Source organism: Salmo salar, chromosome ssa25 (assembly GCF_905237065.1).
Source record: "Salmo salar chromosome ssa25, Ssal_v3.1, whole genome shotgun sequence".
In the NCBI taxonomy this organism is placed as follows: Eukaryota; Metazoa; Chordata; class Actinopteri; order Salmoniformes; family Salmonidae; genus Salmo; species Salmo salar.
The window spans coordinates 21401247-21542557 of NC_059466.1; the positions used below are offsets into that span (position 1 = coordinate 21401247).

The 141311-nt window shown below is 42.8% G+C and overlaps 14 protein-coding genes and 1 long non-coding RNA gene across 23 annotated transcripts; 10 read left to right on the forward strand and 5 right to left on the reverse strand.

Annotated features, from left to right (window-relative positions):
• Window positions 1-585: 585 nt before the first annotated feature.
• On the forward strand, window positions 586-30880 carry LOC106586375 (serine/threonine-protein phosphatase 6 regulatory ankyrin repeat subunit B). 3 transcript variants are annotated; one of them, XM_014173586.2, is made up of 27 exons: window positions 586-1061; window positions 6860-6943; window positions 10615-10693; window positions 10867-10937; window positions 11542-11742; window positions 12902-12989; window positions 13270-13412; window positions 13571-13783; window positions 14834-14912; window positions 14996-15110; window positions 15392-15474; window positions 17053-17179; window positions 17434-17502; window positions 18632-18772; window positions 20786-20851; window positions 21397-21508; window positions 21764-21835; window positions 22113-22314; window positions 22635-22722; window positions 24440-24557; window positions 24702-24921; window positions 25380-25467; window positions 25579-25662; window positions 26353-26581; window positions 28155-28237; window positions 28391-28482; window positions 29055-30880. In XM_014173586.2, exons 1-27 carry the CDS (start codon window positions 1035-1037, stop codon window positions 29306-29308), a joined length of 3228 nt encoding a protein of 1075 aa, XP_014029061.1. In that variant the 5' UTR covers window positions 586-1034; the 3' UTR covers window positions 29309-30880. The 3 variants fall into 3 exon arrangements, with proteins under 3 accessions (XP_014029061.1, XP_014029063.1, XP_014029062.1); XM_014173588.2 differs by having other exon boundaries at window positions 587-1061; window positions 29152-30880; XM_014173587.2 differs by having other exon boundaries at window positions 587-1061; window positions 17116-17179.
• Window positions 30881-31133: 253 nt separating this feature from the next.
• LOC106586374 (1-phosphatidylinositol 3-phosphate 5-kinase-like) lies at window positions 31134-59377 on the reverse strand. Its single transcript, XM_014173585.2, is given in 44 exon segments — window positions 31134-31794; window positions 31930-32004; window positions 32135-32327; window positions 32546-32743; window positions 32940-33043; window positions 33264-33440; window positions 33568-33627; window positions 33749-33849; window positions 33925-34008; window positions 34144-34239; window positions 36041-36161; window positions 36295-36432; window positions 36531-36591; window positions 36683-36773; window positions 36926-37080; window positions 37255-37363; window positions 37647-37760; window positions 37925-38103; window positions 38368-38539; window positions 38707-38778; window positions 38931-39031; window positions 39365-39742; window positions 40002-40163; window positions 40261-40527; window positions 40529-40959; window positions 41219-41345; window positions 42218-42358; window positions 43048-43155; window positions 43274-43348; window positions 43693-43873; window positions 44386-44515; window positions 45943-46002; window positions 46389-46556; window positions 46833-46980; window positions 47328-47439; window positions 47594-47751; window positions 48415-48553; window positions 50270-50359; window positions 51472-51682; window positions 52227-52398; window positions 52720-52829; window positions 54009-54170; window positions 57521-57711; window positions 59009-59377. Coding segments are annotated over 43 exon segments (6228 nt in total). The 5' UTR covers window positions 57702-57711; window positions 59009-59377; the 3' UTR covers window positions 31134-31678.
• Window positions 59378-63518: 4141 nt separating this feature from the next.
• On the forward strand, window positions 63519-68707 carry LOC106586377 (uncharacterized). Of its 2 annotated transcripts, XR_001324177.2 has the most exons (3): window positions 63519-63823; window positions 65365-65501; window positions 66473-68707. It is a non-coding gene; the product is annotated as an uncharacterized lncRNA (long non-coding RNA). The 2 variants fall into 2 exon arrangements; XR_001324176.2 differs by lacking the exon at window positions 63519-63823 and having other exon boundaries at window positions 63831-65501.
• Window positions 68708-77454: 8747 nt separating this feature from the next.
• sgo2 (shugoshin 2) lies at window positions 77455-85184 on the forward strand. Of its 5 annotated transcripts, none has more exons than XM_014173591.2 (10): window positions 77455-77531; window positions 79310-79443; window positions 79599-79774; window positions 80048-80125; window positions 80658-80759; window positions 80994-81067; window positions 81176-81342; window positions 81461-83803; window positions 83890-84001; window positions 84163-85184. In XM_014173591.2, the coding sequence occupies exons 2-10, from the start codon at window positions 79317-79319 to the stop codon at window positions 84308-84310; spliced, it is 3327 nt and encodes a 1108-aa protein (XP_014029066.1). In that variant the 5' UTR covers window positions 77455-77531; window positions 79310-79316; the 3' UTR covers window positions 84311-85184. The 5 variants fall into 5 exon arrangements, with proteins under 5 accessions (XP_014029066.1, XP_014029065.1, XP_014029067.1 ...); XM_014173590.2 differs by lacking the exon at window positions 77455-77531 and adding an exon at window positions 77986-78294; XM_014173592.2 differs by lacking the exon at window positions 77455-77531 and adding an exon at window positions 78483-78979 and having other exon boundaries at window positions 83893-84001.
• An 89-nt stretch (window positions 85185-85273) lies between these two features.
• On the forward strand, window positions 85274-90115 carry LOC106586379 (uncharacterized protein C2orf80). Its single transcript, XM_014173594.2, has 8 exons — window positions 85274-85878; window positions 86007-86088; window positions 86241-86323; window positions 86546-86636; window positions 87221-87298; window positions 87640-87727; window positions 87927-88036; window positions 89642-90115. Exons 1-8 carry the CDS (start codon window positions 85838-85840, stop codon window positions 89693-89695), a joined length of 627 nt encoding a protein of 208 aa, XP_014029069.1. The 5' UTR covers window positions 85274-85837; the 3' UTR covers window positions 89696-90115.
• Window positions 90116-91003: 888 nt separating this feature from the next.
• On the forward strand, window positions 91004-93621 carry LOC106586380 (gamma-crystallin M2). Its single transcript, XM_014173596.2, has 3 exons — window positions 91004-91195; window positions 92504-92746; window positions 93157-93621. The coding sequence occupies exons 1-3, from the start codon at window positions 91118-91120 to the stop codon at window positions 93430-93432; spliced, it is 597 nt and encodes a 198-aa protein (XP_014029071.1). The 5' UTR covers window positions 91004-91117; the 3' UTR covers window positions 93433-93621.
• A 1008-nt stretch (window positions 93622-94629) lies between these two features.
• On the forward strand, window positions 94630-96080 carry crygm7 (crystallin, gamma M7). Its single transcript, XM_014173597.2, has 3 exons — window positions 94630-94938; window positions 95160-95402; window positions 95738-96080. Exons 1-3 carry the CDS (start codon window positions 94927-94929, stop codon window positions 96008-96010), a joined length of 528 nt encoding a protein of 175 aa, XP_014029072.1. The 5' UTR covers window positions 94630-94926; the 3' UTR covers window positions 96011-96080.
• A 5151-nt stretch (window positions 96081-101231) lies between these two features.
• LOC106597515 (gamma-crystallin M2) lies at window positions 101232-103161 on the forward strand. The gene is made up of 3 exons (XM_014188696.2): window positions 101232-101277; window positions 101532-101774; window positions 102305-103161. The coding sequence occupies exons 1-3, from the start codon at window positions 101269-101271 to the stop codon at window positions 102575-102577; spliced, it is 525 nt and encodes a 174-aa protein (XP_014044171.1). The 5' UTR covers window positions 101232-101268; the 3' UTR covers window positions 102578-103161.
• A 713-nt stretch (window positions 103162-103874) lies between these two features.
• On the forward strand, window positions 103875-105434 carry LOC106586382 (gamma-crystallin M2-like). Its single transcript, XM_014173598.2, has 3 exons — window positions 103875-104047; window positions 104270-104512; window positions 105088-105434. Exons 1-3 carry the CDS (start codon window positions 104033-104035, stop codon window positions 105361-105363), a joined length of 534 nt encoding a protein of 177 aa, XP_014029073.1. The 5' UTR covers window positions 103875-104032; the 3' UTR covers window positions 105364-105434.
• A 1828-nt stretch (window positions 105435-107262) lies between these two features.
• LOC106586355 (gamma-crystallin M2) lies at window positions 107263-109009 on the forward strand. 2 transcript variants are annotated; one of them, XM_045707632.1, is made up of 4 exons: window positions 107345-107362; window positions 107966-108022; window positions 108165-108407; window positions 108675-109009. In XM_045707632.1, the coding sequence occupies exons 2-4, from the start codon at window positions 108014-108016 to the stop codon at window positions 108945-108947; spliced, it is 525 nt and encodes a 174-aa protein (XP_045563588.1). In that variant the 5' UTR covers window positions 107345-107362; window positions 107966-108013; the 3' UTR covers window positions 108948-109009. The 2 variants fall into 2 exon arrangements, with proteins under 2 accessions (XP_045563589.1, XP_045563588.1); XM_045707633.1 differs by lacking the exon at window positions 107966-108022 and having other exon boundaries at window positions 107263-107362.
• Window positions 109010-116208: 7199 nt separating this feature from the next.
• LOC106586356 (gamma-crystallin M1-like) lies at window positions 116209-117353 on the forward strand. The gene is made up of 3 exons (XM_014173552.2): window positions 116209-116393; window positions 116640-116891; window positions 117006-117353. Exons 1-3 carry the CDS (start codon window positions 116385-116387, stop codon window positions 117303-117305), a joined length of 561 nt encoding a protein of 186 aa, XP_014029027.1. The 5' UTR covers window positions 116209-116384; the 3' UTR covers window positions 117306-117353.
• Window positions 117354-120391: 3038 nt separating this feature from the next.
• Window positions 120392-121385, reverse strand: LOC106586357 (gamma-crystallin S-1). Its single transcript, XM_014173554.1, has 3 exons — window positions 121315-121385; window positions 120884-121126; window positions 120392-120738 (listed from the first exon to the last, which is right to left on the reverse strand). Exons 1-3 carry the CDS (start codon window positions 121321-121323, stop codon window positions 120460-120462), a joined length of 531 nt encoding a protein of 176 aa, XP_014029029.1. The 5' UTR covers window positions 121324-121385; the 3' UTR covers window positions 120392-120459.
• Window positions 121386-123631: 2246 nt separating this feature from the next.
• On the reverse strand, window positions 123632-124610 carry LOC106586358 (gamma-crystallin M3). The gene is made up of 3 exons (XM_014173555.2): window positions 124465-124610; window positions 124095-124334; window positions 123632-123973 (listed from the first exon to the last, which is right to left on the reverse strand). Exons 1-3 carry the CDS (start codon window positions 124477-124479, stop codon window positions 123683-123685), a joined length of 546 nt encoding a protein of 181 aa, XP_014029030.1. The 5' UTR covers window positions 124480-124610; the 3' UTR covers window positions 123632-123682.
• A 7068-nt stretch (window positions 124611-131678) lies between these two features.
• Window positions 131679-132716, reverse strand: LOC106586359 (gamma-crystallin M3-like). Its single transcript, XM_014173556.2, has 3 exons — window positions 132570-132716; window positions 132105-132347; window positions 131679-132023 (listed from the first exon to the last, which is right to left on the reverse strand). Exons 1-3 carry the CDS (start codon window positions 132579-132581, stop codon window positions 131745-131747), a joined length of 534 nt encoding a protein of 177 aa, XP_014029031.1. The 5' UTR covers window positions 132582-132716; the 3' UTR covers window positions 131679-131744.
• Window positions 132717-138573: 5857 nt separating this feature from the next.
• Window positions 138574-139585, reverse strand: LOC106586360 (gamma-crystallin M3-like). Its single transcript, XM_014173557.2, has 3 exons — window positions 139451-139585; window positions 139062-139304; window positions 138574-138908 (listed from the first exon to the last, which is right to left on the reverse strand). Exons 1-3 carry the CDS (start codon window positions 139478-139480, stop codon window positions 138615-138617), a joined length of 567 nt encoding a protein of 188 aa, XP_014029032.1. The 5' UTR covers window positions 139481-139585; the 3' UTR covers window positions 138574-138614.
• Window positions 139586-141311: the final 1726 nt, after the last annotated feature.

Here is a 141311-nt window from a genome sequence, read left to right on the forward strand (position 1 = left end):
TCAAATTTAAACTGTGGGGGAACCCCTATAAGTTCTTAGAATAACCCTTTTAAAGGGTTTTTCAATTAATCCCTGCAGGCACAAGGAGTCGCTATAGCGTGATGATCCAAGTAACTCTTTCTTGGTAGTTCACCTGTAGTGTAGCTAGCTGTAGGCCACTGAACATTACCAAAGCAATTTACAATTTTAGGCTCCCTAGTGGCGCAGCGGTTTAAGGCACTGCCTCTGTACTAGAGGCGTCACTACAGACCCTGGTTCGATCCTTGGTTCGATCGTGGGCTGAATCACAACCGGCCGTGATCGGGAGTCCCAGTGCACAACTGGCCCAGCGTTTTCCGGGTTACTGGAGGGTTTGGCCGGTGTAGGTTGTCATTGTAAAATAAGAATTTGTTCTTAACTGACTTGCCTAGTGAAATAAAGGTTCAATATAAAAATAAAAACTATCTCTCCCATAACTCAGAATAGTTGTTTTTCCTATTCTAGCCACTGGAGGGGAGAAGAGGGAGAGATCTACCGAGCGTTGCTGCTGACAATCGGCGATGACTCTCCTCAAATTCTGCATCTGAGTGGAGGAGAGAGCGAGAGGCTGGAACTTCCTGTGTGCAATCTCTGTTCACCCGTTTTACATACAGTACATAGGAATATTTCCGGAGCTGCAAAGTGAGAGAGAGGGAGTGTGTGGCGATTTAGAGAAAAAGTCCTCAGTGCAGAAGCAGTAAATGCAGATTGTTTACATTAGTCGGATAAGCTTTTCCTTCTTCTGCGCACTGTGGCGGCGGTTGCCTCGACTCACCTTCGCCGCAGATAGCGTCAGTGGAGCTGGCCATGGGGCGGTGATACAGCCCGGGCCCTGACCGAGGATCTGCGTTGCATGAGAAAACGAACATTATTTACTTCCCTGACTGCTGCATCCAAACAAGGGCGATAAAGGGAAAAACGGCTTTTTTCGAACTGAAATATTGTTCCAAGACAATTGCATGATCTGATGTTTGAGGGAGTGTGTTGATGTGCGGACCAAGCTGACCGAGATTATTATGGCTGTTCTAAAACTCGTCGAGCAGGTAGCTATGCCAATTCGACTAATAATTTATATTTAGTTTTTCATAGATGGTCTATAGGCTTTACCATTGTGGTTACTCTATTGATAAAGAAATGCCCAAGTAAGTCCCGGGCAAGCAGAATGTTTGGAAACGTTGTATTTGAGAAATTATTCTTATGCATCGCATGCAAGCGAGAGGAAATTGATTTTCTGGTGCCTATAAGGAACAGATGTGGTCCGCTACGCGAGCGAGGTGTGCTTGGCATCTCGCATTTTATAGATGCATTTGTAGCATTTCTTTAGTTCTTTGTTCCGGTCACCTTTTTAAAATTAGGACAACGGATTCGGGGTGACTTCCTGCTTGCTCTTCTGCTTAAGAATCTGTACCATGTCTGTATCACCGCCATCGGAATTCAGCTGTGAATTCCTTAATCGTCTCTAATGATAATGTTGCTGTCTGCGCCAGTTTATGATATTTCAAGTTATTTCAAGTTGATACTTGCTACTCTCTTTATGGCTACTTTTAACTCGCTCCATTTTTTTTTCAAAAGACTGTGTTCTGCATTTTGGGCTTGCGTTATCAAGTTCCCCATTTCTTTCTTCCTCCTAAATTATATACAGCAAGAAGAGTAGGCTTTTGAGAGAAATTGCCTACTTGTGTCACTTTAAACTTCACCATCAGCGCCTGGGAGCATATAGAATATTTTTTACAGCCATTGGCCACAATGCAATGTTTCTGGCACCACTGGCATATCTGATTGGTTTGGTTATAGAGGTGCTGAGTGACAGGGTCAAGGGGATAATAATGACGACATCTACAGAGGTCAAACAAAAAACACTGATTTCAAAATTGAAAGGTTTAATGCAGCCGTTTTTATCTCAAATCAAATCATTTTGGGGTAACAATTAAGTACCTTACTGTGATTGTTTTAAATTAAAATGGTTAAAAAAAAAATAGCTTCTTAGCAACGGGCAATTTTTCAAGCAAGAATTTAGTTAGGATGTGGTCTGATTGGGGAGGGGAAAACAGAACACTAGCTGATATTGACAGAGGTTTGGAATTCTCTTTCTTATTGGTCTTTTAACTAATTTACTGCATGGTGATGTCACCATGGAAGGCCATAACTCCATCCCACCAAAACTTTTCAACCAGCTAAAAGGGTGTTATAATAATTTATAAGTGTGGAAATATATATACAACACAGGAAATCATGTGCTTGACTGTAATGGGCCTTCATAGAACTCTATGCTTAATGACCACTTTTTTTTTTAAACTTAAACTGTGCAGCTGCAACATTTGGTAACAGAATTACAGTAAAGTCTCCCTCAGTTGTATTCTGTTATCGAACTTTATCTGCATAGTTCTTCCTATAAATGTGTTTCTGTAAAATTTTTGAAATGTTTAAAAGTTGTAATTTTGCATAGAGTTCTATGGTTTGTGAAACTTTGAAATCAATGTTTTTTTGTTTGGTATACGTTTTTAAAGTGAAAAAGTCTGTGTAGTTCCGTAAACATGGAATTGCCCGTATGCATAATGAGTCAACTTTGAGCACCTCTATCTCCTGATTGTTCTGGTATTCAGGTCCAAAATACACTTTCTGACCACTTCTACCATGGACAAACATGTATGGAAGGTTCTGTTCAAATCAAAAGGAAAAGGGGTGCGGTCAGAAAGTGATTGAAATCATATGGAACCTCCTGACGGATGTGTATGTTTTCAGAGAGATTATATAAGTGTATGGCTCTGTCGGCTGTGTGTGTGTACTGTCCAGTGAGGGTTGTGTCCAGTGTAATCCTTCTTCTGTGTTAAAGGAAAGGGACAGGACGTTATTGGGTCTTATCATCCCCCTCCCCTTTCCTTCATTTTTCTTCTTACTTGATCCCATGGGTTGTTCATATGTGTGTGTACGTGTGTGTGCATGTACGTCTGTGTGAGCATCTGTGTGTGTGGGTTCTGTGTGTGGGATCTGTGTGTGGGATCTGTGTGTGGGATCTGTGTGTGGGATCTGTGTGTGGGTGCTCATGAGATATTGTCTTTGTTTTTTTTCCTCTTCTTGTTTTGAATGCTGCTGGGCTTCCCGTGTTGAGATAGAAATATCTCCTTAACAGGAGAAACGCCTACACGACCCATATATGTGTGTTTACTGTCATAGACGGACGCGCACACTCAGACAGACTTATCTTTTCCCTCTCTCTTTCTGTGAGGCGCTGCCAACAGTGAGGGAAGGAGAGGGAAACACGGTCATGCGCAGTATGGTTTTAATTCTGCAATTCATTTTTAGTGGGACATCATCGGCATCAGCAGCTTTTCATTTTGGAGCTGTGCTGTGGGAGTGGAGATTCAGATTTGTTCTGTACCCTCGGGCACCAATTACAATGCGGCTCTGATTATTCACCATCCTTATGTTATGGAAGAACAATCGCAGAAAAGTCCAGAAAGTGCTTTTGTGTGTGTGTCAGTGTGCGCATGCATGGACGAACCAGATTGCATGTGTGTTGTTTGCAGATTAAAGAATTAAAAACAGAGTTTTTATCAGATGCAGGAAGTTTGTGTAGGATGAGGTCAACATAGAGAGATTGAAGGGGAAACATCCATTTGTTTTGTCAAATGCCAGGGACCGCTCTTGATTCCATTGGGACTCTTTGAGACAGGACTAGTTGATTTAAGAGGCTGGCCCTACGGCTGTTCTAAATGTAGACGAGGAAGATGCCACTCTCCTATTGGACAAAGGGGTAGTTTTGAGAACATTCGTTGGCCCTTGGAGTCAGGAGGAGGGAGGAGGATGAGGGTAGTGTGCTGTGCCGTGGCAACAATGGGCTCAGTGTTAGAGGCTTTGGTTTGCCTGGAGTGGTGGTGGTGTGGGGTTTGGGGAATGTCCTCATTCAGGACGGCTGCTTGCTTTCAGCCAGGACCTACCCTCTCCCCAGCACTTGGTAGCACTGTCCCCCAAATCCCCAGTGCAATTACAAAAAGTGACAGACACCAGCTTTGTGACCAGTAGGTGATGCCAGCTGTTTGTGTGTGAGTGTGTGAGTACTTGAAAGAGACAGCAAAACATAAGGCAACATGCTGCCAAGTGCTCTCTCATCTCTGTTTTAAAGGCATAGCTCTTCTTTGCCTCAACTTCTTGTGTGATTGTGAACCATATCTAGCCTAACTATTCTCTTTAGGGACTTGTGTCGCCCACATGGCCACACAGATCCTGCTATTAGTTGCATTTCCTGTCTTAGTAGAGTGAAATGAATTATGGGTGTGGGGGTGTGAGAAAAGGCAGGAAAACGTTCCAAATCAATCCTTAAGGAAGAGAGCCCCATTCCTATAAAACACTCCTCTGGCAGTGGCCACTGTGGTTGTTTAGATCACCATGGGAAAGCTGGGATGTGGGGAGGCTGTAGGGTATTACGCTGTGGCCTGCCCGCCTCTGTCTCTCTACCTGCTGTTTCATATAGGCCTACACATTTTCTGTGCAGGTCCTTGCAGATTATAGGATCAGTAGGCTAGTGTGGGTGTGTGTGGTCTAGAAGCGGAACTGAAAATGCAGAGTTAGCTAGGCTTCCTCTCTGCGTGTCGATTCTGAGAAGATGACAGAGTTTAACAGGAAGTCAGGCGGTGAGGTGGAGGGACAGCAAGTCAAGATGCAGCAACATGGTCTGGTCTGACTGTAGTACATAGGGCTTAGTCAGTCAGGGCTCCAACTCGATCCTCTTCCTGTCTCTTTTCATGAACTTTTATGTTGTATCTAACTAACAAGCTGTGGAAACAATTTCCCGCTCAGTCATCATCACGTGACGAGGGCCTGCTCTGCAGCACCCAGGAACAGCATCGATATGGAACCAGTCTGTCTCGCCCTCTGAACCATGTCTCCCCTTGTCTGTCACAAAGACTTAGAGCTAGGAAGGTCCTGTTGGGATACTTTAAGAACTGGGCGCCCTTATTTCCTCCCTTCCTTGAGGGTAATCACATATCTGTTTGTTCTTGGATAAAAGAAAGGCAGAGTTTCTATTACATTGCTTTCACCAATCAAACCTGGTCAGATCAGTGACTAGTGACTTTCAAAGGGGAGGGGTAGGTAGGGGTATCTCAACATTTTGGGGCCTTCCTGCTTGCCTATTGAAGGAAGGATGTGTAAGGAATGAATCTATTCTACAGCCTACAAGTATTAGAACATCGCCAGTCCCCATCATGCCGTGGCCAGTCCCCATCATGCCGTGGCCAGTCCCCATCATGCCGTGGCCAGTCCCCATCATGCCGTGGCCAGTCCCCATCATGCCGTGGCCAGTCCCCATCATGCCGTGGCCAGTCCCCATCATGCCGTGGCCAGTCCCCATCATGCCGTGGCCAGTCAGTTAGCCCTTTCCACTGTGTCTCTCAGAAAGTTGACTGAGCGTGCTGATCTAAGGCCAAGTATTGATTGACACTGATAATTTGTGCCTGCATGCCGGCGATGTCTGGGACCTTAATCTAGGTTGGGGAGAGAGAGACTGTGTACTTGGGCACTGTGACCTCATTCACTAGACTAAGATAATGGCCTCTACATGCTGCTGTGCTGTTCTCTTGTTGAGTTTGAGGCCTTTTATATCCCTCTTTGTAAATAACTTCATTCAGTTGTCTTATAAAACCCACCACAGTCTTAACTACAGCACTAGGCCTATACCAAATGTGGGCCTACAGTGAGTCTCATTCAGTCACTCACTTCTCCAGCTTTTTTAAAAACAGATTGAAGCGTCACACTGCTGCTCATTTACAAGCATTTCGCTACATCCGAAGTAACATCTGCTAAATAAACTTGGAGGTGGAGGGTCCGTCATGGTCTGGGGTGGTGTGTCACAGCATCATCGGACTGAGCTTGTTGTCATTGCAGGCAATCTCAACGCTGTGTGTTACAGGGAAGACATCCTCCTCCCTCGTGTGGTACCCTTCCTGCAGGCTCATCCTGACATGACCCTCCAGTATGACAATGCCACCTGCCATACTGCTCGTTCTGTGAGTGATTTCCTGCAAGACAGGAATGTCAGTGTTCTGCCATGGCCAGCAATGAGCCCGGATCTCAATCCCATTGAGCACATCTGGGACCTGTTGGATCGGTGGGTGAGGGCTTGGGCCATTCCCCCCAGAAATGTCCGGGAACTTGCAGATGCCTTGGTGGAAGAGTGGGGTAACATCTCACAGCAAGAACTGGCAAATCTGGTGCAGTCCATGAGGAGGAGATGCACTGCATTACTTAATGCAGCTGGTGGCCACACCAGATACTGACTGTTACTTTTGATTTTGACCCACCCCTTTGTTCAGGGACACATTATTCCATTTCTGTTAGTCACATGTCTGTGGAACTTGTTCAGGTCTCAGTTGTTGAATCTTGTTATGTTCATACAAATATTTACACATGTTAAGTTTGCTGTAAATAAACACAGTTGACAGTGAGAGGACATTTCTTTTTTTGCTGTTTGTGTATGTGCCAATACAATTTGATTTGATGTTGGCAGTGCTCTAATTCTATACCATGGGAAGGACCACTCCCCCTCTTCCCTTGTTTACACTCACAGCTGATAAATCTGATATCTTGAGATTGTAGGGTCACTGTTTAGACACATATTGGAGAAAGACCTGGTCAGTATTTGGGGAGACTTGCATTGGCCCCGCTTGTGTTTTGGACATGTATCCATGTGTGTTGATGTTTGAATGTCATACAAGGGCAATACAGGTTTCCTCTACTGTTCTATTATTAGGCTAAGTAGGATCGGTGAACGACCTTGGATCTATAGAGGAGGATTAGTGAATGACTTCAGTCTGACCCCTTCTCCTTTCTCTCTTCAACTCAGCCTCCGCTGGTTCAGGCCATCTTCAATGGAGACCCTGAGGAGATACGTATGCTTATCTACAAATCGGAAGACATCAACGCTCTGGTAAGACCACTAGACATTCACCGTACTTCCATGCTCCGGAGCACGGATACTGTCCGGTTATTTAGTCTCCTGTGGGCGGTTGGCTGCTATCAGAGGCTCTACAATAAGAACGCTGTCAGTAACCAGGTTGCAAATCTTTTTTTGCGATTTAAAATACATGTCGGATAAAAAATGTCAAGACCGGCCTGATGGAAACAGCAAATTTGATGGTAAACTTTCCAAATGTCGAAAAAACTAAATACGCTAGATAAGGTGTGATCTTTTTGTTTCTGTAAAATTAATTATGTTGAGAAATGGCGGTGGAAATGCTTTTATTCGCAAATATTGATGTAATAATCATAATATTGAAGTAAACTTGGAGTCACGCGATAATATGTTGTCTGGTCCTCCTACTACGACTCAGGAAAGCATGCAGTTTATTAGGCTACAAATGAAATAAGTTATGATGAACTTCACAGGGTGGTGAAAGTACACAGTGATGAGCTTGATACTTCTTTCCAATAAATATTGAGGGTCTTATTCTGGTGACATGATGATCGATTCTTGGCTGCCGTTTGACAAATAAAATGAATCTCGCTCTTTTGTCGTTATTAATATCATCATGTAGGCTATACTGTATCTGCGAGCTGTTGGCTGGAGTGCACGTGCCAAGACCAGAGTGGGCAAATTCGCTATTCAGTATAACACTGAACCCAAACCGGCTGTGCGTGTGCGCCATCGTGCATAAATGTATTTTGTCCCCCCACACCAAACATGATCACGACACGCAAGTTAAAATATCAAAACAGACTCTGAACCAATTATATTAATTTGGGGACAGGTCGAAAAGCATTAAACATTTATGGCAATTTAGCTAGCTAGCTTGCACTTGCTAGCTAATTTGTCCTATTTAGCTAGCTAGCTTGCTGTTGCTAGCTAATTTGTCCTGGGATATAAACATTGAGTTGTTATTTTACCTGAAATGCACAAGGTCCTCTACTCCGACAATTCATCCACACATAAAACGGCCAACCGAATCGTTTCTAGTCATCTCTCCTCCTTCCAGGCTTTTTCTTCTCTTGACTTTATATTGCGATTGGCAACTTTCATAAATTAGGTGCATTACCGCCACTGACCTTGTTTGTCTTTCAGTCACCCATGTGGGTATAACCAATGAGGAGATGGCACGTGGGTACCTGCTTCTATAAACCAATGAGGAGATGGGAGAGGCAGGACTTGCAGCAGGATCTGCGTCACAAATTGAACTGACTTCTATTTTAACTGACTTCTATTTTAGCCCTTGACAACGCAGATGCTCGTTGGCGTGCGCGAGCAGTGGGTGCAATAATTGAATAATATAGATTTCTAAATTTATTTTGCGACGCGAGCGGTGTAGTCAGCCTGTAACGCAACATGTTTTATGATAAAACCATCAGTGGAGTTGAAAATGCGATGTAAACCCATTTACCTCTTATGTTTTATCCGGTACATGGGAATTTAACCGCACAAGTTATTTTATGTGCAGTCCGTCACCACACACAGCCTTTTATCTGCAACAAGTCAATTTGATGAAAACACATCTCTGGTGGGAAAATGCACATATTGTTTTTATGTGTATTTTAGAATATTTGCATGAAAATATGTTGCCAATTTGATGGAAACCTAGCCAGTGTCCAGTTTTTAGATGTGTTTTTTGTTTGAGAGGCAGTGGAGTGCCAGGCCAGCTGGATTTGAGGGGTTGTTTTGTGTGCTAAATGGCCAGTGGCCACCAGGACAATGGATATTTTGACACAGCGCGGTAACCATTAGCTTAGCTCATCACATATATTAACTGTTAGAGCCCCTTCTGTGCTAGGCTAATTCTAACTCCACTCCAAGCTAACTGTCATACCCATGGGCTCTGGAAATGTTTCCCTTGACATTGTAGATGGAGTTGGGCTCTTTGGCCTAACTCTGCCCAAAATGTCTGCCTTCAGTTGGTTTAAACTGGACAAAAAATTGTACCAGTGCTCCTGGATGTTGTACACACAGAGATTATATATGTATGTATGTATGTATGTATGTATGTATGTATGTATGTATGTATGTATGTATGTATGTATGTGTGTATATATATGTATATATATATATATATATATATATATATACACTGCTCAAAAAAATAAAGGGAACACTTAAACAACACAATGTAACTCCAAGTCAATCACACTTCTGTGAAATCAAACTGTCCACTTAGGAAGCAACACTGATTGACAATACATTTCACATGCTGTTGTGCAAATGGAATAGACAACAGGTGGAAATTATAGGCAATTAGTAAGACACCCCCAATAAAGGAGTGGTTCTGCAGGTGGGGACCACAGACCACTTCTCAGTTCCTATGCTTCCTGGCTGATGTTTTGGTCACTTTTGAATGCTGGCGGTGCTTTCACGCTAGTGGTAGCATGAGACGGAGTCTACAACCCACACAAGTGGCTCAGGTAGTGCAGCTCATCCAGGATGGCACATCAATGCGAGCTGTGGCAAGAAGGTTTGCTGTGTCTGTCAGCGTAGTGTCCAGAGCATAGAGGTGCTACCAGGAGACAGGCCAGTACATCAGGAGACGTGGAGGAGGCCGTAGGAGGGCAACAACCCAGAGCCCTGCAAAATGACCTCCAGCAGGCCACAAACGGTCAGAAACGGACTCCATGAGGGTGGTATGAGGGCCCGACGTCCACAGGTGGGGGTTGTGCTTACAGGCCAACACCGTGCAGGACGTTTGGCATTTGCCAGAGAACACCAAGATTGGCAAATTCGCCACTGGCGCCCTGTGCTCTTCACAGATAAAAGCAGGTTCACACTGAGCACGTGACAGACGTGACAGAGTCTGGAGACGCCGTGGAAAACGTTCTGCTGCCTGCAACATCCTCCAGCATGACCGGTTTGGCGGTAGGTCAGTCATGGTGTGGGGTGGCATTTCTTTGGGGGGCCGCACAGCCCTCCATGTGCTCGCCAGAGGTAGCCTGACTGCCATTAGGTACCGAGATGAGATCCTCAGACCCCTTGTGAGGCCATATGCTGGTGCGGTTGGCCCTGGGTTCCTCCTAATGCAAGACAATGCTAGACCTCATGTGGCTGGAGTGTGTCAGCAGTTCCTGCAAGAGGAAGGCATTGATGCTATGGACTGGCCCGCCCGTTCCCCAGACCTGAATCCAATTGAGCACATCTGGGACATCATGTCTCGCTCCATCCACCAACGCCACGTTGCACCACAGACTGTCCAGGAGTTGGCGGATGCTTTAGTCCAGGTCTGGGAGGAGATCCCTCAGGAGACCATCCGCCACCTCATCAGGAGCATGCCCAGGCGTTGTAGGGAGGTCATACAGGCACGTGGAGGCCACACACACTACTGAGCCTCATTTTGACTTGTTTTAAGGACATTACATCAAAGTTGGATCAGCCTGTAGTGTGGTTTTCCACTTTAATTTTGAGTGTGACTCCAAATCCAGACCTCCATGGGTTGATAAATTGGATTTCCATTGATTATTTTTGTGTGATTTTGTTGTCAGCACATTCAACTATGTAAAGAAAAAAGTATTTAATAAGATTATTTCTTTCATTCAGATCTAGGATGTGTTGTTTAAGTGTTCCCTTTAATTTTTTTGAGCAGTGTATATATCTTAATAAATCTCCCTCTCTACCACTCTCATCAGGATCCAGACAAGCGCACCCCGCTCCATGCTGCAGCCTTCCTGGGTGATGCTGAGATCACTGAGCTTCTCATCCTCTCCGGTAAACCAACGTCGTTTCTCTCTGTCTCTCTGTCTCTCTGTCTCTCTGTCTCTGTGTGTGTGTTTTACAGCCTTAGCAACAAAAAAAATAAGAATTTATATGGTTACAGTGTATTTTCCCTCCCTGCTAATGCTAGATGGCCTCTTTATATTTCTGTCTGTCTCCATCTCTAGGGGCGCGGGTCAACGCCAAAGACAACATGTGGCTCACCCCTCTCCACCGCGCGGTGGCATCCCGTAGTGAGGTGGGTCGGTGGATACACACACCCACACCGCATGGGGTTTACTCAGTGTACTGTGGCACTGACACACACACATTTCTCATGACATACAGTGACAGGCAAAACAGCATGATGACACATTCTCAGGGCCCCGTGCTGAGACTCAGGTGGTAAGATACTAAACCAAGCCTAAGCTGCCCAGCAGGATCTGTGGTGGAGAGGACACTCGACTACCGTCACCAGTCTGACCATCGTCCACCTCTCTCTGCACATTCAGCATAGAAACCAGAACCAGACCGATAGCAGAGCCAGTTTATCAACACAGCCCACACAATGCTCTGTGTCAGTCCCCTGGAGTGAAAGTGGTAATTCAACATGGCTAGGATAGCTTATGATCCACTGACTCACTAATGTGTGTGCCTGTGTATGAACTATGAATATGTGCATCTTGGTTTATGTCTATAGATTAATGCATAGGTTTATTAAATGTCTAGTTGTTGAATGTTTGCGTGTTTTAAAGGGATTTCCTGTATACATGTTCATCTCTCTATGCTGCTTACAGAACACACACATTGTACCGTCTCTAATCTCCTGACATGTCATGTTGTTCTATCACGCCGGTCTACAGGAGGCAGTTCGCGTGCTGATCCGTCACTCTGCTGATGTGAACGCGCGGGATAAGAACTGGCAGACGCCGCTTCACGTTGCCGCGGCCAACAATGCCCTGCGCTGCGCTGAGGTCATCATCCCCCTGCTGAGCAGCGTCAATGTGTCGGACCGCGGGGGGCGCACCGCCCTGCACCACGCTGCCCTCAACGGGCACACTGAGGTACTACAGGCTGGGGGATTCAATTTTCTTTACATCCCTTATGTACAGCCATAAAATGCTCAGTTAGGCTCAGGCCCAACGCATTTCACTTCCTGAAATCAACCCTTAGTGAGACTATCACCTAGGGTCTAGGCACTCCATGTATACTGAACAGAAATATAAACGTAACATGGTATCTCTGTCCCTTCAAATTGATGATAAAATGCAATTGTGTTCGTTGTCCGTAGCTTATGCCTGCACCATATCATAACCCCACCACCACCATGGGGCACTCTGTTCACAATGTTGACTTAAACCCCTCGCCCACACGACGCCATACAAGCTGTCTGCGGTTGGACGCACTGCCAAATTCTCTAAAACGACGTTGGATGCGGCTTATGGCAGAGAAATTAACATTTAATTCTTTGGCCACAGCCTTGGTGGACATTCCTGCAGTCGGCATGCCAATTCCACACTCCCTCAAAACATGAGACATCTGTGGCATTGTGTTGTATGATAAAACTGCACATTTTAGAGTGGCCTTTTATTGTCCCCAGTACAAGGTGCACCTGTGTAATGATCATGCTGTTTAATCAGCTTCTTGATATGCCACACCTGTTCTGGTGGATGGATTATCTTTCCAAAGGAGAAATGCTTACTAACAGGGATGTAAACAAATTTTAGCCCAAAATTTGAGAGAAATACGTTTTTTGTGCTTATGGAAATTTTTGGGATCTTTTATTTCAGCTCATGAAACATGGGACCAACTCTTTACATGTTGCGTTTATATTTCTGTTAATTGTAGATCTGAAAGACTTGGATAGAGGTGTAGGCAATGTGGCAATGGTGCCATCTTGCCCTCGGAATGGCTAGTGAGTGACAACAACTGTATTAAAATATTTTTGTGTTCAGAAAAAAAAACAGTCCCACACAAGCATCATAGTAGGTAGTAAAGGTAAAGTCACACAGGCACATATTTCAATTGCTGTTTTTGCTTAAACACTAGTCAGATTGACGTATTTAGAATGCTTACATAAAGAGCCTCGTCCACTCTTGGCCCTCTGAGGTACACACACACAGTCCTGACTCACCACTGAAAAACACACCGCTCACACACTCCCCTCTCCCTCCTTTCCACTCTCTTTCTGTCTCTCACTATCTTTTCCCCTCTCCATTTCAGATGGTTAACCTGCTACTGGCTAAGGGTGCCAACATTAATGCCTTCGATAAGAAAGATGGCCGCGCCCTGCACTGGGCAGCATATATGGGTGAGACATATAGACATTATAGAGTGTACCTCTCTGTACCAACTCAGCCTCAGGCATTCATATCTTCAATCGTGAAACGGAAATGATATGTATGAGTCACCTAATAGTCAGAAAACAGAGCCAAACAACATTGGTTGCTTTCTTGTGGGATTACTCATATCCCTGAACATTTGATGGAAACATGATTTTGAATGGTTACTTTCTTGTAAGATTACTCATGTTGCTGAACGTATGATGGTAATATTAGTTTTTGAAACGGTGTGTGGTGTGCCCCCTGCAGGTCATTTGGGTGTAGTGTGTCTGCTGGTCAGCCAGGGGGCAGAGGTCAGCTGTAAGGATAAACGTGGTTACACCTCTCTACACACGGCCGCTTCTAACGGTCAGATCGCTGTGGTCAAACACCTGCTCAACCTGGCCGTGGAGGTATGGGGAAATGGACACATGCATGCATGCATGCATACATACATACATACATACATACATACATACATACATACATACATACATACATACATACATACATACATACATACATACATAATGTGGATGTTGACTTGCTCTCCGCTCCTCTGTGACTGCAGATAGATGAGGCCAATGCGTTTGGTAACACTGCTCTGCACTTGGCCTGTTTCAACGGTCAGGATGCTGTGGTCAGTGAACTGATAGACTACGGAGCTAACGTCAGCCAGCCCAACAACAAGGGTTTCACCCCCCTACACTTCGCTGCAGCCTCCACCCACGGAGCTCTCTGTCTAGAGTTCCTGGTCAACAACGGGGCTGACGTCAACGTCCAGGTGAGGATAGACGCTGTTTCTATCTTGGAGAATGGATGGTCTGACTAGCTCGGTTTCTGTCAATTTGTGGAAAGATCCCCAAAAATATGGGGATTTTACCAGCAGCGGTGTGTTTCCATCAAACTGGCTTCTTGTAGTGCACATAAAAAGCACTTTGTCGTGTAACTGTTCATTGACCAAATAGAAACACATAAAACTTCTGCTTTTTATCAGACTTTTTAACTCTTATCAATGGTTATAACTCTTATCAATGGTTATAACTCTTATCAATGGTTAGTACTCTTATCAATGGTTAGTACTCTTATCAATGGTTAGTACTCTTATCAATGGTTAGTACTCTTATCAATGGTTAGTACTCTTATCAATGGTTAGTACTCTTATCAATGGTTAGTACTCTTATCAATGGTTAGTACTCTTATCAATGGTTAGTACTCTTATCAATGGTTAGTACTCTTATCAATGGTTAGTACTCTTATCAATGGTTAGTACTCTTATCAATGGTTAGTACTCTTATCAATGGTTAGTACTCTTATCAATGGTTAGTACTCTTATCAATGGTTTTGGCACAAAAAGTCTGCGATAAACAGCAAATGTGGCCACAGGTCTTGTCACATGCGCTCCAGCCAACAGCTGGTAGATACAGTGCAGAGTGTACATGATGAGATTATGTAGAAGAGCAGGATCATTTTTATTTGTCAAACGGCAGCCAAGCACCGATCATCATGTCACCAAAATAAGACCCTCAATATTTATTGGAAAGCAGCATCAAGCTCATCACTGTGTACTTTCACCACCCTGTGAAGTTCATCATAACAAATTTAATGTGTAGCTTAATAAAGTGTGCATGCTTTTCCAAGTCGTAGCAGGAGGACCAGACAATATAGCATTGTGTCGGCAAATTTACTGCGTCATGGTTATTCTATCAACTGCCATTTGTCGGGTGATGGTTACTGACTGTCTCTGGATCTGTCTTTCTGTGACTGACTCTCCTGTTAGTCTTTATTTCAGTCTATTCCACTGCTGGTATCACTCTCATATTTTTTCTCTCAGAGTCGGGATGGGAAGAGCCCCCTCCACATGACAGCGGTCCACGGCCGCTTCACTCGCTCCCAGACACTCATCCAGAATGGTAAGACCTGAGTGTGTGTGTTTGAGTTCAGTAGTATTATTGTAAGTATCCTTATTAACCAAACTGTGCTGTCTATACTGTAGGTGGGGAGATTGACAGTGTGGACAAGGATGGAAACACTCCTCTTCACATCGCTGCTCGCTATGGTCACGAGCTCCTCATTAACACACTCATCACCAGCGGAGCCGACTGCACAAGGTGTGTGTGTGTGTGTGTGTGTGTGTGTGTGTGTGTGTGTGTGTGTGTGTGTGTGTGTGTGTGTGTGTGTGTGTGTGTGTGTGTGTGTGTGTGTGTGTGTGTGTGTGTGTGTGTGTGTGGAATGGATGCTTGGATCCCTTTTCTTTCACTTGTTTTGGTGTAATATATAGAGGTACAGCGTGTATTTATAGTAAAGACTTTCTCTCTGTCTCGCGCTCTCTGTTTCGCGCTCTCTCTCTTTCTCTGTCTCTCTTTCTCTGTCTCTCTCTCTCTTTCTGCAGACGAGGAGTCCATGGTATGTTTCCTCTGCACCTGGCTGCTATGAACGCCCACTCAGACTGCTGCCGGAAGCTGCTCTCCTCAGGTAACCTACCAGCACCGGCACAAAGCCATTGGCTGTGTGTACCCTGTTTTACCCTCTTCCTTGGACGAAGAACAGGAATGTCTTACTGCTGCTTTCCAGTCCTGAATTCCTCTACAGGGGGAACTATTCAGCCTGGGTCAGATTGGAGTCACATTGTTCCTCTAACAGCAATACAAGGCAATGGGCATACAAACACAGGCAGGCATTGGGCCAGCATACAGAGATGGTCTGATCAGGCATTGGGCCAGCATACAGAGATGGTTTGATCAGGCATTGGGCCAGCATACAGAGATGGTTTGATCAGGCATTGGGCCAGCATACAGAGATGGTTTGATCAGGCATTGGGCCAGCATACAGAGATGGTTTGATTAGGCATTGGGCCAGCATACAGAGATGGTTTGATCAGGCATTGGGCCAGCATACAGAGATGGTTTGATCAGGCATTGGGCCAGCATGCAGAGATGGTTTGATCAGGCATTGGGCCAGCATACAGAGATGGTCTGATCAGGCATTGGGCCAGCATACAGAGATGGTTTGATCAGGCATTGGGCCAGCATACAGAGATGGTCTGATCAGGCATTGGGCCAGCATACAGAGATGGTCTGATCAGGCATTGGGCCAGCATACAGAGATGGTCTGATCAGGCATTGGGCCAGCATGCAGAGATGGTCTGATTAGGCATTGGGCCAGCATGCAGAGATGGTCTGATCAGACATTGGGCCAGCATACAGAGATGGTCTGATCAGGCATTGGGCCAGCATGCAGAGATGGTCTGATCAGGCATTTCTAGCGGTTTCTCTCCTTGCAGACAAGAATTTGGCTAAGCCAGTGCTCCTCTTGAAATAAGAGACCTGATTGTTTGATAGATACTGGCAAACTTCTATCTAGAGACAATTTTGGCTCCAGTCTGGAAGTCTCAGGCTCTGTTTGAAAGGAGCTGTGCAGTTTCACTTGACTGTGGGGTCAGACTCATACGGGCTCTGAGGCCTCTACTGTAGGAAAACAACAAAGGAAGGCCTTTGATGTTGAGTGATTTACATGAGCTGGAGCACTCTGTGCAGCTGCACAGTTTTATTTGGGCTGAGGAGACAGCCGGCTTGAACCGCAGGGTTAGAGGGTGGTTTAAGGGCAATATTCATAGCCTTCAGTATCCATAGCTGTTAACCCTCCTCCCCCTTAATTGACTAGAATGGTTTGACCCAGCATACTCAGATTCTAGGCAGGACCAAAGTGTGACAGCGTGATGGGGATGCAAATAGAACTCTGCACGAACACTCCTTAACTTATAGCATGCTTCCCCTGCCTACAGTCTTTCTCTCTTTCTCTGTTTTGTGTGCTTTCAGACTATAAGTACGTGTAGAAGTAAGAGTATTAGACTATATCTTAGCATGTGTGTTTTCTAGCCTGCCTGTCTCTCACCTTACCTCACCTTGTAATTCTGTGTGTTTTCCTGCGTTAACAGCCGTCTCTTTCTCCACCTCCCTGTCCCTTGTGTCTCTCCCACTTTCTTCCTCTGTCTGTCTTCCCTGCTATGTGGCTGTATGTTGCCTCTCTCTCTGCCTACATCACCCCCTGTAGGAAGGAGGTATAGCATAATGTGTCCCCTCAGTAACGACCCCTCATCCTCGGCCCTGTCTGCAGGCTTCCAGATCCACACCCCAGATGCACTGGGGAGGACCTGTCTACACGCTGCCGCCGCCGGAGGGTGAGTCTCTCTGTGTGTGTGTGTGTGTGTGTGTGTGTGTGTGTGTGTGTGTGTGTGTGTGTGTGTGTCTAAGAGAAATACCTGCACACTATAGTGTAAGCTCCTGTACATTATTTTAACATTTCTGTCAGAAGGGCTTCATCAGGTGTCTGTTTGTGTGTCTGTACATTTTGCTTCATGTCACTGTACTCTTCAAAACAGAATTTGTCATGATTGTAAAATGTCTTCTCCTCTTCCTCTGTCTCGTTCTGCAGTAATGTGGAGTGTGTGAAATTGCTTCTGAGCAGCGGTGGGGACCATAACCGGAGGGACAAGTGTGGCAGGTGAGTTCTCTTAGAGGGCAGGTAGAAGGGTGGGGAAGGTCTGAATCAAATGTATTTATATAGCCCTTCTTACATCAGCTGATATCTCAAAGTGCTGTACAGAAACCCAGCCTAAAACCCCAAACAGCAAGCAATGCAGGTGTAGAAGCACGGTGGCTAGGAAAAACTCCCTAGAAAGGCCAAAACCTAGGAAGAAACCTAGAGAGGAACCAGGCTATGAGGGGTGGCCAGTCCTCTTCTGGCTGTGCCGGGTGGAGATTATAACAGAACATGGCCAAGATGTTCAAATGTTCATAGATGACCAGCATGGTCAAATAATAATAATCACAGTAGTTGTCGAGGGTGCAACAGGTCAGCACCTCAGGAGTAAATGTCAGTTGGTCAATGAGAGTATCTCTACCGCTCCTGCTGTCTCTAGAGAGTTGAAAACAGCAGGTCTGGGACAGGTAGCACGTCCGGTGAACTGGTCAGGGTTCCATAGCCGCAGGCAGAACAGTTGAAACTGGAGCAGCAGCACGGCCAGGTGAACTGGGGGACAGCAAGCGGTCATCATGCCAGGTAGTCCTGAGGCATGGTCCTAGGGCTCAGGTCCTCCGAGAAAGAAAGAGAGAAAGAGAGAGCAATTCACACAGCACACCGGATAAGACAGGAGAAATACTCCAGATATAACAGACTGACCCTAGCCCCCCGACACAAACTACTGCAGCATAAATACTGGAGACTGAGACAGGAGGGGTCAGGAGACACTGTGGCCCCATCCGATGAAGTAGGGGCAGGTGAACAGGGCTTTAGTGGGGACAGTGAATTGGTGTGTATGGATGACAGTTGTTGAAAGCTGGTTCTTACTGAGGTGAGGACCCTGCTGAAAGGAGATCATGGAGAACAGAGCTTAGAGTGGGGGCTGCATTCGTTTGTGGTCTTTTTCTGTCAGTTCCTCTCTCCAGTTCCTGTGCAGGTGTGTTTGTGTGGTCACAGCCATTTCCCCTCAGTCCTCTGACTCAACACTTTAGTTAACTCTCTTCAACCTTTTTAGATCTTTAAAGTGTGACTCAAATCAATGTGCAGGCATATAACACTGTCCTTCTGTGTGTGTCTGGCCATCTCTCTGTGTGTGTGTCTCTCTCTACAGGACCCCTCTCCACTATGCGGCTGCCAGTCGTCACTATCAGTGCCTGGAGACGCTGGTGTCGTGTGGGACCTGCATTAATGCCACTGACCAGTGGGGGCGCTCTGCCCTGCACTACGCAGCTGCCTCTGACCTGGACAGGAGGTGACGCTCACTGACCAGACTTAGTGACCAATCCTAACTTCCGCATTAGAGTTAAATTCCCATTTACAGCAATGCATGACTAAATGAACATTTGCCTTACATGCACACCTCACCTGCCACGATGCGCGCACGAGCGTTGCAAAATAAATGTACACTTACTTGTTACTCAATAATTTCACCCACACCGCTCGCTCATGTGAACGAGCGTCTGCGTAGCCAAGTGCTAAATAGAACATGGTTCTAATTGAGACGCTCGATGCGCTGAAAGTCCCCTCATTGGTTATCAGGAAGATACAAACCCACGTGGATGCTTGAAAGACCAACGAGGAGAGATTCATTAAAGATGACTAACTAAAAACGAACTAGGTGTCTGTACGTACTAGGGATGGGCACAGTTATTCGAATATCCTAACGAACGTTAGTATTCGATCACGTGTGATTATACATTTTAATTTTTATAGTTAGCGCTCTAAACAGCCTACAGTTCTGAGGACGCACAAAGTAATTGTTTTATTTTCAAGTACATTTTCTCTCGTGTTGCGCTTTACATGAAAAGGCATCCCGTGCGTTTCACCCTCCAGTCAGCCCTGACAACGGTAGCCTATTGTATTTCTCCCACTTCAAATAGCCTAGTGATAACAGGCACGCATCTAACGGAGATTCCACAATACCTGACACAGATCAATGCAGAACGGTTTTCAAACGGACGCTATCACGGTGAACATCAGACATCTCTGTCACTGTTGCTGACTGTTAGCTAAAAACTACCAGAGAATACCAGAGAATACCAGTCCAACAACTATCTGGATATCCAAAGAAATGTCATGATATTATTCGAATAGTGAAGTCATTTCAAATGTCCATCCCAAGTCTGCAGCATCGTCTGTCCAGTGTTCACACCCCTGAGTAGTCTAATACCAGGACATTCAGACTAGCACAGCTGTAAATGCTAGATGACCCTGAATACCATCCCTGAGTAGTCTAATACCAGGACATTCAGACTAGCACAGCTGTAAACGCTAGATGATCCTGAATACCATCCCTGAGTAGTCTAATACCAGGACATTCAGACTAGCACAGCTGTAAACGCTAGATGATCCTGAATACCACCCCTGAGTAGTCTAATACCAGGACATTCAGACTAGCACAGCTGTAAACGCTAGATGACCCTGAATACCATCCCTGAGTAGTCTAATACCAGGACATTCAGACTAGCACAGCTGTAAACGCTAGATGACCCTGAATACCACCCCTGAGTAGTCTAATACCAGGACATTCAGACTAGCACAGCTGTAAACGCTAGATGATCCTGAATACCATCCCTGAGTAGTCTAATACCAGGACATTCAGACTAGCACAGCTGTAAACGCTAGATGATCCTGAATACCATCCCTGAGTAGTCTAATACCAGGACATTCAGACTAGCACAGCTGTAAACGCTAGATGATCCTGAATACCATCCCTGAGTAGTCTAATACCAGGACATTCAGACTAGCACAGCTGTAAACGCTAGATGATCCTGAATACCATCCCTGAGTAGTCTAATACCAGGACATTCAGACTAGCACAGCTGTAAACGCTAGATGATCCTGAATACCATCCCTGAGTGGTCTAATACCAGGACATTCAGACTAGCACAGCTGTAAACGCTAGATGATCCTGAATACCATCCCTGAGTAGTCTAATACCAGGACATTCAGACTAGCACAGCTGTAAACGCTAGATGATCCTGAATACCACCCCTGAGTAGTCTAATACCAGGACATTCAGACTAGCACAGCTGTAAACGCTAGATGATCCTGAATACCACCCCTGAGTAGTCTAATACCAGGACATTCAGACTAGCACAGCTGTAAACGCTAGATGATCCTGAATACCACCCCTGAATAACAGATGGAGGGTCCCTCTAAACCCCACTCTTCCCAGAGGTTTTATTTTTGCATAAGCTATTGTCAGAATTGTTTAAATATTGAGAATGTCTTAATATTTTTCTGCTGTGTGTGTCTTGTGAAGGCGACGTCAGGCTCTGGAGCCAGAGAGCGAAGGGGTCCAGGCAGAGAAGGAGAAGGAGGCTGCACTGTGAGTATGCTATTTTATTTCTAGGAGTATTACTCAGGTAGTCAGTCAGCACAGACTATGGCTCAGTGAAAACCATGCCTATGGTTCTAAATGTTTGAGAACGACTCTCGCTCTCACTCTCACTCACTCACTCACTCACTCACTCACTCACTCACTCACTCACTCACTCACTCACTCACTCACTCACTCACTCACTCACTCACTCACTCACTCACTCACTCACTCACTCACTCACTCACTCACTCTGTGTACACAGACCAGTTCAGACAGACAATACCTTCTGTCATTGTCTCTCAGCTTGTTTGAATAGCTTTTGCATATGTCTGTTGAACGTCTGACTCTCTCTCTCTCTCTCTCTCTCTCTCTCTCTCTCTCTCTCTCTCTCTCTCTCTCTCTCTCTCTCTCTCTCTCTCTCTCTCTCTCTCTCTCTCTCTCTCTCTCTCTCTCTCCCGCATATCACCTCCCAGTCTGAGGCTTTGTTAACTTTTGAAGTAACCTTTCATTGTAGTGTTTGCGTCTGACGATATCGTGTCTTTTTGTACTAGATGTCTGGAGTTCCTGTTGCAAAGTGGTGCTACTGCGTCTCTGAAAGATAAGCAGGGTTACAGTCCTGTCCACTATGCTGCAGCCTATGGCCACAGACACTGTCTGGAGCTGGTGAGTACACACACGCACTTCTGAAAAATCATCTGCGCAAGTACAGCCACACATGAAGAAAATCTATTTTTTTGGGGGGTTATATAATCCAGAGATGGCTCTTGTCATTGGCCCCATCTGCTAGTTAATGGAATCTGTGTGTAGAGCTTCAACTACAGTTTCACAAGATATCGCCAATACACACAGCTCACAAATACCACTTACCGAATTCAAATGATTTGATGTGAACTGTGTAGTCTGTGGTTGTGGTTTCAGCTGTTGGACCGAGACGAGAGTCACCAGGAGGACCCAGAATCTCTGAGTGCCAGGAGCCCCCTGCACCTCGCTGTGAGTCATTATCATACGCAGGCATACATTATCACATATCCACTCTAGCCATGCATTAAAATGGGGGGTGAAGAGGGTTTTCTTCCTGATCTTTTGACCTGAGCAGGAGAAAGACTAGTTATTTGGTCAGGGCACGTGGTCAGGAAAAAATGGATAACGGGCGTTATCACTTACATACAGCCATACATACATTACCACAGAGTATACATCGCAAAGACTGTGTCTTTGAAAGCCAACAGCTGTCATGTGTGTAATCTGTCTGTCTCCCCGTCTCCAGGCGTACCACGGCCATGCCCAGGCTCTGGAGGTGTTGCTGCAGGGGGAGAGGGAAGTGGACCAGGGGGACGAGGCTGGTCGTACTCCACTGGCCCTAGCGGCCCTCAGGGGCCACACTGACTGTGTCCACACCCTCCTCAGCCAGGGGGCCTCGCCACGCACCACAGACACCAACAGGGGGCGCACCCCTGTACACCTAGCAGGTAATGGAGACCAGCGTGTTTGTGAGAATTTGAAATACTCTTTTTTGTTGTTGTGGTCCCTGTCACAGGAGGTTGGTGGCACCTACATTTTGGAGGATGGGCATGTGGTAATGACTGGAGCTGGAGTGGAATGGTATCAAATACATCAGACACATGGTTTCCATGTGTTTGATGCCATTCCATTTGCTGCTCCATTCTGGACATTATTATGAGCCGTTCTCCCCTCAGCAGCCTCCACAGGTCTGTGTGCACTAGATCTGTACTCAGTTTCCTCTGTCTGACTTTCTCTCTTTCTCTCTCTCCCTCCTCTCTGTCCTGAGTGATGAATGGCCATACTTCGTGTGTACGCCTCCTGCTGGATGACCAAGACAGTGCAGACCTGGTGGATGCTGCAGACTCTCGGGGACAGTGAGTTGACCAATCCATTCATATATCTATCTATTGTACATCTATTGGATTGGTTTTAGAAATATGTTGACCATTCATGTACACTGAACAAAAATATAAACACTACTTCTGAAGTGTTGGTCCCATGTTTCATCAGCTGAAATTAAACATCCCAGAAATGTTCCATACACACAAAGCTTATTTCTCTCAAAGTTTGTGCACAAATTTGTTTACATCATTGTTAGTGAGCATTTCTCCTTTGCCACACCTGTCATTCACAGGTGGGGCATATCAAGAAGCTGATTAGACAGCATGATTATTACACAGGTGCACCTTGTGCTGGGGACAATAAAAGGACATTCTAAAATACACAACACAATGCCACAGATGTCTCAAGTTTTGAGGGAGTGTGTAATTGGCATGCTGACTGCAGGAATGTCCACCAGAACTATTGCCAGAGAATTGAATGTTAATTTATCTGTCATAAGCTGCATCCAACTTAGTTTTAGAGAATTTGGCAGAACATCCAACCATGTGTAACCACGCCAGCCCAGGACTGCCAGATCCGGCTTCTTCACCTGCGGGATTGTTTGAGACCAGCCACTGGGACAGCTGATGAGACTGGGTTTGCACAACCAAAGGATTTCTGCACAAACTGTCAGAAACGTCTCAGGGAAGCTCATCTGCGTGCTCGTTGTCCTCACCAGGGTCTTCGATGTCCACTGGCACACTGGAGAAGTGTGCTCTTCACTGATGAATCCCGGTTTCAACTGTACCGGGCAGATGGCAGACACCGTGTACGGCGTCGTGCGGGCGAGCGGCTTGCTGATGTCAACGTTGTGAACAGAGTGCCCCATGGTGGAAGTGGGGTTATGGTATGGGCAGGAATAAGCTATGGACAACGAATACAATTGCATTTTATCGATGGCAATTTCAATGGACACAGAGAAACCGTGATGAGATCCTGAGGCCCATTGTCGTGCCATTCATCCGCCGCCATCACCTCATGTTTCAGCATGATAATGCACGGCCCCATGTCGCAAGGATCTGTACACAATTCCTGGAAGCTGAAAATGTCCCAGTTCTTGAATGAACAATATACTCATCGTTCATGTCACCCATTGAGCATGTTTGGGATGCCCTGGGTCGACGTGTACAACAGCGTGTTCCAGTTCCTGACAATATCTAGCAACTTCGCACAGCCATTAAAGAGGAGTGGGACAACATTCCACAGGCCACAATCAACAGCCTGATCAACTCTGTGAAGATGTCGTGCTGCATGAGGCAAATGGTGGTCACACCAGATACTGACTGGTTTTCTGATCCACACCCCTACCTTTTTTTTATGGTATCTGTGACCAACAGATGCATATCTGTATTCTCACTCGTGAAATCCATAGATTTGGGCCTAATGAATTTATTTCAATTGACTGATTTCCTTATGCCCTAACTCAGTAAAATCTATGAAATTGTTGCATGTTGCGTTTTTCTTTATTAATTTAGTATAGTTAGAAAGGGACTGGATAGGTATACGTTATATGGTAATATCTTGCGCTCAGCTTCCTCTCTGATAAGCGAGGTCAAATTTGCGCTGTATTGCATACACTCATCGAATCCTGTCAGATCTGATTGGATGGATGGAGGTAATATGATAATACTAGTGTGTTGGCTCTGATTTGGGATTGTGTCTACCGATCCGTTTTTCCTACTCTGACTGTCCCCTCTCTGTCCCTGTCAGGACTCCTCTGATGCTGGCGGTGGCAGGGGGACATGTGGACGCTGTGTCTCTGCTGCTGGAGAGAGAGGCTGCTGTAGACACAGCAGACAGCCATGGCCTGACCGCCTTGCACCTTGGGGTGAGTGTTTGTGTGTGTGATTGTACTGAATTCTGGGTAGCTTTTAACAACATGATCTCTTTGTCCAGTCTAAAAGTTTAAAGGTGCTCTCTGTCGCGTTCCCATTTTCTCCTCTTCCTCCTCCTCCTCCTCCTCCTCACCCAGTTGCTGTGTGGTCAGGAGGAGTGTGTCCAGTGTCTGTTGGAGCAGGAGGCCTCTGTGTTGCTGGGGGACTCCAGGGGCCGAACAGCCCTCCATCTGGCTGCAGCGAGGGGCCACGCATCCTGGCTTGCTGAGCTGCTGAGTATCGCTTTTTCTGAACCGCCCACGCCCCGCCTCCGAGACCACCAGGGGTACACCCCCCTGCACTGGGCCTGCTACTATGGTCAGTCACTAGACCTACCTACTACACTGGGCCTGCTACTATGGTCAGTCACTAGACCTACCTACTACACTGGGCCTGCTACTATGGTCAGTCACTAGACCTACCTACTACACTGGGCCTGCTACTATGGTCAGTCACTAGACCTACCTACTGCACTGGGCCTGCTACTATGGTCAGTCACTAGACCTACCTACTGCACTGGGCCTGCTACTATGGTCAGTCACTAGACCTACCTACTGCACTGGGCCTGCTACTATGGTCAGTCACTAGACCTACCTACTGCACTGGGCCTGCTACTATGGTCAGTCACTAGACCTACCAACTGCAGGCCTGCCTCAAACCATGAATTTTTAGTTTGAATCTCCAATCAGTGTGCCTGAGGATTTTGTCTCTACGTATATATTTTATGTGAAATACCTTTTATGTTGGCATGTTGTAATAATCTTGTGTGTGTCCAGGTCACGAGGGCTGTGTGGAGGTACTGCTGGAGCAGAAAGGTTGTCGCTGTATCGATGGGAACCCCTTCACTCCCCTGCACTGTGCTGTGTAAGTCTTCACATACATGTACAAATTGCACAGTATTCCCCATAGATGTCAGTGTTGACTGTGTTTTGCCTCATGGACAACAGTGTTTACATTCTGTGTTTCGCTTCCCAGGGTGAATGATCATGAATCCTGTGCCGCACTACTGCTGGAGGCCATGGGATCAGACATCGCCAGCTGTAAGGATGCTAAGGATAGGTAGGTCGTCACCAGTGGTGGAAAAAGTACCCAAATGTCATACTTGAGTAAAAGTATAGATACCTTAATAGAAAAGTGAGTCACTCATTAAAATTCTACTTGAGGAAAAGTCTAAAAGTATTTGGTTTTAAATATACTTAAGTATCAAAAGTAAAAGTATAAATAATTTCAAATTCCTTATATTAAGCAAACCAGGCCACATCATTTTCTTGTTTAATTTCTTTATTCACAGATTGCCAGGGGCACGCTCCAACACTCAGACATAATTTACAAATGAAACGTTTGTGTTTAGTGAGTCCGCCAGGTCAGAGGCAGTAGGGATGACCAGGGATGTTCTCTTGATAAGTGTGTGAATTGGACCATTTTCCTGTCCTGCTAAGCATTCAAAATGTAACGAGTACTTTTGAGTGTTAGGGAAAAAGTACATTATCTTCTTTAGGAATGTAGTGAAGTAAAAGGTGTAAAAAAATATAAATAGTAAAGTACAGATGCATCAAAAACTAAAGTAATACTTTAAAGTATTTTTACTTAAGTACTTTACACTACTGGTCGTCACACACCCGATTCAGATACATATTGGAGTTGCCCTGGATCAGATGGAGCTGTATCGAACACAGCCTCAATCTCTAACTTCTGTGTTTTCTTCCTCCTCCTGCTTTCTTTGCCTCTCCTCCCCTTTCTCTCTCTCAGGACTCCTCTCCATGCTGCGGCATTCTCTGGTCATGTGGACTGTGTCCAACTGCTTCTGGCCCATGATGCACCTGTGGATGCTGTGGACCAATCAGGGCGCAGTGCGCTGATGATGGCTGCAGAGAAGGGAGGAGTGGGGGCTGTAGAGGTGCTGTTGACCAGTGCTAACGCCAGCCTGGGTTTGGTCGACCAGATTGGCAACACAGCCCTCCACCTGGCCTGCAGTAGTGTGAGTGTCCACTAGGGAGATTTCTCTCCCCATTTCTTTGACATAACATTTGTACATACCACATACAAATACTAAACTCGGCAAAAAAAGAAACGTCCACTCACTGTTAACTGCGTTTATTTTCAGCAAACTTAACATGTGTAAATATTTGTATGAACATAACAAGATTAAACAACTGAGACATAAACTGAACAAGTTCCACAGACATGTGACTAACAGAAATTGAATAATGTGTCCCTGAACGGGGGGGGTCAAAATCAAAAGTAACAGTCAGTATCTGATGTGGCCACCAGCTGCATTAAATACTGCAGTGCATCTCCTCCTCATGGACTGCATCAGAATTTGCCAGTTTTTGCTGTGAGATGTTACCCCACTCTTCCACCAAGGCATCTGCAAGTTCCCGGACATTTCTGGGGGGAATGGCCCAAGCCCTCACCCTCCGATCCAACAGGTCCCAGACGTGCTCAATGGGATTGAGATCCGGGCTCATTGCTGGCCATGGCAGAACACTGACATTCATGTCTTGCAGGAAATCACTCACAGAACGAGCAGTATGGCTGGTGGCATTGTCATGCTGGAGGGTCATGTCAGGATGAGCCTGCATGAAGGGTACCACATGAGGGAGGAGGATGTCTTCCCTGTAACGCACAGCGTTGAGATTGCCTGCAATGACAACAAGCTCAGTCCGATGATGCTGCGACACACCGCCCCAGAACATGACGGACCCTCCACCTCCAAATCAATCCTGCTCCGGAGTACAGGCCTCGGTGTAATGCTCATTCCTTCGACGATAAACGCGAATCCGACCATCACCCTTGGTGAGACAAAACTGCGACTCGTCAGTGAAGAGCACTTTTTGCCAGTCCTGTCTGGTCCAGCGATGTTGGGTTTGTGCCCATAGGCGACGTTGTTGCCGGTGGTCTGGTGAGGACCTGCCTTACAACAGGCCTACAAGCCCTCAGTCCAGCCTCTCTCAGCCTATTGCGGACAGTCTGAGCACTGATGGAGGGATTGTGCGTTCCTGATGTAACTCGGGCAGTTGTTGTTGCCATCCTGTACCGGTCCTGCAGGTGTGACGTTCGGATGTACCGATCCTGTGCAGATGTTGTTAGACGTGGTCTGCCACTGCGAGGACGATTAGCTGTCCATGCTGTCTTAGGTGTCTCCCAGTACGGACATTGCAATTTATTGCCCTGGCCACATCTGCAGTCTTCATGCCTCAGGCACGTTCACGCAGATGAGCAGGGACCCTGGGTATCTTTTGATGTTTTTCAGAGTCAGTAGAAAGACCTCTTTAGTGTCCTACGTTTTCATAACTGTGACCTTAATTGCCTACCGTCTGTAAGCTGTTAGTGTCTTAACGACCGTTCCACAGGTGCATGTTCATGGTTCATTGAACAAGCATGGGAAACAGTGTTTAAACCCTTTACAGTGAAGATCTGTGAAGTTATTTTGAGTTTTTCGAATGATCTTTGAAAGACAGGGCCCTGAAAAAGGGACGTTTATTTTTTTGCTGTTTATATTTACAATCATAGTGCATAATATATTAATTTGGCTTCACCCCTTCTCTCAGGGAAAGGAGGATTGTGTTCTGTTCATCCTGGAGAGGCTAAAGGACACTGTTCTCATAGGTGCCACAAACGCAGCACTGCAGACGTAAGTGTTGGTCAGATAGCCCAGGGTTAGTCTTGGAACCGAGAACCAAATATTATGTCCGCTAGCTACCTGAATTTATTCTGGGGTGGAAATGTCTAGCCCCTCCCCACTACAGAAACACTACAAACCTTCTGATTGGTTTGTCCCTCCCAGGCCTCTCCACCTAGCAGCTCGTAGTGGTCTGAAACAGGCTGTCCAGGACCTGCTGTCCAGGGGGGCCAGTGTTCAGATGTTGGATGAGAATGGTAGGTCTTAAGGTCTGGTCTGGGCATGAATCAGTACCAGTGTGTTAAAGGGATCTAACTGCATGCTGCTTTTATATCAGCTGCCTGTGGTGTTGGCATGTCTATGTACATTAGCTAGCTACAGCGGTCTGTGTCTGTCTGTGCTCTGGTAGGCTTGAGAGAGAGAGAGTGTGTGTGTGCGCACGCAGCTAACTGGTCTGTAGCTCTCTGTCCCAGTTCCACCTGTCAACTATTGTTATTAGGGCCAGGAGTTTTTCCTTATCTATCTATAAAATGAATGAGGTTTAGGTTGTACGCATTCCCTGTCTGCTTGTCTGTGTACTGTCTGCGCTGGCTGTGTACTAATGGAATGCTGCTTTCTCCCATTGTCCTCCCTTCCCTTGTCCCCCCACCTCTCTCTGTTTTTCGCTTCGCTCTCCCCGCTTCTTCCATGTTTCCTCCCCCTTCTTTCTATCTTCCCTTCCTCTTCCATACTTCTTTCTCCCCACCATCTCCCTCTCTCTCTCCCACTCTATTTCTCTGCCCTCCTCTCTCTCTCCCACTATTTCTCTGCCCTCCTCTCTCTCCCCCAGGTCTGACGCCTGCTCTAGCTTGCGCTCCTAGCAGGGAGGTGGCTGACTGTCTGGCTCTCATTCTGGCTACCATGATGCCTTTCTGCTCCCCTTGTAGCTCCGGAGTCCCCTCCCCAGGTTCCCTCCTGAGGGCCCTATCCAGGCAGAAGGGTTCGCGGGACCCTCGTAGCCCTAAGGCCCCCTCTGGCCCCTCCAGCGAGGGAAGTGCCAGTCAGGGCACCACTGAAAACGACTCAGACTCAGAAACCTTTTGACCCCGACTCTTATCAGATGTCTGCAGAGATGCAGTTTCCCACCACCGACCACCCTGAAACCCTCGCTTGTGTCCCAAGAGTAGAACCTTTGTGGGGGCTTGTACAGGACTTTGCCCCCCCCCTCGAATGGCTGGAGCTCAACCTCATGTGATCCTACCGGCTGGTGCTTCTTATCCAGATCAACCTAGGTACTCCGTCTCAGCGATCTATGACAGCAGCTGAGACTTCTCATTTAAAGCCATTTTTTGTTCGTATGAAGAGGAACTTTTTTTAAGTTTATTTTGGTTGATTGATGTACCAAATATTGACATTGCTAACACAAGTATATGTATATTTTTGTGTCAGGGTTCATACTGATCTGCCCAGTGATGTGAGTATAGCACAAACCAACTAAAGCACAATTCTAGAATTCACTTAAGTCTATTATAATGCATACAGTGTATGGGGCAGAGTCTAGCCTTGGTGCATAGAAGTGGTACCATTTCAACATCTTGTTTCCACACCAATAGAAATCACCCACGTCAACTGACCTGGAAAAGCTCTGGGCTGTAGTTATTGGCTATAGGTGACTAGGACCTAGAATTGTTCCTAATCCTGTCACATGGTCAGTCAGGAACCTCCTGTCCCTAGTGTTACAGGACCACCGTGCTTCAGTAGTTTACATGCTCAGTTAGATCAGGTCTCCAGTGAAGAGGTTGACACCTGTACGGTATTTATTAACACATTATGGTACAGAATACTGCTTGCACTTAAAATGTAAAGGAGAGCAGGACCTTGACCAGCAATGTGCCAGTCTAACTTGTCCAGTGCCTTGTTAAACCTTTGTATTCATTTTTTTATTTCAATTTTCCAAAAAAAGCGTACACATTTTTCTGGTGCGTGTGGTGTCTATTCAATCCGTATCGCAGAAGTTCAGCTTTACATTTAAAGGTAATGTTCCTGCTTGAGCGGAGATGACCTTAACATTTCTATAGCGGGATCTGTCACGCTTCAACTGTACAGATTGAATAGAGCCTTAGATTGTGTATTATGGATGTATGTGACAGATGAGTGGATTAACTCTTTTTTTGGGGGGGGGGGGGGGTCGTCATGTCACTTCTAACCCTGACAAAAAACACCAATGTTTTTACACTCCTATGATCAGACGTGTGCATGTCTGCAACAAGATGAAGTTCTGCTTTTGTACGTTATTGTAAAGCACAGCCTTGTCTGTAATAACTACCACAAAGAGGACCCCAGAGCACACACTTTTTAAAAAGCACAGTGTTAGTTGAACGCCTCAAAGCTTGTTGTTGATAACGAAGAGATTGGGTCTGTGTCCCAAATGGCCCCCTATTCCCTACATAGTGTAATACTTTTGACCAGAACCCTATGTAGTGCACTAAAGGGAATATAGCCATTTAGGATGCTGCCATGGGTCAGTATTATGTCAGAAGGAGCATCACACCACCAGTGAGTCGTGACAATCGGATCAGATTTTCATACCAGTTCCTGATGCAGTATGAAATGCTCAAGGCTGTTTGTCTTTTTATGAATCAATTGTACAATAATATAAAAATCTGTTTTAATTTAGTGCTGTGTGTCATTTGTCTGTACTTTCCTATTTGATACCAAGTTAAAACATTACTTAGGTAAGCATTAATGCCAAAAACATGAATGAACCCTCAAATGCCTCTACATTGTAAGGAGTCAATCTATCTACCGGTAAAACAATACCCACTACATGTAAGCGTTTGATGGTGAAGTCTATTCGGGACATCTGAGCTGATGAACAATATGTAGTTTTACAAGATGGGACAAACAAAACATCTCATTGACACGGAGGTTTAAATCAGTGTTAATCTTTAATTACATACTCTCTGTACATTTACATCTCATTTGTTCACCAAACTAGGACCACAAAGTAAGAATTTGTTTTTCAGTGCCATCTCACTGTGCCCGCGTGAAACAGTTTGACACTTCAAGATCATTAATCCCCTCAGGGAGATAGTCATGATTAGGGAATTAAGTTCTTTCCATGCCAGGATAAACTCCGGCCTATTATTAGGGCCCAGCCATGACTTCCAATAATACTGAAGAGTCACTCGTTTACAGTCTAGTAGATAGTATTATTATGGAATGATTGAGTCGTTGTATACTGGCCTTGCATTACCATCCAGTATGCTTTTATGGCTCCTCATTGGGCAAAGGGTTTTTCTGCATTGTGGTCTCCTGTCCCCCCCGTAACTGATGCCCATGTTGTGTTTTGCAGCTAGCAGCGGAGTCCCAGATCCTTTCATGCTGTCTTGCCAAACATGCCGTGACAATGACATAGGAATTGGCTAAACGACACAAAAAGATCTGGGACTCAGGCTAGCTCCCTGGTGTCAGTTAGCAGTTGACCCCCAGACCTGTCCAGTGGTCAGGCACCATGAGGAAGTACTTGTCCATGGCCTCACAGAAACGGGATCGGTACAGCTCCGGAGACACCACCGTGGGCATCTTACCTGTGAGCGTGACAAAACACCACATTTTATTTATAATACAAACTACTAGAGATCTCAAAGCTAAATGTGAAAGGGCACAATCTTAAAATAGACTTCAAGGACTAATGTAGGGGTGTCTGACAGATGATGAATTACCTTGCCCTCCCAGGATCCCTGTGGATTTCACCACCATCTCCAGCTTCTTATCCCATGTGAATGTCCGAATGTAATCTGATACAATGGAAGGTATGTTTCTTTTATAAGCAGCATGCATGCATTTTTTCTATAAGCACCAGCAAACAGTTCATCTATGTTATAGCCAATGAAATGACATTTTCAAGTTTGAAAGCTTTTCTCTCACCTATGATTCCCACCACCAGCTGGTCTGTGGTGTCATCTCGTCCAACCAGCAGAGAGTAGTCTATGATTAGGTGACTAGACAGGAAGTAGGCATCACTGTGTATGGCCGCCCTCAAGATGGCCTTGCAGTGGGCTCTGATGTACAGAGGGTTGTCATGGACCAGCTTCAGTAGGTTCTCATCCAGCAGAACCACCTAATATAGAATAATGTATGCCATTTAGCTGATGCATTTATCCAAAAGTTGTTATTTTAAAAGAGAATGTTCTCAATGACATACCTGGTCAAATAAAGATGCATGCATAAATAAACAAAGCTACTGACTGTATAGTGAGTGCATACATTTATGTTGTATGTGGCCTCAGCGGGAATCAAACCCACAACCCGGTGTTGCTTGTCTCACGCCATGCTCACCTCACAGCTCTCCTTCCCAGAGTCGGTCTTAACGTTTCGGTTCCTCAGAGAACCCTTGAGGTCGAACACCTGGGCCATCTTCCTGCCATAGAACAGGTTCTCCATGACCAGCAGATCCAGCTTCTTCTCAGAGTTGTTCTGGGAGTTCTTGTAGCCGATCCGGTACACACCCAGGATCTTAGCCAGGGCAGTGGGTCGCTGTGGGACAGACAGGGGTTTTAGGATAGGAATGTATTCTAATCTCAGAAAAGAAACAGCCATCACACAGACAATAGGGCAACTCCTTGAAAAACATTTAATAAAGTCATTTATTTAAGGAAATCCGATTCATCACCAAAATAGTTCATATTTATCTATTTAAGTCAAATGTAACTATATGGGTAGTGTAGTTTACCTTCTGCTGCACAGCTCCAGTGATATAGGTGAAGTAGTGAGGGGCAAAGTCCAGGAAGGACTGAACCTCTAGTCTGGGCATCTGCTTCAGGATGAACCGGTCATCTGAGTGAGGGAGGGAGGGAGAAAGAGAGAGAGAGGGACATAGAGAGAGGGGGGGGGGACAAAGACAGCGATAGGTACAACCACTACAGACAAATAAACAGCACTTCAGGTGGGTGACATGGACTGCACATATTTAAAGGAGTTATCTTGCCCCCAAATAGGACTTCCTGGTAAATACAAGTTAAATAAAACAATATGACTCTGGTGTTGACGGTCACACCTTCGGTGGCGTAGAAGACGGCCCCAGACTTGCCGCCGCGGGCCTGCCAGTTGACGCAGTGGGAGAGCGAGCGGACAAAGTCATCCTCCGTACTGTCCATGATCTCCTCTCTCATCTTGTGGAACTCCTCTGCATAGTAGATCCTGCAGTAGAACTTAGCATTGGCGTCAGAGAACTCTACGAACGAGAGAGAGAGATTACTGACTAGGCCCTATGCTTGTTATTGAGAGAAAGTTTGCGGGCTAAGCACTTCACAGGTAACGCCATCCCAAATGGGCACATAAATCCAATGAGAAACACTCACGTAATTCGATATGAGGGTTTCCAGCTGACTTCTTGTGCTTGTCTCCTATGTCTGCATCTTCTGTTCAAAGAAAAAGAATGATAGGAATGCCATTAGAACAGAAATGAACTGAGGTAAAAAAATACTTTCTAGCACCCCCCTCCCATGTTGCCCGTTTACCCTGAGATGATCCACTACTCACTGAGAGGGTCAGCGTCCATGCTGCTGCGGCCCGCACCCATCTGGGAGGAGGCCGTCTCATTGGGCTTGGCTGGGCTGTTCTTGGCCCGGCTCTCTCCGGAGCTACACACCGACAGGATGAGACATTATACATCAGGTAACATACACACAGTCAACATCAGCAGAGTTTGTGTGTACCTGATGGTTTGGGTGGTGTCCTCGCCTCCAGCCTTCACAGTTGTCTTCGACAGCTCATCCAGAGCGGTCTTATACTCCTTACAGCTAGAGGTCAGGCCGAGGTCATTGAAATAACATTAGAACATCATAACCACTATAACTTTAGAACAACAAGACAACATAACACATCAGTGAGTAAGACGTGCAGAGAATGGAGAAGAAATAGAGCGGAGTGGTTACCTGAGAGCGAATGCAATGATGGAGCTGGGTTCTCTCTCACACACGGCAATGGGCACTCTCTCATGCTCATACATCAGGTAATGCTTGTCTGGGTCACTGACAAACAAAGATCACAACAACGTCAGAAAACATATAGGGCTCAATAATACAACACACTACTTATCTGTCCATTATACAGAGGATACAACCTGGGGTTGGAACCGATTCAGGGAACAGAACCCGAAAACCGTAAAAGATCACCGTTTTTCCAAGAACAGAACCGAGAACAAAAGGGATCTATACTGTCCTGAAACAGAACCGTTATTTCAGAAGCACGGGAACTGGCTAATAGCGTTCTTTTACATTCCAGGCATTTTTTCCAAGTCCCACAAAAAACACAACAAAGCACCTCTGCATAGCCCTCACTGTCACTCAGAAGCGTATTCCGGTGTCTGCCTGCCTGCTGAAAATCCTTCCCAGTGTTTTTAGGCTACCTGCCCCTCCCTCCGAAGCATGCATAGTTTAATGTAGCCTACTGACGTTACGGCAAGCGGTACCGGAGCGCCAAGTCTAGGTCCAAAAGCCTCCTTAACAGCTTCTAACCCCAAGCCATAAGACTGCTGAACAATTAACAAAATGGCCAATATTTACATTGACCCCCCCCTTGGTTTTTACACTGCTGCTACTCGCTGTTTATTATCTATGCATAGTCACTTTACCCCTACCTACATGTACAAATGACCTCGACTAACCTGTACCCCCGCACATTGACTCTGTACCGGTACCACCTGTATATTGCCTCAGTATTGGTAAGGTCTACTACACCTGTTGTATTCGGCGCATGTGACAAATAAAATTTTATTCAATTTTTTTTTATTCAGAAATGTGATTTTTAATTAGATAACAGATTTACTTTTCCAATGCTAGTTAAGGCTATTATAGTTATGACGTTTCACATTGGATTTATTAACTACAAAAAGACCTTCCATTTTAATTCTGGTGCCGCTCTGAACACACAAGCTTGTTAGCTAGCTCTGGTCTAGCTCTCAAACTCTAGACGGCATTATGTGTAATGTAATGAAACTGAGAGTCATGATAGGGCTAGCTCTGGGCCAACGTTAGTTAAGCCAACTCTCTGAAGTTCAAAGACTTTCAGAGATCCTTCATAGAAGCCGCTCCTCCGTAGGCATGATGCTGTGGCTTAATTCAGATAATGCATGTCATAACAATAAGATGCCCAGCGATTCATGCCCAGTGCTCTCCTCACCTGCAAAAATTCTGTCGCATGTCACACCCTACACTACACTTGTCTGTCCAATGCATGTACATAGAGCAGCTTGCTATGGAGCAGGCAAGCCATCTACTGGTGAAGAAGTGTAATGTTGAGCTAGATGTAAAAAAGATCAAAGAAAAAAAAGGTTTAAAAAGGAACAGAAAGGAACGATATAAACCATTACTTTTTGGGGGTTCGAACCGGTTCACAATTATTTTGCTGGTCGGAACTGTGGAATGAAAAACATTTAAAAGACGGTTCTGTACAGAATGAAGACAATTGGAAAATCATTTTGGTTCCGATCCCTGGATACAACGGACATTTGTTATTTTGGCTTTCACAGTGCCCAGCCCCACCACAAAACAACACAACAGCACAGCGGCAGAGCAACGCAGTGCTCTGGAGCAGGTTAGGGGTTAAGTGCTTTGCTCAAGGGCACATCGGCAGTAGGTGGCACCTGATATAGCGGTGATTTTTCCCGTCAACACTGGGATTCAAGCTAAACATTACAACAAAGTAAGAAAATGAACAGGGCTCAATATAACATTGGCATTATATCAAATGCTATCTTATATGGCTGATCATGAATCAATTTATACTACAGGAAAAAAGCTTATTCAGATGTGAAGGGCATACTGTACTCACAATGGGAATGGGATGGGGTTGTAACTGTTGCCTGGCAGCAAGTTGGCTAGAATGGCCTTCATGGTGGACTTCTCTTTCACCTGGCTGTCATTGGAGCCCAACAGGTGTCCATCAAACACATCTAGGAGACAACGAGAATGGAGTTAGAGACCGGAAAGCCTGTATTTAGATACATACTGTACATCTAGAGAAAGTGAATGGTAAGCGTATGTGGGGGGTTGTGTTTGTGATTCTATAGGTGTGTGTGTGTTCACCCTCTGGGATGCTGACAGAGTCCTGGTCAGGAAAGGATGGTCCAGACGAGAGGGGTTCTGAGCCTGGTTCCCCTGGTGACGGTAACGTTAGCAATGACGACCCCGAGCTCGAGGGCAGGGTAGTGAGGTGACGGTCCTCTGTCAATCGAAAAACAGACACGCCCATCAACTACTGTCAACCAATGAGAGAAGTACTATAGCATTCTGACTGAAAGCTGGGAAAAAAATCCCCTCACCTTTGTCACCATTTTGTACCACAGGGGAGGGGTTGCGTGGAGAAGACTCCAGAACACTGGTCTGTTAAACAAAATAAATACATAACATTCCATCCTTTATGATACACTAAGTCCCTATCATCTGAATTCTATCAGTTATATATTGCACTGACCTTGCTGTCGTCTGTCTGTCTGTGTCTCCCAGGGCTGGCTGGGACAGACAGACGCTTCCTGCCCTTCTCCTGCTGGAACAGGTCCTGCAGCCTGGAGGTTAAATGGTTCAACAAATTCATTATATGAGATCAAAAATGAAGCCTAGTACTAGACTAAAAACGCTTGTTTATTGGAGATTCATTTATCTGTGTCTAGGAAACTGCCCCTAACATTAAAAGCTGCTCCGATATCAGTGTTCTCACCTGCTGTTCCAGGACTGCAGTGTTTCACACAGGCTCTGTTTCTTCACTACCACTGATTCCAGTACAGTCTGGAGCTGCTGGGGAGAGTCACTACCACAAGCCTGGAGACGAGCCTGCAGCTTTTCTATCCAGCTACGCAGCTCTGCCTCCTCCATCTGAACACACACACAAAGAAAACTGATGGGAACCATGTGTTTGATACCTTTCCATTCAATCCATTCCAGTCATTACAATGAGCCCGTCCTCCGATTTACAGTCAGCCTCCACTGCACTATACATACACAAGACATATTTGGAGTGTAGCTCCCACCCTTCGAGGGGGAACCTACGTCTTTCTGTGCAAACAAGTCCTCCATCTTCTCCTCGCGTGTCTTGCTGAAGGTGTCCGTCTTCAGGGAGGTGAGGCGGTCCTCTATGGCCAGGTACACCTGATTCACACTGACAAGAGGGAGAGAATGGAAAAGGACTGGTCAGAACTATAAAGAAGGTAAAAATGTGTCAAACTAGATTATTCAGATTCGTCAGTTGGAGCCTGGTCCCAGATCGGTTTGTGCCTTCTTACCAACTCAGAGGACAATAACCTGTCGTTCTGCCCCTGAACAAGGTAGTTAACCCACTGTTCCTATAAGAATGTGTTCTTAACTGACTTGCCTAGTTAAATAAAGGTTAAAACAACAACAGATCTGGGACCAGGCTACTTAAGGCCATGGTAGACAGTTACTTCTGTGAGAAGTCCTTGAGGTCCTGCTGCATGCTTCCCTTGGAGGGCCCCTGGTTCCTGATGAAGATCTTAGGAGGAGGGAGGCAGATCTCCAGCAGTCTCACTGAGATGTAGCTGGGGGTTAGACAAGTGGAATGGCATGGGCATATACTGTTTGAAGACGTTTTGAATTGATGCAAAAATGCTAAGAAAAAATTGTAAGAATGATAAATGATGGCTGGAAGAATGGATGGCAGGTTGGATAGATGAAAATAAACGCCCTGGACTGTGTTTCCCACCTGAATGAGGCCACCATCTGGTTGTAGGAGAAGTATTGGTGGTAGTCTTTGTGGATGGAGTGGCCACAGGGTTCAGCATTAGCCCTCCTGGTATACTGGTGACCATAGAACCTCAGCTCCAGGTACTTAGCAAAGGACATGGACCACGAGTCATTGGACAGGGGCACCACAGGAGTCACCTACAGAGATAGAGCAGAATACAAGGTTCAAAGCTCTGTGAGCGATAGAGCAGAATACAAGGTTCAAAGCTCTGTGAGCGATAGAAGCTAAGCAGACCTGGACAGCAGCTTTTTGCTCTAGCCAAAAACAGGCAATTCTGATTAGTTGAACTAGGTGAGCTCGCTATTAACTAAAGCAAAACAGTTAGGTGTGATAGCTATAGAACAAGTCCTGGGGTTGGTCATGGAAACGATAAGGAAACGCAGATTAACAAGTTACTGTACCTGTTTGCATATGCGGCACCAGGAGTAGTTGAGGATGGTGTGTTGGTATCCAGGCACAGGAGAGTCCAGCTCCTTCAGTACGATCTGAACACAGCCACTGCCATGGACAAACCGCCGCACATGGTGCACCATGGGAGTCTCACAGAACATACTGGGGCACTGATAGGATGGCCTTTATCATGCATTCACAGACACACGCACACAGACAGACAGGTCAGGGCAAAGAAGAGGGACTTCATTGAATGACATTTTATTACATATCAATGAGACATTTTATGGTGAAATATTTTATCGGATATTCATTAAATCATTTGTCAGGTTCTGATATTTGTCCCTCACCTGAAACAGTATCTCTCCAGGAATATTCCTAGTGTGAGGTCATTCTTTCCGTAGAACTCCATTGTGACAATCCTGTTGAGAACAAATAAGTCTTTGTGAACAGCTGACCTTTCAGAGTTCAGTCAGCTGGTCTTTCACAGCGGGTACACAAGATTTCTATTGCTCCTAAGGGGATAAATAAAGCTGTACTGAATTGAAGACCACCAGGGTTGAGTGGGGTTTACCAGGGACTGACGCAGGGGTTGGGGGAGTTGTTGGACTGGGCTGAGGAGCTGCTGAACAGAACACACAGTCTCTGGTGGTTCACCGGGTTCAGGCAGTCCAGCTAAAAACACAGAGAAGTAATGGTGGTCAACAACAACAAGCAGATATGCTTTACAATTCAAGAGCGCACTTCGCCTCTTCAGACCTCCCCTAATCTCTCTGGAGAGTGAGTGAGGTGGTGTGCTCATCAATGGAACACACTGAGCAGTAAACTAGCACTGACCAAGGGAGATGTTAACATAGGTTGTCTGTAATGGAAAAACCCTCAATATACACACACATCAGAACAATATCTAAACGCCACAGATACATCAGTGAGACTGTTGGAGATCTGTCCCATCCATCTCCTATTATTGTGGTGTGTGGATGTGCTAACTAGCTGGCCATGTCTCACCTTGGAGGCCCAGGTCATGTCGTTCTGTCCCGCTGGCTTCTCTTCCTCACTATCAGCCTTGATGGGGTGCTTGGGAGGTGGAGCCTCCCGGACTGGTGGCTGAGGTAGGGGCTGGGTGAAGGGGTCTGCCTCCTGCCGGAGGCGGCCCCCCTGGGCACGGTAGTCTGCCAGCATCTTGGCCAGGTCCTGGCTGCTGCCCAGCTGCTCTGCGATGCGGGCGCTGGTAAGGTGGTGGGAGGGTAACACCTGGATGGGGCGCGGGGGAGGGACTCCGTTGGCGATGCCTCCACCTGACGGGGCGGAGTCTTTGAGAAGTTGTCGCTTACGTCGACAGTCTAGTTCTTTGAAGTCCTTGTTGAGCAGCGGTGAGAGGTACACCTGCACGAGGAACTAGTATGTTACATCTCAAATACGAAAAAAGCATATTGGATCATTAGCACTTAAGTGTTATGAGATGTGCGTAATGCATACGCATGACAACGACCATTTTGGTTGACATCCCCACTATAACTAACAACTGAGTACAGAGGAATTGACGGTCACGTGAACTGATATTCAATTGTACATTACTGAACTACAATAAGCGAATTGATAGAAAGCAGGTTGAAAAATCTTCAGTGAATGTAAACCAACAGACCTTTTCAGGAAAGTAGTCTCTGCTGGGGCAGCGTAGGCCAGCGGGCGTGAGGAGGAAGGGCTCTCTAAAGGTGATAAAGGGGGAAATACAAAGGATGATGTCCTTCAGCTCCTGTTTGAAGCCAGCCGTAAGCGTCTTGAGACGGTCGTCCGTTGAGGCCACCTGCTCGGTGGCAAAACAGAAGAGGATATTGTAGGACAATGGAAACCAACGTGTTTCTGTCTGCATCTTTAATCTTTTTTTTTTTTTCCTCCCTCACCTGCTCTGTGACAAACAGCCCTGTGTCATCCTGCAGGGGGTCTCTGAACAGCCTGGGGGGCGTCTCCGAACCCGAGCTCTCCTCCCGCGACTCACCCCTCCCCAGAACCCCCGACCCGCTCCCCCCCTCAGTCTCCCCCTTCCCCGACCCAATCTCATCTGCCAACTCCTCCAGGTCATCAATAAGATAGGGTGGGGACACTGGAGGTGGCAGCACCTGGCGATTGGACAACGGCGTGGAGGTCATGACCTCTGATGACTCCACCCCCCTCAGCCCCCAAGGAGGAAGAGGAGGACAGGAAGTGTTTTTTGTTGACTTTTACACCATGGACATCTTTAGGCGAGGAAGACTCTGATACAGATTTCCCAAGGGAAGGCTTCTCCTCCTCCTCCCCCAGCACAGTCTCTCCTCCCTGGGAGAGGGTGCTCTGGTCAGTCCCATTTTCCTGGCTCTCCTCCTCCTCAACAGTAGTCCTCTCCAGGAGACAGGGGAAGGAGTTGGTCTTGGCCAGGCTGGGAGGCATGGCGAACTCATCCATGAGAAAGGATATCTCTAGCTGGGAGTGGTAGGCCACACACACCATGAGGACGATGATCTCTTTAACCCTGGCCAGCTCGTACTCAGACGCCCCGCGAAGCTTTATGGTACAGCCCAGCTGGGGAGAGCAGCCCTCAAAGAACATGAGAGTCTTCAACTCATCTGTCACAGAGAGAGAAGAGAAGAGAGGAGAACACATTACAGTTGTGCTGTGGAACTCAGGGGAGTCAGAAGGAGGAGCCTGGAGATAAGTCTAGACTGGGCGGGAGGAACTTGTGAATGAACGCACCTGGTTGCAGTAGATTTCATGTGTTGGATTATTTAAGTGAAGTAAGTTTTATGAACAGCTTACAATATCTAAGATGTAGAGACTAAAAGTAGCTGAAGGCAGGAAGTTGAGGACAGAGTAGTTTCCACTCACTGTTGGCCAGCTGGAAAGAGTGTAGGTAGAACTTTTGGCAGGTTCCCAGTCGAGGCTTGGTGAGCAGCTGGTCCATAGACATGACTAGGTCCCCCTGGGTCATACGACTCACCCTGTCTAAGACTTGCTGCAGAGAACCATAGAGGAGGGAAATAGAGACTGAGGGCAGGTACAGCTAATAGACAGTCGAATGGGTTAAGCAGACTAACATGGATAAAGACACCATCAAAAAGAGTTAAAAAAAAAAAAAGCTAACAGCTACATAAAGTTAACTGCCAAAATAATGGGAACACTTGAGTGAATGAGGGATACAAAGTATATTGAAAGCAGGTGCTTCCACACAGGTGTGGTTCCTGAGTTAGTCAAGCACGTAACATCCCATCATGCTTAGGGTCATGTACAAAAATGCTGGGTAGGCTCACAGGGCATGAGTGGTCACTGAATGGTTTGGAGCATGAAAACGATGTAAACCATATGTCATGGCCGTCTCAGTCACCAGATCGCAACCCAATTGAACACTTATGGGAGATTCTGGAGCGGTGCTGGAGACAGTGTTTTCCACCATCAACAAAACACCAAATTATGGAATTTCTTGTTTATGAATGATGTTGCATCCCTCCAATAGAGTTCCAGAAACATAATCTATGCCAAGGTGTATTGAAGCTGTTTTGGCTCGTGGTGGCCCAACGCCATATTAAAGACACTATGTTGATGTTTCCTTTATTTTGGCAGTTACCGGTATGTAATATGTTCTAAAGCTAGCTAAAGGTGGGTTTGGAAACATAACCCATGCTAGTACGGTAACTAGTACAGAGAGCTAGAGAGAGGGCAGGGCAGTCCTGACTGGTTTGATGTTGATAACTAGCAGTAATGTAAGTAGTGAGAGGGCAGAACAGAGGGCTAGAGAAAGCTAGTGAGATATCAGTAATGACTGGTTTGACATTGATAACCACAGCTAATAAGGTAACTAGCAGTACAGAGAGCTAGAGAGGTACTGACTGGTTTGACGTTGATGACCAATGTGATCCCGTGCTCCAGCAGCATGTCCTGAGCGATACGAGACACAGTCTTCTCTACCAGCACCAGGTTGGGACGCACGTCCGCTATACGCTGAACATAGTTCTTCAGAAACTCCCGCTCCTGGGGAACAAAGACAGACAAAGATTTGTTTATTTTTCTTAATTTCTAGATGGGTGCCAGCAAATTAGAAATTTGTGAAATATATACATTTTTTTTACCCCGTTTTCTCCCCAATTTCATGGTATCCAATTGGTAGTTACAGTCTTGTCCCATTGCTGTAACTCGCATACGGACTCGGGCGGGGGCGAAGGTCGAGAGCCCCTCCAAAACACAACCCAACCAAGCCACACTGCTTCTTGACACAATGCCCACTTAACCCGGAAGCCAGCCGCACCAATGTGTCGGAGGAAACACCGTACACCTGGCAACCGTGTCAGCATGCACTGCGCCCGGCTCGCCACAGGAGTCGCTAGTGCTCGATAGGACAAGGACATCCCTGCCGGCCAAACCCTCCCCTAACCCGGACGACGCTGGGCCAATTGTGCGCCGCCCCATGGGTCTCCCGGTCGCGGCCGGGAGCGACAGAGCCTGGACTCGAACCCAGAATCTCCAGTGGCACAGCCTTAGACCACTGCGCCACTCGGGAGTCCAGAAATTAGTGAAATACGTATTCTAAATTTGCTTGTCTTAATGCCTTGCCCTTGATTAGGTTATTTGAAATTATACTTGTCATCTTGTTAATTTAGCTTCATTCATGCTTTAAACCAATATGACAGCCCAACCCACAAACCACTGAGCGTCTGACTGACCTGAAGCACGATGGGGTCAATGCAGGTGAATTTGGTCTCCTCTCTATAGAGATACTCTATGGAACACTTCAGCAACAGGATCTTGGGGTTCTTGATGTACGAGTTCATCTAAGACAAAATATTACTTTATTGAGTTCATCTGCACATAGACAAGCAATAAACAGTGTCGTTCTGGCTCAGTTTACAGGGAGAGATGGTGGTTATTATTACAGGAGAGGGAACCTACCTTTTTGTGGGCAATGTTCTTGGTACAGACAAAGCCATTCACTACGGCAGAGTCAAACTTCTTCCCTCCAGGAATCTAAAAAAAGAAATGATAATAAAAAAGCCATTTTGGTCACATTAAATTACTCAAAATTCAACCGCTAGAGTGTGTGCAGTGTAAGTATAGATACATGACAAATAACCTGATTCAGAGTTGAGATAAGTACAGGCAACTCGGACTTTAGCGTAACTCTTTCATTGAATTCAGTATGGAGACTTGCACAGAAAGTCAAGTTAATCACCCAAATCTCAAGTCAGAATACCTCCCTGAGAGCGCTGTCAGTGTAGCCTCTTAATTACCAGACTAATTACTGCTGCGCTACAGAATGTAAGCTTGCGAGACTTCTGGATGGTTGTACGAGGCTACTGTCAGTGAGCTACCTTCTTGATGTGGACCAGTTGTCTGATGTCCATGTCATCATCACAGCTGCGAACGTCTGGCCGCACCGTCTGCACCACTTGCCTCACCACGGGAACAATGATGTCACGCCAGGAGAGGGACAGGGACTCACTGTACAGCAGCTGCTGCAGCAGCGCCATCATGTGACTGTGGTTGGCAGAGCTGGGGAAGGGAGGGAAGAAAACAGCAGTTTTAGGCCAGTATACCATGCTGATTCACCAGCTAAATATTGTACATTATTATTTAACCTTTATTTAACTAGGCAAGTCAGTTAAGAACAAATTCGTATTTACAGTGACGGCCTACCCCGGCCAAACCCTAACCTGGACGACACTGGGCCAATTGTGCGCCGCCCTATGGGACTCCCAATCACGGCCGGTTGTGATACAGCCTGGAATCGAACCAGGGTCTGAAGTGACGCCTCTAGCACTGAGACGCAGCGTCACTCTGGAGCCCAAAATAACACCATAGTATGCTCCAATTCATACTGAGATGTTTCATCTAAAAGAATGACTCAAATATGTTCCACTTCAGTTCCAGTTCTACTTCACTTCAGTAAGCTAAAGACTAGTCTTTAGTTTTCAAACATCCAACATACCTATATATAAAAAAAAAAGGTTTGACAAAAACATTTGAGCAACTTTCAAACCTCTAAGTTATCTGACTGTACTCACAGTAGCCTCTCCATGGCCTTCTTCTCTCCGTTCTCCTCTCTGAGCTGGTCCAGGGAGCTGTGGTGCCAGCCCAGAGGAGTGAACAGCATCTCTTTAGCCTTCTCCTCCACACGACGGTTAAACAGGGACTCTACAGCACAGACAGAGAGAAGAGTGAGAGAGCAAGATATAGAGAGAATGATAGCTTGGCTTACAGCTACAATACATTAGGTTCAGTACCAACTGCTTGTTCAACAGAAAGAATACACACACAGCTGAAAAAGAGTTGAAAGGGAAGCAACACTTGAACTAAACAAGGAAGTGGGGATTTCCTGGGTCATTCCACGAAAAGAGTGCCTTTTGCGTGCATCCCATTGATATTTTAAGTAGAATTGTGCACCAATATTGCATTTTAAATGCCTGTTAAATTAAATGAAGTGCCCTTTAATATAGATCACATGGAGAATTCAATAATATAAAAAAAAATATGATTAAAGGCTCCTTCATCAACCCCGTGTCATCACTTCTAGGAAGATTTCAACCCAATTAATCCCAACATTCTCCAAGTTTCAACATCATTGTAAAGCCCTAGTTATTTTGTTGCTTTGACGAAGTCATTTCTGAAGATGATTATTTATATGTGATTAATTTACGTCTGTCCCTCATTTTAAGGTCAACCCTGTTATGTGAACTGAACTGTCATTTTAATATGGTGAACAGTGGCGGCCCGTCCATTAGGGCATTAGGGGCAGTGCCGCACTTTTGATTGGTTTAAACAAGTGAAAAATAATAAATAGAAAAAAATCTAAAGTTATGAACTGCTCTGCCATCAGCAGCACCGGGCATCCGGCCTGCCGCCCATCACTCGGATTGCATTGCCAGCTCTTACATTGCTTGCTATTGAGTCTGCTCACTCTGCAAATTACCTTGTAAATAAATAATCATGACAGTCATTGGGAGCCTGGGACCTAAACCGGACATCCACATCCATCACCAGTTGAAGGACAAAGGGATACACTTGCTAAAACCTTCTCATGGATCTGATAGGACAAAAAAAAACATGGTTCTATGCCCAATTCGCAACACTGTTTTGTGTTTCCTGCAGTTAGATGCTAGCTAGTGGATACTAGCTACCGGAAAGCTCGCACACCGGCTGCTAGCTAGCTTGCATGGCAATCAACTCCAACTATTGTTACTAGTGAGTTCATCATGCTATCTAGCTATCCCCAGTTAGATTATTTGTTTTCACTTGTCGCATTTGTGCATGTTGCGTTTTCCCTTCGATGCACTCGTGAGCTGGCTGCAAGCTGCTCATTCTAAAAATAACTTTGGTAATCAAAACAGTGGCAGCATGTGCAGCAGAGATGATTCAGTTTTTACATCCAAAAATAGAATTGGCGTATTTATGCTGTTGTTGAAATGCACAGATCACTTTATACATCTTCCCAAAGAAACAAGTGGTAATTTGAAAACTTGTGTTAATAATTCTGTCCTGCTGCTTTGTTGACAGTATGACAACTCCCCAGTTGAGAGTAACACTTCTCAAAAGGCACCGAATTTGTGGAACGACCCGCCTACCTTTGATGAAGGCGTCGCTAATGGAGATATTCTGTCCTCCGTCCTCTGAGACCAGGTACTCTGATAGGAGAAAGCAGAGAAATGCAGAAATGCATCAACACACGCACAACTCCACCTTCCAAAAACATATACCCGTTATGGAAACTGGCTACGCAAACTGGCAGGTCCAATTCTGATCTTTTGCCCAATTATTGGCAAAAGAGCTGATCTGATTGGTCAAAAGACCAATTAGTCACAAAAAGAACAGAATTGGACTGACTGTGTTAACGCAGCCATACAAATGTGAACTCAACAGAACAAATTAGAGAAAAGCTAAGTATCAGATATGCCAATACATCACATTTTGGGTGATTGTGTAAACACAGCCTTAGAAAAATGTGTTTGCCTACAGCAAGACAACAGCAACTAATCATTATTTTTGTGTGTTTGTGTGTATGGCTCAGTACCTTTCTGCTCCGTAGGGTGCGGGGGTACATGGGGGTACTTGGACTGTTTCTTGATGTGGAAGTTGACATTGTCCTGCTCCATATTGAGATTGATGGAGGCAGCAGAGTCACTGTCCACCGCTGACTGGAAACTGCTGACTGACGTCCTCTTACTAGGACTGGACGAGTCTGATGGGGGGGGGGGGGCATTAATTGATTGATCTTTATTTGTCATGTAAAAAAAAAAAAAATGGTCTTCTTGATGCATAACAGCATGGAGGGGGATAAATATGAAGGGACATCAGAGATAGTACAAAAGGGCTCTTAGAATCCCTTATTATACAAAGAAACATCTCAGACATTACAGAAGAACTCAACTACCTATTATTTAGGAAAGCAACAGACATGGACATGAGGCTAGTTGTAATGCGTAGCCAGAGTCACAAGGCATGCTGGGATACTTACTGGGCATGACATAGTCATTCTCGTCAGCCACCTGGTCTGTGTCACTGTCGTCAAACTTGATGTCTTTGAACCAGGAAGGTTCTGAGTGTCCCTCAAGAGAGTTGACACTGTCACTGTCAGGAGACGGGGTCTCAGAGAAGTCTGTGCTCTGTGAGGATAGAAGACACCTTCATCAGTCACGAGCAACAGCGTCACCACCATCAAATCAAATGTATTTATATAGCCCTTCTTACATCAGCTGATATCTCAAAGTGCTGTACAGAAACCCAGCCTAAAACCCCAAATAGCAAGCAATGCAGGTGTAGAAGCACCATCATTATTATCGTCATCAAAAGAATCAACTACACAATCATCATAATCTTCACATCGTCATCCTCAGCAGCAATAGCATCACCATCTTCACCACTATCGTCATGATCATCAACACCACCCCCATCAGCATTGTTAAAAATATCTGTGTCCTCTTCCCCTTATTCCCACAAAACAGTATCTCACCTGGAGGGGGCGATAGAGAGCATACTCATCTCTGAACAGCTGGTCGTGGTGAGTGACACAGTCCAACCAACGACCATCTACCAGAGCCTGACCAATAGCTATCGCCTGTGCCCTGCAAGAGTGTGAATGAGCGATAGAGACAGAGACAGAGAGGATGGATGAGGGAGAAAGAACATTTAGTAACTCATGTAATCTCTGCTTAATACAACAGGATGCTTACTCAGACATCCAGAATGGTTTTCACTCAGCATGATGTCCGTCTTTACCTGGTGGAGATGGTTCCATTCCTTAACAGCCAGTTGACCAACTCCTTCCCCACAATGCAGTTGGGGTATGTACGGAGCCAGTAGCGGTGGTCCTGGAACTCCATACCAGTAGTGTTGTGACAAATCTTCTTCCACAGGTCTTTGAGCTGGGATGAGTCCTACATGTCATGACAGTCAGTCAGTAAAAAATGACTTATGTTTGCTTTGTCAACAATGGATTGTAAATTGGACAGAACAAATCATACAGACAGTGATAGAGGGAAGCAAGAGAGAGAGAAAGCGAAAGAGTAATTGCGAGATGGAGAGAGAGGGTGAGCGAGAAAGAGTCAGAGTGAGAGAGTGGGATACAGAGTGTGATAGAATACGGTGAAAGGGGCCCTCGAGTGGCGTAGCTGTCTAAGGCACTGCATTGAAGTGTTGTGGCGTCACTACAGCCTGGGGTTCGATCCCAGGCTGTGCCATAACCGGGAGTCCCATAGGGCGGAGCACAATTGTCCCAGCGTCTTCCAGGTTAGGGGAGGGTTTGGTCGGGGAGGGGGGCTTTACTTGGCTCATCGCACTCTAGCGACTGACTTCGGTGGTCAGTTGAACAGTGTTTCCTCTGACACATTGGTGCGGCTGGCTTCCAGGTTAAGCAAGCGGGTGTTAAGAAGCACGGTTTGGCGGGTCATGTTTCAGAGGATGCATGAATCGACCTTCGCCTCTCCCGAGCCCGTTGGGGAGTTGCAGCGATGAGACAAGATCATAATCACGAAATTGGGGAAAAAATGAACAGAAAGAATACGGGGAAAGAGGGAGTGAAAGTAAGAGAGCATCATTACCAACAGTATCTTCCTCTCCTCTTCGCTGTGGTCAGGTTTTGGCATGGCCCTGCTGGTCTGGGGGCTCACTGAGCTGTCATAGGAGGGCACCATGGAGGAGCCAGACCGGTCCAGGGACAGGTTGGTCACACTGGCTGACCTGGATAAGACGGGGCTGGCATTACAGGGCCATCACTCAATAGATGCAGCAACACATTTTCATTCTGTACCCTACTTCTCATTCTATATTATATTTCTCTAACTTGCGTGCGTGCAATAGGGATTAGAAATTATTTCACTAATAGTATGACTTTTTTCTGGATAGTTGAAATACTTTTTTTCTTTTTACTTCAATGGAGACTTGCTTGTGCGACCAGGCACAATGAGCTCTGCTTGTTCCAGCAGAAGGGTGGGGGAGGTGCGAGAGAGAAGCAGGGGCCGGTGGGAGAGAGAGAGAGATAAAGTAGCCAAACCGATTCGCGCTAGTTCGACAAACTTGTTGCTGCCATAGGTTATCTACCATATCATCTTGTAGTGTCTGTCTTAGCTGCGTGAAAGCATTGTAAAGTAGCAAGGCTAGATAATGGAGACTATTTTGCTGCGCTCCCCGTCCTTGTCTACAACAACTCCATTTATATTAAACAACAGCCTACATGTTGGTGGTTCATTGTAGCCTACTCCCTCAGCCATTGATTACAATTCTCCTACTTCACTTGCTACACATGACCTCCGACCTTGATGACAATAACAAGCTACACGTGCGAAACGTGTGGAAGCTACCAGTGAATATTTTTTTAATGGGACGCACTCGTAAAAAATGTCATAAAACTATTGTTTTAAGAAAATTGGAATGTAATGGTCTATCCTTAAAGGCTATGTAGCAATGTCACATAGATAATTATATTTAATTCTAGACAAAGCCTTTTCATTGTTAAAATAGGCCTATATTTTGGGGGTTTCTCAAAAATGAATACTCTCCCAAGTACTCTAATACTAACGTCCTGTCGGATATTACAATAACTGTGCCAAACCCATAGAGTGGAAGTGGCTAACAGATGTCAAAAAGGTTCCAACAGGAATAGAATGAACACACTATTATACCTATTCTATATTTTATTTAACCTTCATTTTGACAGGGACACTAGGCTGTCTTTCACAGACGAACCCTGCATAAATCCATCAAACATATACAATATACAAAATTACAAGGCAGATAGACATTTATCAACATAGAAGTCTCTGATCATGACTCTGAACTGACCAATGGGGACCAGAACATCTCATTTCAGAGAGCTCTGGAAGTTGTTCCACATAAGGGCCCAAAACAACTAAAATCAGCTTTACCCAACTATGTGGAGACCGAAGGGGCCTCCAGGGTTATCCAAGCCTGAGACCGGGTTTGGTCATTTGGAAGTCTAAATGTAATTAATGATAGGAAGATTCTGCATGAGTGCTTTGTAAATAAAACACAGGAAAATGCTGCTCTCTCCTTACATACAATGAGGTCCAACCCACTTTTTGATACAAAACACAATGGTGAATTCTATAACCATCACCAGTAATAAACCTAAGGGCACAATGGAAAACAGAATCTAGTGGTTTAAGTGTAAATGCTGCTGCATGCATATAGATAATATCCCCATAATCTAAAAGAGACAAAAATGGCTTGGACAATTTCCTTCCTATTAACTAAAGTCAGACATGCTTAGTTTCTGTAAAATAAACCAACCTTGAACTTCATATAAATCTCTCTCTGTGGGATGCACCATCAGAAAATAGGGCACCAAAATACAAACCCTAAACCTAGCTGGAAGAATGTAAAAGAAGCTGTAAAAGAGTTCTATAAAAAGATGTTGGACCAAAAGCAGACACTCACCGCTTCCTTATTGGAGACTTGCCTCCATCCTCTTGTAGCGTGCTCCGTCTAGAATTCATGCCACTGTTCTGAGACTCCTGGTGAATCAAACTGACACACACAGACATACAAACAAGCAAATTCATTCTTGAACTAAATCATTTCACATCCATCTTTGATGTCAATATAACACTACCGTAACTTGCTACGATAGACGCATGCAAAAGTCTCAATATGGTAGGGCTAGAATGGTAAAGCTCAAGTCAAAAATAAAAAAAATAAACTGTTACAAGCTGGCAGAGAAGTTGGAACGTTGACAAAAGTAATAGCAGGACTCACTTCTTTCTCATCCCAATGGGAGTTTTTCTATGCCAGGAGAGAAAGGGGAAAATAGTTCATTTGCGCAAGAGCAGAACACTGATAATTAGATCAAAGCTGGTTAGATAGTTCAAAAGGGATGGCATTTTATTAGAGCTAAACAACAATATGAAAGCATGCGTTCCCTGTCAAAATCAAACAAAGGGATGTATTTGAAAAACAAAATAGGAAAAGTATTTTCAATTGAATAATAATACCTCTTGGTATTCTTTGTTTTTAAAGTCAAACATTTATTTGAAATCCATTTTGCTTAGAAATGTATGTTTTTCAAAGCCACCCCTCTCAAAGGTAATACGATTGATTGATTGGTTAGGAAGAAGTAGAGCGCCAATAAAACCATCCCCATGAAAGTGGACCAAGCAGGGATAAGGAACCCACCCAGTATACAGGGGAAGAAAAGGAAGGCAGACAGAGGAGACAGGAGAAGGATGGAGTGGACAGGGAGGGAGAGGAGAGGACATGGTGGGGAGAGGATATAGGGAATGAAGAGCGCTGAATGTTTCTCTCTCCTCTGTCTCATCAACTCTGCATTTGAAGGAAAAGACAAAGATATGAGAGTAGGGATACACAGAAAATCATGCAGGATATACACACACAGAAATAAAAACACTAAGGACAAGAGAGGTGAAGAGAAGACAAAAGACTATAGGTCAATGCGAAGGAGAAGTGCATGCATCATTCGTAGGACAGGAAGGGGACAAAATGACTAGAGTAAGGATGCAAAAGACTGGAGAGTGCATGCATGCTTCCTCCCACAGACTTAAATCTATGATTTCTCTCTATGGTTCCTCCTCTCGGTCTGTGTTCTTAGGGTGGGTGCCATTTGGGATGCAGCCTTATTTTACCTCTGCCAGGCCAGATCCTCCTCTAGGAAGATGTTGCGGCTGGCCTTCCGTCCACCGACCGGGGTGCGAGGCTCGCTGGGCTCTAGGACGCAGGTGGAGCAGGGGGAGGAGTCAGACAGAGCAGACAGGTCCTCCCCTATGGAGCCAGAGTCTGCAGAGTGGGAGTAGCTCAGAGCGATCTTACGGCAGTAGGTGCAGGCCCGCAGGTCTCCTACACAGAGAGTAACAGACAGAGAGAGACAGAGAGTGGCGGGAGGGAGGGAGACAGTGAGAAGGGTAGGAGTCAGTGAGAAGAAGAGCAGGTCCTGCCTGTCCTGCTATGATCTAGGATGGAGGCAGTATTGTGGTTACTGTGGTGTTGTCACTGCATGGCATGGTTAGGTCACAGCACATCATCATCAAAGGACAAACATGCTATTGATTAGATCTCTTGGTTTCAGATTCTCACATCACAGCAACGTTAGCTCAATCACTGGTCAACCAGACAACTTCCCGAAGTCCAACTTCAGTAACACACACACAACCACAGCATAAAAAAACACCATGCTGAGCACCCATAGACCTCTGTACATACACATGATCTCAGCGGTGGCTCTACTCCATCTCTTTCATTCGACCTCACTAACACATTGTGACCCTACTTTGGGATCCTCGAGAAGACACTAGGGATAATGATGATGATGATGCAGGCAAGGGGTGGGCATGGTCTAGGGGTCATGCCCCCACCCCCTCCTGTAAGTCCCCAACGCACTTACCCGTGTAGCCCATGAACTTGCCAGGGATTTCCTGGTTGCAGCAGCGGCTACAGAAGATCTGTCCACAGAGCCGGCAGTGGTGGCGTCGGCGGAAGGTGGTGAACTTCTCGTTGCAGTCGTAGCACTCCTTACACTGACTGTCTGGCATCCAGTACTGTTTCAGGTCACTGTCCTGCAATATGCCTTCTTTATTTAGTGGACCAATTCGCACTCAGGTATAAAGTATTGCTGAAGCAATCTGTTCAAAGTATATGGAAACTATATTTCACTGAAATCAAACAGTTAGATGAAACAATAACAGCCTACTTTAAAAAAAATAAGAGGTGTCTTCACATGTTGTCCCATATTTGGAACAGTTGCCTGTGCGTGAATGTGATAGTTAGCTAGGTTATATTACTCCAAGTAAAAACAAGCAGCACTAGAGTAACGGTGTGTAATGTGAAGTACAATAAACAACAGCAGCAGTGTGATTGTGAAATGGTATGGTAGATACCTGGCTCTTTCCCTCCATGATCTCCTTGAGTCTCTTCAGAGCAGTGCGGAGCTGAACAGCCGTACGAGGATCGTGAGTACCCAGGGGGGTTTCCGATTTCCTACGGCCCTCTAGGAGCACACACACACACGGACACAAAAAGAAACACACGGTGCAACCATTCAACACACACTTCATAGCAGATTTCATCTTACCATTCACGTCATGCAAACGCTCCCTTTTCATGCAAATAAAATGCAGAAAGGTAAAGGAGGGAGACTGGGAGAGCACATTTTCTTTTATACTTCTCCTAGGTAGGTTATAGCCCAAAACGGGCATGGAAATTGACAATCTCTACAAGGATTTGCTTTTGATAATGGCAGGATAAGTTAAAAAAGGATTGCACAATAACACAACAGAAGCTTACCAGTATATCAGTTGCCATAAACTAGGTTCTAGTGAACAATTATGGTTATGAATAAAATTATACAGATAACGCAAACTGGACAAATGCCATTGAGTAAGAAACAAAAAAGGTAGTATGATGTTAGTTCTTATATCATTATGCAAACACATACAACTGATCAAATATCAGTGTTGGCAACAAAATAACATCAGAAGGCACTTTATCCATACATGCCAAAAGTAGCTAGATCAACCACACTCACACCAAAACCACTCAGGTGCTTGTGTTAGCCGCCCACTCTATGAAACCAGGTTGTTAAAAAAATCAAGCGCAAAAAACATTTCAGAACTCTTAGCAAACACACAGTATAGAAGGCCCTCACCCTCACCAGGCCATAATGGCCAGTCCACTGCAAAAAGAAAAGACATACATCAGCTTTTTTGAATAGACGTCATGTTACTCACACTGTGCATCCATTCTTATCTGCACGTCGCTAACTTAAAACTATAAAATGTCAAAATGGATAGCCCTCACAAAAAGAGCAGTAGTTCAATACGTATTCTAGCCCATGGTAGAAACACAGCAGCTCTCCTTTAAGCTTGTCTAGGGAATATAACGCCTCCAGCGACTCGGATCTCTGACTGATGACTAATCCTATCAGCATGAAACGTTCCTCACCATTATCAGGTCAAGCCAGAGAGACAGTTAATGCAACCACTCCAAATGTAAATGAAAGCACAAAGAATCACTCAAGTTGTATTTGTCACATGCATAAGTACAGTGAAATGCTTAACTTGCAAGCCCTACCGAACAGTGCAGTATTCAACCCCCCACTGTATAAGTATACTGTACATCTGACGTATTAGAATACATGTGTGTGTGTGTGTGTGTGTGTGTGTGGTACCTGAAGCAGTAGAAGTCCTGCGTAAAAGATCGTGGTGTTGTTTCCTATGCGCTCCAGGGCCGTGGATGGAGTGTGCTGGTATGGTCCAGTTCCTACGCTCCCCAGTGGGTGATGCCACAACCACATCCGGTTTCTCGGTCACTGAGGGTGGCCGCCCCTCCTCTGTACACATAGACCAATTAGAACAGGTCATTTAAAGTGGCACTCCAGTCTCTTTTTTACCTAATTTAACACCTGATTTACTTAACAAGGCACATCTTTAGATGGCACAGGTATCCTCATGACATGGGGGGTTATGTCATTTTTAAAAAAGCACATAAAGGCTTCATAATTCAGAAAAGGTCATGTTAACCGACTGATATGTCATAGAACAAAATGTTCTGAGCCTGTGTCAACCTCGGACCTTATTTTCAGCGTTTATCCCAAAACCCTATTCTTTCCCCATTCATTTTCCCTGTATGAATAGCTGAACAAACCAGAGGCAACTCATTTCCGTTTTTTTAGGACAACACGCTCTATTGTTCCCACAAGCAAAGGGGGAAGTCGATAACATCAAAGGGCACCATCAGACCAACTCCTTGAAGTTTGCCTTTGTGTCTAAAAAAACACTACTTTCCCCTTAAAGGTGCACTATGCAGAAATTTGAATAGTTCTAATATACACTACTGTTCAGAAGTTTGGGGTCACTGAGAAATGTCCTTGTTTTTGAAAGAAAAGCACATTTGACTTTTTTCCCCCATTAAAATAACATCAAATTGATCAGAAATACATTGTAGACAATGTTAAGGTTGTAAATGACTATTGTACACTAGTCTCAACGTCAACAGTGAAGAGGTGACTCCGGGATGCTGGCCTTGTAGGCAGAGTTCCTCTGTCCAGTGTCTGTGTTCTTTTGCCCATCTTAATCTTTTATTTTTATTGGCCAGTCTGAGATATGGCTTTATCTTTGCAACTCTGCCTAAAAGGCCAGCATGCCAGAGTCGCCTCTTCAATGTTGACGTCGAGACTGGTCTTTTGCGGGTACTATTTAATGAAGCTGCCAGTTGAGGACTTGTCCTCTTGCTCAGTTGTGCACCAGGGCCTCCTACTCCTCTTTCTATTCTGGTTAGAGCCAGTTTGCGCTGTTCTGTGAAGAGAAGGGAGTGATACACAGCATTGTACGAGATCTTCGGTTTCTTGGTAATTTCTCACATGTAATAGCCTTCATTTCTCAGAACAGGACTAGACTGACGAGTTTCAGAAGAAAGTTCTTTGTTTCTGGCCATTTTGAGCCTGTAATCGAACCCATAAATGCTGACGCTCCAGAAACTTAACGAGTCTAAAGAAGTCCAGTTTTATTGCTTCTTTAATCACCACAACAGTTTTAAGCTGTGCTAACATAATTGAAAAATGTTTTTCTAATGATCAATTAGCCTTTTAAAATGATAAACTTGGATTAGCTAACACAACGTGCCATTGGAACACAGGAGTGATGGTTGCTGATAATGGGCCTCTGTACGCCTATGTAGATATTCCATAAAAAAAATCTGCCGTTTCCAGCTACAATAGTCATTTACAACATTAACAATGTCTACACTGTATTTCTGATCAATTTGATGTTATTTTAAGGGACAAAAAATGTTGATTTTCTTTAAAAAACAAGGACATTTCTAAGTGACCCCAAACTTTTAAACGGTAGTGTATGTTTGTGTGTGTGTGTGTGTGTGTGTGTGTGTGTGTGTGTGTGTGTGTGTGTGTGTGTGTGTGTGTGTGTGTGTGTGTGTGTGTGTGTATATAAGCCAGTATAATCCTTGTACCATCTGAACCGCTGTGAAATATCTTTTCCATACCCCAAAATATTGTATTTTCAGCTGATGTACAAAACCAAAACTTAAGAACAGGAAGCATAGAAATAGTGCACATAGTTTAGCTATACCGCTTCTTAGACTTGCTTTCAATAAGAATGGCAGATTTACAAATCAGATTTCTATGTGAATTTGGTTGGGTCGCCCAAAAGGTTACATATTGCAGCTTTAAGCGTGTGTACATTATTGTACTTATGAGTGTATGCATTGCTGGTGTCCATAAATGTTCCCTTGCTCTCTCTAGATCTAATCTTATCAGCGTAAAGTGATTCACCATCCCTCTAATAATTCCATCAAAAAGTAATAAAAAAAAAAGTGAAATAGAATGTTAACGCTCCATGCTACAGTATATGAGCAGAGCCCTGTTGCCTTGGTGAGGGGTCTGCCAGTAAGGACTGGGCCTTGAGAGAGGGAGACGTGATGGACCATGTGGTTGGCCCGGCCCCTTCCTTGCACCTAGCCAACAGGCAGTGTCACATCACATGACCTCACGGGACATGGGCTCTGCTCTGAGTTGCATTCTGTTCCATTCTGCTTCCTGTTAATCTTAAACTGACTGTAAACCCAGCTGGTGGTCAAGGCTACAGTACCTTTCCCTGCATCCTAGGGTACAGTACAGTAGCCTAGACTGTACAGTACTGCATAGTATAGACTGATATAGGGCAATAGACAAATCTGGTTTGGTGGATGCCAGGAGAACGCTACCTGCCTGAATGCATAGTGCCAACTGTAAAGTTTAGTGGAGGAGGTATAATGGTCTGGGGCAGTTTTTATGGTTCTTAATGCTATTGAATACAATGACATTCTAGACGATTCTGTGCTTTGTGGCAACAGTTTGGGAAGGCCCTTTCCTGTTTCAGCATGACAATGCCCCTGTGCACAAAGCGAGGTGCATACAAAAATGGTTTGTTGAGATCGATGTGGAAGAACTTCACTGGCCTGCACAGAGCCTCAACCCCATCGAACACCTTTGGGATGAATTGGAACACCGACTGCGAGCCAGGCCTAATCGCCCAACATCACTAATGCTCTTGTGTATGGAATGGAAGCAAGTCCCCGCAGCAATGTTCCAATGGACAGCCTTGCCAGAAGATTAGAGGCTGTTATAGCAGCAAATGGGGGACAAACTCCATATTAATGTTGATGATGATTTTGGAATGAGATATTCGACAAGCAGTTCTCCACATACTTTTGGTCATGTAGTATAGTTGCCACAAAGTTGGAAGCACAGAATCGTCTAGAATGTCATTGTATACTGTAGCGTTAATATTTCCCTTCAATGGAACTAAGGGGCCTAGCCCGAACCATGAAAAACAGCCCCAGACCATTAAACTAACTGACTGTAAACCCTGCTGGTGGTCAAGGCTACAGTACCTTTCCCTGCAACCTAGGGTACAGTACAGTAGTCTAGACTGTACAGTACTGCATAGTATAGACTGCTATAGGGCACTCCACAGAATAAGAAATAACAGTGTGACAAAACAACGACTCAATTATTCAGCTTTGTCTTGTCTCCTCATCTTAATGCACAGGCCTACTAGATGACTGTCAACCATCACAAAACAATTACATAGAGTGTAATTTAAGTAAGTTTGTGTGACTGTCTGCAATCCCTGAAATCTTGTCTGCTTTCACCATGCGTATCACGTGTGTTATCTTAGTAATGACCTTTGTTAAAGCGGAACAGGTTGACAAAGGAGCTGTATGCTGATCGGAGCGGGGGCTCGTCCTGCTCTGGAGTCAGGGGTTTGAAGTGTGTCAGGTGAGATGGGCTGCCAGGGGAAATAGGAGGCGCCACACTCCAATCCAGCGTAGAGGACGAGGAGGAGGACTTGTCGTCAGCAGCCATGTCACTGCTCCTGTTGGAAAGACAAATGATCACATGAGACCGGAACATTGTGGTGACAAGGTGATCCTCTGCTTAACCGTGTGTAAACAGGCAGCCCTAAACAGAGGCATTGCCTCCTTATCATTTCAATGATCATGGTAAACAAGTTCCACTTTCATTGCCATTCAAACTATTACTTTGGAACAGTTGACCTGTGATTTGTTCCTCTAGTCTGAAATAAGTAATTTCAATGATTCCTCAGTAGTCTGTCTAACTGAGCTGCAAGTGAGACATTTTAGCTTCTGGCCTGAGTTCTTCTACTGCTCATTTCAGCGACTCACCTTTCCACAATAGCCATTTAGTAATTTCTTGAGAACCAACACCAAAATAAATCTCACTGTCAGCGTATTTTATAATAGAGCAAAGAGGAACTCAGAGGTGTAAAGAACTGTCACCACGAAACACATATCAGAAAAAAATAACAAAAAGAAAGAAAATCCTGTCCCTTTTAAAGAATGTAGCCAACCTTGTTTTCCACCAACTACAGAGAGAGAAAAAAAAGATGGAGAATTAGAAAGCAAGAGAGAGAGAGAGAATTAGAGAGAATACACTGTCACTGTACTAAGGAACGTTTAATGATGGCCTAAGTTTATAAAATGTAAACAAGATAAAACTTAAGCCACTGTTTGATCAAAACAAAATGGGACTGAGTCTTGCTGTTTTTCTTCAAACGAAGATAAAATGTTGCTCTTGACAGCAGTAGTTACCACCGGTGGAGGGATGGACCAGAGGAAAATGACAACCTCACCAGCAATCATTTCCACCCCGTCATGTGACCATAGGCCTGACGATGGCAGCTGAGTTAACCAGCATCAACAGCCTTGAATGCCCACGGCCTCACCTTCAGCTAAAGAGGCAACTAGGTGAATGTGTGTAAACTACATAGCCATACTGTTGGTGTATAATACTAAACTGACTAATGTTACCTTGCATCAAAGCAGCAGTAGCAACACATATAGGGTTAATTATAACAAATATTTGGTAACACAGCTAGCTTGCTATCACCGCCAAGCCGTGCAAGAATACAAACATAAATTAACCCAACTAACCACTGCAAAGCAGTATCATGCAGATAAAAATCATTGATCTGAATAGCTGTCAAATACTAACTACAGTGGCAGACTCTGTGTCCGTTACTGTGCCCGGCGAGACAGTGAGCTAACGTTAGCTAGCAGTTAACGTTAGCAGGCCCACTGTTGTTAGCTAAATGAAGGAAGAGTGAAGTGAACGCTCATATAATCGAATTTCCACTAAATAACACAAATTACCTGTGTGTTGGTCTCCTTGGACATCCCTGTGTGAATAAATTACATTAGGTAAATTCCTGTGAAGTCGAGTAGCCGCCCTATCTTGAGATATGTATTTCAAGCGGTCCTGAGCAAGACAGGACAAGTCGTGATCGCAACAGTTCGATCAACTGTTGTGATCGCATTAGTGGAAACCAAGAGTGTTCTCAGGGCAGACCTGGTTGTAGCTAGATACAGTATGTTGTGTGTTTTTGCATTTTATCTAACCGTAACCATTTTCCTAAACTTCATCGAATTATCATATCCTGCCACGAAAAGTAACTTCTGCGAGTCAAAACCGGCAGACCCGCCCTGAGAACAGTCTTGGTTTCCACTACAGCGTTGTGATTACGAAACAAGGCAGCGGCCATCTATTACCTATTTAATCGATTGACATGACACGTTCCTTGCACACGCCATAGCATGTTTTACTTGGTTTCTTGTGAACAGACACTTTCAGAGAACAACAATTGCCATGTAATTTAGCTATAAGTGAAAACTTTAGTATACCTGAGTTGTTTTACTTGTGGACGTTTTTGTCCCCATTTATTGTAAAAATAAAAATATCATGAATATATCTGTCCTTAGTGCCCTGTGCACTAATATGTATCAATAAATGACTGCTTATCTCCACAATTACTTTATTCAGAGTAATGCTTGAGGTATGCCAAATATAACCTACCTGAGCCTGGTTATTCTGCTGTTCTGGGCCAATAGCTATGAGTGCACAGAGTCCATCCCTGCTTTACTTTGAAAAGATAATGAACTGTGAACAACCTATTTTCTGGTCAACCCATCTACTATTCCATCAGTCATTGCAGTTTTGCTTATGCGACTGTCATGTGATATCAGTTTATAGTAATCCATGAATGTCTCTAAAGGAAATTAGTAATTTAACCGTTAATGGTTCAAAGTGCTTTCAGCTACTGACTGTTGCGTGGTTTGAACTTGTTTATATTAAATCACATTTTATTTGTCACATGCTTCGTAAACAACAGATGGAGACTGACAGTGAAATGCTTATTTACGGGTCCTTTTTCAACAATGCAGTTTTAAAGATTAAAAAAATAAAAAAGATAGAAATACTGACACGAGGAATAAATAAATACACAGTGAAAAAACAAATAACAATAAAAGTTAAAATAACATGGCTATATACAGGGAGTAGTCATGGCCATAACTACATATGAGGACACCTGTAATTTTTTATAATTTGGTGAAGAAAAAAATATATATATACACTATATATACGAAAGTATGTGGACACCCCTTCAAATTAGTTGATTCGGCTATTTCAGCCACATCCGTTGCTGACAGGTGTATAAGATCGAACACAGCAATGCAATCTCCATAAACAAACATTGGCAGTAGAATGGCCTTACTGAAGAGCTCAGTGACCTTCAACGTAGCACCATCATAGGATGCCACCATTCCAACAAGTCAGTTCGATCATTTCTGCCCTGCTAGAGCTGACCCAGTCAACTGTAAGTGCTGTTATTGTGAAGTGGAAACTTCAAGGATCAACAATAGCTCAGCCACACAAGCTCACAGAATGGGACAGCCGAGTGCTGAAGCGCATAGCGTGTAAAAAACGTCTGTCCTCAGTTGCAACACTCACTACCGAGTTCCAAACTGCCTCTGGAAGCAACGTCAGCACAAGAACTGTTCGTCGGGAGCTTAATGAAATGGGTTTCCATGGCCGAGCAGCTGCACACAAGTCTAAGATCACCATGCGCAATGCCAAACTTTGGTTGGAGTGGTGGGAAGCTCGTCACCATTGGACTCTGGAGCAGTGGAAATTGGTTCTCTGGAGTGACAATTCACGCTTCACAATCTGGCAGTCCAATGGACAAATCTGGGTTTGGCGGATGCCAGGAGAACGCTACCTGCCCGAATGCATAGTGCCAACTGTAAAGTTTGATGAAGGAGGTATAATGGTCTTGGGCTGTTTTTCATGGTTCTTAATGCTATTGCATACAATGACATTCTACACGATTCTGTGCTTTCAACTTTGTGGCAACAGTTTGGGAAGGCCCTTTCCTGTTTCAGCATGACAATGCCCCTGTGCACAAAGCGAGGTCCATACAGAAATGGTTTGTCGAGATCGGTGTGGAAGAACTTGACTGGCCTGCAGAGCCTCAACCCCATCGAACACCTTTGGGATGAATTGGAACACCGACTGCGAGCCAGGCCTAATCACCCAACATCACTAATGTCTTTGTGGCTGAATAGAAGCAAGTCCCCGCAGCAATGTTCCAATGGACAGCCTTGCCAGAAGAGTGGATGCTGTTATAGCAGCAAATGGGGGACAAACTCCATATTAATGTTGATGATGATTTTGGAATGAGATATTCGACAAGCAGGTGTCCACATACTTTTGGTCATGTAGTATAGTTGCCACAAAGTTGGAAGCACAGAATCGTCTAGAATGTCATTGTATACTGTAGCGTTAATATTTCCCTTCAATGGAACTAAGGGGTCTAGCCTGAGCCATGGAAAAACAGCCCCAGACCATTATTACTCCTCCACCAGACTTTACAGTTGGCACTATGCATTGAGGGAGGTAAAGTTCTCCTGGCATCTGCCAAGCCCAGATTCGTCCGTCGGACTGACAGATGGTGAAGCGTGATTCATCACTCCAGAGAATGTGTTTCCACTGCTCCAGAGCCCAATGATGGGGTGTTTTACACCACTCCAGCCGACACTTGGCATTGTGCATGGTGATCTTAGGCTTGTGTGCAGCTGCTCGGCCATGGAAACCCATTTCATGGAGTTCCCGACAAACAGTTCTTGTACTGACGTTGCTTCCAGAGGCCGTTTGGAACTTGGTTGTGAGTGTTGCAACTGAGGACAGACAACTTTTACATGCTGTGTGCTTCATCACTAGGCAGTCCTGTTCTGTGAGCTTGTGTGGCCTACCACTTCACAGCTGAGCTGTTGTTTCTCCTAAATGTTCCCACTTCACAATAACAGCGCTTACAGTTGACCATGAAGCTCTAGCAGGGTAGAAATTTGACTAACTGACTTGTTGGAAATATGGCATCCTATCAAGATGCCACGTTGAAAGTCACTGAGCACTCCAGTAAGGCCATTCTACTGCCAATGTTTGTCTATGGAGATAGCATGGCTGTTTGCTCGATTTTATAGACCTATCAGCAAAAGGATGTGGCTGAAATAGCCGAATCCACTCATTTGAAGGGGTGTCCACATACACTATATATAGAAAAGTATATGTAGTACACAATAAAGACAATCAATTACGGGTCAATATCTAAATATTGCTCCCAGCATTGATCAAAGCTCAGAACGTTTATATTATTGATCTGACTGAGTTCTAATCGCGCCTGCCTCTTCGCGTACGAGTGTAATTATGAACCGTGGCTTGTTCACTCTCAAATTGCTAACTCAGCCCTCTCGCCACACAGGCGGAGGGCTTGAGACGTGAAACCAGCAAGCAGTCGGCTCTAGTTGGCAACTAGAGACGCTGCTTACAGTGTGTTTGCTCATCAACTTGTACTTTCACCAGCCTGTAAAGTTAATCATAATGGTTACTAACCGGGTTTCCATCCAACCTTTTTATGCGAGTAAAGTACATGTTGGATAAAAAATGTAATTACAGGCCTAATGGAAACAGCACATTTGTTAATAAAACAAGTTTTGCTAGACAAGGTGTGATCTTTTTGTTATTGGTAAAGTCAATTATGGGGGAAATTACGGTGGAAACGCTTTAATTCACAAATATTTATATAAGCGATGACGTTATCCTCGCACTACTACGACTTGTCTGGAAAGCATGCAGTTTATTAGGCTAGAGATTAAGCTATGATGAACTTCACAGGGTGGTGAAAGTGCAAGGTGATGAGCATGATGTTCTTTTCCAATAAATATCGAGGGTCTTATTCTGGTTGATCGAGGCTTGGCTGCCGTTTGACAAGTAAGGAATAATCAAAGAAGGGCTATGCGTTAAATAATTATATGGAAAATATTGAATTGTGTGGAAGGTGTGTTCCACACCGCGCTAGAGGAGTTGATCTGATCTTCCACAGAGTTGCATTATTTTCCAGAGAACACAGAGCCCCTACTTGATTATCCTTTTTATACCAAGGCTACAACTGAACACATTTGCCACTAGAAATGTGTTCATTTGCTGGAAGAATAACACGTTTACTAGATCGCTACAGTAGTTGTCGTGGTAACCAAACAAACATACATGCTATATTTTTAGCTAACCAAACCATCCGACTTAGCATGCTGTTATGAAAATTGAATTCACCAATACTTCATCACCACTTAAGTTTTGATATTGTGTAGGACGTGTGATTGCTCTGGTCTAGCTGTTCTTTATCTGAACGCTGTAACAAAGAAAGTAACTGTAGTCTTGGCTAGCTACAGATTTACTGTCACTTTTTTTTTATTTGAAGAAATGTTGAAGAACAAATAGCTTCCAAGATGGATCGGGTAAGTTTGGTTTTATTTACAGTATGCCTACTGTGGTGTATAACATGTCTAGGCCTATTTTTCGTCATCTTTGATCTTCCATTTCCATTTGAACAGCTGGACAAAATAAACAATGATGGTAATTAAAAAAAAAATTAAAAAAATACTGTTTCTGGTTAGCATCGCTATCGCCTTGTGTAGCCCCGCCCACTAGACACAGTTCCATTCGAACGCGATCGTGTTTGTTTCCGTTTGACAACTTCCGTCAACGCTAGCGAATTACCTCAGAGCGGTGGCTAACACATCATAACAAATAAACAAAAACGAAACATGGATCACCAGGAGGAGGGAAATGGATTGGTATGTAGCGACCCGCACAGACAGTTGTGGGTTATGTGTTAGGCTATTAGTGGGTTGTGTCGTACTTACCAGTGTTCGCGGGGTCATGCCAATCAACCTGCTATCTGCCAATCACGGGAATGCCTGGAATGTTCTGATACCGGGCAGCCTGGTGGTTGGCGTGGTGGTTGGGCAGGGGGATGGAGCATTGGAAGTTAAGAACGGGTTTAGCCATTGTTCTCTCTCTTACGTCTGGGCTTCACAAGAGAAGGTCATGGTTGGTTTGTAGTGTACCTTTCATTTATTTGGCGTGGGCTACGGCCAAACAGTAGCCTGTGTTAAGTTAAGTTAAACCGTCCATTCGTTAACTCCATCCTCTGTCTGGACAATTGTTCCTTCATGATCTAGTCAGGTCATTACAGGTATTTTTGAAGGTGGATGTTCAGCCCAGCCAATCAAGCAGCTCTTACCACTCTACTTGGGTACTTGTATCCTACAACGGATCAGTAGAGACGGCTGAGGGATTTTACAGGCATGCTGGGAATATGAGCTTTGGGTGGGTAATACCCAGGTGAAGGAGATGGGAATGTATGGAAGGGAGTTTAGCCCAACGGTAGCTATTCCTGTAAATCCACCATGGCTACTCCCACCTCCAGTAGTAGATCTAGAAGTATTGGAGAGACTACAGAAAGATAAGGAGGGTCTTGATCCATCTGATTTGTTTAAGGGAAGTCTTGATACTGTGTATCAGGATGTTGTGGCCATATACACAGATGGTTCAAAAGATCCAAGGACAGGACATACTGGGTCAGCATTTGTAGTGCAGGAATCTGGGGTGAAAGTCAGATCATCTGGTTGTATATACAGATGAGATGGTGGCCATACTGTTGTCCTTGCAGTGGGTGGAGGAAGTTGAGCCAGAAAGAGTAGTTATTTGCTCTGATTCTCCAGTCCTTTTATATCAAGACAAGTCCTGCTTTGTGAGGTGCTACAAACCCATGGCAGGAGTAAACAAATGGATATACAGCTAATATTTACATGGGTCCCAGCTTATGTGGGAGTGCAGGGGAACGAGGCAGTTGATGTACTGGCTAAACAAGCACTAAGTAGTGGGGATGTTGATGTGGAAGTTTCAATGAGCAAGGCAGAGGCAAAAAGCGATGGTGGAGAAATGGCAAGAGCAGTGGAATAGAGATACTTAGGCCAGGCATTTATTTTCAAGTACAGAGGAAAGTTGGGGAGAACGGCAGGAAGGGACAGAAGAGAGGAGGCTTTATTTACACGATTAATGGTGGGACACAGCTAGTTGAATAAGACCTTACATGTGATAGGAAAGCATCCAACAGGACAATGTGAGTATTGCCAGGAAACAGACAGTGGAACATGTATTGATACAGTGTGGACATTGGAGGGAAAGAGGGAAGGGGATACAGGAATTAGTTTAAATAGTATATTGAGTAGAACGTCATTAGATATAGTCTCAAATATTTTGTTATTTTTTTAAGAGCAACGGGGCTAGCAGGTAGGATTTAGTTTCTCCCTGTCTCTGGCCCACACTCTAGTACAGTAGGTGGCGGTAATGCACCATAACGTTGGATGCCAACCGCCGATAAACCCCACCCTAGAAGAAGTAGAGCTGGCTGGATGATTTTCGTCGCTGGCGTTGGAAAGTCAAGCAGCCTCAATGTTGTTGTGAAAGGTAGGCTAATAAGCAAAGTCACTTGCATTTATATGTCTAACATTACTTAACATAAGCGATTACAGCATACAAGCCGCCTACATGTGTTGTGGTGACGGGTACTATAATCCATAGGCTAACTTGATGATAGAGTTCTTAGATGATATGATCAATCTTCGCATTACTTGGTCACTTAGCCTATTTTCGTCGTTCCTTTTATAGATGAAAGTTCGCAATACTGCCATATCTAGACACAGAATGATAAAATAGTCAGGCGTAACATTTTTATTTAACCTTTATTTAACTAGGCAAGTCAGTTAAGAACAAATTCTTATTTACAATGACGGACAAACCCGGACGACGCTGGGCCAATTGTGCGCCGCTCTATGGGACTCCCAATCACGGCCTGATGTGATACGGCCGGGAATCAAACCAGGGACTGTAGTAACGCCTCTTGGACTGAGATGCAGTGCCTTAGACCGCTGCGCCACTCGGGAGCCCACCCCCCCAAAAAACAACATAGCAGTTAGACCAAATGTTTTGTTGGATGAAAGCTGAATTGAGAATAATTTATTGGTTGTTAATAACATGTATTTGTGGATCAACAGAACTGCTGTATTAATGTGGGGAATCTGTTAGTATTCTGTCAAATCGCATGTTGGTGAAGCAAGGTAGGTTTATGGAGTCCAGGTTAGTAGGGTATGAAATGTATTTAAACATGTCAGCGTCATGTATTTTTTTAGTGTCTTTAGCGTTATTGTTTTTCTGCGTGAAAAAGGTTTGTAAAATATCAGGGTGGTTGGGGGTTAATGCCTAAAGTATGGTAAGTATAAGTGGTCTCATCTCTTTGGGAACAATAGCAAGGTAAGTTTGATGAAACTTGCATGTGTTTTGATTACGTTGATCACATAGTCCTCACAGTCCTGTCACCCAATTGTTAATAATGGAATTTTCTCTGATTTACTTTTTTTGTAACAAACATTCTATCACAGGTGCAGTGTCCAGTGGGCTAACTGGCATAGCCTGCACAGATGAGCAGCGACAATGGAATGCAGGGACTCGGAGGAACCTTGAGCCAAAGCGGTTAAACAGCATTGACTTCACACACTATAAGGCCAGTGACCAATATGCAGAAAAGCGTCCCCTGCCTCCCACTCCTGTATTCCACTCACAGGAGGAATTGAATAGGAGCCTGAGACACCTGAATCTGCCTGTGGGGAGTCTGCTCTATAAGTGGGTTAATGCTGAACCAACAATAACATCACAGCCAGTAGCATCCCAGCTAAAATTTGGACTGAAAGGAATATTTATTTGTGGCTGTACCATTTTAATGTATTTGAAGATAATGAGCTGATGGCCTCCCAGTGGCTGGAAGACTGTGGATACTCTGTGGACCACAGAGGCACTGTTGTCAGTGTTGAAGAGCCATGGCTATCATCAAGCCCTGACAGAGTGCTGAACTCCAAGGAGCTGTTGGAGATCAAGTGTCCTGTCATGGGGAAGGCTTCTAGGGCCCTATGATTTCCGCGATGTGGAAAACGAACAGAATCGCAGAATTTGGTAATAAAAATGGAATCAACTGTAGAATGTGGAATTTTGCAGAATTTGGCTGAAATTGATTTAAAAAAAAATCTAAAGTAGGCCTAATTATTGTAGTAACGTAAATTATTTCATAATTATAGACGATTATGCCTAGGAAAATAGTGTCCATGTAACCGGTCTCTGTCATGTCATCAATCTGGTGGGTGAGACCTGGCAGCACTACAAATACTTCTCTGTAGTTGCATCACTTGTGACATGGATGAGATCTGTCTTCTTCAAGAAGCCTGGCAGAAAGAGAAGATGGGTGATGACAGCTCTGTCACTCCTGGAAAGAACCCACCATCCCACAGCAGTGTCTGCATACAATGACATGGAGGATCTGGGCTCTTACCTAGTGAATGGAACAGCAAAAACATGTGGGTATGGTGCCAAGACAGATGAGCTATTGAGAAAGATGGGGATTGGAGGGAGGTGCTTGACCGTCTCTGATGCATTCCACTTGGCCTTCAAAGTTGTCAAAACACTGGGACACACATCCAGCGAGGGAGGTCTACAGGCTGGCTAGGGTGTTCGATCCTAGGCAGGCTCCAGCCATGGAAAAGCAGATTGAAGGCTACACACAACTGAAACCCATGGCAAGCCCATCATCAGAGCTCAGTGAAAAATGTGTCCAGGGAGCCCTCACCTGCTTTGGAGCTTGCTGATTACTGGAGGGGCCTGAGTGTGAGATTCCCAAGAGTTGCAGAAGTGGCAGTGGCCTACATCTACTTCCCACTCAGCTCAGTTGACTGTGAGAGGAGTTTCAGCAAATACAAGACTACTTACAGACAAGCGAGAAGCACTCACTGAGCTCAAAACAGAGGCTGACAATCATGTACTTCAATGGAGATGTCAGTGATAGATGGAAAACTTACAATGGACAGACATAGGAGCTCATAAGGTAGTTCCATAGGTTTTTCTTATTGCTGCATTGTTGCCTAGATTCTTGCATTACCTTTTCTTTAATGAAACACTTAGAACTCTGTACTGAAGCACTTGCCTTTATTTTTTTTTTAAATAGTGCAATGTTGTGTTGCATCATTACAAAGGTACTGTTATCTTATTTGATGTTTTATTCATTCATATTACTAGACACGCTTTCTGATGATAAAATTAGCATAAATCGTAAAACATAGAATTCAGAAACATTTTCACAGAAAAATTGAATTTGAGAAAAAATATAATGGAATTTTGAAAAAATAAAACGGATTTCATAGGGCCCTAGGAAGGGCTGTGATTCTCTGGATGATGTCTTCAATGGGAAAGCCTGTGATGTGAAGGTGGTGGGGGGCACACCCTAACTGCAACCACATGGGCCACGTGGCTACTACATGCAGCTGCAAATTGGTATGTTTTGCACAAGACTGAGACAAAGTAAGGTGCTCATTTGGACTCTGTCCCGGCAAGTTGTCATCCCCGTTCCCTATGATGCACAGGTCTGTGCAGAGGCTGTCCTGAGGTTGAAGGCATTCTACTCAACACATGCTGTCATTTATTGTTAAGAAGCATCAGGCAGGCAGCTTGTCACTGAGTGACAAATATATGCAGCTCTGTACACGTATGTAGTTAGATGTCTCTCCTGTTTGCAGTTACTATTAACACATTGTTTTTCAATTAAAAAGCCTGACTTAATGCATCAACAGTCACAGTATTGTGAAAATTGTTTTTATGGCTTTGTTTTTTATTAATATTAATGAGTATGTAAAACAAATAATTAAGTAAAGTTGTTATAGAATGAATTGAAATGTATTTAACGTAACTTTTGACAACTTTAATTCATATTTGGAAATCAACCCTGTGAATGGCATTTGACTGATCAGTTCATTCAGCATCTTTATGAATGATATCACCACACAGGTCAGCACAGGTTACACAGGTCAGCACAGATTCAAAGTAGTTTGTCAATTTCAGATGAGAGGTTGATTGGCACTGTTTGTGAGATGATTCTAAACGACTTGAGCCTTTGAAGTACGCGTTCCACATGAACCCTCACATTAGCTATCCGTCTTGTACATATGGTGTCCTCTGACAGCTGTGTGCCTCTTTTTGTGAAGGCTGGAATTGTAAATTCGACCTTCCTCTCGTGTAGCAGATCAGATTGTGAAGCTCCGGTCAGCCACGACCTTATCACCTGGACAAAGGTACTCCAGGAACCCAGAATCCGATGTTATATATTTGTCACTAAATCTACCTCCATATGCTGAGGAGATGAACACCACTAGACCACAAGGTGCAATGGCCATCAGGTACTTGATAGTGTTCTGGGCATAGTAATGGCTGAATGACTCCCCTCTTGAATCCAGGTTCTTGCACTTCTGTAAAGCAGTTTCTGAGCAGTCAATAATGCAGGTTGTTCCTGGGCAGTGGTCCTTAAAACATTGTCACATAGTAGCATGGATGGGGTCTCCCTTGGCAACCATGGAATGTACTACCTCCGATTCTCTTCCATCATGTCAATCCAATAACTAATCACTTGACTGACAATACTCTGGGAAACACCAAACCTTTCTGCTAGGTACTGCTGCAGCAAGCTGAGCTTCAGCTTCATCAGTGTCATCAGGAGTTGGTCTGTCAGGTCTAACTGAAAGCTTCCTTTGGCAGCAAGAAACAAGCCTGTATGCAGTCAACAGAGTGCTTCGTTCCTCAGCAGGGTTTTGTAGAGAGGTGCTGCTGGGTACTGTGTCCCTGCCTCACAGGCTTTACATGATCACCTGAGCTGTAGTTGTGATCACTTAGAGATGGGTCTTCCCATTGGGTTTGGGCATCCTTCTCTGAAGGCATATCCATTCCTTCTGTGTTGGCCAATCCACATTTTCAATTTGCTAAACACTTGAGCCTGTTGTGTCACCTGTTAAGAAATCAGTATGGCTTGTCAAGTCAATTGACAAAACCATACAATAAAACACCATACTGCATGAATGCTCCTAATAATAAGTATATATAAAATGGGATTTTTTTATTGAGCTGTAGAGGAAATAAATTGTGCGATTATGAGACTGTGGATAGATAAGAGCAAGAGGGAGACACGAGGACAGCAGGCAAACAGCTCAAGCGTTTGGCTAACCTGTCACTGACGACTACCTGACCAACGCCCGACGCTACTTCACGAGTGGAGCTTCGTAGCCAAGCCATTTTTCTGGGTGAGGACGCTTCGCTGTAGGCTTCTTGTCAAAGAAGTGGTAGGAGCACACAAATTGACGTTTTGGTGGTTTCTTTAGGTTCAACGCTTTGAGCCAGCGCCACAAAGACTTGTATTGGTCACCGAGGTAAAGACAGTTTCAAGTTGGATATTCGCGCTTTCAAACCTCAATAGCTTTCAAACCACTTGAGCCACAGACTCCAAATAAGTATCATTATGTTGGAAAAATTGAGCTTATTTTCACATTTTGGACATTAATTCGCTTTCCAAAGCTAATAAACATGTTGGAAATGTGAGCAGCATTCTGTATTCCTAGTTGAATTAGTTAGGGAGTGTAAACAAAGTACAAACTTTTTTTACATTCGAATTCCAGTAGCTCATTGGTCATGTGACCTACTTGACTCAAACAAGGTCCAGAATGTCCACTGACTACCTTTCTATATTGCACACCCTTTAGTTTGTCCATTTTCATCTCATAAGATTTTACATGAATTTTTCAAAATGTAGAATTTCAATAGCTCCTTGGTCATGTGACCTAGTGACTTCAAACAGGGTTCAGAATGTCCACTCTGTGGGCCTACACATTGCACACCCTTTAGTTTGTCCATTTTCATCTCACATGATTTTACATGATTTTATCAAAATGTAAAATTTCAATAACTCCTTGGTCATGTGACCTACTGACCTCAAACAAGGTTCAGAATGTCCACTGACTATACCTTCATATCGCTCACTCTGATGTTTGTCTACTTTCATATCATGCTATTAGGCTTAAATCTGTAAGCTTTGCAGGCCTTCATTTCACATGGGTGTTAACTTATTTATTTTTTTAAGTTAACAAATGTTCCAGCCTCGCAATAACTATATTTTACATGGACACTGAAAAGATCTGCAAATGGCTGTATGTGGTATGGATCAAGGACAGGAGAGGTGTTCAAACAGAGGTGCCTAAAGGAAGGCGCACAGGTAGGCCTCATGAAAAACAATGTTTCATATGCTCTTTTTAATCACAGTAATAGGCAGTGATTTGTCAGTCAGAGTGAGCTTGATAAGGTGAGTCATTTTCATAGCATCACTTTCATGTACTGTACATTAAGACAAATCCTTCTACGTTGAGTATTAGAACGCAGTTTACATAACCTGATAATGACTTGATATTTGAGTGCATTCACAACAAGCCACCTGCAGACAACTTACAAACTGCAATAGTGCATTTGAGGGTTGGTTTTTCTGATGAAAATAATTATTTGATGCATGGCCTACTATTTCTAACTGGGAAAATAAATTCCTACGTCTTTTGTGAGTAAAATCGGTTGATCCTGCTGGACAGAAAGAATAGGAGAAATTGGAAAACGCTGCATCCAAATTCAGGTCTTAGTTATTCCATTGTACTGGATCTAATACATATTAGCATTTTACATACATTCATAAGTGTAATAATTTTTTATGACATACTGTGAAAAACTCTTGGCTGCTGGCTCTGCCACTTTCAGACATGTGCAGAGCAGACTGAAAGAGGAAGGGTAGCTTTTGACTTGAACCACAGGGGTTCTCTGTAAAGAGAGAGTAATCCAAAAGGCACAGACACACCCCTTGACTTTCAATTGGCACCGTTGACCTGTATGTATTCTCTCCTGATTGGCTCTGTGCACCAGCAAGAGTCCGGCAGTCTGACTAAAGTGCCAGAGGTATGAGGAGAGACATCCTCCTTTGTATTTATGGGAACAAATATTTCCTAACACTTTGGATCCTATTCTTGGACAGTTAGAAGACACAATGCATCAATGCAAAAAAATATATATACTAATTACTGTCCATGAGTAACCTCAACCTTGTGGGTCTGTGGGTGTTTGGGCCAATAAAGTGCCAACTCAATTCTACCAGTGAAGAGTCTCTCATGCCCCTATGAACGGGGACACAGGGCAATAGTTTTTAATCTAAAACAGCCCTTTTTTACTGGAGTACACTAACCCCTAATTGGGGCTCTTTTCTTGACACATAGTAGCAGTTTACCAGATAAGAAGTCAAGAAGATCAAAAAGTAGATTGTTGTAAGGGTGTATTACATCCTGTGCTGGCCACATTGTCATATCCATTCTGGATTCTGAGTGGTAAAATCATAGCTGAAAAATTACTCTGTGTGTGTATACATTTTCCCCCAAGACAGAACTGCCAAAGAGGGTGGAGTTGCAATCTACTGCAGAGTTCTGTCATGCTATCCAGGTCTGTCCAAACAGAGCTTCTACTTTTAAAAATCCACCTTTCCAGAAATAAGTCTCTCACTGTTGCCGCTTGTTACAGACCCCCCTCAGCCCCCAGCTGCGCCCTGGACACCATATGTGAATTAATTGCCCCCATTTATCTTCAGTTTGTACTGTTAGGTGACCTAAACTGGGATATGCTTAACACCCCGGCTGTCCTACAATCTAAGCTAGATGCCCTCAATCTCACACAAATTATCATGGAACCTACCAGGTACAACCCCAAATCCGTAAACTCGGGCAGCCTCATAGATATCATCCTGACCAACCTGCCCTCTAAATACGCCTCTGCTGTCTTCAACCAGGATCTCAGCGATCACTGCCTCATTGCCTGCATCCGTAATGAGTCTGCGGTCAAACGACCACCCCTCATCATAGTCAAACGCTCCCTAAAACACTTCAGCGAGCAGGCCTTTCTAATCGACCGGACCCTGGTATCCTGGAAGGATATTGACCTCATTTCGTCAGTAGAGGATGCCTGGTTATTCTTTAAAAGTGCTTTCCTCACCATCTTAAATAAGCATGCCCTGTTCAAAAAATGTAGAACCAGGAACAGATATAGCAGTTGGTTCACTTGTCGTGGAAATTCAGTACTGAGACTTGGTCTTGGTCATTTCTTCAAACAATCATCTTTATTTAATATCGATTAATTATTGCAATAATGAGACCGTCAGCCCACCAGTCTTGACTGACTGTTAGGCTGAGAGTCTAGCCTTTACAGACGATGCACAGTTTTTATATAGCTGAAACCAAGATTGCTTAGTCAGTCACTTCTAACCTTCCCATAAGCCACCATGGTTATCTACATAGGATGGTCTTTTACTTAGTTTCCCAGATGCAAGGAAGATGAGACAGTGAGGCATTGTTCTTAACTCTTCCAGGAGCTCTCTATCTGGAGTCACACACACCACATCTTGTCTATAGAATGCCAGCTTTTAGCTTTTTATCACCAACACAAGTCAATTGTCAGCTTCAAGCTATCTCTAGTAGAACCCATGACCTCAACACCCAGACTAGCTGCAGGGTGCTAGAGTGGAGACCATAAAACACAGCATTAGCGGGACAGAAATATCTTACTGTTCATTAAGTAAATAATTGTTACATATCCAACAAATAAGGTGAATACATAATTTTTCACTCACACACTCCAGACCTGACTGCCCTTGACCAGCACAAAAACATCCTGTGGCGTACTGCATTAGCATCGAATAGCCCCCGCGATATGCAACTTTTCAGGGAAGTTATTGGCAGACTCAACAGCCTTGGTTTCTCAAATGACTGCCTCGCCTGGTTAACCAACTATTTCTCAGATAGAGTTCAGTGTGTCAAATCGGAGGGCCTGTGGTTTGGACCTCTGGTAGTCTATGGGGGTGCCACAGGGTTAAATTCTTGGGTTGACTCTTTTCTCTGTATACATCGATGATGTCACTCTTGTGGCTGGTGATTCTCTGATCCACTTCTATGCAGACGACACCATTCTGTATACTTCTGCCCCTTCTTTGGACACTGTGTTAACTAACCATACAACTCTCCTTCCGTGGCCTCCAACTGCTCTTAAATGCAAGTAAAACTAAATGCATGCTCTTCAACTGATCGCTGCCCGCCCCTGCCCGCCCGCCTAGCATCACTACTCTGGACGGTTCTGACTTAGAATATGTGGACAACTACAAATACCTAGGTGTCTGGTTAGACTGTAAACTCTCCTTCCAGACTCATATTAAGCATCTCCAATCCAAAATTAAATATAGAATCGGCTTCCTATTTCACAACAAAGTCTCCTTCACTCATGCTGCCAAACATACCCTCGTAAAACGGACTATCCTACCGATCCTTGACTTCGGCGATGTCATTTACAAAATAGCCTCCAACACTCTACTCAGCAAATTGGATGCAGTCTATCACAGTGCCATCCGTTTTGTCACCAAAGCCCCATATACTACCCACCACTGTGACCTGTATGCTCTCGTTGGCTGGCTCTCGCTTCATATTCGTCACCAAACCCACTGGCTCCAGGTCATCTATAAGTCTTTGCTAAGTAAAGCCCCACCTTATCTCAGCTCACTGGTCACCATAGCAGCACCCACCTGTAGCACGCGCTCCAGCAGGTATATTTCACTGGTCACCCCCAAAGCCAATTCCTCCTTTGGCCGCCTTTCCTTCCAGTTCCTTGCTGCCAATGACTGGAACGAATTGCAAAAATCGCTGAAGCTGAAGACTCATATCTCCCTCACTATCTTTAAGCATCAGCTATCAGAGCAGCTTACAGATCATTGCACCTGTACATAGCCCATCTGTAAATAGCCCATCCAACTACCTCATCCCCATATTATTTATTTTCTACAAATGTTTGCTCCTTTGCACCCCAGTCATTCATCTTCTGCACATCTATCACTCCAGTGTTTATTTGCGAAATTGTAATTATTTCACCACTACGGCCTATTTATTGCCTTACCTCCCTAATCTTACTTAATTTGCACACACTGTATATAGACTTTTCTATTGTTATTGGCTGTACGTTTGTTTATTCCATGTGTAACTCTGTGTTGTTCTTTGTGTCACACTGCTTTGGTTTATCTTGGCCAGGTCGCAGTTGTAAATGAGAACTTGTTCTCAACTGGCTTACCTGGTTGAATAAAGGTGAAATAAAAGAAATAAATAAATACTGTATGTGGGAATGTCTTATGTCCGTCCTACATGTAGTGTTGGTACATGGAATATTCCTCAACTGCATATATCATAAATTGCTATTGTAAATAGAAGTATTATGTTCAACAACTAACATTTTCAGATATTATTTTGACAAACACACTTTGGTGCTTACAATTCATTCTCTATTGTCATAGATTTGGTGGACACTGTCATCTGTGATATGACTTTCTTTAAGCACGTACTGATGATACTGTCACTTATTTTTTTCTTAAAGTCGACAAACGCTCTACATTTATTCACTCTGTGATAGGGTTGGATCCTATATGCTACTTTTATTATTGTCCTGTAAATGGTTCAGTGTCTATAATTTAGGCTGTTTGTGTAGAATGGGGCATAAAGGAAATAACCTCTACTAATAAATTACTACTAAATTATAGTGATAAGGAAAACAGAATACACATTTGGCTTGTGTATTCATTTGCCTATAACTAATCAGAATTCCATTATGTTTACATAAAAAAGAGAACACTTCAAAATGAGAAGATCCTGCCATGGAAAAGACGACTGGGCGGACATAAAGTGGAAATGAGGGGAAATAACTCACACCATGCAGCAGGACACCTTCAGCTGCGGGGTCTTTGTAATGCAGGTTTGATAGTTATATTTTCAATAATGAATGGTTAGCTGTTATGTGAGAATTAGGTCAAAAACTCTATTTTATTTTTTGGTGTAGATGGCCAAGGAAGTTGCACAGAACTTCCCCAACATCCCCTCCCAAATTCATATGGAACCTTCAAAAACATATGGAGCAACTGCGAAAAGAAATGGCTGAGAATATTTAAAAAATGTCTGGTATGTAATGACATTAAATTCAAAGTAAATGTAAATTCTTTATTTTTATGTAGTTGTGTCAGACAGCCATATGTTCAGTTCATGCCTATGATTTCAGAGTTCAACAAAGCCAACAACTGCTTCATGTGTGCCACTGATAAACAACCTGGATGTGGCCCAAAGACTGACTGGGTTAATAACTTTATTTAACATGTTTATAATCTTTTGACAACAGTGACGGCATGTAAGACAATTTATGATATAACAAAATGGATGGCTAATTCGTCATACTACATTGATATTTGATATTATTTATAAGGTGTTACACTTTGTTTTGTTTTAGATTGAATGTTTTGCATGCCAACGGTGGTTCCATGTGCTCTAACTAGGAATGAAGACAAAAGAGTTCAACAGAGTAAAGAACACAAACTGGAAGTGCAGTCTTTGTTGTTGAAAATGTATGCTATACCCCATCCACACTGAAGAGGCTCTGAAATGTACATCAACCAGGGATAAAGAGAAAGTTAACACTGAAATGTTTCATACTTATTTGAAGTTAAGTGTCTGTTGACATGTTGGAAAAGATTAACGGTCTACAATTTCTGTTTAATTTGTCAATATTCAATTTTTATTCATTGATTTACTGGCCACCATTACTGTGGTTACATGTTCAGTACATGTATTGACCAGCAAACCCACTGCAGCCTACCTCACTCTCCATCCCTGCTTTGGACAATTAATAGCATGACTCTCGTACTTTGCCCTTTTCCTTTATGGTTGACATTAATGACGAAAGGAGATATTATCTGTCTCTCTCCTATTGTGTACAGCTGTTAAATACTGTGGGAAAATAAGTACTCAGAATTACCAATTATTATAGATAAATATTAAAGAAAAGGGTTAACACAACACTGGACTGACCCCCCCTAATTGTCAAACTAATATTAATGTACAACAATATAGAAGAGACATAAGAGGTTATGAAATATGGGTGTCTATCCACTGCACACTTCTTAGGTGTGTAATTAACATGACCAAGGAGCTATTGAAATGTAAAACTATGAAAAATGTACGTTAAACCGCGTGATTTTACAGTACACAAACAAGAGTGTGCAATATAGAAGGGTACATTCTGCACCAAGTTTAATGTCAGTAGGTCACATGACCAAGGAGCTATTGAAATTTTACATTTGGAAAAATTAATTTTAAAACATGTGAGATGAAAATCGACAAAAGATGTGCAATATAGAAGGGTAGTCAGTGGACATTCTGAACCTTGTTTGAGTCCAGTAGGTCATATGACCAATGAGCTATTGAAATTCAAAAATGTAAATAAATGTAAAATAGTGCGAGATGCAAATCGACAAAAAATAAATGTGTGCAATGTGTGTCTATGCCATCGGGTTAGCTAGAACCAGTTTTGAAAGTTTTAGGAGTAATGGTTAAATAGCTATTGAAATTGATTTGTCACTATGTTGACGGTCCCTAACTGCTGTTGGAAAACTACAGGCGAATATCCAACTTGAAACTGTCTTTACCTCGGTGTATTGGTCGTATTGGGCTCCACCGGTACATTCAGATCGACGTAGAGGTTGGTGTAAAAACTGCCTCTTCATCCAATTATTGTGACAGCCTCGTACTGAACATATGCTTGTCAGGTTGATCGATTTTAGGATTTTGTGCGGTTCTGTCAGTGTAAAACTATCAAGTTCTCAACGAAAGTACCACTCTTGCGTGCGCTAGCGTCACGCGAATGTTGAACACGCTTCAACCACTGACGTTCCAGAATAAGGCGAATAGCAAGTCTGTTTGGTTATCACGGAAACTACTGTAACTACTTCAGTGAATGTTGAACACATTTCTACCGGCAAATGAACACATTTCTAGTGGAAAACGTGTTAAATTATAGCCATTGTATAAAAGGGATACTCAACTTGGGGCTCCTTGCGTTCTCTGGAAAATGCATAGAGCCCCAAGTACGTCATTCATTATTTTCCGTAGAATTTACAGCCCTTGGACCAAGACTTGGTTGAGTATCCCTTACATAGGGTGTGTTCGTAAATTCACTCTGGCTATCTACTCCGATTTCAGACCACTCTTGTCTGAGTGTGCAAGAATAATTTAATAAATGATGAATTAACGAATGCGCAATACTCAGTTGAATATGACCGAAGTTGTTGGTAAACGTAGGCAAAAAAAAAACGTAATTCAAGTGTTGCAAGACGCACAGTTAGTCACCAACGCTCGATTCTTCTCTGCAAGTTTGTAGCAAACGACAGAGCAGCAGAAGAATTTAGATTGATTTGTCTGGCTAGTCTAAACCAATGACGTATATTAACACTGGATTGCAAACGGTATGTATTGGCCATTGCGAATCTTTGAAGCAGGAGTCCTCCATAAGAATTAATAGAATTCTACAGTATTTCAATCAAATGTTTCAAGGACAAAATGACATGTATTTTGTTGTTGTTGTAGTGGGGACAGTAACATTAGTACTCTCTAAAGAATAATACTTTAAGGAAAATGTTTTAATATTCTTTTTTCCTTTTTATTTTGATGTTTAGCTCACATAATATACTTTAAATGTGTGGATTAAAGTGTCTGTAATAGAATAATCGTGTAAAAACGAATGTAGACATGAATAATTGGATTTCTATAGCTTCCAAAACATTTATACTTGAGGAGATGGCTGCGCTGTGGCTTCAAAACAGCGCCCTCTTAGTCATCCAGGGTTTATAGACATGATTGGTTTGTTATCCAGGGTTTATAGACATGATTGGTCTAGACCCAGACAAGGCTAGAATTTAGAACGAGCGATCTCTGCTGTGATTAGCTCGTTGTAGTCCGAAGAGCACGCCTATTTTTTACTTCAAACAGCGGCGCCGGTTGGTTGCTAGAATGTTTATGTTTAAGCTGAGCCACCGGTAATCTAGCTAGCATGTAAATACAACTAGGTAACGTTTTCACCGGCTATATTAACGTTTCAATTACATAGCTATAGCAAATTCGTCCACTTTAAATAAGAAGACATAACGCCCGGTAAGTAACGTTAGCAAGTTAACGTAAACTAGCTATGCTAACTGTCTAACGTTAACTTCTTAATTTTGGATAGCAAGTTAGCTAGCTAACGTAAACTAGGTAAATTGTAGTTAACGATTATGATAACAGCTGAAATGTCAATAAGTATCATTGCTATAGCTAGCTAGATTACGTTAGTTCTGCCTGCAGGCTATAGCTATTTTTAGTAGCTAAACTGTGCAGTTGTGGATTTGCATATTCATTTTGATAGTTTGGAGGCGCATGCACATTCTTTACTGGTAGATTGATTGTCGACCAAAGGCTGATCAACTGTCCTTTTTATGCTTCCAGGATCAGGATGAACATGTCAGCTGAGGGAAGGACCCTCCTCTCAACTATGTTACCAGGGAAGAAACCTATGCCCTCGAAGGCTGCTAAACATAACTCACTAACAGTGGCATCGAAGATAAAGACCAAGATTCTCAGTAAGTAGCATACAGCTGCCATCACTAAATTGATGTAAGAGGTGGATTACCTTTTAATTTGTAATAGCCTATTGTTGGTTAATGACAGGTAACTTGGTAAGTCATACTGCATTATCATATGTTTATTTCTAATTTCTGTTTTATGTATTTTCTAGACACATCCTCGTTCTTCAAGGTCTCCCTGAAGACTAACAACAAGGCTCTGGCTCTGGCCTTGGTGGCTCAGAGGGAGAGAAGCAGACAGCTTGAAGTGGAAACTGTGCACCTACGGAAACAATTGGAGTCTCTGAATTTTGACCTGGCTATTCGCAGATTCAAGCACAACCAACTGGTGGGTTAGAGAGGGACTCTGAGTCCATCTCTTTGAATAAGACAGTGGGATCTAAATTTGGTTCCTTACCGGGTCACTTATTTAGTGGTGCTCTTCGTAACAATATTGATCTATTTTCTCACAGACTTCAGTGTTAGTTTGACATAAAAGCATGGTAGTTGTTGACGGGTAATAATGAGAAAAATGGTTTATTCAACTTCTATAGCGCAATTCATTACATAAAGAAATCTTGTGCTGTAAAGCAACAACTAAAAACAACATATCCTTTTACAGATTCTAATCTTGAAAGACCTTCAACGCAACACTTTGGATAACTTGGAAAGGGCTGTGGACCTCTTCTCTGATGAAAATGTAAGTCCTCTTCCAGTATGTCCTCTGATTCTATGGTATCCTATGTTACGGTTTACTATGCTAAACAGGGCTCTATGCATTGCAACCATTTTACTCGCATATGCACCTAAAAGTAGATGTGTGCAAACTGAAAAAGTCGAGTATGAGCACATGTGCAAGTTGTGATTTATAGCAAAATAAATTGCTACCGTAGCTATTTTCAAAACTATTTCTGCCATTTTGTTTCATAACTTGTAGCTAATCACACAGGACTCTACATAGTTATTTATCTCACCTTGTGCAACAGTGTCTGCTCATACAGTAATATCTACCTCAGTGGTCTGGGGAGCAGCAACAGTGCCTGGGACCCTGTGCGCACTGAGTGTAGTGCTGAAGGATTCATTTTTAGAAGTGCACAGGCATAAAGTTGGTTGAATTTACCCAAAAGTCTATTAAAGTGTGACTTTCTTCTTGTGTTTCTTTGCTATTTACATCGTTTTGTTCACATGCTAGCTTGTTTTTCAAAGTTTGTTTGAGCTTTCTCAACTGTTAGGGAAGGGAAGTTGGAGAATCTCATTTTGAATGGGAGTCCCACCATTACCACGGTAACGGCTCCCGCCCCTTAAAGGGGCAGCTGAAGGTTTTTGTCTCACAAGTGAGTCAAATATTTGAGGGTACATTGTACTTGATTGAGCATGGAATGCCCTAAAAACCTTTTATTCATTGACTTTTAGTTATTTCTTATGATAAAAAATAAATGTCTTATTATTCAAATACTTTCACCGTGCTCCTAATTTTTTGTTGTTGTACTTTTTACTTAGGAGCACGTGCTCCTTGTAAAAAAATGTCAGCGTAGAGCCCTGCTAAATTGTTTTTCTTTCTGACAAAGGATGACCCTGAAGTATCTGAAGACCATAATAAGCCACCCCCCGATAAAAAAGAGAAAAATGGTCAGATGGAGAGGTAATAATGAGACTCCTATTCTTGTTTGCTGTTACAGCAATACAGTTACTGTCTTATTGTCAATTATTTCTGTTCACACATTTCCCCCCATATTTATTTTCATTCTAGGGTAGCGGTTCCGATACCTCTTATCATAGCAGAGCAGTCCAGGGATTTGGTGTCCCCCTCAAAACAGACCAGCACGAGCCAAGAGGTTGTAGTAAATGACAGAAGAACCACGTCCACAAATCCTTTTGGGACCCAAAGTAGATCATCAGAGTCCACTGCCAGTAAAGGTAAGGGGGCTGGAGCATGGAGAATTCAGAACTACCCCACATTTTGGATGCATGACCTTTCAGCATTAGGTTGGTTATTGAAGGTTTTTAGTAACTCACATTTATTCTTAACTTACAGACAGCATTAATAAGATGGAGCAGCAGGTGGACAATACTTTGAAATCGACCAAAAAGAGAACATCCCGACAATCCAGTAGCCTAAAAGATGAGGTGGAAAAGTGGTCAAAGATTTATTCTGACACTGGACTTGACCCTATCCCAGCAGTCTTGCCTTCTGTTGTCTCCACAACGAATATTCTACAGCCCTCTGGTACTGATAAAGTTGTGCATCATCCAAACAGCTTAAAGATGGAGACCACATTGGCGCTTGCAATAAAGACCACTGTTGGGGAAGCAGAGAAGACCACCATCAATGACACAGAGATGGAGATAACTATTGGGGACAGCGCTGCTGAAATCGTTACAGTGGAGACCAAGCCCAAGAAAGCTGGTGGACCGAAGAAACTGAAGGTGCCAAAGACAAAAATCCCTTCTCTATTAGTGAAGGTTGGAAATAAGAACAGTGGGCCAACACGTGTTGTTGATAATCTAGAGGTGAAGAGCTCTGCCGTAAACGTGGAGCTGCCGACAGCGATACAAAAGGTGTTTTCCACAACATCACTACACACAGACAACCCTACAGCGGAGGGTGTGGATGTAGAACACAGAGAAGAGGACTTCATAGAGAACTCAGCCAGTGAGATAGAATCCCTTGTTGCCCGCAGAAAGACTTATGTCACCTCTCGCATCACCAAACACAAAAAACCTACCCGAGAATCCCATAAAACAACACAAGATTTTCCAAAACCGTCTGACCCAAGAAAAACTTTTGTAGTGCCTCTCCAATCCAAATCCCATCGAAGTGTCTCACCTGACCCGTTTGAAGATGACTTTTTTGATGACCCTGAAGCTCAGAAGTCTCTATCTAAACTAACCGGGGCAAACCCATTGGTCATAGATGACAAAGTCACTAAAACTAAAGGTCACAAGACTTTTATGATTTCTAATTTTGTGATTTCTAATGAGCCTACATCTAGAAAGGGCCAGAAGAAATCCAAAGAACGCAGGAAGACTAAAGCACAGCCTGTCATGGTGGACCATGAATTACACATTGAAGCAGAAAAGGATCGATTCCTTCTGCCTCAATCTCTCATTGAAGAGGAGTCTCATTCTCCTGAAGCGTGCACAGCCTATGTAGACATGGATGCCACCCTGCATGAATACAGGGAATCACACAGCTCTTCCAGTGCTTCCCGACCTCGGTCCACAACACGGAGCAGTAAGAGACCCACCAGAGTGAAAGGCAGAGGGACGTTTGTGGTCTCGGTGAACAGGGACAGCTCCTCGATGAACAGTACAATATTAGATGATGCTTGGGCCGAAAAGCTGGCGTGTACTCCTACTACACGGTATAACTCTGTTGCAGAAGAAGAGAAAGAAATTGTCAGGGAAGAATGCATAGAGGAGCATCTGACTGGACCTCTCCCAGATCACTGTCTAGCTGCTGGGCGCAAGGCTACAGACTCGGTGGTTGAAGAAACTCATGCCTCCTCTAAACGTCCATGGCTTGCTACCCAGGAATCTGCAAGGAATTCAGAGGGCCAAGAAAGCTTATGTGTTGAGGAAGAAATGCCCCCATGGGAGATCAGTGACCCCATTTCAGTTGCTGCAGAGCAAAAGCCCAAGAAAGCCAGGAGAGTGGAGACTGCAAAATCAAGGATGAAGACTGATTCACAGAAGGGTTACTGTCTTGCCCCTGTGAAGGAAAGGAAAAAAAAGACTAAAAGTAGCACCGCTAAAGGATTGGCGCCTGGGGGTGCAGGTTATATTTTGTCTAGTGAGACTCTGGATAGCCAGAGTAGTATAGGTGTACGCACTGCAGCACAAAATGCAGAAGTACAGCCTGTGGCGGATCCCAAAGTTTTTCAAGTCATCACACACTCTGCCACCGCTGAGGAGAGCTGTGAAACTCATGAACGTTTGTCTTCACTTGAGGTCCTGAGTCCAGACTTCAACGTCAGCAGCTTCAAGCCCCGGTCCAACCATGGCCCTAAACCGAGATGTAGAGCCACTTTTGTCATACCCAATAGTTTTACCGATTCCACCAGAAACAGGAGGAACCACATTGTTCCTGACTCCTTGTCCCAGGATGATGGTGACACAAACACCAGGACATCTAATGTATCATTATCAACTGTTGAGACCAACACAGAAATTCCTGACAGTGGTGAGGGAGTACGTCAGAGCCTGAGGGAGCTGCTCATGGACGAGAGGCCTCCATGGGAGTCCTCCGTGGATGTCAGCTGTTCAAATGAGACTGGATTTGACACTCCAGCCTCAAGCCCTAAAAGGGTTGCTTCTTCTGCTCACAAGGTTGCTGTATATAAAGAGCCGGCTGAGGTTATGGCTGAAAGATCTCCAGGTACGAAGGATTTTATTGTAGACTGTATTTTTATTTGTGTGAGATGTAGGTATTCTAATGGTTGTTTTATGTTTTGCCAACGTTAGCAGAAAGAGCCCTGAAGCCACTAACCAACACCAACTGGATGGATAATGAAGACACAGGACGGGCCAGGCGACGGGGAGCTGCTGTTAGCTACAAGTTGCCAGCCATCAACTGGTGAGGACTGCTCTGGAAATGAAACTAAAGCTTGCCTTTAGTAGTATGATATCAGTAGCTTGCACAGTGATCAGGTTGGTTTTTACTAGTGGTCAGGTTGGTTCTACCAGGCTATGATACCAGCCCTTGATTATTCAACTGTTGTTTCTTTCTTTTAACAGCAAAATGAGACGTGGAGATAAGTTCTCAGACACCAAGTACCTGAGTTCTCCCATTTTTAAAGCGAAGAAGAAGAAAAGACGACAACAGAAGAACACACATGAACCTGACAGTTTGGAGAACATTGACTTTATTGACTTTATTCTGTGACATCTAATTAATTGACTTTATTCTGTGACATCTAATTTCATTCTTATACGTATTTCCAATGCTTTTATTGCTTTTCCCTTTGTTTTAATATAAGTTTACAAATAAAATGTCAATACATTTTAAGTTGAAAATCTTTTTGTTAATTTAGCACCCACTTTATTAGTCATGAAGGAATAAATAATTGAATAAGCCTGTAAGAAATACCACATTTTTTGTTTTGTGACTGTAACAGATATGTGATAAAGCCATACATTATCTGGATGGTGCACTCAGCCACCTAAGGATGAGTTGAACACCCTTATGCAATAGCTAGTTGCCTCTAATAGTATATTTTAAAGTTGTTGCAATATGATTAGACGGAGCATGTTGCAAAACAACTTTAATTATACCCTTTGGGGCAACTAGCTATTCCGTAAGGGTGTTCAACTCATCCTTAGGTGGCTGACTGCACCATCTAGCTAATCTATGGCTGGATCACATCATGGTTAAGTGCCGACCAACGCACCTCCTTATGTTTCTAAAATAATCTGGACCTGTATTGTTTGAGTGATTGACTGGAGGCCCTGTGTGAATTATTCAGAGTAGGCTGTTCACTTAGGAGGCTGTGGTTGTCTTTCTGCTCCCCTCGGTCTCTACTGTACACAGCCTTTACACAGGCAGGTGTCCCCTGAAACGGCTACTGTTTGCAGTGTGTCTTTTGGTTGGTTTATTTACATGAAACACATTTGTGATTTTGTGCTACGCTGACATTTGGAGTAGTACTGCAGTTTTTGGGTGTAACCATTGCTGATAATTCTGCATTGTGTGGTAAGTACAGATTGCTTAACACCATGAATGTGTTTCTCTGTATTAAAAATATGACCAACCAATGTTATATGGATTGCCAATTTGATCATGTAACTCAGATTTGAATAAGCACCCATTCTACCAGGCACATGCTACATAAAATGTTATGTAAATCAACAGTGACATATTTAGGTCAACATCTCATTTTGGAGACTAGTTGTGGGAATAGGTTGTGAGGCCAAATCTTTGTTAGACAAAGTCTAGGCCTACTTCTAATCACCTTGCTTTTGCCTTCCTTTAACACTTCAGGCTGCACAATAATCTTCAGTGATTAAGGGTTTAGTGAAAACATATTTGTGTTCAGCTGGATGTGAGTTTAATGGCTCGTATCACATTTCCTGGACCCTGTGTAGGGCCAGAGAGGTGCCAGGTTCAAGACTACCCTGCAGTCTGCACTCTCTTACTGTAGTATATGAACCTCAGCACTGGATACGCAAAGAGACATGCAGTATCATAGTATAGTATATACCTGTTGATTTCTTTCCATCTCCATCCTTTATCTACAATGTAAATTCCCTTCCCTCTATTTCTTACCCTGGTACAAGATCTGTTTGTGCTGCCATGCCAACTCCTAGGGTCATTGTCAAGTACTTTGATGTTACATTTGCAAACCTAGTTTTGTGTAGGCTACAGGACCACCAAGGAGTTATCCCTCTGCATGAGTAGCGCTATCTCAGAGAAATGGAGACAAGGCGACTGAGAAGAGACATTGAAGCCCTTCTGTGAGTTGCTTTCTGTGGATGATAAAATGATAGATTTAGAGGAATGATGTGTGGAAAGAGGACATTTAGATGAAATGCCATTTCTTCTATTTCTTCAGGCGCTTGACAGAGTTTTGTGTTTTGAACAGGGGAGATTACATTGGTCAGAAACTGAGAGAGAATGGCTTTGACCCCAAGGGGAAAGGATCCACTAGCATGCTGGATGACCTGGTAGGAATCTCAACACAAATTGTTCTGGAGTGCACCATCCTCCATCAGGGGTTAATGTGGGATGTTATATACAGTTAAACGGTTGACTGTTTTTATGATTATTTCAACATTTATACAAACCCTGTACTTAACGTGTCTGTGCTTCCATCCAGGCACATTATGACTTGGCCATAAGTGTTGCCCTTTGGTGGCTAGAGAAAGAGGAGCGACATGATGTGATGGACAGAGACATCGTGTAAGTACATCGATGAAACATTGACTTCCAAACACAATACCACTTGATTGTGTCATGTCCCGAGTAACCTTATCTGAGACATGAAGACTTCTGCCAAATTCCTTGTCTAATGCGTTGGCTTTAGCTCTCAGCCAGGTTACTGTAAATCCCTTTATGACAACTGATGATATAAAAAAATATTTTTATAAATCAGATTGGATTGATTGACTTTGTTCCCTGTAGTGGAGTGGGCAGCCCAGGTTATAATGACCAGTACCCCAACCACCTGGAGAGAGAAGCCATGATCCTTTCCTCCTTCGCTGGGATGATCCTGGTGAGTAGTCTGGGTACTTAGGCATACAGTATGCCAGGGGTTGTGGGTCTAGCACGGCTCAGTCTGTAGTCTTACTGACCCTTAGTAACCCTTGTAATCTAGAAGCGTTTGGCAGAGTTGGGAGTCTACTGCCACGGCTCAGTCCAAAGTGTCAGTGATCCTTAAGCTAACCTCCCTTGTTACTATACAATGAATCACCAGTCATGCTCCTCTGTTGCTAAACTTTGACTTAAGATACGTTGTAAAGGTTTTGTATAATTTCCACCAGTAGTTTTGAAAGTAGTGCTCACGAGCCAAAACGGGTCTCTGAAAATTGTGCACAATTGTGTACTACGTCATCTATTTCGTATGATCCAGTATGTTACGCTTGCAATTCGTACAATATGTTACAAATTTGTTGAGTTTAAGTTCCCGTTTAATCTCCAAATCAGCTGCAACAGTATATTTCAAACTGGGCAGCAATGCCTAGTTCATGATCTTACCCTGTGTTGACCATGTGGTCCTTTTATGATTATTGTGATTTGTGTTACTAACTATATTTCCCCTCTACTCTAACCTCCGTTCTGTTGTCGTCTCTGCTCCAGAATAGCTTGCCTGTAAAAGACATTCTTGCCCTCTACACCACCAAACCGTCTGCCGCTTATCCCCACCAGCACTCCAAGGTAGACTGAGTTTAGAATACTGCACATTTCTCTATCCCCAGTGTTAGTATAGCCTAATCCTACAGCCTAGACTTGTCTGTATGGGAAGGCAGTATTATAGGATATCATATATAATATACACTGAGTGTACAAAACATTAAAAACACCTCAGTGTATAGTAAGTAAGTAGACCATCAGCCTCAGTGTAGTGTTATCTGGTCTATAATGATCATTTGCTGTGGTATAATGCAGTGCTGCTCTGTATACATATTCTGTAGGCCAATATGTACCACTGCATTATAAGACATGAATTAGGTCTTAAAACAAAAATCGAAAAATGTATCTGATGACTGTCTCTACAGAGCGCCATTGTTCATCCCTTCACCTTGTCCTATCACCCGTTTGCCATGCTGGGCTCATTCAAGGCCGTGGACCACTCCAGAAAGCACAGTATGTCAGTGTGTGTGTATGAGAGATGTGTGTGTTCATCCTACACTACCATTCGTTAAACGCATCAACTATGCCAGTCTCCCTCTACCATCACGTGACTTGCCTTTCCTCACTTGTGTTTACGGTAGTCTATAGAACAAGTTATGTAAGAACCCTGACCAGTATTGGCTTGACCTTCCCTCTGATTATTTTCCTTCAGCCCAGAATTTGAAGCGGTGGCTGTCTGTGCAGGGTAAACGACGTGCTGCCCCTGATGGACGGAGGGCCTTGGTGCAGTCCTCCTCATCCACATCTAACTCCTTCCTCTCTGTGAGTGGCAATCATAGACATACACTCCCCTATGTATTTGGACAGTGAAGCTACATTTTTTTATTTGGTTCTTCATACATATCTGTTTTACTGTTTAGAAATGATTTTACTTTGTATCTAGTCCCCACATTTGAAGGTGTCATAAGTATTTGGACAAATTAACTTATAGTGTATTTATTACATTCAGTCCCCCCAACATTTTGGGTCCCATATTCTGAGCAGGGTCGTTCCACGAAGAGTACCTTTTGTCTCCCTTTGATATTTTAAGTAGAAATTGTGCACCAATATTGAATTTTAAAAGCCTGTTATATTAAATGGACTGCCCTTTAATATAGACTACATGGAAAATCCAATAAATCATGCTAACCTCTCACCATTACCAATAACAGGGAAGTTTCTTCTTGGGGTATGATATTTATGCATCTGTAAATTTCTCACTCTTAATTATTCATGATTCATTCATGATTATTCGTAATCATGGTAGCATCCACGTTAATGTAGAAGTGTTCAGAAACATATTCTATTGTTATTTATGAACTGAGTGGTTTAAGCCCTAAATGCTCATTGGCTGACAGCCGTGGTATATTTAAGCAATAAGGCACGAGGGGGTGTGGTATATGGCTAATGCACCACGGCTAAGGGCTGTACTTAAGCATGACGCATCGCAGAGTGCCTGGACACAACCCTTAGTCGTGGTATATTGTCCATATTCCAAAAACCCCCGAGGTGCCTTATTGCTATTATAAACTGGTTACTAACGTAACTAGAGCAGTAAAAATACATGTTTTGTCATACCCATGGTATATGGTCTGATATACCACATCTGTCAGCCAATCAGCATTCAGGGCTCTAACCACCCAGTTTATAATAGACCGAATACCACGGGTATGACAAAACCTTTATTTTTACTCCTCTAATTACGTTGGTAACCAGTTTATAATAGCAATAAGGCACCTCGGGGGTTTGTTGCGTCGTGCTTAAGAACAGCCCTTAGCCGTGGTATATTGGCCATATACCACACCCCCTCGTGCCTTATTGCTTAATTATAATAAAAGTGACTCCAAAATGACACAATACATAATTTACCATTCATTTCTATTGAGCACAACAAAATCCGAAACACAACCAAAACAAACTGCGAATGCATCCAACAAGTTTGTACTGTCGTCACAAGCTTGATGTAGTCATTGCATGCTAGGAATATGGGACCAAACACTAAACTTTTGACTAAATGTAATACACTATAAGTGAATTTGTCCAAATACTTATGACACCTTCAAATGTGAGGACTAGATACATAAAGTGCTTTCATTTCTAAACGGTAAAACAGTATGAAACTACTGTCGCCTCATATGAAACATTTGATCTCAAATCCAAAATGCTGGAGTATAGAGCCAAATTAAAAGTTTTAGCTACACTTTCCAAATAAATATGTAGGGGAGTGTAGACTTTACATTTAAAGCAGTTGTGAATTGATCATTATTTCAACAAACATCCCAACCTTGTTATAAAGTTGAAAAATACTGCTGGAATGGACTCTACTGCTTTCTTGTGTTTTTAACGAGAACTCCTCGTTACTGTCCATGTTTTCTGTCCCCTACACAGGACAGTGGTGAGTCCTTGAAGGAACAAACAGAGCATTATGAAGTATCACAATAATCTCTACAGGATTAAGGAAAGTCCTCTCCTCTTCTGTGTTACTACACCATTATTATATTGTTATTACATGGTTATTACAGGGTTATTCCTGTGTTATTATACTGGGTGAAATGTGTGATGTCCCTGTTATGAGCCTGCTACTACTGGACCTTCACATTCAAGGAACCCTGGCCAATAGTAAGTATCAATCCTCCAGTGTGTTATCATATCACTAGGGGTTTCGTCTATATTTGGTTGTAGCTCAGACCATGTCCATCTATAAGCAATACAAATGTTTGGCTGCATCATAGACATTACTGTACACACTTTACTGTACAATAAACCATTCACTGTCTGTAACAAAGTTGCCTAGTTAAATAAAGGTTAAATAAAAAATTTAAAAAGACATATGTATATCAGTTATGTGACAATCAGGCATGTAGTTTTTAAGTGCTAATTATGGGGGGAATTCCGACCCGAGTTAAGCGCTCCTAAATGGAACGTAATTCCTTTTTTATGCATTTTTTTTTCTCTATTCATATTCTGTCCTTGAGAATAGCATGCCAATTACCCGCTATTCGTTTGGGGTGGAGATCAAAGAAAGGACGTTGTGTCAACAGATACACTGTATTCTGACTTAATTCCCTCATAATTCCAATTCCTTTACACGTGAGCAACCTGTCGGTTCTAAGTGGAACAACATCTACTTTTTCCGATAGAAATAACATAATTATCCATGCACGGTAATTTACACTTTGATAAGAGCTATTGATAAAAGCTATGTAAATTAGTAAGCCGTTTGGATAAGAAGATTGTAAATAACAATTGTTTTAGATCTACTATATTTTACTTTGTGATCGCTGGAGACAAATGTGAAACCAGTCACATGGCCTTATAATTTGCAGGGATGACATTTGGAGACCCAATGAAAGGACAGTATAGCGCCAAACCTACCGTGTTGACTTATGATTTGTAGAATGTTTTAATTACAGGTTAGGATTGAGCCGGTGTGTGGAAATGAAGTTAGGGTTGAGCCGGAGGGTTAGGTTGAGAACCCCTCTCCCCAAATAGGGCTCCCCCACTTTAACCCCTGACTACATGAACCCATATCTCACCCTCTCTGTCACCAGATCGTTAGACAGACACTTGGTTGCTTTGCCTTTGTGATGGCTTCGAACATTCTGTGTGGTAAACATTAATCCTGTTTTGGCGGATCAGTGGATAAATGTGTACAGTCTGATTGAACATAGGAAAAAAAAGTGAGGGTCAGATCTGGTCAGTAATGTGCCCGCTAGGACTTTTAGCACTGATGAATCAGGACTTTTAACTCTACTGTATGCCCAGGATCAAGACTTTTGGCAGCGCAGCCAGGCCACCAAATCCCTGGTCATTAAAATAACAAATAAAGTGGGATCAGCCTATCCGTCGATTGAGGTTGATATAATGGTCCCTGGGCCTGGTGAGCCAGACCATCACTCCTGTAGAGGACGGGCTCCAGGGAGATTTACCAGGATGAGTAAGGTAAGACCTTGGGAGGAGGGGACACTTTCACTATCTGTCTCTATATTGCATTGTAAGATAGTGGGCCGAACCAGTGTAGACTTCCTCCCAGCCCTCTGCTAACCCATTGCAACTTAACCCACAGCCTAAACATGCATCATAGCAGAACTACATTAGGGCAAAGTAAGGCGTCATGCCCATAGGGGGCACAGGGGCACGTGCACCCTCAGATTTGTCCTGCTAAAAACAATTAGGCCTGCACTCCATTTGTTTGTTAGTTTTTTCTCTGTAATAGGCTACTACTAGCCACATAGCAATTGTAAGAAGTTGGCTTTAGCTTGCCCAGATAGGTTCCCAAACTCCCAACCTCATAACTAGCTACCCCTGAAATCATTTCAGGCTATCAATCAAGTTAGAGTAGCTAGGTTTTTTAACTATCTTAGCTGGTATGCCTGCTGGCAAGATTGGTATACTTTAGAAAAGCAACCAATAACTAAATGTACTGAATAATACTCACATTACTTTCAATCTTTTACCCAGATTTGAGCAGAGAAGAATATTTAGTATATATATATATATATTTTTTTTTTTACATATAATGAATCATTAAATCAAAATTCTCAGGATTTACGGCATGGCGCCCCTGGGACTAACTGTCTCTGAACAGGACAGTAAGGCCACACATTTATTGTCATTACCTAGACTTTGATTACATGAGGAAACATTGGCATTGTGTTGAAATTGGTGATGTTGATTAGACAGAGGAAATGACACAAATCATATGCATGCATTTAACAACATATGACAGTTGAGTCCTTTGTGGGGTTCAGGACCATGAAGTATATAATCCCTGGATTGCTGATTCTATATATTGGCCAATGAGAGGGTTTGAAGCTACCTGTTGGCCATATTGGCACTCCCCAGGAGAGCAGTCCTCCATAGGAATTAATGGAATTCCACAGTATTTCAATTAAATGTTTCAAGGACAAAATGACATGTATTTAAGTATTTTTTGTTGTAGTGTGGACAGTAACATTAGTAATCTAAAAAAATTATACTTGTATTTTTATGTTTAGCTCACATAATATAATTTCAAACTATGCATTAAGGTGCCTGTAATGGAATAAATGTGGCAAAAACAAATGTAGACAATAAATGCATTCTATAGATTCCATAGATTTTTACAATGGTGGGGGAGTGCCAAAATGGAGGCACTGTGGCTTCAACACAGCACCCCCTATCAGTGATCTAGTGAATATAAAACAATTGGCTCAGGTGTATACTACAGTCTTAAGTTGTGTGCTCTCCTGCCTCCCATTTCAACTACAGATAACTTTCTACGAGGACAGCAACTTCCAGGGGCGCTCTTATGAGTGCGATGCAGACTGCGCTGACATGCACCCCCATTTCAGCCGCTGTAACTCCATCAAGGTAGATAGCGGCTGCTGGGTGCTGTATGAGCGTCCCAACTACACAGGCTATCAGTACGTGCTGACCAGAGGGGAGTACCCAGAGTACCAGCACTGGATGGGATACAATGACAGCATCCGCTCCTGCCGTACCTTCTCCTATGTGAGCAACCTAAGTGTCTTTGAGGTGTTGCCATGTTACCTGGATACCCTGCCAGGCTGCTACTCCATTCAGTAATATTTCAGACATCAATCAAACGATGACAAAGTTTTGAATGTAGAATATTTTACCTAGGGAGTGAATGGGTTTACCTTCTGTGGTTATGATGTGTGGTTATGAATGTTCAAATCCGTTCTGAGGGCAGGTTGATAATGCAACACATTTGGGTTTCTTCTTTACAAAAAAAAACAGCAAATTCCTAGGTTCTGTGATGAGAACCTGATTGAGTGGGTGAATCTCCTTGGTAGGACATGACGGTTATTATATTGAATGACATGGAGCAACACAATATCACAATACAGCAAGAACCTAGAATGTCCTGAACACCCTGATTCCTATCTCCCTTCCTGCAGACTAGCGGAGGCCCATACCGCATGCGCATCTATGAACGCCCCAACTTCCAGGGCCAGACGATGGAGTTCGCCGAGGACTGTGAGTCTGTCCAGGAACGCTTCCGCAGCCGTGACGTCTACTCCTGTAACGTTCTGGAGGGCTACTGGACCCTCTACGAACACCCCAACTACCGCGGCCGCCAGTACTTCATGAGGCCTGGAGAGTACAGGAAGTTTAGTGACTGGGGCGCCACATGCGCCACCACTGGCTCCTTCCGTAGGATCACCGAGTTTTAGATAAGAACACCTCTGCCTCCCTAAACGCAGCTCGTCTCTAGTTGGCACTGGCTTGTCAATAGAAGAGTATGCCCATTCTAACACACAGGACTGTGTCAAAATATTTTATGAATTTGAAATAGATTTTTGGTCATTATTAAGTTACAAAGGTAACTCTGAATGAGTCTGAATAAATTAATCTATTGTGAATGTTTCTTGTGATGTTTTTATGAATAGGCTAGCTAAACAGTTTGGGTGAAGTTGAAACCAATTCACTGCCACACATACTGTAAATGCAGTTTGGTGATAGGCCAGTAGTAAGGGAACCAGTTTGATATGGACCCAGTTCATATGCAAATCGTGTACTTACAGTGTTTGGGGAGTGCCAAGATGGAGGCACTGTGGCTTCAACACAGCACCCCTATTAGTGATCTAGTGTATATTTAAATAATTGGTTCAGGACTATACTACAGCCTTAAGTTGTGTGCTCTCTCTCAGATCAAAGTAAGAGGAAAACAATTGATTTGCTAATGGCATATACAAAATATGCAAATCTGACATATACAATAGATTACAGCCCATTCTAATATCAAGTCTGCATACTCCTCTGAAGACAGTGACACAGCACTCTTCCGCACAGCTTTAGAGAGAAGGGTGGATGGACGGATGGCGGACGGGGTCTGGGTGCTATTGGCTGCCTCTCTCCTATAGATGTGTTCACCCAGGGTTCTATGCCATAGATAGTGCCACACAGGGCAACACAGGATTACACTGTTAAAAACATACCACGTTGGCAATGCTCCCAATCGGAAAAACGGGCCACACACAAAAGCATGGAATTTCATGTTTGAGTTTTTATTGTTTTGAAAGGATCCTACTATGTATCTGTAACACATCATAGAAACACGTATTTGGTATCTTCCTGTAAAGAGAACTGTATACTCATCATATACATGAAATGGCTATCAGATGTATCAAACAGCGTACCACCCAACTAAACATGCACAATCACAGATCAAATTGTTTTATAAGATCGTTATGAAGTACTTTGACTATACCAACAAAGTATAGCTATAATATATATCAACACTTAGTCCATCAACCTCAAGTGATTGAAATGCATACATTTGTGATGATTTGAGTGCACAATATCAAATTAAATATGACGGCAAATTACTTCAATTTATTAAATTGCTTGCCAACATGGGTCTGGTTTAGCAATTGTGGTACTTTCTCTGACTAGCATCAGATCATTGATCTTTCCAGTGCCTGCCTGTCAATGATGTGTGTGGCTTTTTCTGGACACTAGGATGTGAACACAGCCATCACCATGGTTGGACAAGAGTAGCAAAACTCCTGTATGTTGTGTTTGTGCTGACATGCTGGCATGACTGATTTGAATAACAACACATGCAGTGTTACCTTTCCCCCTAGGGGAATGTATATAAAGATAAGCCACCTCATTGGCCACCAGCACAGCAAGCAGAACGAGCAGTTCACCAACCAGACGCAAATATGATGGGAAAGGTTTGTATTTTAGGCCATTTACATTTACAGAATCTAAATATACAAGCACACATAGAAACACATTGTATATTTAATCATACAACCACATATATGTTGTTATTTAGACTAATTTCATCATACAGTATATCTGTAGGCTGCCTATATTACATCTTTACTTTGTTGTTTTTCCATAGATTTTCTTATTAATGCTACTTCAAATATGATCCCTGTTCTTCCATCAGATTATCTTCTACGAGGACAAGAACTTCGGTGGCCGTCACCATGAGTGCATGAGTGACTGCGCTGATCTTCACTCCATGTTCAGCCGCTGCCAATCCATCAGGGTGGTGAGCGGTATGTTCATGATCTACGAGCGCCCCAACTTCATGGGACACCAGCACTTCCTGAGGAAGGGAGATTACTCCGACTACATGCGCATGATGGGAATGAGCGAGTGTGTAAAGTCCTGCCGCATGATCCCAATGGTAAGGGAACTGTCCCATACCATTATTTCTCAAACACATATGATCTACTTACTGTATCACTGTGTATTTGAGAGTACTTACACATAATCTTGGTTTTGATCATAGTATATCACCAAGCCAACTATGGGGGGTGTATCATGTTATCCTTAGTAGTTAATCATTAAACAATTACCTAATCAATCTTCAGTTCCTTAAATCAGTTAGATTGCTAGCCTTTCTGTGAGCATCTAAATAGTTGTTTTTGTATTGACGTGTTAATTAACAATAAAGAAAAGTTTATGTAGAACACAGATGATCATGGAATATAACCCTGTTTTCTTTTCTGTCCCCTCCAGCACCGTGGTAACTTCAGGATGAGGCTGTACGACCGCTCTGACATGGGAGGCCAGACGATGGAGCTGGATGATGACTGCCCCAACTGTATGGACCGTTTCCGTATGTCCGACTTCAACTCCTGCAACGTGATGGACGGCCACTGGCTGATATACGACCAGGCCAACTATAGAGGACGCCACTACTACCTGAGGCCCGGCCAGTACCGTAGATACAACGACTGGGGAGGCATGAGCTCCAAGATTGGCTCAATCAGGCGCATTATGGACCTCTAAAGAAGGAAGGGTCCTTGTAAAATGTCTACTTTATGCCTTGTTTCACACACTGAATAAAATGGTGTCAGTGCTCAAGTGTTTTCAGTTTTGTTCTTGCTCTCTGAGCATTGCAGGCCTGCTCTCCAGTGTGGATGTTATCAGCAGGGGTGGCACCACGATACCCGACATCCTCGCTCTGCTTAGAGGGATCAATAAAGCTATTGCAGTATTGGCATTGATCAGACAGGAGTCAAAGCGTGATCTCTATTATACTGTACTGGATCATTCATGCTCTACACTCATTACTGTTTAGTGTTAACCAAACAAACAAGTTTCAAAGCTCAAAGCGGTCTAAAGGCCAGTGATTTATGAGAAAAAGGCCATTCAACTGAAAAGTTTATTCTCCTTAATGGAATTAATATACTATACTCGATATTGTGCATTTATGGCTGCTGCGCAGAGTTACACATCCACAGACAAATGCATTCATAAAGCCCTTTCTAAAGTAAAAGGTACTATGTGGCTGTCTCTACTGGGCCTCATAGACGTCAGGACCTCCCTGCTTCCACTGGAGGCCAAGGCTACAGATATGTGAAGCCTACAGAGCTAAATAGTTGAAGGGCCAGAACTATGTTGTCTATGCATAAACTATGATAGTTAGTCAATTTTGTATGCCCATATGTCTGATTACATACTACCTAGTAGCGAGTTGTGTTGTCATGCTATTGGAGAACATGTTATGTTGGAGAATAGTACATATAAGAACAATTTCTTACAAATAACTGAATCAAACAAAGAAATCAGAGGTATGTATAGATAGTAAAGATAGGGTGAAGGATTTGATTGGAAGCATACTATCCTATATAAATGAAACAATAATTCAAATACTTTTCAAATAACATACAAATGTCACTTACATCAAGTTTATATTTTGACACATGCATTTGTAAACATACATCACTTGTATTTAAATTTCACCATCAATCTTTAGTCTTCATATTTAACAAAATCAAATCAAATCAAATGTATTTATATAGCCCTTCTTACATCAGCTGATATCTCAAAGTGCTGTACAGAAACCCAGCCTAAAACCCCAAACAGCAAGCAATGCAGGTGTAGAAGCAATGTATAAATATGAAATTTAAGAAAATACAACATTAAATCATATATTTTAAGTGCCAAGCTACATAGACAGACAATTTGGGATTTTTGTAACTGCATTTAAAATAGGATCTCCCACTGTAGTCCTATTTCTATACTGAGGGCGGCAAAATAATACCAAGTACAGATAATAATATACATACAAATACATTTTTTTTATTACCTATACTGAAAAAACCTATACTGTCATATACTGTATACTGGAAAAAAATCTATACTGTCATATACTATATACTGAAAAAAATCTATACTGTCATATACTATATAGTGAAAAAAAATCTATACTGTCAAATAGTATATCCTGAAAAAACCTATACTGTCATATACTATATCCTGAAAAGATCTATACTGTCATGTACTATATACTGAAAAAAAACATGTGTGATAGATTCCACCCATCCCAAATGGTTCAGTTAAACCCATTCATGAAAGTATAGTTATGGAGACATTGGAAAGCACATCACATTTCAATTGGAAGAAAAGCAGAAACATAAAAAAAGGTGAAAAAGACAAAACAAATCTTTCCTTGTGTGAATCCCACTTATTGTATTATTGTCTTGTTATATCATGGTAAGATGTATGGGATATTCACTATAGGATTAACATTTTACATTTACATTTTAGTCATTTAGCAGACGCTCTTATCCAGAGCGACTTACAAATTGGTGCATTCACCTTATAATATCCAGTGGAACAACCACTTTACAATAGTGCATCTAAATCTTTTAAGGGGGGGGGTTAGAAGGATTACTTTATCCTATCCCAGGTATTCCTTGAAGAGGTGGGGTTTCAGGTGTCTCCGGAAGGTGGTGATTGACTCCGCTGTCCTGGCGTCGTGAGGGAGCTTGTTCCACCATTGGGGTGCCAGAGCAGCGAACAGTTTTGACTGGGCTGAGCGGGAACTGTGCTTCCTCAGAGGTAGGGAGGCGAGCAGGCCAGAGGTGGATGAACGGAGTGCCCTCGTTTGGGTGTAGGGCCTGATCAGAACCTGAAGGTACGGAGGTGCCGTTCCCCTCACAGCTCCGTAGGCAAGCACCATGGTCTTGTAGCGGATGCGAGCTTCGACTGGAAGCCAGTGGAGAGAGCGGAGGAGCGGGGTGACGTGAGAGAACTTGGGAAGGTTGAACACCAGACGGGCTGCGGCGTTCTGGATGAGTTGTAGGGGTTTAATGGCACAGGCAGGGAGCCCAGCCAACAGCGAGTTGCAATAATCCAGACGGGAGATGACAAGTGCCTGGATTAGGACCTGCGCCGCTTCCTGTGTGAGGCAGGGTCGTACTCTGCGAATGTTGTAGAGCATGAACCTACAGGATCGGGTCACCGCCTTGATGTTGGTGGAGAACGACAGGGTGTTGTCCAGGGTCACGCCAAGGCTCTTAGCACTCTGGGAGGAGGACACAATGGAGTTGTCAACCGTGATGGCGAGATCATGGAACGGGCAGTCCTTCCCCGGGAGGAAGAGCAGCTCCGTCTTGCCGAGGTTCAGCTTGAGGTGGTGATCCGTCATCCACACTGATATGTCTGCCAGACATGCAGAGATGCGATTCGCCACCTGGTTGTCAGAAGGGGGAAAGGAGAAGATTAATTGTGTGTCATCTGCATAGCAATGATATGAGAGACCATGTGAGGATATGACAGAGCCAAGTGACTTGGTGTATAGCGAGAATAGGAGTGGGCCAAGAACAGAGCCCTGGGGGACACCAGTGGTGAGAGCACGTGGTGCGGAGACAGATTCTCGCCACGCCACCTGGTAGGAGCGACCTGTCAGGTAGGACGCAATCCAAGCGTACGCGGTGCCGGAGATGCCCAGCTCGGAGAGGGTGGAGAGGAGGATCTGATGGTTCACGGTATCAAAGGCAGCAGATAGGTCTAGAAGGATGAGAGCAGAGGAGAGAGAGTTAGCTTTAGCAGTGCGGAGAGCCTCCGTGACACAGAGAAGAGCAGTCTCAGTTGAATGCCCAGTCTTGAAACCTGACTGATTAGGATCAAGAAGGTCATTCTGAGAGAGATAGCAAGAGAGCTGGCCAAGGACGGCGCGTTCAAGAGTTTTGGAGAGAAAGGAAAGAAGGGATACTGGTCTGTAGTTGTTGACATCGGAGGGATCGAGTGTAGGTTTTTTTCAGAAGGGGTGCAACTCTCGCTCTCTTGAAGACGGAAGGGACGTAGCCAGCGGTCAAGGATGAGTTGATGAGCGAGGTGAGGTAGGGGAGAAGGTCTCCGGAAATGGTCTGGAGAAGATAGGAGGGGATAGGGTCAAGTGGGCAGGTTGTTGGGCGGCCGGCCGTCACAAGACGCGAGATTTCATCTGGAGAGAGAGGGGAGAAAGAGGTCAAAGCACAGGGTAGGGCAGTGTGAGCAGGACCAGCAGTGTCGTTTGACTTAGCAAACGAGGATCGGATGTCGTCAACCTTCTTTCCAAAATGGTTGACGAAGTCATCCGCAGAGAGGGAGGAGGGGGGGGGAGGGGGAGGAGGATTCAGGAGGGAGGAGAAGGTAGCAAAGAGCTTCCTAGTGTTAGAGGCAGATGCTTGGAGTTTAGAGTGGTAGAAAGTGGCTTTAGCAGCAGAGACAGAAGAGGAAAATGTAGAGAGGAGGGAGTGAAAGGATGCCAGGTCCGCAGGGAGGCGAGTTTTCCTCCATTTCCGCTCGGCTGCCCGGAGCCCTGTTCTGTGAGCTCGCAGTGAGTCGTCGAGCCACGGAGCAGGAGGGGAGGACCGAGCCGGCGTGGAGGATAGGGGACAGAGGAAATCAAAGGATGCAGAGAGGGAGGAGAGGAGGGTTGAGGAGGCAGAATCAGGAGTTAGGTTGGAGAAGGTTTGAGCAGAGGGAAGAGATGATAGGATGGAAGAGGAGAGAGTAGCGGGAGAGAGAGAGAGAGAGCGAAGGTTGGGACGGCGCAATACCATCCGAGTAGGGGGAGAGTGAGAAGTGTTGGATGAGAGCGAGAGGGAAAAGGATACAAGGTAGTGGTCGGAGACTTGGAGTGGAGTTGCAATGAGATTAGTGGAAGAACAGCATCTAGTAAAGATGAGGTCAAGCGTATTGCCTGCCTTGTGAGTAGGGGGGGAAGGTGAGAGGGTGAGGTCGAAAGAGGAGAGGAGTGGAAAGAAGGAGGCAGAGAGGAATGAGTCGAAGGTAGACGTGGGGAGGTTAAAGTCACCCAGAACTGTGAGAGGTGAGCCATCCTCAGGAAAGGAACTTATCAAGGCGTCAAGCTCATTGATGAACTCTCCAAGGGAACCTGGAGGGCGATAAATGATAAGGATGTTAAGCTTGAAAGGGCTGGTAACTGTGACAGCATGGAATTCAAATGAGGAGATAGACAGATGGGTCAGGGGAGAAAGAGAGAATGTCCACTTGGGAGAGATGAGGATTCCAGTGCCACCACCCCGCTGGCTCGATGCTCTAGGGGTATGCGAGAACACGTAGTCAGACGAGGAGAGAGCAGTAGGAGTAGCAGTGTTATCTGTGGTAATCCATGTTTCCGTCAGCGCCAGGAAGTCTAGGGACTGGAGGGTAGCATAGGCTGAGATGAACTCAGCCTTGTTGGCCGCAGACCGCAAACCTCTCTGGTCTATCATTAAAACATTTTGACAAAGAGGTGTCCATACCCTGGGTTTACTTAGTGTAATGGTTTTGATTACAAAATGTGTAATTCATGAAATATTCACAAAAATACATTGAATAACATAATATTTTTAATAGAGAAATGTATATTTCATAAAGAGTGAATAACTTCAAATAATTATAACTAATGACTGGCACGAAATCAAAAAGAAAGAAACACTGCAGGAGCTACGATTACCAAACCAACCAATGGATACCTTGTCATGCATTGCCATGTTTGAGTACATACAAAATAAAGCTACATGATCTCTTGGTCATAGCCAAATGCTACCATAACCTGTCCATTTGGGAAAAAAGTGTTCCCAACCTTTTCTCCTCCCCTTTGACCTCTTCAGGACGACACAATGACACTATGTGCAAAAGACCACTGGGTATTACAATATGAATGGCACATGCAGAGTCTGCAATTCATGTTCACTATATATGTGACAGGTGGAGTCTTCAAAGGGCTGGGCAGACCACACCGACAAGGCACAACAAGCCCAGCTACCATGGGGAAGGTAAACCTTCAAAACAGCTATGAGGGATCACAGAGTAGAATAGTAAAAAGGGTGTTGATGGCAATATCAATTTCAGGCATTCCCATTGAATTCATGTGGGTGTTTTTGTGTTCTTGTATTCTTGTACCACCATTGATTAGAATTGAAAGGATTAAGCTTATCCTTGATCAATTCATCTTTGTATTAATCCTTGATCAATCTTCAATGTTCTGTCTTTGTGAATATTAACAACATGATATAAACGTTATGCCTAGATCATCTTCTACGAAGACAAGGACTATGGGGGCCGTCACTTTGAATGCAATGGTGACTGCACAGACATGCTCGGCCTTCTCAGCCGGTGCAACTCCATCAAGGTGACATGTGGATGCTTCATGATCTATGAGAAGCCCAACTACACTGGCCACCAATACTACCTGTGTCGAGGAGAGTATCCTGACTACAGTCGTTGGATGGGAACAAATGACAACATCAACTCATGCCACATCATCTCCTCGGTGAGCTCTCTGTTTGTATGACTGCCATGACAAAAATTTGTTAAGTTAATAAATGTGTATTCATGAACAGTTTATCAAAAGTTAATGAAGGTATATTGCTCCAGTTAACTTTTTCGTGAAATAAAAGCAAAACATTTGCTTGTATTCTATGTTTATTTTTTTGTACAAATAGTACATTCGCTATAAAAGTATGTTCAGATGTATGTATAGTGGAATCTATATATATTTCACTCTCAAAAAGTAAACTTGGAGCAATCTAATTTTGGGCATAAATTATGCAAATGGTAAAGTGTGGAATTCTGGGTTAACATGATCCTGAGAGATCATTGCAACATTTTTGAAGGGTTTTCAATCTTGTGATTAAACGTCACTTAATACATTTGTAACAAGTTGGTGCAGGTGTGTGTGTGTAGGGGTGGGGGTGTGTAACCATAATGATTTGTAATGCTCCTCTGATTATCAGATAAAGATAGAAGTTCTAAGATGGCACAATTATAATGTCTTTTTTCACCTTCTCAAATCAATAACAGGTGCCTGGATCCTACAACATGCGTCTCTTTGAGAGAATAGAGTATGGTGGGCAGATAATGGATCTGGTGGATGACTGTCCCAGCGTCATGGATCGTTTCCACATCAATGACATTTTCTCTTGCAATGTGATAGGAGGAAACTGGCTGTTCTACGAGCACCAAAACTACGGGGGAAGGATGTACCTTATAAAGCCTGGGTATTACAGGAGATTCAGCGAATGGGGCGGCAGGAGTGCCAGAGTGGGTTCTATTCGACGAATCATGGACTACTGAACATCCCCTCCTATCAATTAATTGGACGATGTGGCTAGCATCTCTGCGGATAGCTAGGACTCATGGTGGGACAATAACTCAATCACTCAAGTCAAGAGATTGTACACCCCACCCTCACTTCACGTTAATGGATAATCTAATTTCCTGTTACTGGTATAAAACACAAACATAAAAGTATAGAGAAGGTGAAAATGAAATCAGAGAAGATGTCGAACGAACCTCAACGACATGACGGGATATAAGAAGTTCCAAGGAGAGACAACTGATTACAAAGCCTATGGGCAAAAATTATACTTTTAAATTGGAATATCTTCAACAAAAACAAAGAGGACCAATGCAATACACACTTCACAGTTTTAAAATACCTGTGTTGTTATGGCATGTTCAGCTGATCAGGCGCTTAATTTTTTTGAATATTTTCACTTTGATGTAATATTGACACTTGTATATGATGGACCAATACTTATCAATGATGATCACTGACTATATAATTTGATCACATTCAGTCTGCAAATGGTAGCAAGTCTCTGGCTCTGTTCTTGACCAATGACTCAGTGCTACAATAAACAAATGGAAACATGGAACTCTGATATTCTAGTAATTAACTATTCAATAATCCCACCACAATTACCAGATGGCATATAACACAATTAAAATATCTGCCAGATATGGGTTTATTATAGAGATGCATATTCTGATCGTTCTATTGACTGACTATTTATCTTACTGATATATTTGTCAGGGGCCATGCAAAACAAATGTTTCACCAGATTTTAGCTACCTAGCTTATTTTCATTTGCAGCCCCTATGCGTTGTAACCTTGACTTTATGAAACAGTGAATTATAAAGCAAAGGTGTCCATGGGTGTTTTCTCAATATCGAGGACAGGTAAGACCATATTGGTAAAGGTAGATCTATGTCTTATGTGGGCCATGTTCATCGTTCTGATTAGATGCAGTATACAACACATATGCTACTGTAAATTGATAATTACCATGTATTTATTTTTTACAAAGATTGAATTATATGAATAAACTAGGCTAAGTGGATTCTTAAAAAGTTCAAAGAAATACTAGTATTTTTTTATTTCATGGCCGTGTATTGGCTCTCTAACATGTAGCTGGCTACCACTGTATAATTAATATGGTGTTGATAGGTTTTGCTGATGCTGTGCAGTGTACTGTATCAGTCTGGTATCCAGTAGTGTTTTCTGAGAATTGTGATGAACATGGGGGAGAGAACAATAACTGGTTACGCACGGCCATCTATACATAAACAGATTTTTTTCACCCACCTCCACCATTGAAACACTATGACTGAGGGATATATTTGAATGACAATACTTTGTGCTGTGCAATCACACAGCTGCCCTGTGTGTGTGATTTTTTTTTATAAAAGACAGTGCTGGACTGAGGGACATTGAGCACTGAGCCGTCACCCCCATCCACCGCCAACATGACTATGGGAAAGGTAAGGAAGAAGGCCATGGTTTTACAACTTTCCAGATTTGTATGCATTAAAACGGAACAGTTTCACAGTAATATTTTATAGTATTTAATAAATGTTACATGCACAGTTTCTACAAATACTTAAAGTAATGCTACTAGTTTAGCAGACAGATCTCATGCAGTTCAGCAACAGTAGTCCTGTTGTTCTAGGGATAATGATGTTCTGTGATGTGGTTGGTTGCAGATCATCTTTTACGAAGACAGGAACTTCCAGGGTCGCTCTCATGAGTGCAGCAGCGACTGTGCCGACCTGCACTCCTACTTCAACCGCTGCAACTCCATCAAGGTTGAGAGCGGATGCTTCATGGTCTACGAGCGCCCCAACTACATGGGAAACCAGTACTTTGTGAGGAGGGGCGAGTACCCAGATAACCAGCGAATGATTGGCATCAACGACTGCATCAGGTCCTGCCGTATGATCCCCATGGTGAGTGAGGTTCGAAATACAAGTAATACAAATACAAGTAAAACAAATACAAGTAAAACAAATACAAGTAACACAAATACAAGTAATACATGTAATACATCTAGGGCCAACATGTTGTACGGTGGGTTGAAGGAAAGTAACAGTTTATCAATGAATTATGCAAATATATGGCATACATTTTGTTTTAAAGCAGAGCCAAAGTCATAACCAGATACATTTGAATTCTGCAATTGTATTATATGTATTTTATTGATTAATTCTGAAAGAGTGGTTGTGCATAAATAAGCTACCTACATATAACATGAAGCTGCCATCAGATGAATCAGTCACAAATTTGTTGAATATAACCTACATCTAAATCACAACTAAAGCCTTTAGCAACGTTTATCTCTAAAATCACCATTATATTTAATTCAATGTAAGAAATATAGAAATGATATAGAAATATAGACATTTTTTTCCATACAGTAACCATGTAATAACTATTTAACTATGTAATAACTATGCAGTAACTATGTAATAACTATGCAGTTACTGTCTAATAACTATGTAACACCTGTTTGATCCCGTTACAGCACCGTGGCCAGTACAGAATGAGAATGTATGATCGTCCTGACATGGGCGGCCAGATGAATGAGCTGAGCGATGACTGCCCCAACGTCCAGGACCGTTTCCGTATGTCCGACATCAACTCCTGCAACGTGATGGACGGCCACTGGCTGATGTACGACCAGCCCAACTACAAGGGCAGGCAGTACTATGTGAGGCCCGGCGAGTACAGGAGGTTCAACGACTGGGGAGGATTGAGCCCCAAGATCGGCTCCCTCAGAAGGATAACTGACTTCAACTGAACTAAAGCTCCATTTTGAACTATCAACTGTCACTCTAGTCCACAATAAACTTTGATTCGCAATCAAAAAAACTCAGTGTTATGTCTTCCACTTCTCTTTGAGAAGGTTATTGGTATCTTCTCAGAACTCAACCCCATTGCTAGAAACCCTCACTGATAATTCATGCAAAGTTTGTTGATTTTAAAAACCTCTTCATGCAGTCCAAATACACTTCTTGACACAGCATTTGAGATACATTATTTATCTTGTTCTACAGTAGGCTGTAGATATCTAAACCTTACACAAATCAGTACAGCACCACAACCATGAATGTTCCTTGTACATATCAAAACACCTAATCATTACTAGAATATATATTTTTTCATATCAAAAAGTAGAGATTAATCACCAAACCCCACATTATATGTGAGAAAATACATTTCGCTACAGTTTTCGCTCTTACTTTGGTACAAACCATAATTCAAATACCTGTTAATGACTTCCCTTGCTTTCTCTGTACCTGCTACAGTTAAACGAGAAGAATCAGATTTTTACAAGGTCGTTTTGGTCTTACTTATTCCTTGGATCTTATTTATATGTCATATTTCATTATATATGAATGCAGCTTGTTTACAAGAATGCACCTATCAAATAATAGAAAGATACAAATATATAACAACATTGATAATAAAGTTAGAACAAAACCACGGAAAGGATACTGGATCATTCCCTGGTTAGATGCTGAGTTTAATGAGCTATGTACTATAACCAACAATATTTCTAAAATACAATTATTTCAATATTTCTAAGGGCAATATTTCTGTGTTAAACATTTTGAGAATTCCTTAACATGCCAATAAACCTAACTGACTCTCTGCTCCACTTACCACAGTCTTCGTAGTGGTACCACATCATGTCACAACTTGACACACTTTACTTTACCCCCTCAACATAAAGTCATCTTGTGTTTAACAGCCAAGTAATAAAGCAGTAAGATGTGGGGTAAGACAAGACAGATTCTGATAACAATGTTAATGAAAAAGTTCCAAGAGTAATGTCATGGATAAGACATTTACAGGTCACATGATCCTCTATGTTCAACAGGCACCACTAATGTCCTGGGATGCTTCATGAAGTGAGATGGAAAAGTTACTACTTCGTTGTTCAGTGCATGAACCCAGTCTCTGAATGATACAGCAGTTCTGCATGGGCACATGAACTAACTATAGACGACAACAAAGCATGGCCAATAACTAGACACTCTTCTAGTCTCTAGGGGTTGTGAGGTACAACTGGACCCTTCGTAGTGGGCAAAACAGGTTACAATGACATTACAACTAGATTACAACTAGTCCAATGGCTGCATTTCAACCAGCTTTGGCCACTGGGTTTACACTAAAGCCAGACATTTGTTATACCCTATTTCACATCCCCATTCACATTACAAGACAGTTCTTATATAAAGTTGTGAAATACAAGGCTCTAACATTCACCAATTTCATGGTGGAACCTTCATGCCTTCTATGGAACAACAATGAGCATTTATGGACGATTCAATGTTTTTGACTGGATGTCACAAGTACTTTGTGATTAAGGTGTTTCTTCAACGTATTGTAGGGCAAATGTGGCATTTCAGTTAGTTTTCCATCAGCCTGCCAAAATAATAAGTAGTTTTATACATCGCCTGTCATAAAAAACAAACTACATTATATCAACCTTTGCTTCCCAGATTCATTACTTGGCTGTTATTGACATAAGCCTACAGCATGGCCAACTACCGTTGACTAGAGACCTATGTAATGTTCATGAAATTACATTCTGCTTTCCAGCACAGTGTCATTGTTTACTTTTATGCTTAAATTGAAACAGAGAGGTGATTGGTATTTCTGGGGATAAAGGAATGACACAAACAAATGGCTTGTTTACTGGATAAAAGCAAGCTGCAATTAGTCAAGGATGGTCATGGGAAGAGCGTAGCCAGTAAGAAAGAGGTTTTGGACCGTCCTTGGCAGTGGATATGGTAAGTTATGCTATGGTATGAAAACAATTGCTAGAATGCGGGAAAAATTGGTTAAAACTCACTTTTGAATTGTTTTAACTACAGGGAGGAGAGGTGTACTAGTAATGGTAAAGGTGGTGGTAGTGTTTGGTAATAATGTAGTTATAGTAATATTCTGTTCCTAATCATTTTGGGGTTGTGATTAATGTACAGTAAGTAGCCCATGACACATTGAATATTCACACATGATGTACTGTAAATAGTCTGTGTGTTACACGCAGGATGCAATCTTTCTAAATGTACTCATTTGCATAAAATGGGTTGCAAATGCAGACGAGAAGAGAGAGTGAATGGCTACCTCTTTGGGCAACATATTTAATGCTAAAGGGCTGTTCCATATTGTTCTGTACCTATTGTCCATTGGATGTGTGGATACCATACTAGTCTTTTCTTTTGTCTATGCATGTCAAAGCACCAAACCAGTAATTATTTATCCTTTTTTCCCCAAATACAAATCCATATTTCTCACCCAATGTTGTGCTACAACAAAAAGGTAAACATGTGCCAGTACCCTGAATTATAACTATGTGAGCATTTGAATAACAATACTTTGTTTGTCAAGAGGTAGTATAAAAAGCTCTGAAAACATGTGGAATCTCTCCAACGGAGACCATGGGCAAGGTAGGACTTTTCCCCTGTGCTAATGAACTGTAAACTCTGACCGTTTTACTCTCTTCTCTGCTCTATAATGTGTTCAGTATATTTTCCCACCCCCCATGGCAGCCCAAAGTGAAATTTATAATTGGATTTTCTTGATTTGCAGATTACATTTTACGAGGACAGGAACTTCCAAGGTCGTAGTTATGAGTGCAGCAATGACTGCACAGACCTGCACTCCTACTTCAGCCGCTGTAACTCCATCAGGGTGGAGAGTGGCTGTTTTATGATCTATGAGCGCCCCAACTACATGGGCCACCAGTATTACATGAGAAGGGGAGAATATCCTGATTACCAGCGTTGGATGGGCTTCAGTAGCTGTATCCGATCATGCCGTATGATTCCAATGGTAAGTTCTGACCGGATATGTGAAAGCTTTACTGAAGCAACGAAAGGAACCTGAAGATTACTTTCCAAACAAGAGAGTTGGAGCAAGGATAAGAACATTTATCACTCTCAAATGATCTCTGTTTATGCTTTAGATTTATGAACTTCCTGGAATTATCCAATAATTTTTTTTTCATATTTAATGGCGTCTTGCCATTATAATGTCCATCTACTCTCTGTTCAGTATCCACTGGATGCCATTTTGATTGTTCTTCTTGTTGTTCCACAGTACCGGGGTTCATATAGGATGCGAATCTACGAGAAGGCCGACTTTAGCGGTCACATGATGGAGTTCATGGATGACTGTCCCTGTGTGTCTGATCGTTTCCACCACCGCCACGTCTACTCCTGTAATATCATGAACGGCTTCTGGATCTTCTACGAGTATCCCAACTACCGGGGACGACAGTACTTCCTAAGAGCCGGAGAGTACAGGAGATACCGTGAATGGTGCGCCACCTGCGCCATTGTAGGCTCCTTTAGACGGGTCACTGACTTTTAGCCATCCTGCTCAAGCACTTGCTGTAAATACATGCTTAGTTATTAAAATGGTTACATTTTTAACCCCTTTGTGTATGAATGATATTTGACTTGTTTAAATATTAATTATTTAAATAACTAATACTCATTAAATGTTCACTGTGTTTTTGTGGTTTCTCATAAGTTAGTATAAAATGACACTACCATATCCAATAATTATTCAATCAAAGTCAGGTCGTTACTTGTGCAAACAATTATCAAATACCACTTAATTCTCTCTACAGTATTGACCAATTAGATTGTTTTCAGACTACTAGACTTTTGGACACTAAAATCAAATGGCCTTAGCTACCATAAGTGGCTATCTAAGGAGGCAGGACAACATCATGTTTTGAATGAAACACCATTAAGAAGAAAGTAAGCATACCTCAGAAAATATTGAATCTAAAGTTGAACACCAAAATATTAATAAATAAGTATTTCATTACTCATTACAAGTAGTACAATTCCTAAGCATATATACTCATTTGTAAAGCATTTCGTCATATTTAGAAACAGTTATAATGGCCTCTTCATGTAAGTTAATATACATTCAAATACAGACTTCCAGTACAGTATAAAATTAATAATGTATTTTACATACAAATAAGCCCACACTTCTGCAAAAATATAGAAAATAATCTTAAACAACAGTAAAGATTTGATGTCCTGCAAAAGACCTTGTGACACAGTTATGTATAAAAAGGCCTAACAAAAAATAAAAACCATCATTATCATTAACACGAGTTGAGTTATTACTTGATATCAGTTGAGTAATCACTTCAATCAGAACGAAATAATATCAAATTAATCCTCAACCATTATTGATCCTGTCACTGGTGGACTAAAATGTTTGATGCATCGTAAAAGGGTTTGCCAAATGTTAGAACATTTATATGAGGTAATTGTAAGATAAATAACTTTTATTCTGGTCTCAACAAAATTAGAAATCAGTATTATATAACTTTAGTAATCAGTATTGAATGAATTATTGGATTAAATACAAATACATATGTGCATAGCCACATATATAGGTGATTCTCCAGAAGTGGTGCAAATTGCAGTCCCCCCTAATAAATGAATAAACCAATAAACTACTGTACTCTGCTGTACAGTACTGTACTGTTCTCTACTGTACTCTATTGTACTGTACCCTACTCTACTCTATTGTACTCTACGTTTGTGTACTCTACTGTACTGTGCTCTACTATACTGTACTGTACCCTACTCTACTGTGCTGTGCTCTACTATACTGTACTGTACTGTACTGTACTGTACTGTACTGTACCTGAGTTTATTCTACTTGAGTTTCTTACAACTGAGGAAAGGGCCCATGGACTTTTGATCCAGAACACTCAAGACTACATAAATTCAGTCTTTAAACTGTCATAGTCTCAACTCACTGGGTCTTGCTCATAGGGACCAATGTCCGGGTATAAATCTTGGTCTTGGCTGGATATTACCATTGTCTTTGGTTTACAAACAATAGGCAACCCAATTTGAAGAAGACAATCTTTGGTCATTGGCTGGTAGCCTAGCGGTTAAGAGAGTTGGGCCAGAAACTGAAACGTTGCTGGTTCAAATCCCTGAGCCAATTAGGTTAAAAATCTGGCAATGTGCCCTTGAGTAAGGCACTTTACCCTAACTGCTTCTGTAAATTGCTCTGGATAAGAGTGTCTGCTAAATTACTCCAATGTAAGTTTTTATTCACTCCCAACCCATAGGAATTCTCACCCAGTTGATTACTTTTAAATAGTGGAAGCCCTCTATGGTAATGTCTGTACTAATACTATCTATCTAGAGTCCGTCATTTATCTCTATGACTGACATGACACAGAAACACATGCTATTTTGCCAAATAAAGATAGGTAAAGTGATCATTTAAACATCTAACAACATAATTGATAAGATGCATAAGTAATCCAATCAATCAACAAGTTTCAGATTCATACAGTCAACACTGAACATTTTACAGAGAACAATATAGATTATATTTCTCTAAATTCAATTTAAAGGTTTTGAAAATCTAAATGATCACCCTATGCATGGGTCTCCCTTTATTGCAACTTTTCCCACTGTTTCGGTAGTAAACAATTGAGTGGGATGGATTAGGAATTCTGGAAAATATTTAAAATATGCCAAACAAACAAAGTGTGTGAATAGTATATACACTGACTATACAAAACTTCAAGAACACCTGCTCTTTCCATGACATAGACTAACCAGGTGGATCCAGGTAAAAGCTATGATCCCTTATTGATGTCACTTGAAAAATCCACTTCAATCAGTGTAGACATGGATTGAGACATGGATTGTGTGTGAGCCATTCAGAGGGTAAATGGGCAAGACAAAAGTATGGTAGTAGGTGCCAGGCGCACCGGTTTCTGGTAAGAACTGCAACACTGCTTGGTTTTTCACGCTCAACAGTATCACTTTTTTTTTAATCAAGAATAGTCCACCACCCAAAGAACATCCAACCAACTTAACATAAATGTGGGAAGCATTGGAGTCAACATGGGCCAGCATCCCTGTGAGGGTGGTGTGTAACTCAATATTAGGAAGGTGTTCCTAATGTCTGGTATACTCAGTATACTTATGTTGGAAGACGTGTGTTGAAAGTTAGGCAAAAATAGGATACAAACGCGAATTCTTTTCCAAACCCAATTTGCACCAGTTCTATAGAATAACCCAGCTTGCATTAAATGAAAGTGACATGAGTAAGTTACTAGCAAGGTTTCCAACCAATTGACGAAAGACTTTCATGTGAATATTAAAACATTTGCATAAAAGCAATACACGCATTTTCAAATCAAATCAAATTGTATTTGTCACATGTGCCGAATACAACAGGTGCAGACCTTACCATTAATTGCTTACTTACAAGCCCTTAACCAACAATGCAGTTCAAGAAAAAGAGTTACTAAAATATTTACTAAATAAACTTTAGTAACATAAGAAAATTACAAAACAATAACGAGGCTATATACAGGGGGTACCGGTAGTGAGTCATTGTGGTTAGTTGAGGTAATTTGTAAAGTGACTCTGCATACATAATAAACAGCGAGTAGCAGCAGTGTAAAAACAATATTGGGGGGGTGGTCAATGCAAATGGTCTGGGTGGCCATTTTAGTAATTGTTCAGCAATCTTATGGCTTGGGGATAGAAGCTGTTAAGGAGCCTTTTGGTCCTGGATGTCAGGAAGTTTGGCCCCAGTGATGTACTGGGCCGTAGGCACTACCCTCTGTAGCGCCAAGCAGTTGCCATACCAGGCAGTGATGCAACCGGTCAAGATGCTCTCGATGGTGCAGCTGTAGAACCTTTTGAGGATCGGGGGACCCATGCCAAATATTTTTCGGTCTACTGAGGGGGAAAAGGGGTGGTTGTGCCCTCTTCACAATTGTCCTGGTGTGTTTGGACCATGATAGTTTGTTGGTGATGTGGAGACCAAGAAACTTGAAACTCTCGACCCGCTCCACTTCAGCCCCTTCTATGTTAATGGGGGCCTGTCGGCACCCCTTATCCTATAATCAGCTCCTTTGTCTTGCTCACATTGAGGGAAAGGTTGTTGTTGTTGTCCTGGTACCACACTGCCAGGTCTCTGACCTCCTCCCAATAGGCTGTCTTATCGTTGTCGGTGATCAGGCCTACCAGTGTTGTGTCGTCAGCAAACTTGATGTTGGTGTTGGAGTTGTGCTTGGCCACACAGTTGTGGGTGAATAGGGAGTACAGGAGGGGACTAAGCATGCACCCCTGAGGGGCCCCCGTGTTGAGGATCAGCGTGGCGGATGTGTTGTTACCTACCCTTACCACCTGGGGGCGGCCCGTCAGGAAGTACAGGATCCAGTTGCAGTGGGAGGTGTTTAGTCCCAAGGTCCTTAGCTTAGTGATGAGCTTTGTGGGCACTATGGTGTTGAACGCTGAGCTGTAGTCAATGAACAGCATTCTCACATAGGTGTTCCTTTTGTCCAGGTGGGAAAGGGCAGATCTGTGGATTTGTTGGGGCGGTATGCAAATTGGAGTGGGTCTAGGGTTTCTGGGATAATAGTGTTGATGTGAGCCATGACCAGCCTTTCAAAGGACTTCATGGCTACAGACGTGAGTGCGACAGGGCGGTAATCATTTAGGCAGGTTATCTTTGCTTTCTTGGCCACAGGGACTATGGTATCTGTTTGAAACATTTAGGTGTTACAGACTCGGTCAGGGAGAGGTTGAAAATATCAGTGAAGACACTTGCCAGTTTTTCCGCACATGCTTTGAGTACACGTCCTGGTAATCTGTCTGGCCCTGCGGCTTTGTGAATGTTGACCTGTTTAAAGATCTTGCTCACATCAGCTAAGGAGAGCAGAAACACACTGTCGTCCGGAACAGCTTGTGCTCTCATGCATGCTTCAGTGTTGCTTGCCTCTAAGTGAGCATATAAGGCATTTAGCTCGTCTGGTAGGCTTGTGTCACTGGGCAGCTTGCGTCTGGGTTTCCCTTTGTAGTCCGTAATATTTTTCAAGCCCTGCCACATCCGACGAGCGTCAGACCCAGTGTAGTAGCATTCAATCTTAGTTCTGTATTGATGCTTTGCCTGTTTGATGGTTTGTCTGAGGGTATAGCGGGATTTTTTATAAGCGTCAGGATAAGTGTCCCGCTCCTTGAAAGCGGAGGCTCTAACCTTTAGCTCGGTGCGGATGTTGCCTGTAATCCATGGCTTCTGGTTGGGAAATGTACGTACGGTCACGACGTTGTCGATGCACTTATTGATGAAGCCGGTGACTGAGGTGGAATACTCCTCAATGACATTGGATGAATCCCGGAACATATTCCAGTCGGTGCTAGCAAAACAGTCCTGTAGCGTAGCATCCGCGTCATCTGACCACTTCCGTAATGAGCGAGTCACTGGTACTTCCTGCTTTAGTTTTTGCTTGTAAGCAGGAATCAGGAGGATATAATTATGGTCTGATATGCCAAATGGAGGGCGAGGGAGAGGTTTGTATGCATCTCTAGAGTTTTTTTCCTCTGGTTGCAGATGTGACATAGTGGTAGAAATGAGGTAAAATGGATTTAAGTTTGCCTGCATTAAAGGCCGCTTCTGGATGAACATTTTCTTGTTTGCTTATGGCCTTATACAGCTCGTTGAGTACGTTCTTTGTGCAAGCATCGGTTTGTGGTGGTAAATAGACGGCTACGAATAATATAGATGAGAACTCTCTTGGTAGATATTGTGGTCTACAGCTTATCGTGAGGTATTCTGCCTCAGGCGAGCAATACCTCGAGACTTCTTTTATATTAGACATCGCGCTCCAGCAGTTATTGACAAATAGACACACACTCCGGCCCCTCGTCTTACCAGACGTAGTTGCTCTGTCCTGCCGATGCACAGAGATGCCAGCCGGCTCTATATTATCCGTGTCGTCGTTCAGCCACGTCTCGGTGAAACATGAGATATTACAGCTTTTAATGTCCCGTTGGTAGGATAGTCTTAATTGTAGATCGTCCAGTTTATTTTCAAATGATTGCACATTGGCCAATAATACGCAGGGAAGTGGTGGTTTACCTACTCGTCGGGCAAATTCTTACAAGTCACCCTGCCCTCCTCCCCCTTTTCCTCCATCTTTTCTTCGTACTGACAATGGATTTAGGCCTTGTCTTGACAATGTAGTATATCCTTCACATCGGACTCATTAAAGAAGAACTCTTCATCCTGTTCGAGGTGAGTAATTGCTGTTTTGATGTCCAGAAGCTCTTTTCGGTCATAAGAGACGGTAGCAGCAACATTATGCACAGGTTTTCATCAAATTGACTGTTTAAAGTCTGTGAGTGATGACGTAGTGCACATAAAAATAACTTTTGTAGTTAAATTCCCATGAGCTGAATAAAAAATATGACTTAAATGGGTTTCCATCACAGGAGGTTAGTGACACCTTAATTGGGGAGGACGGGCTTGTGGTAATGGCTGGAGCGGTGTAAGTGAAATGGAATGAACATGGTTTCCATGTGTTTGATGCCATTCCATTCACCCGTCCTCGCCTCAGCAGTATCCACTGATTTCCATCGCATTTTCAACTCTACTGATGATTTTGTCAGAAGAAATGTTGTGTTGTTTAGCAAATGTGCCCACTGTGGTCTTGGCATGTGTGCTTTAGCCAACAGCTCGCAGATACAGTGAGGGTATAGCCTACATGATGAGAGCAAGATAGTTTGTATTTGTCAAATGGCACCAGACTAAGAACCCCGATATTTATTGGAAAGCACCAAGCTCATCACTGTGCACTTCCAACACCCTGTGAAGTTCGTCATAACTTATTTAATCTGTAGGCTACTGCATGCTTTCCTAAGTCATAGCTGGAGGACCACACAACATATCATTGCGTGACACCAAGTTTACTTCGATACGATGGTTATTACATCAATATTTTCGCATGAAGGCGTTTCCACCGCTATTTCTTGCATCATTAATTTTACCAACACAAAAAGATCCCACCCTGTCTAGCTTATTTTCTTTTGTCGACATTTGGAAAGTTTACCAGAAAATGTGCTGTTTACATCAGGCCTTACATCAGTTTTTATCCAACATGTACTTTACTGGCATAAAAACGCTGGATGGAAACCTGATTATTGAAAACTCCAAATTGAGCAGAACAATCATACATTCACATGCAAGCCTCACATAAATGTTAGCACCTTTCAGACCCAATTACATTTTTGGACTGAAGGAAATACATGCACTTGTGACTTGAAGGTGTAACTGTTGTCAGTGTAAATCAATCACCCATCAAAACCAATTCATATCTTAATTTCATTAAACAAAAATTCTTCAATTTATTTATCTGTACACTATCCAGTGGATAAACTCAAATGATCAATGACAAATGCAATTTACAGACAGGTTAAACAACCTTTTCCTTTACTAAGGGAGAGAACAGCTATGAATAAGATTCTTTAGTTGTATATTCAAATATTATTATTTCAAGTACATAAAATCATAATAAAAGTGCTGTTCAAACATGACCAGTATGCTCTACTAGATTGAGGACATCATAAACTCACTTCTTCTTTCACTATAACTGTAATATTGCTCTCTGTGTGTTCAACAGAGATGTGTTCTGAAAATCGACCTCATCTGAGTTCTCTACTGTACATCCTCGATTATTGGACAATACTGTATACAAAGAACATTCTTACTGATAAACGTACACAAAAGTGATGCTTATAATGAAACAGACAACACAGGTCATCACTGCCAGAAATGTATGGATGAAAACCATTGTTACACTTTGTAGGCCCTGATCAGCGAAAGCCGTCATACTGCTCAATCATCAGCTTTGGACAATTTGAATAACAACACATCATGGCCCCCTGGTTTCTGTATAAAATGACTGCAGAATGATGGTAGAAGCACAAGCTGATCCACTGTCAACCACCAACCACCAACATGGGCAAGGTAATCTGATCTGACTCACAGTAGCTACATGTAGGCTACAGTTTTACAAAAGTGAAATGTACATTCTATATTCTGTAAATATAATAGTACAGTAACATTATTTAGCTACCTGTTATAAGAAGCAGTTATGGGAATTCAGTAATTCAACATTACCCAGAGTCTAAAAAAATGCAATTGGCCTATATGCTTGATGATTTTTTTGCCTTTTCATGAGTTGTTATACAGTATGTCTCTCTTTTCCTATAGATTATCTTCTATGAGGAGAGGAACTTCCAGGGCCGCAACTATGAGTGCATGAGCGACTGCCCTGACATGTCCCCCTACATGTCCCGCTGCCAGTCCTGCAGGGTTGAGAGCGGCTGCTTCATGGTGTATGAGCGCAACAACTTCATGGGCCAGCAGTTCTTCATGAGGAGGGGAGAGTATCCTGACATGATGCGCATGATGAGCATGGGCATGATGTTCGACAACATCAGGTCCTGCAGAATGATCCCCCAGGTAAGACACTTTATCTCATAGATGATACATTATAGTGTAATTGCCTTTTTGAAGACATACAACATTCAAAGTACATAAGTGTCCTAAAATAATGTTGTTTTTATTGCATTTCAGCACAGAGGATCCTTCAAGATGAGGATCTACGAGAGGGAGAACTTCGGAGGTCAGATGCACGAGATGATGGACGACTGTGACTCCATCCAGGATCGTTTCCGCATGTCTGACTGCCAGTCCTGCAACGTGATGGACGGCCACTGGCTGATGTATGAGCAGCCCCACTACAGAGGCAGGATGATGTACATGAGGCCTGGAGAGTACAGGAACTTCAGGGAGATGGGCATGGGAATGGGAGGCATGAGCCAGGGATCCATGAGATTCATGAGCATGAAGCGTATCAATGATATGTGCAATTAAATGTCTTTAATTGTTCATGGTAATAAAATAATTGAAGATCTTTCATAACTTAATTGTCTTTCTGATTTTCATACCAGTATTAATCTTAAGGCAAAATAAATGGAACGCAATATTTTAAATATCATTGAAGCTTTGTAAATATTCCCACAATGATTACATGGGCATGGATACGTACATGTACAGTATAAGTATCTAGTAGGGTACACATGGTACAACGTCTTCAAGCAAACCTTTTAAATTGTGCAAGCTGCTCTCCCAGTTTCAGGTCATACCTGGATGCTTTTGTAAAGTTTATTAGTTATTTACTGTAGTTCATAGATTGTTTTTCAAATCACTAAGAAATAGTTATAATAGAATGGTTGAAATTATGCTCTTGTCATTTAACTGGTTGCCTGAGCTTACATGGCTGCACTAGTATTCATTTCAGTAGTAATCAATAACGTTACAATCATATGTAAACTCACTATTTTGCAAGCACCAATATAACAATCACATAACTTCAAACATTTTGTTATAACTGTTTAGCAATTTATCTGATCTATAAACTAATAATTAACATTTTATAAACAACTTATTGTCCCCTCATAAATCCCTTTACCTTAATATACATTTTATTGGAACAACTGGAAAATGATTTAATTAATTACATTCCATATAATTATATATTTAAATATATATAAATACATTTTGAATATGTTAAAGCCTCGTGTTATGGACAGGGAATGTAGAGGAGGAGACAGATACAGTGAGTAAGAGAGGGGAATGACCAAGATGGGGTTCGTAACCTCGTTGCCAGTGGGTATTGTGGTCCTGAGTCGGCAGCTCTACCACTAGACCAGACTCTGGGCTGATCCATACAATTCTAAAGGGAGGAAAATATTCCTATGAGGATTACCTCATTTGCATATTTCCCAGAGTGCTTATTTCACACGTCACATGGGAAGATGATGTTATAATGTCTCAACAGGAGGCCCACAACTGTGGATGTAGATGGTCTTCAGATCAAACAAATAGCCTACCATATTTATGGACTATGTTACCAAGGGATAGCGTACATAAAGGTTCAAATCCTAACCTCAGGTCCATGTGCTAAACTCAAACTTTTTTGTAAATCATGCTTTGAGGTCAAATTAACATTCTGCAACTCAATTACCAAAGCACTGTGGGCCCATATTAAATACAGAATATTTTGATGGATGTAAGCTGTCAGTCAGACTCTGCAAAAGTGAAACCGAAACTCAACTCTATGGTTAAATTAAGGTATTAATTAGGAATGGTTACGGTAAGGTTTAAGGTTTGAGATATGGATAAAACAGAAAATAACTGGGATAAAAATTAGTGCCTAGCACTGGGACTTAACCTGTGATCCTTGAAGACGTAGCTCACGGTTTAAACTCTTCTAACTCCATCCACAACACCCGAGCAAGCAAAGAACCTACTAGATCGTAATAGGCGCACATGTTTCCCCTAGTGGACTGTATGAAATTGCAATGGAAATAATTGTAATCTGGAGTCTGCAGTTATGAACCCGGGATTGATATTCCATATGAGAACGGCCTGAGGTTCTGTTAGGATTTCGGCCAAAGAAAATAGCAGGGGTCCAAGCACTGAACCTTGAAATACACCAAATTCAACTTTGATTTGTTATCTATCTGCACAAATACATATCCGTTTGATTAGTAAACTATACAGTAAAACAGTTGAGAACATATCCTCAAATTCAAAACAAGTTTTCAAGTCTGTTTAGGATAATAAAAAGTGTTGGGCTGCTGATTGGCAAAAAAAACAAATGTGAGATTAAGGTGTATTTATGTTTAATTTCAAAATGGGCATAGAGGGAGGTTGAAGACAAATAAGGGAAATGTGCTCAGAACACTTCTAGTTTTATGTGTGTGTGACCGACTGGGTACCATTCACTTCTAGTTTTATGTGTGTGTGACCGACTGGGTACCATTCACTTCTAGTTTTATGTGTGTGTGATCGACTGGGTACCATTCACTTCTAGTTTTATGTGTGTGTGATCGACTGGGTACCATTCACTTCTAGTTTTATGTGTGTGTGATCGACTGGGTACCATTCACTTCTAGTTTTATGTGTGTGTGACCGACTGGGTACCATTCACTTCTAGTTTTATGTGTGTGTGACCGACTGGGTACCATTCACTTCTAGTTTTATGTGTGTGTGACCGACTGGGTACCATTCACTTCTAGTTTTATGTGTGTGTGACCGACTGGGTACCATTCACTTCTAGTTTTACGTGTGTGTGATCGACTGGGTACCATTCACTTCTAGTTTTACGTGTGTGTGATCGACTGGGTACCATTCACTTCTAGTTTTACGTGTGTGTGATCGACTGGGTACCATTCACTTCTAGTTTTACGTGTGTGTGATCGACTGGGTACCATTCACTTCTAGTTTTACGTGTGTGTGATCGACTGGGTACCATTCACTTCTAGTTTTACGTGTGTGTGACCGACTGGGTACCATTCACTTCTAGTTTTACGTGTGTGTGATCGACTGGGTACCATTCACTTCTAGTTTTACGTGTGTGTGATCGACTGGGTACCATTCACTTCTAGTTTTACGTGTGGTTCATGATGATGAAGAACCAAATTTAAAGAGCAACATTAAAAAAAAAGAGCTAATATTTTGTAGAGCAAGGTATAAAGTGTGGTATCTACATTTTTTATACAGTATACAGAAACTACGGTTCAGTTTAGTTAATTGTTTTAACTGTTAGGCTGTGCAGAATTGTGCTTGATTTTCATTGAATGAGTTGGTATTCTCTCTGTCACTCACATTGAGGTATTGAGAGTTGCTGGTGTGTGTTGTGATTTTATGGTTTTACTTTAGTAGTAAAGTATTTTAGGTGTGTGAAGTAAGCGTTCTTACGTCTTCAGATAATGGCTTGAAAAACATTTAAAAAATGATTGGATGATGACTATGACCAGTAGTTTTCTTTCTACAGTATGAAACATAAAACTATTAGATGTCTCAATTCAACAAATTTGCTGAAACTTTGCAAGGTGTAAAGAGTACAGTATGTTTTCATACTTATTGAGTGAACACTAGATAAAACAATAGGATGGCGGGTGGACCTAACTTTTATTAATTTCAATGTTGGCTCAGTTTCATGTTGACAATGTATTTCCTCTCAGTTTGGGTGAGCAACAATACGTCTGATGGAGCCAATCCTGGAATTGATGGATCCCCAGTCACTGTATCTCCTGTACTCGCCAGGCCTCAGGAGATACTGCCTTCCCCTGTAGTTGGGATGCTCATAGAAGAGCCAATACCCCTCCATAACATTGCAAGAGTGGATATCATTGTAATGGAATCGATCGTAGAGGGAGGGGCAGTCATCAGCAAACTCCAGCATCTGACCGCCAAAGTCAGAGCACTCGTAGATTCTCATCTTGTGAGCTCCCTGATTCTGAGAACAAGGAGGAGAAGATGGGTACGTTCATTCAGCCACTTTACTATTAAGTTTCAAGTTTCATGTTTATTTGCCATGTGTATTACTACCTACATCAATGATGGGTTAACTTGTATACCAGGAAAGAGGAATATGGGCTCACTTGAGGGATCATGCGGCAGGATTTCACGCAATCATTAAAGCCCATCCAGCGCTGGTAGTCGGGATACTCGCCCCTTCTCAGGAAGTACTGGTAGCCCATGTAGTTTGGCCGCTCATAGACCATCCAGCTACCACTCTCCACTTGGATGGAGTTACAGTGGCTGAAATGGGTGTGCAGGTCGGCACAGTCGGTGTTGCACTCATAGGAGCGACCCTGGAAGTTCTTGTCCTCGTAGAAGATTATCTAAAAATACGAATGGAAGTAAACATGCATAAAATGGAAAGAACATTGAGTTTTGTGCCATGCAAAGGATCAAACAACTGAGTGTCTATCTCACAGCCAGATGTTCATTGTTCTTTGTTCTGTCAGACAAACAATGAGCAAGAAGGTGTGACAGGACAAAAGATGTGCAGCAAAACAACATGCTTTACCTTTCCCATTGTGTTAGCTAAATGTGATCACACTGCAACACTGACTAAGCGAGCCATGGTCCTTTTATATCCTATAGGAATAGAGACATTGTTATGTTTAATCAATTGACTTTAGATGTCAGCCTTTTTGAAAACACAGTATGGCTGCCAAACTACAAAAGATAGTTGTTTTTCTTTGTCAGCAGGGTGAAATGCCTTTTTGTTACCTACACAAAGGCTTCAGTGGTGCTAATTAACTTATCATGTAACTTTACACATGTTTATCAGTGGAAAACCAAAATCTGATAACTAAAAGAACGGATGAATATTCAACCCAAAACTGATGACAGAATAACCAAAACGTATTTATCAAGCATTTATTTGATCTTTAAAAGTAAGCTCTCATATATACACATTCATTGATTGTTATGAATCACCTTCACTGTGGTGAATATTAAATATGATCGGATGCGCACAAATATTACCATTATTGTTTGACATATACTACTTTCTGCATCGCTACCCTACTTATAAATATAATTCATGAACATTTCAAACACACAGCAAACTATAATAAAAGTATGAAGGATAATTTAAAAAAAAATGGGATTTGACTCCCCTTGCCTGGTGGTTTCAGTACTGTTTCAGTGGTCAGGCTTTGGAATATGTCCAGCCAAACTTGTGCTTGTGCCACCTGTGGTCTCAGTTGACCCACAGCCAAGTGAGTGGCTGCTGGTGTGGACAACAACTCAGGTCATGTGACTGACTGTATTGAGTTTTACAATATACCACCCAGTGGCCAACAGGAGAGTGACCTTGAATATTTACAGTGGGACTCATTTTGACTGTAATGAATGGCTGCTTCCCGGTTCTGCAGCCATTTCCATAAGTGCCTAATGCTACCTGAATGGCATGACTGTGAATTGGAACAGGCCAAACTATTAAAAGGTACTGTGTACCAACATGCTCACCAGTAATGTATTCAAATAGCAAACTGCTTCCACAACACCTTGCTCTTCCTCTCTGTAACAACTCTGCTAGTTGATAGACAATCACAACTTGGTATGAACTTACTTTGAGGTTAAACATACAATTTGAGAGATTGCAGTTCCATTATTTTTGTTAATCAAACATTAATGTCTGTAACTACATAAACAAACCAAATGATGCTTTTGTTTTCAAGGTAAGGAAACATAGTGACGACTACAGCTGCAGATCCTAGGCCAAATACCCCAGGTTATTTGTCAATGTCAAATCTTCTGACAGTTGACAGCCTTATTCTAGCTAGATAATCAAGTTTATTGGTATTTTTAGGAAACATGTTTCTGTACAGGTTGCTATATGAGCATCCTAATGAACAATATTAAAATGCTTCATGACATAGTACTGTATATAAATAATCATTTTTTTATTCATTAAATCTAATTAGTATATTTAGTGTTATTTTGTATTAGTCAACACTTTGTTTAATTAATAGAAATGTATACACATCTAAATTATGAATATATAGATATACATTATGATATATACATTGTATTTTTATAAATAAATATGATATACATTTATAATATAAAATAATATATTAGTATAAAATGTAAATAAAAAATATTATCGAAATCATTATGTGGGCCTCTGACTTTGGATGAGTCTGACATCTATAAGGATTGCATCTAATGGTTAAACTAATAAACCTCCCACTGTACATGATTGAGATACAGTTATTTGACTGATTCACTTTTCTTGAGCCTTCATCTGTACCCACAATCCAGAACTCTGCTATTATACTGTGGAGGTGCTGCCCTCTCCTGGGTTTGCTGTGACTTGTGGATGGCAGTATTTGTGGAGCATACATTGTACAGCCTTGGAGGTGTATTACAGTAAGTCACCACTTCAATAAAAAATAATAATGTACTGTTTCTTAGCTGTTTAAACATTCCAAAGAGGCATTCCCAACAAATATCCACAATTCCTGTTTTTCCTTTACAGTATGAATAATAAGAGCTGATGCAGCTGAAGCATGAGCTGTATACTGATGCTGATACAAAGTACTTTCTACAAATTGTTGACTTACTACTAGAATAGACAGTACTTACTAACATTTAATTCAACATTAACCTTATGTAATGATCAGTGGTTTTAACAGATTCTAATTCCATTAACTCCACATCAAGTTTTGAAGTGGTATGCATCGTAACAACCTCATCACCTGGGGAGGACATCTCCTGGTGTACTGTTCCCATTGCACTGGGAAACCGAACCATATGAAAATGCAGACTAATGTTCTGATTGCACCTTTACCTCAAACCAAGGACTCAAATGAAAATGAAAGAGACTTCAATTTAAAAGGTAAGTGATTTTATTTATACTCAAATTTTAGACATGGGTGCGTTTAATAACAAGAATCCATGATGCGCCTCATGCTGTTGAACCTCATGGGGTTGGAGCCCATGTGCATGCTCAAATCTCTCATGTTCCTGTACTCTCCAGGCCTCATGTACATCTGCCTGCCTCTGTAGTGGGGCTGCTCGTACATCAGCCAGTGGCCGTCCATCACGTTGCAGGACTGCATGTCGTTCATACGGAAACGATCGGTCATGGACTCACAGTCATCGCTCAGCTCGTGCATCTGACCTCCGAAGTTCTCCTTCTCGTACATCCTCATCCTAAAGTTTCCTCTGTGCTGTAAACGGATATGAGAAAAGTGTTATACCAAATTGTGCGAAATATACGTTCACATTGCTTTTGCTGGAGCTGTTCGTATGGCCTATGAGAGTCAAAATGAACAGGTGAATTAAATTTACCATGGGGATGTTACGGCAAGACCTGATGCAATCGTTCATGCCCATACGCTGGTGGTCACCATACTCTCCCCTTCTCACAAAGTACTGGTTTCCCATGAAGTTGGAATGATCATAGACCATGAAGCAGCCGCTCTCAACCCTGCAGGAGTTGCACCTGCTCAGGTAGGAGGTCAGCTCAGGGCAGTCGCTGGAGGTCTCATAGGAACGACCCTGGAAGTTCCTGTCCTCGTAGAAGATGATCTAAAAACACACAACAAAACCATAATTTACAAAAACAAATTGTAGTTCTAACAGTACAGTACAATTGATTGATTGTTTTAAACAAATTAGAAAAAGCTTAAAAGTCAAATTCCGTCAAAGCTCCCCACACCTTTCCCATAGACATGGTTGCGGTTACTGTATTGGTCTCAGGATTGTACAATTTTCTGTATGTTCCCCTATCGCTTTTATACTTGAGCCGACAGCCAAAGAATATGTGGCTCCATTGTTCAAACCCCTGACAGAGCAATATGGCACAGAGGCCCACCCTGTACAGTTCAATTCAAAGTGGCCTTTAAAGGGTCATTATTTGCAGCTGTGTGCATTTGTGAGGAAAGCCCATCTCTTTATTGTTTCTGTTGAATAACAGTATGAAGGCGAACTCTTCATATCGAGACTTTTCAGAGATATCAACAAACCTAACTGACATTTGTTCATGGTTATTACGATTTAAATCTTTATATTTAAAAAAGCACCAAAAAATAGTAGCATCATGATTCAAACATTAGTCTAAAAAGATAACACATTACTGATTTTTTTTATTCATATTAACTGGTCTTGCCCAGTGTTAATACTTGTGGATGAATGTATTTTTTATCCTAATGTTATAAAATGGTTGTTGATATTTTCTATCCTCCAACAAAACTGCTGCATAAAATGTGTCAATTGACAAATTGTATAACTGGAATCCAAAACATTATAGTTACGGTTTGTATAGTGGTTAATACCCTCTAAGGAAAAAAGGTTTCCAAAAGTGTTTGGCTGTCCCCATAAAAGCTCCGTTTTTGGTTCCAGGTAGAACCCATGTTTTTCTGTGGAAAGGGTTCTACATGGAACCCATAAGGGTTATACCTAGAACCAAAAGAGTTTTACATGGAACCAAAAAGGGTTCTTCAAAGGCTTTTCCTATGGGGACAGCTGAAGAACCATTTTAGGTTCTAGATAGGACCTTTTTTTCTAAGAGTGTATGTTTCCACTGATATTTACCTGGTATTTATTTGGAAATAATTCGGTACCAATGGACACTTTCTTCTACTTACCTCAAATAACTCAATAGTTGGTAACTGCCTAGCACCTAATAATGCTCAGCGATGCTTGTATTAATGGGCCTTGGCCTGTTCCGACAATATTAACAGACCTTGGAACAGTCATGCCGTTTGGGTTGCATTATTCACCGGATTTGGTCCGTTCCCAATTCACAGTCATGCTGTTTGGGTTGCATTATGCACCGGATTTGGTCCGTTCCCAATTCACAGTCATGCCGTTTGGGTTGCATTATGCACCGGATTTGGTCCGTTCCCAATTCACAGTCATGCCGTTTGGGTTGCATTATGCACCGGATTTGGTCCGTTCCCAATTCACAGTCATGCCGTTTGGGTTGCATTATGCACCGGATTTGGTCCGTTCCCAATTCACAGTCATGCCGTTTGGGTTGCATTATGCACCGGATTTGGTCCATTCCCAATTCACAGTCATGCCGTTTGGGTTGCATTATGCACCGGATTTGGTCCGTTCCCAATTCACAGTCATGCCATTTGGGTTGCATTATGCACCAGATTTGGTCCATTCTTAATTCACAGTCATGCCGTTTGGGTTGCATTATGCACCAGATTTGGTCCATTCTTAATTCACAGTCATGCCGTTTGGGTTGCATTATGCACCGGATTTGGTCTGTTCCAATTTACAGTCATGCCATTTGGGTTGCATTATCCTCCTGTTTCAAGGTTCACCTTCCAACAGGACAACGACCTGAAGCACACAGCCAAGACAACGCAGGAGTGGCTTCGGGACAAGTCTCTCAATGTCCTTGAGTGGCCCAGCCAGAGCCCGGACTTGAACCCGATCGAACACCTCTGGAGAGACCTGAAAATAGCTGTGCAGCAACACTCCCCATCCAACCTGACAGAGTTTGAGAGGATCTGCAGAGAAGAATGAGAGAAACTCCCCAAATACAGATGTGCCAAGCTTGTAGCGTCATACCCAAGAAGACTCAATGCTGTAATCGCTGCCAAACGTGCTTCAACAAAGTACTGAGTAAAGGGTCTGAATACTTACATACGTTTTATATTTCAAATTTTTTTCTTCATAAATTAGCAAAAATGTATAAAAACCTGCTTTTGCTTTGTCAATATGGGGTATTGTGTGTAGATTGATGAGGGGAAAAAAAAGATTTAATCAATTTTAGAATAAGGCTGTAACATAACAAAATGTGGGAAAAAAGTCAAGGGGTCTGAATACTTTCTGAAGGCACTGGATCTTAGAAAACTACTATCTCACAATGGTTTTGCAAACATGCAGATGTGTCCGTTAGATACAGAAAAACAGGACAAATTACACCCACAAAAAAAGGTGTGACGTGTTAGAAAAAAAGGGGAAAAGGGGATACCCTCCATTATTTTTGTTGCTGTAGATTTTGCATACTCTAAGGCATGCTAACCTTTAATCACACATTCATTTTACCATTAAATACAATTATATAGTTACTCTGTTATTTAATCAGTGCAATAAACATGCAATTTCTCAGAAACGTTAAGACACATTGATGTCATATGTCAAATTGTGTTCAGTGTGTTCTGTCCCTACAGGGTCATGTTTTGGGTCAGACTCCACATTCGACCAGACCTGGCTGCCCTTGACCAGCACAAAAACCTCCTGTGGCGGACTGCACTAGCATTGAATAGTCCCCGCGATATGCAACTTTTCAGGGAAGTCAGGAACCAATACACGCAGGCAGTTATGAAAGCAAAGGCTAGCTTTTTCAAACAGAAATTTGCATCCTGTAGCTCTAACTCCAAAACGTTTTGGGACACTGTAGTCCATGGAGAATAAGAGCACTTCCTCCCAGCTGCCCACTGCACTGAGGCTAGATAACATGGTCACCACCGATAAATCCATGATAATCGAACATTTTAATAACCATTTCTCTACGGCTGGCCATGCTTTCCTTCTGGCTACCCCAACCCTGGCCAACAGCTCCGCACCCCCCGCAGCTACTTGCCCAAGCCTCCCCAGCTTCTCCTTCACCCAAATCCAGATAGCAGATGTTCTGAAAGAGCGGCAAAACCTGGACCCGTACAAACCAGCTGGGCTAGACAATCTGGACCCTCTCTTTCTAAAATTATCCGCTGCCATTGTTGCAACCCCTATTACCAGTCTGTTCAACCTCTCTTTTGTATCGTCTGAGATCCCTAAAGATTGGAAATTTGTCGCGGTCATCCCCCTCTTCAAAGGGGGTGACACTCTAGAGCCAAACTGTTACAGACCTATTTCCATCCTGCCCTGCCTTTATAAAGTCTTCAAAAGCCAAGTTAACAAACAGATCACTGACCATTTCAAATCCCACCGTACCTTCTCCGCTGTGCAATCCGGTTTCCGAGCTTGTCACGGGTGCACCTCAGCCACGCTCAAGGTACTAAACGATATCATAACAACCATCGATAAAAGATAGTACTGAGCAGCCATCTTCATTGACCTGGCCAAGGCTTTTGACTCTGTCAATCACCGTATTCTTATCGGCAGACTCAACAGCCTTGGTTTCTCAAATGACTGCCTCGCCTGGTTCACCAACTACTTCTCAGATAGAGTTCAGTGTGTCAAATCGGAAGGCCTGTTGTCCGGACCTCTGGCAGTCTCTATGGTGGTACCACAGGGTTCAACTCTCGGGCTGACTTTTTTCTCTGTATACAGTTGAAGTCGGAATATTTACATACAGTTAGGTTGAAGTCATTAAAACTCATTTTTCAACCACTCCACAAATTTCTTGTTAACAAACTATAGTTTTGGCAAGTCGGTTTGGACATCTACTTTGTGCATGACACAAGTAATTTTTCCAACAATTGTTTATAGACTATTTCACTTAACTCTAACCCTAACCCTAACCCTGTATCACAATTCCAGTGGGTCAGAAGTTTACATACATTAAGTTGACTGTGCCTTTAAACAGCTCGGAAAATTCCAGAAAAAGATTTCATGGCTTTAGAAGCTTCTGATAGGCGAACTGACATCATATCAGTCAATTGGAGGTGTACCTGTGGATGTATTTCAAGGCCTACTAAGTCTTTGGCTCTTTGCTTGAAATCCTGGGAAAATCATTTGAAATCAGCCAAGACCTCAGAAAAAACATTGTAGACCTCCACAAGTCTGGTTCTTCTCCAATTCCCAAACGCCTGAAGGTACCACGTTCATCTGTACAAACAATAGTACGCAAGTACAAAAACAATGAGACCTCTCAGACGTCATACCGCTCAGGAAGGAGACGCGTTCTGTCTCCTAGAGATGAACATACTTTTGTGCGAAAAGTGCAAATCAATCCCAGAACAACAGCAAAGGACATTGTGAAGATGCTGGAGGAAACAGGTATAAAAGTATCTATATCCAGAGTAAAACGAGTCCTATATCGACATAACCTGAAAGGCCGCTCAGCAAGGAAGAAGCAACTGCTCCAACACCACCATAAAAAAGCCAGACTACGGTTTGCAACTGCACATGGGGACAAAGATCGTACTTTTTGGAGAAATGTTTTCTGGTCTGATGAAACAAAAATAGAACTGTTTGGCCATAATGACCATCGTTATGTTTAGAGGAAAAAGGGGGAGGCTTGCAAGTCGAAGAACACCATCCCAGCTGTGAAGCACGGGGGTGGCAGCATCATGTTGTGGGGGTGCTTTGCTGCAGGAGGGACTGGTACACTTCACAAAATAGATGGCATCATGAGAATGAGGTGGATATATTGAGGCAACATCTCAAGAAATCAGTCAGGAAGTTAAAGCTTGGTCGCAAATGGGTCTTCAAAATGGACAATGACCCCAAGCATACTTCCAAAGTTGTGGCAAAATGGCTTCAGGACAACAAAATCATGGTATTGGAGTGGCCATCACAAAGCCCTGACCTCAATTCTATAGAACATTTGTGGGCAGAACTGAAAAAGTGTGTGCAAGCAAGGATCCTACAAACCTGACTCAGTTACACCAGCTCTGTCAGGAGGAATGGGCCAAAATTCACCCAACTTATTGTGGGAAGCTTGTGGAAGGCTACCCGAAACGTTTGACCCAAGTTAAACAACTTAAAGGCAACGCTACCAAATACTAATTGAGTGTATGTAAACTTCTGACCCACTGGGAATGTGATGAAAGAAAAACTAGCTAAAATAAATTATTCTTTCTACTATTATTCTGACATTTTACATTCTTAAAATAAAGTGGTGATCCTAACTGGCCTAAGACAGGGGCTTTTTACTAGGATTAAATGTCAGGAATTATGAAAAACTGAGTTTGGCTAAGTATTTGGCTAAGGTGTATGTAAACTTCCGAGTTCAACTGTATATCAACGATGCTGCTCTTGCTGCGGGTGATTCCCTGATCCACCTCTACGCAGACGACACCATTCTGTATACATCTGGCCCTTCTTTGGACTCTGTGTTAACAAACCTCCAAACGAGCTTCAATGCCATAGAACACTCCTTCCGTGGCCTCCAACTGCTCTTAAACGCTAGTAAAACTAAATGCATGCTTTCAACCGATCACTGCCTGTACCCGCTCGCCCGACTAGCATCACTACTCTGGACGCTTCTGACTTAGAATATGTGGACAACTACAAATACCTTGGTGTCTGGCTAGACTGTAAACTCTCCTTCCAGACTCATATTAAACATCTCCAATCCAAAATTAAATCTAGAATCGGCTTCCTATTTCGCAACAAAGCCTCCTTCACCCACGCCGCCAAACATACCCTCGTAAAACTGACTATTCTACCGATCCTCGACTTTGGTGATGTCACTTACAAAATAGCCTCCAACACTCTACTCAGCAAACTGGATGCAGTCTATCACAGTTCCATCCGTTTTGTCACCAAAGCCCCATATACTACCCACCACTGCGACCTGTATGCTCTATTCGGCTGGCTCTCGCTACATATTCGTTGCCAGACCCACTGGCTCCAGGTCATCTATCTGTCTTTGCTAGGTAAAGCTCCGCCTTATCTCAGCTCACTGGACACGATAACAACACCCACCCATAGCACGTGCTCCAGCAGGTATATCTCACAGTTCATCCCCAAAGCCAACACCACATTTGGTCGCCTTCCTTCCAGTTCTCTGCTGCCAATGACTGGAACGAATTGCAAAAATCGCTGAAGTTGGAGACTCATATCTCTCTCACTAACTTTAAACATCAGCTATCTGAGCAGCTTACCGATCGCTGCAGCTGTACACAGCCCATCTGTAAATTGCCCATCCAATCTCGTACCTACCTCATCCCCATATTGTTTTTATTTACTTTTTTTGCTCTTTTGCACACCAGTATTTCTACTTGCACATCATCATTTGCACATCTATCACTCCAGTGTTCATTTGCTAAATTGTTATTACTTCGCTACTATGGCCTATTTATTGCCTTACCTCTTTACACCATTTGCACACACTGTATATAGACTTTTTTTTTGTGTGTTATTGACTGTACGTTTGTTTATTCCATGTGTAACTCTGTGCTGTTGTTTGTGTCGCACTGCTTTGCTTTATCTTGGCCAGGTCGCAGTTGTAAATGACAACTTCTTCTCAACTGGCCTACCTGGTTAAATAAAGGTGAAATAAAAAAATAAAAAATGTTCTGTCCCTACAGGGTCATGTTTTGGGTCAGACACCACGTCATGTTCTGTCCCTACAGGGTCATGTTTTGGGTCAGACACCGCGTCATGTTCTGTCCCTACAGGGTCATGTTTTGGGTCAGACACTGTACTTGGTCATTTCACCTAAATAGGAATAAGGAAGGAAATACAACCAAAAATACAACAAAAAGTTAAAAATACATAAAATAACATTTAGCTACATTCATTAGATTTCACTGTATATAGACTTTTCTATTGTGTTATTGACTGTACATTTGTTTATTCCATGTGTAACTCTGTGTTGTTTGTGTTGCACTGCTTTGCTTTATCTTGGCCAGGTCTCAGTTGTAAATGAGAACTTATTCTCAACTGGCCTACCTGGTTAAATAAAGGTTAAATAAATAAATAAAATAAAATTAGGTAAAAGCTAAGCATTGATAGTTATATTACCACTTCCAACACTTTCCCCTACTCTTTGTTTTTTATCTAATCATGGGACTCTAGTTCTACTAAATTGGGCTCCAGTAGTAGAGTGATACTATGGTGTACCCTGCCTAATTTGGTGATTGTATTCAAAAGTAAAGAGTATAGGATCAATGGAGTTTCAACCACTCATGGAAAATTACACTTAAATATTTGAATCATGACAGAGCAGGACTGGACTGGTGAAAATGTGTTGTGTTGGGTAGCATTAGACTTTTGCAGAACAAGACAAAAAACTTGATATTAAATAAGAAAAACACATTTTTATTTAAAAATCAACTGTTTCATTGAACAAGTGGTCCTGTGAATTTAACAGGAGTCGGTGATCCTTCTGATGGAACTGAACTTCATTCCATTGTGTCCCTGCATCTCCCTGAGATTTCTGTGCTCTCCAGGCCTCATGTACATCTGCCTGCCTTTGTAATGGGGCTGCTCGTACATCAGCCAGTGGCCGTCCATCACGTTGCAGGACTGGCAGTCAGACATGCGGTAACGATCCTGGATGGAGTCACAGTCGTCCATCATCTCGTGCATCTGACCTCCGAAGTTCTCCTTCTCGTAGATCCTCATCTTGTAGTTTCCTCTGTGCTGTTAACATACATTTTGAACATGGGATTAGTTTATTCAAAACTTAAACTGTTGTCAGAGATGTGTCGTAGTGGTTCATACCATGGGGATATTACGGCAGGATCGGATGCAGTCATTGAAACCCATCATGCGCTGGTAGTCAGGGTACTCGCCCCTCCTCATGAAGTGCTGGTTTCCCATGAAGTCGGGGCGATCGTAGACCATGAAGCAGCCACTCTCAACCCTGCAGGAGTGACACCTGCTCAGGTGGGAGGACATGTCAGGGCAGTCCTGACTGGTCTCATAGGAACGCCCCTGGAAGTTCTTGTCCTCGTAGAAGATGATCTGCAACAAATACTCTTGCAATTAGCCAGAACAATACGTGACCAGAATGTGTTCAGAACTTTCTAGAACTTTCCCTTTTTTGTTGGTCACAATACAATGGCACACTGTACTTTGTATAGTGTTATTACTGTAAATACTGTACATATTGCTAATAAACTTAATGTATATACAGCATTAATCAGATAATTTGACCTCTAAACTTAAAATAACTGGTGAACTCACCTTTCCGTGCATGTTTATGGTTATTTTGAGCAATGCTATAGCTATGCTAGTCTGCAGCCTGTTTTATACCTGATGTGACATCCAAAGAATCTCCGGTTCCATTGTATTTAACACATGAGTCAGCTGCATGCTATGCTATGGTTGCTCCAACTCTTTGTTACCACAGATGGGAAAGGGTCATTATGTACAGTCAAACGGGGGACAAAATTTGAATTTCTGTCATTTAGATTAAAGTGTCTCTGGAAATATTACTGAACAAAAATATCAACCCAACATTTAAAGTTTTGTTCCCATGTTTCATGAGCTGAAATAAAATATCCCAGAAATGTTCCATACGCACAAAAAACGTATTTCTCTCAGATTTTGCGCATACATTTATTTACATCCCTGTTAGTAAGCATTTCTCCTTTGCCAAGACAATCCATCCACCTGACAGGTGTTGCATATCAAGACACTGATTAAACAGCATGAGCATTACAAATGTGCACCTTGTGCTGGGGACAATAAAAGGCCACTCTAAAATGTGCAGTGTTGTCACCCAACACAATGCCACAGATGTCTCATGTTTTGAGGAGCATGGATTTGCGATGTTGACTGCAGGAATGTCCAACAGAGCTGTTGCCAGAGATGTAATGTTAATTTCTCTACAAAAAGCCACCTCCAACGTAGTTTTAGAGAATTTGTTGGGGGGTGGCTGAGGAGTATTTCTGTCTGTAATAAAGTCCTTTTGTGGGGAATTGGTTGGTTGAACATGGCTCCCAAGTGGGTGAGCCTATGCCCTCCCAGGCCCACCCATGGCTGCGTCCCTGGCCAATGCACTGTATATACAGTATATACAGTATCAGTCAAAAGTACCAGTCAAAAGTTTGGACACACATACTTATTTTGACTATTTTCTACATTGTAGAATAATAGTGAAGACATCAAAACTATGAAATAACACATGAAATCATGTAGTAACCAAAAAAGTGTTAAACATATCAAAATATATTTTATATTTGTGATTCTTCTAGGTAGCCACCCTTTGCCTTGATGACAGCTTTGCACACTCTTGGCATTCTCTCAACCAGCTTCATGAGGTAGTCACCTGGAATGCATTTCAATTAACAGGTGTACCTTGTTAAAAGTTACTTTGTGGAAAAACCATCAAGCTGGCATGAAACTGGATCTCATGAGGACCGCCACAGGAAGGGAAGACCCAGAGTTACCTCTGCTGCAGAGGATAAGTTCAATATAGTTACCAGCCATAGAATTTGCAGCCCAAATAAATGCTTCACAGAGTTCAAGTAACAGACACATCTCAACATCAACTGTTCAGAGGAGACTGCGTGAATCAGGCCTTCATCGTCGAATTATTGCAAAGAAACCATTACTAAAGGACACCAATAGTAAGAAGAGACGTGCTTGGGCCAAGAAACTCGAGTAATGGACATTATACCAGTGGAAATCTGTTCTATGGTCCAATGAGTCCAAATTTGAGATTTCTGGTTCCTACTGCCATGTCTTTGTGAGACGCAGAGTAGGTGAAATGGATGATCTCCGCATGTGAGGTTCCCACCGTGAAGCATGGAGGAGGAGGTGTGATGGTGTAGGATTGCTTTGGTGGTGACACTGTCAGTGATCTATTTAGAATTCAAGGCACACTTATCCAGCATGGCTACCACATCCCATCTGGTTTGCGCTTAGTGGGACTATCGTTTGTTTTTCAACAGGACAATGAACTAAAACACACCTCCAGGCTGTGTAAGGATTATTTGACCAAGGAGAGTGATGGAGTGCTACATCAGATGACCTGGCCTCCACAATCACCCGACCTCAACCCAATTGAGATGGTTTGGGATGAGTTGGACCGCATAGTGAAGGAAAAGCAGTCAACAAGTGCTCAGCATATGTGGGAACTCCTTCAAGACTGTTGGAAAAGCATTCCTCACGAAGCTGGTTGAGTGAATGCCAAGAGTGTGCAAAGCTGTCATCAAGGCAAAGGGTGGCTACTTTGAAGAATATCAAATATCAAGTATATTTGTTTAACACTTTTTTAGTTACTACATGATTCCATATGTGTTATTTCATAGTTTTGATGTCTTCATTATTATTCTACAATGTAAAAATAAAGAAAAACCTTTGAATGAGTAGGTGTGCCCAAACTTTTGACTGGCACTGTATATAGTGCATTCAAGTATTCAAACCCCTTGACTTTTCCACATTTTGTTACATTTAGAGACTTGTCCGGAAGCCACTCCTGCGTTGTCTTAGCTGTGTGCTTAGGGTCGTTGTCCTGTTGGAAGGTGGAAATTTGCCCCAGTCTGAGGTCCTGAGCGCTCTGGAGCAGGTTTTCATCAAGGATCTCTCTGTACTTTGCTCTGTTCATCTTTCACTCGATCCAGAGTAGTCTCCCAGTCCCTGCTGTGAAAAACATCCCGACAGCTTGATGCTGTCAGCACCATGCATCACTGTAGGGGTGGTATTGGCCAGGTGATGAGCGGTGCCTGGTTTCCTCCAGACGTGACGTCTGACATTCAGGCCAACGAGTTCAATCTTGGTTTAATCAGACCAGAGAATCTTGTTTCTCATGGTCTGAGAGTCCTTTATGTGCCTTTTGGCAAACTCCAAGCGGTCTGTCATGTGCCTTCTACTGAGGAGTGGCTTCTGTCTGGCCACTCTACCATAAAGGCCTGATTGGTGGAGTGCTGCAGAGATGGTTGTCCTTCTGGAAGGTTCTCCCATCTCCACAGAGGAACTCTGGAGCTCTGACGATCGGGTTCTTGGTCATCTCCCAGACCAAGGCCTTTCTCCCCCGATTGCTCAGTCTAGGAATAATCTTGGTGGTTCCAAACTTCTTCCATTTAAGAAAAAATGTATTTAGTCAATTTTAGAATAATGCTGTAACGTAACAAAATGTGGAAATTGCGGACACAAATAGAAGCTCTAACAAGGATTATATTGAAAACACACTTTTTTTATTGAAAATGTTACAGAAGGGGATGTTTTCCATAAACAATTATTATCCTAACTTGCAACATGAGCCTCAATATAAATCACACCAATATTGCTAAAATTACATATTTTCATAATAATAATAATAATACAAATAATAATAATAACGAACCTAGCGCCACACTCTTACCAACTGAGCCACACAATGCCAATAATATGGCTGTGGAGGGTAATTTAAGTCTCTTATTTTTTTAATTATTTTTCAACAAATATATATATAATTTATTTTGTCTTTATTTGACTATTTTTCTCTGCTGGTTATTTGGAAAAAAGCTGTACATGGAATTACCATTTACACTATCTTACTCTGTTTATTGACAATTACCATGGCACCTTTGTAATTGAAGTTGTATAATGATGTAAAGAAAAGATTAAGTAAACTGTAGCAATATGTTTTAGTGTTTATTGGAGACTGGCTCATGTTGGAGACAAAGGTTGATTGGATGTTTGTGCAGTAGCGCAATGTGTATGATTAGCTAAGTTTATTCGCTCTACAAGTTGACTAATGCATTAGTGTTAATGTTACGAGAGAGCTTCTTGGTATGTTCTGTGTTGGTTGTCGAGAGAGAGAGAGAGAGAAAGAGAGAGAGAGAGAGAGAGAGAGAGAGAGAGAGAGAGAGCGAGAGCGAGAGAGAGAGAGATTCTCTGTATGTTTTGTTGTTGGTTTGTATGAATTTTTGTAAGGTATTTTGTAGCCGGTCCTGCTGATGTTTGTGTATGCCATAGGACTGTGTTTTTGATTAGTGAAATTGTTCACTTTAAGTTTGTACTATTATGTTTCATTTGTTCCCAGGGAGGAAGGGGAAGGCACCTTGGGAGTGCTTAGGCAAGAGGCCTGCGGGCATACATATATCCGTAGTATGTACTATGTCTATGCACACTAGGTAAGACCTGGGCGGACCATCCCCTGTATTTTGGTTAGTGCACCAGTTGGTGGAAGTTAGGTAAATTGTGGGTAGGTAGGAGAGGGGGCTCTTTAACTTTTACTTTCTTTGCTTTGGTTCCGTCTAGCCCCTTTCCCCAAATTACCGTGTGAAGGAGGAAATAAATTCCCTGTTAATGGAAATATATTCTTCCTCTGTCATCCTTACCCGCACCTGCAGTCACATACCTCTTTCACTCCACGGGGAGTTGACTGTAGCAGGGTGTTGCGGTCCCTCCAAGAGGCGTGTGTAGCAGTTAACATCAAAATCCTTCTTTATCGTCTAATTGAAATGCTTTCTGGCAGTCAATAAGTAATACCCATAACAGCATTTAGTTGGCTTTATGGTATAGGGTACAAGTTCCAACTTCAACTGTAAGTTTACATACACTTAGGTTGGAGTCATTAAAACTCGTTTTTCAACCACTCCACAAATGGAACAAACTATAGTTTTGGCAAGTCGGTTAGGACATCTACTTTGTGCATGACACAAGTAATTTTTCCAACAGTTGTTTACAGACAAATTATTTCACTTATAATTCACTGTATCACAATTCCAGTGGGTCAGAAGTTTACATACACTAAGTTGACTGTGCCTTTAAACAGCATGGAAGATTCCAGAAAATTATGTCATGGATTTAGAAGCTTCTGATAGGCTAATTGACATCATTTCAGTCAATTGAAGGTGTACCTGTGGATGTATTTCAAGGCCTACCTTCAAACTCAGTGCCTCTTTGCTTGACATAATGTGAAAATCAAAAGAAATCCGCCAAGACCTCAGAAAAACATTGTAGACCTCCACCAGCCTGGTTCATCTTTGGGAGCAATTTCCAAATGCCTGAAGGTACCACATTCATCTATACAAACAATAGTACGCAAGTATAAAAACCATGGGACCACGCAGCCGTCATACCGCTCAGGAAGGAGATGCGTTCTGTCTCCTAGAGATTAACGTACTTTGGTGTGAAAAGTGCAAATCAATCCCAGAACAACAGCAAAGGACCTTGTGAAGATGCTGGAGGAAACAGGTACTAAAGTATCTACATCCAGAGTTAAACGAGTCCTATAGCGACATAACCTGAAAGGCCGCCCAGCAGGGAAGAAGGCACTGCTCCAAAACCGCCATAAAAAAGCCAGACTACGGTTTGCAACTGCACATGGGGAGATTGTACTTTTTGGAGAAATGTCCTCTGGTCTGATGAAACAAAAATACACCATCCCAACAATGAAGCATGGGGTGGCAGCATCATGTTGTAGGGATGCTTTGCTGCAGAAGGGTCTGGTGCACTTCACAAAATAGATGGCATCATGAGAATGAGAATGATGTGGATATATTGAGGCAACATCTCAAGAAATCAGTCAGGAAGTTAAAGCTTGGTCGCAAATGGGTCTTCAAAATGGACAATGACACCCAAGCATACTTCCAAAGTTGTGGCAAAATGGCTTAAGGACAACAAAATCAAGGTATTGGAGTGGCCTTCACAAAGCCCTGACCTCAATCCTATAGAACATTTGTGGGCAGAATTGAAAAAGTGTGTGCAAGCAAGGATCCTACAAACCTGACTCAGTTACACCAGCTCTGTCAGGAGGAATGGGCCAAAATTCACCCAACTTATTGTGGGAAGCTTGTGGAAGGCTACCCGAAACGTTTGACCCAAGTTAAACAACTTAAAGGCAACGCTACCAAATACTAATTGAGTGTATGTAAACTTCTGAACCACTGGGAATGTGATGAAAGAAAAACAAGCTGAAATAAATCAGTCTCTCTACTATCATTCTGACGTATCACATTCTTAAAATAAAGTGGTGATCGTAACTGACCTAAGACAGGGAATTTTTACTAGGATTAAATATCAGGAATTGTGAAAAACTGAGTTTAAATGTATTTGGCTAAGGTGTATGTAAACTTCCGACTTTAACTGTAAATGTTATTCAAATCTTTCTAGTAACAATGCCAGGAAAACAACTATTTGAAATAGATGTGTGTGAATGATGATGATGAATGTGCCTTTAACATCAGTTTTTTCCCATATCTAGATGTAATTACAAAACACCAAAATATTGAAATGATGCAGCACACTCAATTTCTACGGATTACCAATCACTTTTATTTGGTCAACACAAAATATCTAGCACATATCAGTGATACGCCTCATGCTCATGAACCTCATGCCACCGCTCATGCCTCCCATTCCCATGCCCATATCCCTGAAGTTCCTGTACTCTCCAGGCCTCATGTACATCATCCTGCCTCTGTAGTGGGGCTGCTCATACATCAGCCAGTGACCGTCCATCACATTGCAGGACTGGCAGTCAGACATGCGGAAACGATCCATGATGGAGTCACAGTCGTCCATCAGCTCCATCATCTGACCTCCGAAGTTCTCCCTCTCGTAGATCCTCATCCTGAAGTTTCCACGGTGCTGTTATTTGGGAAATAAAAATATTTTAAATAATTACTGACTACACCAGACTGTTGATAAGCTCACATGGCCAATATGATTTGTGTGATTATGGACTTCACACAGCTACTTCTAGTGGGACTGTTACAGCAGCCTGAAAATCATATGGCTTACCATGGGGATCATGCGGCAGGACCTGATACCATCGTTCATTCCCATCATACTCTGGTAGTCTGAGTACTCTCCCCTCCTCATGAAGAACTGGTTTCCCATGTAGTTGGGGCGCTCGTACACCATGAAGCAGCCGCTCTGAACCCTGCAGGATTGGCACCTGCTCATGTAAGAGGACATGTCAGGACAGTCAGAGCTGCACTCATAAGAGCGGCCCTGGAAGTTCCTGTCCTCATAGAAGATGGCCTGAAAACACAAGGTATTTATTTATTATTTCTCAATATATAATTCAATAAATGCAACAAATATAAGAAGCTTTGAGTTTTGAATGTAATGATCTAAAGATAATATAGAGATGAATGTATTGGAAATCATTTTCTAATAATGCTTACTCTTCCCATGTTCATGCCGGTGGTGGTCATTGTTGTTCACTGAGTTGCTGTGCTGTTGCTAAACTGATGTCCTGTCTGTGTTAACCCTTACTTTTATACCTGACCAAACCCAAAGAATCTGTGGGCCCCATTGTGTAAACCCCTGACCCAGCAACATAGTATAGAGGCCTATATAGTGCTGAAGTACCATAGTCATGTTTCCACGTGACTGGGTCCCTAGAAGACTTAAAAAGCCTTTTTTCATTGTGGAACAGGTCCCACAAAACCTTTAATAGAAACAATAGACTGTGGCAGTGACACTCATTGCATACATACAGTGTATTCGGAAAGTTTTTAGACCCCTTGACTTTTTCCACATTTTGTTACGTTACAGCCTTATTCTAAAATGGGTTGAATAGTTTTTACCCTCATCAGTCTACACACAATACCCCATAATGACAAAGCAAAAACTGTTTTTTGTATGCAAAGTTATATATACATTTCATCAGACCAGAGAATCTTGTTTCTCATGATCTGAGAGTCCTTAGGTGCCTTTTTGGCAAACACCAAGTGGGCTGTCTTGCACCTTTTACTGAGGTGTGGCTTCCTTCTCGCCACTCTACCACAAAGGCCTGAATAGTGGAGTGCTGCAGGGATGGTTGTTCTTCTGGAAGATTCTCCCATCTCCACAGAGGAACTGGAGCTCTGTCAGAGTGATCATCGGGTTCTTGGTCACCTCCCTGACCAAGGCCCTTCTCCCCTGATTGCTCAGTTTGGCCGGGCAGCCAGCTCTAGGAAGAGTCTTGGTGGTTCCAAACTTATTCCATTTAAGAATGATGGAGGCCACTGTGTTCTTCGGGACCTTCAATGCTGCAGACATTTTTCGGTACCCTTCCCCAGATCTGTGCTTTGACACAATCCTGTCTCGGAGCTCTACGGACAATTCCTTATATAGACAGGTATGTGCCTTTCCAAATCATACCCAATCAATTGAATTTACCACAGGTGGACTCCAATCAGGTTGTAGAAACATCTCAAGGATGATCAATGGAAACAGGATGCACCTCGAATCAAATCAAATGTTATTTGTCACCTGTGCCGAATACAACAGGTGTAGACCTTACAGTGAAATGCTTACTTACAAGCTCTTAACCAACAATGCAGTTTTAAGAAAAATTTGAGTTAACTAAAAAATACATAAGTAAAAAATATAAAATAAAACTAACAAATAATTAAACAGCAGCAGTAAAATAACAAAAGTGAGGCTATATACAGGGGGTACCGGTACAGAGTCAATGTGTGGGGTCACCGGTTAGTTGAGGTAATTGAGGTAACATTTACATGTAGGTAGAGTTAAAGTGACTATGCATAGATAATAAACTGGGAGTAGCAGCAGTGTAAAAGGGGGGGGGGGGGTCAATGCAAATAGTCTGGGTAGCCCTTTGATTAGCTGTTCAGGAGACTTATGGCTTTGGGGTAGAAGCTGTTAAGAAGCCTTTTGGACCTAGACTTGGCGCTCCGGTATCACTTGCCGTGCAGTAGCAGGGAGAACAGTCTATGACTAGGGTGGCTGGAGTCTTTGTCAATTTTTAGTGCCTTCCTCTGACACCGCCTGGTATAGAGGTCCTGGATGGCAGGAAGCCTGGCCCCAGTGATGTACTGGGTTGTTCACACTACCCTCTGTAGTGCCTTGCGATCGGAGGTCGAGCAGTTGCCATACCAGGCAGTGATGCAACCAGTCAGGATGCCCTAGATCAGTGGTTCCCAAACTTTTTATAGTCCTGTATCCCTTCAAACATTCAACCTCCAGCTGCGTACCCCCTCTAGCATCAGGGTCAGCGCACTCTCAAATGTTGTTTTTTTGCCATCATTGTAAGCCTGC

Coding starts and splice junctions, on each gene's coding strand:
- LOC106586375 (XM_014173586.2), top strand. CDS start 1,035: ATGGCTGTTCTAAAACTCGTCGAGCAG. Junction 17,180..17,433: donor CACGCTGCCGCCGCCGGAGG/GTGAGTCTCTCT, acceptor CTCGTTCTGCAG/TAATGTGGAGTGTGTGAAAT. Junction 22,723..24,439: donor GCTGCAGACTCTCGGGGACA/GTGAGTTGACCA, acceptor TGTCCCTGTCAG/GACTCCTCTGATGCTGGCGG.
- sgo2 (XM_014173591.2), top strand. CDS start 79,317: ATGAACATGTCAGCTGAGGGAAGGACCCTCCTCTCAACTATGTTACCA. Junction 79,775..80,047: donor GATTCAAGCACAACCAACTG/GTGGGTTAGAGA, acceptor ATCCTTTTACAG/ATTCTAATCTTGAAAGACCT. Junction 80,126..80,657: donor ACCTCTTCTCTGATGAAAAT/GTAAGTCCTCTT, acceptor CTCAACTGTTAG/GGAAGGGAAGTTGGAGAATC.
- LOC106586379 (XM_014173594.2), top strand. CDS start 85,838: ATGGAGACAAGGCGACTGAGAAGAGACATTGAAGCCCTTCT. Junction 85,879..86,006: donor AGAGACATTGAAGCCCTTCT/GTGAGTTGCTTT, acceptor TGTTTTGAACAG/GGGAGATTACATTGGTCAGA. Junction 86,324..86,545: donor GTGATGGACAGAGACATCGT/GTAAGTACATCG, acceptor TGTTCCCTGTAG/TGGAGTGGGCAGCCCAGGTT.
- LOC106586380 (XM_014173596.2), top strand. CDS start 91,118: ATGGTCCCTGGGCCTGGTGAGCCAGACCATCACTCCTGTAGAGGACGG. Junction 91,196..92,503: donor GATTTACCAGGATGAGTAAG/GTAAGACCTTGG, acceptor TTTCAACTACAG/ATAACTTTCTACGAGGACAG. Junction 92,747..93,156: donor CCTGCCGTACCTTCTCCTAT/GTGAGCAACCTA, acceptor CCCTTCCTGCAG/ACTAGCGGAGGCCCATACCG.
- crygm7 (XM_014173597.2), top strand. Junction 95,403..95,737: donor CCTGCCGCATGATCCCAATG/GTAAGGGAACTG, acceptor TGTCCCCTCCAG/CACCGTGGTAACTTCAGGAT.
- LOC106597515 (XM_014188696.2), top strand. Junction 101,775..102,304: donor CATGCCACATCATCTCCTCG/GTGAGCTCTCTG, acceptor AATCAATAACAG/GTGCCTGGATCCTACAACAT.
- LOC106586382 (XM_014173598.2), top strand. Junction 104,513..105,087: donor CCTGCCGTATGATCCCCATG/GTGAGTGAGGTT, acceptor ATCCCGTTACAG/CACCGTGGCCAGTACAGAAT.
- LOC106586355 (XM_045707632.1), top strand. Junction 108,408..108,674: donor CATGCCGTATGATTCCAATG/GTAAGTTCTGAC, acceptor GTTGTTCCACAG/TACCGGGGTTCATATAGGAT.
- LOC106586356 (XM_014173552.2), top strand. Junction 116,892..117,005: donor CCTGCAGAATGATCCCCCAG/GTAAGACACTTT, acceptor ATTGCATTTCAG/CACAGAGGATCCTTCAAGAT.
- LOC106586357 (XM_014173554.1), bottom strand. Junction 120,739..120,883: donor CCTGCCGCATGATCCCTCAA/GTGAGCCCATAT, acceptor CCTTGTTCTCAG/AATCAGGGAGCTCACAAGAT.
- LOC106586358 (XM_014173555.2), bottom strand. Junction 123,974..124,094: donor CTTGCCGTAACATCCCCATG/GTAAATTTAATT, acceptor ATCCGTTTACAG/CACAGAGGAAACTTTAGGAT.
- LOC106586359 (XM_014173556.2), bottom strand. Junction 132,024..132,104: donor CCTGCCGTAATATCCCCATG/GTATGAACCACT, acceptor GTATGTTAACAG/CACAGAGGAAACTACAAGAT.
- LOC106586360 (XM_014173557.2), bottom strand. CDS start 139,480: ATGACCACCACCGGCATGAACATGGGAAGA. Junction 139,305..139,450: donor CCGGCATGAACATGGGAAGA/GTAAGCATTATT, acceptor TTGTGTTTTCAG/GCCATCTTCTATGAGGACAG. Junction 138,909..139,061: donor CCTGCCGCATGATCCCCATG/GTAAGCCATATG, acceptor CCCAAATAACAG/CACCGTGGAAACTTCAGGAT.